At 38.3% G+C, this 144,179-nt stretch overlaps 2 long non-coding RNA genes across 5 annotated transcripts; one reads left to right on the forward strand and one right to left on the reverse strand.

Moving 5' to 3' along the window:
• Positions 1-20,762: 20,762 nt before the first annotated feature.
• LOC140633219 (uncharacterized) lies at positions 20,763-56,021 on the reverse strand. Of its 4 annotated transcripts, XR_012030848.1 has the most exons (8): positions 55,864-56,021; positions 55,536-55,750; positions 54,569-54,924; positions 52,526-52,758; positions 50,747-50,803; positions 50,126-50,415; positions 24,692-24,769; positions 20,763-21,244 (listed from the first exon to the last, which is right to left on the reverse strand). It is a non-coding gene; the product is annotated as an uncharacterized lncRNA (long non-coding RNA). The 4 variants fall into 4 exon arrangements; XR_012030845.1 differs by having other exon boundaries at positions 55,536-56,021; XR_012030846.1 differs by lacking the exon at positions 50,747-50,803 and having other exon boundaries at positions 55,536-56,021.
• Positions 56,022-56,308: 287 nt separating this feature from the next.
• LOC140632872 (uncharacterized) lies at positions 56,309-114,082 on the forward strand. The gene is made up of 5 exons (XR_012030529.1): positions 56,309-56,360; positions 91,502-91,617; positions 111,379-111,525; positions 113,082-113,125; positions 113,686-114,082. It is a non-coding gene; the product is annotated as an uncharacterized lncRNA (long non-coding RNA).
• The last annotated feature ends 30,097 nt before the right edge of the window (positions 114,083-144,179 follow it).

Below are 144,179 nucleotides of genomic sequence, written 5' to 3' on the forward strand. Positions count from 1 at the left end.
ATTGTTTGTTTCTTTGCTGTTGAGTTTAAGAAGTTCTTTATAGATCTTGGAAACTAGCCCTTTATCTGATACGTCATTTGCAAATATCTTCTCCCATTCTGTAGGTTGTCTTTTAGTTTTGTTGACTGTATCTTTGCTGTGCAAAAGCTTCTTATCTTGATGAAGTCCCAATAGTTCATTTTTGCTTTTGTTTCTTTTGCCTTAGTGGATGTATCTTGCAAGAAGTTACTGTGGCCGAGTTCAAAAACGGTGTTGCCTGTGTTCTCCTCTAGGATTTTGATGGAATCTTGTCTCACATTTAGATCTTTCATCCATTTTGAATTTATCTTTGTGTATGGTGAAAGAGAGTGGTCTAGTTTCATTCTTCTGCATGTGGATGTCCAATTTTCCCAGCACCATTTATTGAAGAGACTGTCTTTCTTCCAATGGATAGTCTTTCCTCCTTTATCGAATATTAGTTGACCATAAAGTTGAGGGTCCGCTTCTGGATTCTCTATTCTGTTCCATTGATCTATGTGTCTGTTTTTGCCAGTACCACACTGTCTTGGCGACCACAGCTTTGTAGTACAACCTGAAATCTGGCATTGTGATGCCCCCAGATACCGTTTTCTTTTTTACAATTCCCCTGGCTATTCGGGGTCTTTTCTGATTCCACACAAATCTTAAAATAATTTGTTCTAACTCTCTGAAGAAAGTCCATGGTATTTTGGTAGGGATTGCATTAAACGTGTAAATTGCCCTGGGTAACATTGACATTTTCACAATATTAATTCTGCCAATCCATGAGCATGGAATATTTTTTCCATCTCTTTGTGTCTTCTTCAGTTTCTTTCAGAAGTGTTCTATAGTTTTTAGGGTATAGATCCTTTACCTCTTTGGTTAGGTTTATTCCTAGGTATCTTATGCTTTTGGGTGCAATTGTAAATGGGATTGACTCCTTAATTTCTCTTTCTTCAGGCTCATTGTTAGTGTATAGAAATGCCATTGATTTCTGGGCATTGATTTTGTATCCTGCCACGCTACCAAATTGCTGTACGAGTTCTAGCAATCTTGGGGTGGAGACTTTTGGGTTTTCTATGTAGAGTATCATGTCATCGGCGAAGAGGGAGAGTTTGACTTCTTCTTTGCCAAATTGAATGCCTTTAATGTCTTTTTGTTGTCTGATTGCTGAGGCTAGGACTTCCAGTACTATGTTGAATAGCAGTGGTGAGAGTGGACATCCCTGTCTTGTTCCTGATCTTAGGGGAAAGGCTCCCAGTGATTCCCCATTGAGAATTATATTTGCTGTAGGCTTTTCGTAGATGGCTTTTAAGATGTTGAGGAATGTTCCCTCTATCCCTACACTCTGCTACACTCTGAAGAGTTTTGATCAGGAATGGATGCTGTATTTTGTCAAATGCTTTCTCTGCATCTAATGAGAGGATCATATGGTTCTTGGTTTTTCTCTTGCTGATATGATGAATCACATTGAATGTTTTACGGGTGTTGAACCAGCCTTGTGTCCCAGGAATAAATCCTACTTGGTCATGGTGAATAATTTTCTTAATGTACTGTTGGATCTGATTGGCTAGTAACTTGTTGAGAATTTTTGCATCCATGTTCATCAGGGATATTGGTCTGTAATTCTCCTTTTTGGTGGGGTCTTTGTCTGGTTTTGGAATTAAGGTGATGCTGGCCTCATAGAACGAATTTGGAAGTACTCCATCTCTTTCTATCTTTCCAAACAGCTTTAGTAGAATAGGTATGGTTTCTTCTTTAAACGTTTGATAGAATTCCCCTGGGAAGCCATCTGGCCCTGGATTTTTGTGTTTTGGGAGATTTTTGATGACTGCTTCAATTTCCTCCCTGGTTATTGGCCTGTTCAGGTTTTCTATTTCTTCCTGTTCCAGTTTTGGTAGTTTGTGGCTTTCCAGGAATGCGCCCATTTCTTCTAGATTGCCTAATTTATTGGCGTATAGCTGTTCATAATATGTTTTTAAAATCTTTTTGTATTTCCTTGGTGTTGGTAGTGATCTCTCCTTTCTCATTCATGATTTTATTAATTTGAGTCTTCTCTCTCTTCTTTTTAATAAGGTTGGCTAATGGTTTATCTATCTTATTAATTCTTTCAAAGAATCAACTCCTGGTTCTGTTGATCTCTTCCACAGTTCTTCTGGTCTTGATTTCGTTGAGTTCTGCTCGAATATTTATTAACTCTCTTCTTCTGCTGGGTGTAGGATCTATTTGCTGTTTTTTCTCTAGCTCCTTTATGTGTAAGGTTAGCTTTTGTATTTGAGTTCTTTCCAGTTTTGAATGGCTGCTTGTATTGCGATGTATTTCCCCCTCAGGACTGCTTTTGCTGCATCCCAAAGATTTTGAACGGTTGTATCTTCATTCTCATTAGTTTCCATGAATCTTTTTAATTCTTCCTTAATTTCCTGGTTGACCCTTTCATCTTTTAGCAGGATGGTCCTTAACCTCCACCTGTTTGAGGTCCTTCCAAACTTCTTATTGTGATTTAGTTCTAATTTCAAGGCATTATGGTCTGAGAATATGCAGGGGACGATCCCAATCTTTTGGTATCGGTTCAGACCCGAGTTGTGACCCAGTATGTGGTCTATTCTGGAGAAAGTTCCATGTGCACTTGAGAAGAATGTGTATTCAGTTGAGTTTGGATGTAAAGTTCTGTAGATATCTGTGAAATCCATCTGGTCGAGTGTATCATTTAAAGCTCTTGTTTCTTTGGAGATGTTGTGCTTAGAAAACCTATTGAGTGTAGAAAGTGCTAGATTGAAGTCACCAAATATAAGTGTATTATTATCTAAGTATGTCTTAACTTTGGTTATTAATTGATTGATATATTTGGCAGCTCCCACATTCGGGGCATATATATTGAGGATTGTTAAGTCCTCTTGTTGGATAGATCCTTTAAGTATGATATAGTGTCCCTCTTCATCTCTCACTACAGTCTTCGGGGTTAATTTTAGTTTATCTGATATAAGGATGGCTACCCCTGCTTTCTTTTGAGGACCATTCGAATGGTAAATGGTTCTCCAACCTTTTATTTTCAGGCTGTAGGTGTCCTTCTGTCTAAAATGAGTCTCTTGTAGACAGCAAATAGATGGGTCCTGCTTTTTTATCCAGTCTGACATCCTGTGCCTTTTGATGGGGTCATTAAGCCCGTTCACGTTCAGAGTTACTATTGAGAGATATGAGTTTAGTGTCATCATGATATCTATTCAGTCCTTGTTTTTGTGGATTGTTCCACTGAACTTCTTCTTAAAGGTGAATTTTAAGAGTCCCCCTTAAAATTTCTTGCAGAGCTGGTTTGGAGGTCACATATTCTTTCAGTTCCTGCCTGTCTTGGAAGCTCTTGATCTCTCCTTCCATTCTGAATGAGAGCCTTGCTGGATAAAGTATTCTTGGCTGCATGTTCTTCTCATTTAGGATCCTGAATATATCCTGCCAGCCCTTTCTGGCCTGCCAGGTCTCTGTGGAGAGGTCTGCTGGTTACCCTAATACTCCTCCCCATAAAAGTCAGGGATTTCTTGTCTCTTGCTGCTTTAAGGATCTTCTCTTTATCTTTGGAATTTGCAAGCTTAACTATTAAATGTCGAGGTGTTGAACGGTTTTTATTGATTTTAGGGGGAGATCTCTCTATTTCCTGGACCTGAATGCCTGTTTCCCTTCCCAGATTAGGAAAGTTTTCAGCTAGGATTTGTTCAAATACATATTCTGGCCCTCTGGCCCTTTCAGCACCCTCGGAAACCCCAATTAAAAGTAGGTTTTTTCTTCCTCAGGCTGTCATTTATTTCCCTTAATCTATCTTCATGGTCTTTTAATTGTTTGTCTCTTTTTTCCTGTTTCCCTCTTTGCCATCAACTTGTCTTCTATGTCACTCACTTGTTCTTCCACTTCGTTAACCCTCGTCATTAGGACTTCTAGTTTGGATTGCATCTCATTCAATTGATTTTTAATTTCTGCCTGATTAGCTCTAAATTCTGCAGTCATGAAGTCTCTTGAGTCCTTTATGCTTTTTTCTAGAGCCACCAGTGCTTCTGAATTGGCTTTCTGACATTGAATTGTAATCCAGATTTTGTAATTCTGTGGGAGAGAGGACTGTTTCTGATTCTTTCTTTTGAGGTGAGGTTTTCCTTCTAGCAATTTTGCTCAGTGCAGAGTGGCAAAAGCAAATTGTATTGGGAAAAGGAGAAAAAGAGGAGAGAAAGAAGGAAAGGAAAGAGAAAAAGAAAAAAGAAAAAAGGAAGAAAAAAAAAGAAAAAAAAAGAAGAAAAAGAGAAAGAAAAAGAAAGAAAGGAAGAAAAAGGTGGGGAAAGCAAACAGAAATCAAAAAGAAAAAAAAATACACGGGGGAGTATCTTCTGATTCTGTATACTTTAAGTCCGTTGACTTCCCCTGGAACTTGTCCGTCTAACTGGTCTTCTGGGGGAGGGGCCTGTTGTGCTGATTTTCAGGTGTTAGCACTTGGGGGAGCTGCTCTGCCCCGGGCCTGGTGCAGGGCTCAGTGGGGGTTGTTTACCCCGTGAGGCCCCAGGAGGAACAATTGCAGTGGCAGCAGCCAGCTCTGGAGCCCTGGAGTCAGCTCCCGCAGTAACCCCGGAGCTCTCGGTCTGCAGGGCCTGGATGCTCCGGGTGGGGCCGCTGATCTGCATTGCTCGGGGCAGGAGCGTCCTCCCTGTCCTGTGCCCTCCTGGCCTTTGCCTGTCCCGGGGGAGGCCGATCCTGGGCTGTGTCCCCGGCGCCCTGTGCTCCCAGGTCTGCGCTGTTGGGTTCGCCCTCCAGGCCCCGCAGCCCCCTCCGCGGAGCCGCCGCCTGAGCCCCTCCGAGCTGCTCCTGGAACCGCGCAGTCCCGTCTGCACCGAGCCTCTTCCTCTGACCGAGCCCCCCCCACGCCCCCGAGGCTCCCGCCTCGCAGCCCCCGCCCCCGAGCCCCCCAAGCTGCTCCCGCCCCGCAGCCCCCTCCGCGGAGCCTCCGCCCGAGCCCCTCCGAGCTGCTCCGGGTCCCGCCCTGTGCGCTGCAGCCCTTAGGGAGCTCGGCCCATCTCCCGGGGCGCAGGTGTCTGTTAGTGTCCCCGGGAGCCCGAGGGCATCCCCGCCCTCCTGGGTCCTGCTCCACCTCCCCACGAGCCCCTTTCCACCCGGGAAGGTCGGTGCAGCTCCTGCGTCTCCGGGACGGGGCTCTCCTGTCCTGGGGACACTCGCCCCGGCCTCAGCCCGGCTCCTCGCGGGCCCCTCCCCCTTGGAGGCCTTTTGTTTCTTTATTTCTTTTTCCCCGTCTTCCTACCTTGGTAGAAGCGCGAACTCTTCTCACTGTTGCATTCCAGGTGTTCTCTCTTTAATTCTCAGGCCGAATTCGTAGATTTTCAGGATGATTTGAAGGTTATCTAGGTAATTTGGTGGGGACAGGTGACTTGGGGACCCTACTCCTCCGCCATCTCGCCCCTCCTCTCTTCTGTGGTATTTCTAAAGTTGATTTGATTATGTGGTTGATGGAATATAAAGAAAAGTTTCTCTTTGCCTGGTTAATCTATACAAATTGGATTAGACGGACAGCTAAAATCTTTTAAGGATATATATTTCAGCTAATGGTAGAAACAGCAATAGAAAATATGGAGGCCGAAAAAAGAAAGGACAAATCCTCTTTTTTTTTTTAATATTTTATTTATTCATTCATGAGAGACACAGAGAGAGGCAGAGACACAGGCAGAGGGAGAAGCTGCCTCCTCACGGGGAACCCAATGTGGGACCTGATCCCAAAACTCCAGGATCACCCCTGAGCCGAAGGCAGATGCTCAACTGCTGAGCCACCCAGCTGTCCCAAAAGGACAAATTCGTAATAAGTTTTCAACTTTAATTTTAAGTCTGGGTCAAATGTCCATCTTAAAAAATCTTGAGGTAATGCGTCCTTATCAGTATATTGTTTGTCCACATGAATTCCCATCTGACAAATTTATCCCTATTAATTCCAGAAGCTAAATTTCCAATCTTTTTGAACCTGAGCTTGAATGTCTTGATTTTAAGTGATTTATTGATGAAATTAAGAAACGTTAGCTTTTGCAGGAAAAGGATCTATTGTGTGCATATGGAGAAATGTTTCATACTGGCATGGCGTGTAGTTGCTGCTTTCGTTTTTCATTGGATGATTCTTATTGTAATGGCTTCACAGGTTTTAGTCGTGAAGGTAGAGAGTGAGGCTGTTGAGGATTCGGTTTGTTGAGTTTATCCTAAAGACTTGGCATCGAGGCTCCCCTCACATGAACAGCTGAAGAGGTAGTAGAGTCTAAAGAGCACTCATGATGGCCTCAGTAGGGAACTGAAGGGAGTCTATGTTATTGAGATTTTTTAAAAAACCCACTTAAACAATCAAGTGCTTTGTGTGCTATTTTCCAGGATTTTTAATATGCAAGCCTAAGAAAAATGAGCAAGTATTCCCTACCTTTCAGAAAAGTACATGACTGAGAAGAAAAGATTATATCTGATTGGCAAGATGGCAGTTTTTCTGCTGTTCCTGCTGGACACATCAGCTTCTTGCTTGTTTGAAGGGATGCTTTTGTGCTGGTATGTGCCATCCTTTCTTATTTTGGCACTTGATGAAAGAGATAACCTGGCACAGGCTCTTGGAAACGACATTAACTGTGGATTTGTACCATGTGTCAATAAAAGTATCTTCATTTTCAAACACTGTCCTAAAATCACTTTCTTGAATTTGGAAGTTGAAGTATTTCCAGACTACATGCTTTAGCTGAGTAAGCAGAGTGAAGAAATAGGCATCCAGCCAAATGTGCTGTTATGGATAATGAGCAGAAAGTGTTCCGTTGCTGGGACAAGGAGGCATGCATTCCACTCCTAGAATTGCCCTTAGTGATTTGAGTGTGTGTGGTTGTGTGTGTTGCGGGGGAGAAGGGTGAAGAGATGTGAGAGGATAGTCAGGGAAGAAGAAAAGAGAAGCATCATGAATACAAATTCAACCTCGTTTTGTGGGAAGAGCTGTAAATGGTGGATGCCATGTTGGACCATTCTGAACAGCCAGTAGCATTTTTTTTTTTAATGTCATAGCAGTGACTCAAATGTATTATTCTCTATTTGAACAAAGATATCAAAGAAACTCAGTGGAAGGGCTAAGAGACAGGCCATTTCTGAATAAAATAAACAGGTAAGAAGGCAATTTAATGAGCTTCTTACCATGAGGCAAGAAAGGTAAGTGGTTAAATGAAAGAAAAGATTCAATCAGCTAGTACGCCTCATTTGCAAAAAGTTTCCAGTTCTCAAAAATCTCACATTGGAAGGTGAAGTAAAGGGCATCTGAACGCTGTTCAATTCAGTACCGAGGTTTTAATAAGGACTAGGAACCTGTCATTTTAATCTGCATGGTGTTCTCTGTTCTTTTCTATAATTATATTGTTCTTCAAAGAGGAAGCCAAGTAGGCTGGGGCGATTTCTCTGAGAAAGAAAAACCTGAACAGCCTCCATAGGGATGAATCACTTACAATGAAAGAACCCTTGATCATGATTTTCAGATCATTTCACTCCATCACAGAATATTCCCTTAAGAGGTGACATGAGGCATTGAAGTAGTTCCCTTGAGGTGGTGTGGTTCCCCTCCCAACCTGTGTGGGAGGTGGGCTTTGAGAACTGAGGTGGGAAATAAAAGGGAGTAGAGTTCGAAGGTGGGGAATGGTCTCCCCAGAGGAGCTCCTCTAGGATCTCAGATGAGAGGGTTCTTGAGAATCAAGCAAGTAGCTTCTGAGGGCTAAATAAGCACTCTTAGAACTGCCCTGGGGAAGGGAGTAAGGAGAGGAAAGTCAATGGTGAGGCAGTGTTCGGGGCCCCATTTATAACCACCATGACTCTATTTAATTCTGCTTAATATTGAACTTCACTAGGGTTCCACACACCAAAGCGTTGAGAAGTATGGTGCATGCCATGGCGGATTGCCTAATCCTTAAGGGTCTCAGCACTGTTTGTCTCAGGTGCCATGGGTGTTGGCTAATGACCGTTCATAGCCGAGTCCCTCTCTAGATGCCCACTCCGAGCAGCCCATGTCTCATGACAAAGACCCAGCCCCAGCCGCAATTCAGGAGATCAGGGAAGGGCCAACCCAGCAGCAGAGCTCCCTGAGGGCCTGGCTGCGGACTGTATGGCAACGGCTCACGGCCCACCTTCTTCCTCAGCCCAGTCCTGCTGCCCTCACTTCCTTGTAGGTGTTACTCCTGAGACTACCTCCATAGTATACCAGCTGTATACACATCTCCAGCTTTGAAAGTCTATTTCCTAGGAAACTTGGCCCAAGAAAAGAAGCTAAAAGACATGTGAAAATGACCAGACAAATCGATCACTACAGGTCTTTGACTCTTTATGTTTGTTCATCCAATAAATAGTTCATGAGGACCTACTATGTGCCAAGGGTTATATGATTTCATAACTGTGCCTGGAGACATCAGAGGACTTTAGAATCTTAAGAATAGATTGACTAAATTTGAATTTCTCTCTAAACTCTTTGGAGTTATCATGCATGCATAATCTTAAAATATTGTTTGCATATTGGTAGTCTGAAGGTCAAGTCTGCTTATCAGTAGTTTTTTAATGACCTATAAAGTGGTTTTAATATTCTGATTTAGTTGCAAATTTTAAAAATAAAGTGATTTTGCATAAAATCAAAATTCTGGCTGCTTTTTTTAAAAAAAGATTTTATTTATTCATGAGAGAGAGAGAGAGAGAGGCAGAGATACAGGCAGAGGGAGAAGCAGGCTCCATGCAGGAAGCCCAACATGGGACTCGATCCCAGGTCTCCAGGATTGCACCCTGGGCTGAAGGTGGCGCTAAACTGCTGAGCCACCCAGGCTGCCCAATTCTGGCTTCTTTTAAAAACAGAACATCTGGCAACACAAGACGTTCCTAGAAGATAACAATCAGCCAGAGCTAATTAACGGCTGTCTTTAAAACTAGTGCCCATTCTAGTTTGCCATAGTCCTCACTATGCCCTATTGTAGCTGGCCCACATTGCTTGTACTTCCATCTAGGCCTCTGTACGTATTCAAATTTGTGACCTTTTCCCCAATTCTAGGTCCATAAGGGTTTCTCTCAGTCTTCGGATCATTCTTTAATGATTCTGTGGTGGAGGAAATTTGGGTTTATCCCTTAAGCCTGGTCTACCCACATGAGATGGTCTCATAAGTATTTAGTATTCTTCTATCAATGTAGAGCACAGCATTGAAAGAAACAATCCTACTCCTCTAGTTTCTTCATTTTTGAATAGTGCTTTTCAGAAATAGTCATTCAATGTGCACACCGCATTAAGCACAGGGACCATTTCAGAATTTGTGAGGTGGATCTATTCTCCCGGCTGCACACTTTCCTGCAGGAGCTGAGGAAGCACACTGAGAGAGGCGTGGAGTTTCTCCTCATGGCAAAGGGACAATTGGAGCCCATTTCCACCCACTCAGGCAAGTGCTGTGGCTCCAGGCTGTCCTGACTCTGGCACTTTATCTCAACACAAATGAAGACGCCACAGGAACTGAGCCTTAGGAAAGGTTTTGCTGAGAGAGACAGATTTATTCTGGCAAAGTTCAGGACATTGACCATTAACTGGAATGTTCACAGCAGCCTTTGGCACCGAGTCAAGTCAGGTTGGGTTAAGAGACCCAGCTTATGGACAGAGGAGAAAAAATGTACGCCGTCAGGCAAACCCGGAGGGAGCAAGGGATTCGAGGTGCTAGGTTAGATGACGTAGGGCCTTCTGGCCCCCATGTCACCAGAGGCAGACATGGAAACTCTACCACTTTCTGCAGAGGCTCACTTCTTACCCCTCGACAGAGAGTGACACAAAAGAGGGGTTCCTGGGTGGCTCAGTCGCTTAAGTGTCCTACTCTTGACTTGGGCTCAGGTCACGATCTGAGTCATGAGACTGAGTCCCACATTGGGTCCATGCTCAGTGCTTGAGATTCTCTCTCCTTCTGCCCCTTCTCCCACTCTCTCCCTCTCTAAAAAACAAATAAAATCTTTAAAAAATTAATGACACAAACTAACAGTACCATATACTATTTCCTAACAATGTAAATTACCAATATGAAGCATCGAGACTGTTCTCATTATACCATTTATCTTTAGTCCTATCAGTCCCCACAGGAAGCACAGGATTCTTCTCTCCAGACTTGAAGCACTATTGGTCGTTTTTTTGCTGTCACTTCACCTGCCCCCCAGCTTCTGACATCATCCAGATCTCGCAGTCACTTGTAGCATCCCCTCTGCTAAGTGCTTGCTCTTACTGCAAGCTAGCCCAGCCCCAAGACCATGCCGTCCTCCTCTACGGCTGCCTCAGTGGTGGCCATTGCCTTCCCACAGCCTTCATCACTGTGGGGGCTGGAAATGGGACAACCTTACTCCTTGCTTCATTTGCCACTTGTAAATCCTGGTCTGTCTTTCTTAAAACCCTTCAACGCAGTTCTGGATCCCATCTCCACACCTATGTATAATGATGTGGAGGCATAGTCAGCCCCCATGTCAGCAGACTATCCAACCTGCTACCCCTTCTAAATTAGTCACCCCCCCCCCCCAAGCCACCTCCCAGATTCTCTGAGGATTTAGATTCCTGGCTCACTGCCACTCTCTCCAACTATGTTCTTATCATAATTATGGTGATTCTAATGACCACAAAGATGAACTCTTCAATATCTTGGCCTTTGAATTCTTTTGTCTCCTCTCTTACAATAATACTCTCCTTAGCCATACATACCTTAGAAATGGCCATTATCAAGAACTGAAACCCCTCTGTAATCTCCATAAATTCAGCATCTTATTCTCCACCCTCTCCCTCTGGCTTTCCAGCTGATTGTCTCCAATATCCTGATTACAAAAAAAGTCCTTGACCCCCACAAGACATTCATTGATTCTACTATCTCTTCCCTGTCCTTCATCACCTTCATGGTGATCATATTTCTTTTTCTATTTGACTTAAGTTTCATGGTTTATCATTATGACCACTCCCTTGTATGAGCCCTCTACTCCCTCACTTCTTTCGCCCTTCATTGTACTTGCCTGGCAAAGCCCTATGACCTGATTTATTTAAGCTTTTAGCCTGTTCTGCCCCCATCCCTACAATGGTTCAGTTGCGCATGGCTGCAAAAAAACATAACGTCACAGACAGATCACAGCTTAAACTCATGACAGTGAACTTTAAATGAGTCCTGAGTGCTACCCGGAAATACTTGTCACTTTCCTTAGTCTATTCAATTTCCATTCTTCTTGACAAGTATTTTATATCTTTTTGGATCTTCAAGCCTCTAATACCTCCTCTGTTCTTAGCCTTAGCTGGTGACATTGCTTCCTATTCACTAAGAAAACAGAAGCATTCAGAAAGTAATTTCCATAAGCTTTTACTACCACATTCACTTACCTCCCTGCACCTAAGTCTTATACTGAGACCTCTTTCTGGAATGTGGAGGACTTTCCCTGGCTCCTATGAAAGGTCAACTCATTCCTTTCACTTGCTCAAGGACATTTTTCATGTGATGCTTCCTCTCTTCTGCATCATCAACTTTCTTCTCAACACACTTTCATGTTATTATTTCTCTTATCTTAAAGAATAATTCTTCACTCTATACCTTTTTCCACATACCGCCTATTTTTCTCCTTCCCTTCTTCACTATAGTACTCCTGGGATTTGTCTTGATGATTAATTTTTTGTGTCAACTTGACGGGGCCTATATTTGATAAAAAATTATTCTAGATGTTTCTGTGAAGATATTTTTTTAGATGAGATTAACATTTAAGTCAGTAGACTTTGAGCAGAGCAGTTAATCTGACATAATGTGGGTGGGCCTCATTCAATCAGCTGAAGGACTTAATAGAAAAGACCAGAAGGAGAGGGAATTCTGCTAACAGACCACCTTCAGACCTGAGGTCCAGCATCACCTCTTCCCTGCATCTCCAGCCTACTGGCCTGTCCTGAGGACTTTGGATTTGCCAGCCTTCACAATCACATGAACAATTCCTTAAATTAAGTCTCTTTCTCTTTTTCTTTTTCTCTTTTTCTCTCTCTCTCTCTGTACACACACACACACACACATACACATTCTATTGTTTCTGTTTTTCTGGAGAACCCCAACTAAGCCATTATCCATATCCCTTATTTCTACATTTTCTAATCTAGTTTCATTTATTCCTACTCCAATAGCCCTTGGCCTTCATTACTGCACTAAAACTGTTCCTGTCAAAGTTTCCAATGATCTTCATATGGCTAAACCTGAAGGTCAGTTCCTTGTCCTTCTTTTTCATACTCTATTAATAGCATATACTAACCCATATACTAACCATATTCTTCTTATTAATTTCCTTACCTAGCCTCTTGATTTCTTTTTTACCATATTGGTTGCTCCTTCTGAGTCCCCTTCACTGATTACTTCTGCTTGTCCTACGTCCAAGTGCTCCACAACTTAGTCCATAAACCTTATCTTTTCTCTATGTCACCTCCTGGGTGATCTCTTCCCGGTCTCATCTGGAAGACTCCCAAATTTATATCTCCAGCCTACATGTTTCTCCTGTCTACCTGAAGCCTCTGTGTAGAAGTCTAACAGAGATCTTCAAAAGAACATGTTCAAGACCAAGCTCTTGATATTCCCCTTTACACTCAAACTGTTCCTTCTGATACCTCCCTACCATCCTTTTAGTTGCTCTGGTCACAAATTTTGATTTATCCTTGACTCATCTCTTTTTTCTCATACCTCACATCCAATTTACAGATCATAGAGATGTATGATAGAATATTACTCTTAAAATATATATAGAATTCCACACTGTCTCACCACCTCTGCTGTTACCACCTGGAGCATGCTTCTAGAATCTTTGGATTATTTCAGTAGCCTCTGGAATATTTTAGCTTCCACCCTTGTGCCCCTACAATTCTATTTTCAACATAGCATACAGAGTGAGCTTCTAAACTACCTACCTTAAATTATACCACCACTCTAGGGAGACTCTCTAATGGTGTCCTATCTCACTTGGAACAAAAGCCAGAATTCTCACCATGTCCTGGAAAGCCTTGTGTGACCCAACAGTCTCTTACCTCTTAAACCATTTCTTGCCTCTTTGCAATCATTCTCTTCCTCAGCCACACCAGGCACTCTTCCTATGCTGTTCCTTTCCATGTGCTGATCCATCTGCCTGAAATGCCCTATCCCAGATACCAGCATGGCTTGCTTCTTTATTCCTTTCACATCTCTGCTGGAATTTTCTTTCAGTGAGGACTTCTCTTACCATACTTCCCCTCTCTCCTTTACTTTACTTTTCTCCCTTCCTTTACACCTATTACTGCCATTTGACCCATGACACATTTGTTTGCATATTTTGTTACGGATCTTCCCCCACTTAAATATGCGCTCCATGAGGATTGAAGCTTTGTCTTTTTCCTTTACTATTTTAACTCTAAAACCTAAACAATGTCTGACATATAGTAAGTACTCAGTAAATATTCGCTGAATAACAAATGAAGGTAATTCCTATGGCATATTATCTAAAAGTTGATAATTATCTGCATAGATCTGACTATTAGCACTGCTATGGAGTTACATATAGAGCACATGTCTGAAAGTGTATTTAACTTATCTTTTTAAAGTCAGAGTCAGCTTATTCTTAGTGATCAGAACCTTCCAGAACATACCAATTTAACTTGTCTCTCCATCAACAATTCATTCTTCATTAACCTCTGTAAATTTCTTTTTAAAAATTATCTTCCAGCACTTCCATGATGGGTACATTCAAAATTTTGATCTGTAGTCATATTAGGTCTAAAACACACAGTCCTTATCTCTGGACAACAAAACAGATTATATACTTTGAGACCTTTTATCCAGGTCGTCTGATAGATCGTCAAGCTCTCAAAGTAAATAACAGTTGGGACAAAGGGTCTGCTGTAACCAACGTGTAGTCTTGAGAGCACAATGAGAGGAGGGGGCCCAAGGATTCTGAAAGAATAAAACCCAGCCTTAAACAAATGCCACAAGGCCAGAAGTAAATAGAGACTTCCTAGAGCAAGGATATCCTCCATGCTTGGGAGAGCCCTCAGTGAGAGCAATCCATCAAGCCAGGCTCAGTAAAAAGGAGGAGACCCAGTCTTTAGTCCTTGCAGAGCTTTGCCAGAGGTCAAAACAAACACAGGATAAATCCCAGACACAGTAAATTGGACCCCTGACAAACAGACACATTTCAACCGGAGATAAGTCTGCAAATTGATGAAATGTAATGAAACCCATAATTAGAAAAAAAGAATAAATAGGCAAAAATGCCTACTCCCAAGAGGAGAAAATTACATTTTCCCCCTTAGAAACACTTATTTGGACATTATTATCTTCCAGAAATGGGTTTTGTAAAGCCTTGGGCAAAGGTTTTACTTAGCTTGCCCTCACAGAGTTAACCCTGAGTTGTGTTCACTCTCACTGCTGTGACCAGATAGAAACATTTATTTTTAAAGCATGGGAAATAGGTCTTCGTTGTCAAGGCACTAAATGGTTACCCTAGGTTCTCCTGAAATGAGAACCTACCCGTCCTAAGAGAAGACTATCTAAATGTGTATTTCATTACAGAAATAAAACAAATGAATCAGTTCTTAAGAAATGAAGTGATTTTACTGAGTTGACAGAGAAACTGATTTAAAACTTTGGGTTCCGATCTGTTCAGTTTCTCCATTTCAGCTTTTTACTTAAAATGCCTGAAAACATCTACAAACTCCTTGCTCTGTACCTGTTCCTAACACTCATCTAGCACTTATTCTCTCTTTATAAGCAGGGGTCTAAGAATCCAGGCTACACCCTCTAGCTTCATTGCTACCTGCTAATCATTCCTCAGCCATTTGAAATCTGACTTTGGCTAACTCCACTATACTAGAATCATTCTTGCTAAGGTCACCAAGACTTACTACATGTTGAACACTATGGAGAATTTTTTCAGGTCTTATCTTACTGGAACTCTTCAGTGTCTCTCACGTTATTGATCAATTCCATCTTCCCCAAACTCTGGTTTCCAAGAGTTCATTTTCCTTATGTCTTACTCTATTGATTTGGCCCTTTGCTCTTCGCACTTTGCATCCTTTCTGTTGGGTGCCTTGTCACATCTTATGCTAAAATATATTGTTATTTTTATCTGAGATATCCTAAATCTTCAGGCTGGAAATTCTAAGTTTTAGGTTTCAAAATAGTTACTTTTTGAACAAACTGACAGTACATTCTTCTGGTACTCAGATTCAAATGTCCAGAAATAACCTTACTTTTTTCCCCAACTAATCCCCAGTTAGTAACAGGATTCATCTGTGGCTCCTCCTCCCCCTTTTCCTCACAAAATACTTTCAGACATGAATCCTGACCATGTAGTCACTTACACTTTTGGAATCAATTTATTCTCTTCATCCTTATTATTATTGCCTTTTTAGGCCCTTATCATCTCTCACATGGATCGTTACAACAGCCTATTTAATGGGTTCACTCAGGACAGTCTCCTTCATGGGTCTTGAGTCATCCCAACACAACAATAATGTTTTCTCATGGAAGTAGAGATTAACAGTCATGAGTGTCCACCATATTTGTTCTTAACTCACTTCCTAGAGATAGTTTGCTGTTCATAATGAGGGAGAACCATAAAGTCTATAAAGCCCCCTAACATACTTCTCCTTTAGAAATTAGGCTCCTTTAAAGGTTTGCCCTCTGAGTGATTCACACTTGCTCAGGGTAGGGGTGGAGTAAGACTGGAAAGCTGATGAATCTCATCTTCAGACCCAGTGTAGGGGCTGTATGGGTATTCCCAGGGTGTTTTGCAGCATGGACATTGGTAAGAAATAAAGGGAGAATGGAGTGAAACTCTTTGATAATTTTCTGCCTCTTATTTTGCTGATATTTCTGTTTCATGATTATCAAAAGAGTCCAAATACTGGCTTACCTCCAAAAGGGGGGCATCCACAATTTTATCAGATGCTAGACAAAGAGTCATAGTTGAGGTCTCAGATAAGAGTGCTGTTCACTTCAAATCAATTTAAGGCAGAAAGCAGAGATATCACTGATAATGGTTTTCTGCCCACCCCCTCCTTTCCAGATCCCTAGTCATAAGGGCCTTTCAGCTAAACTGTGCTCTCTTCTACCACAGGGCTTTTGTACATGCTGTTCTCTAAGGCTAGAAACACCCTTGCTTCTCTCCTACTCCACCTACATACCTAATTAATTGCTATTTAACTAGAAATAGTTAATTACTATTGAGTCTTCAGATTTCAGTATAAATCTTTCTTCTCCAGACACTACAACCCACCCTCAAGAATTTCTATTTTCCTATGATCACTTAGGGCCACCTATCTTTTCTTTCCTTCATAGCACTTTGCCCCAGCTTGTGATAAACAACCATCTGGATTGCTATTTGATTATCGTCTAGCCTTTCCCCTCTGGAGCACGAGTACCAGGAAAGTGCAAGCCACATTTATTTTTTAAAAAGATTTTCACCACAATCAATTTTATTTGGCTTTATTTTTTATTATTTTTATCTTTTTCTTACTTAACATGAGATCTAGCATCTTAACAGAATTTAAAATGTACAATATAGTATTATTAACTATAGCCACAGTGTTCTACAGATGTCTAGAATGTACTCATTTTGCTTAACTGGAACTCTATTCCTGTAGAACAGCAACTCCCTCACCCCACCCTCCGCAAACAGAACAAACATATGATCCAGGAGTCTCATTCTTCTATCCAGAAGAATGAACATCAAGATCTCAAAGACATCTGTGTACTTCCGTGTTCATTGCATCATTATTCAATATAGCCAATATATGGAAACACGTGGAGCACATTTGCTTTTGTTCACTGTTTTGTGGTGGTATTTTTCTAGTCCCTTGTGCCTTTCACTATGCCTGCACATGGACAGCACTCAAGAAACAGTTGTTGACTTCCAGAAAATGACTGAGCTCAGAGCTGTCTTGACATAGGAACGTATCTCCACTGAAATCCTCTCTGTCTCCTGCTAATTCTCATCAGTGGACAGAAAAAGAGTTGCTATCATGCATTATGTGAGCTCTTGTCTCCAACAATAGTGCTGGAAAAGGGTTGAAAAGAGGGTCATTTTTCTCTTTTTCCCCTAACATTCTCTTGAAATAAATATGAACGGGCCTCAAAGCGTTCCAGTTTTTCTCTAATAGCCTATTATATATTTCTAGTGCATAAATTTGTCATCTTGACACAATTCTTCAACATATTTTTGGTCTACACTTCTCTGGGGTGTGCTTTTAAGAATTGTATCATGTCCCCTTTTAGTTGATTTTGACCCAGATTTTAAATATTTGATGTTCGTCTTTATAAAGTAGGACCCCTTTCTCAATCTTCCCACCCCCAGGCTGTTTGATTTGTCCACTCTTGCTTTTCTCCCCTAGAGCTAATATTTTTAAGGATCTGTTTTGTGTTAGATATACATTGTGCTGAGGATTTTTTTCCCCTAGGTTAGTCCACATAACACAGAAAGCAATGATCTGATATGAACACCGTTATATTTCTATCTCACAAATCAGGAAACTGAGGTTTAGTGTGCTAGTTCACTGGCTCAGGTCAAATATTTATCATGTGGGACAGAAGATTCTGATTCCAGAGATCACTCTTTTTGTGAACTGAGCAAATCTGAATGAAATTTGGAGGTTTATTTTTAATAGACATCAGTTGCTAGAATAGTAAATGTATTATGGCTATTTTAAACAGATTTTATTTATTTATTTGAGAAAGAGAGAGCAAGTGAGCAAGTGCAAGTGGGTGGGGGAAGGGTAGAGGGAGAGGGAGAAGCTGACTCCTCACTGAGCAAGGAGCCCGATGTGGGGGCTCCATCCCAGGACCCTGAGATCATGACCTGAACCGAAGGCAGACACTTAACCGACTGAGCCACCCAGGCGCTCTCACATTATGGCTATTATATACTATGATGATTAAATAGATGAATCATGGAGTATTTGCTTATACATTTTTATATCTCCTAGTATCTAAAGAAATTAAGTTTTTGTCAGGAGCTTTTAAATGTGAGCATGCAACTTCTTATCACTTCAGTTCATTCAGATGCTCACATGATAACAACCCTGCCCAGTCCTGCCAATGGCCCAAGGCAGGCAAGAGCTAAAGCAGAGGCCAGGGCAGCTAAGACTTATTCATCATGTTCAGGGTGACTTTGAATCCCTTTCTTAGTTTGTTCTGATGGCACATTTATCTACTATTTTCTGGAAGAATTTGCAGCCAGAGTTATTACTCTAAGATTTATCCTGGTATGGCAGGCTCTTTACATTGGAGAGGATTTGAGGAAGTGAGGAAGAATTTTCTTAACCAAAAGAACACCTCTGCAAAGGTACAAGTATATTTTTAATTTTGCCTGCAAAACCGGTGTTTATGCATTTGGTCAGTGTACTTTACTAATTCACTTGTAGTGATCGGCCAAAGGAAATTTCAGACGCTAATGTCTACATTGGCACTTCCTGGCTGGAGTGATTTTTCTCTCAAGAAAGCAGGACCTCCCTGGGCAGAAGGAGGAAGAAGCTAAGCAAGGCTGCTTTCCTTATCTTTGTGCCTGAGACCTCACTGGCTCTTTGGTCTGCTCTCACATCAGGATTTCTTTTGGCCAGAGGTTACTTTGAACAAAAGGAGTGAGGAGTTGCTCTAGCTACCCTGGAATGATGCAAATGGAGAACGGTATCGAGAAGCAACTGCTGGTGTGTGTAGTTATAGGAATTTGTTCAGAAGCCCCTTAACCCAGAGCATGAAGGCGGCATGAGGATTCCATAGTTCAGCAGGGAGTCAGAAGGATAGAAGTGTATTCAGAAAAATCTTAAAGGGGCCGGGGGGAGGCTTTCTTATATCAATTGGGACTTATTTTTTAAGATCTTTCCTGAATCCTCCACCTGCCTAATGGTGATTTAGAGGAACTTCTTAAGTGGAATGTAAAATGAGATGATGATACATGAACATCAAAATCATATGAAAATCATTTCATTATTGAAAAGTCCTGGGTGCCTGGGTAGCTCAGTTAGTTGAACATCTGAGTCTTGATTTCTGCTCAGGTGATGATCTCTGGTAGTGGATTTAGCCTGGCATCAGGCTCCCCACTCAGCGGGGAGTCTGCTTGAGATTTTTTCTTTGCCCCTCTCCCCTGTCACTCTCTCTCTAAAATAAATACATAAAATCCCTGCAAAAAGAAAGAAAGAAAAGTCTACATATTATGAGAAAATGATTTTTAAGGATTTTTCAATCAGTTCCATAATCAGAATCTAAGTCCAATTCAGTTCCTATCTAGCAAAAGGCATTCAGCTAAATGCACAATGGTGATATTTGGAGAACATTTCTTACCCTTTCAGGGTTTGCAATATCCACCACTATGGGTTTCCACAGCTTACTCAGCAGCACTACCAACAGAATTAGCACTTGGATCTCCCTTAGGGAGAATTTATATACCCTCATCTTAGAAGGATACCTCTTTCTATTGTCTTTGCATTCTCTGATGGGCAGCCACAGATCTGGTGTGCTGGCCAGAAGTCATGAAGGGGTCCTTCTGAGTATGCACAGAAGATGAGGTGGATGAGAAAGAAATATTGCCAGCTCACAGACTCATAAATATACTTAAAAGCACCTTGACAATAGAGACATAACTTTTTGTTGAGATACAAGTTGGCTGGAAAACACTCTGTATGTCTAAAATGCCTCTCCAGACTTATCTCTGTCCAAGAGGGAGAAAAAAAAATCCAGAAAAACACAAATTTTCACAAGTAATTATATCCTTGAAGTCATATACAGCATAATCATTATCATCTGGTCATATGACACCCTCTTTATCACTCACTCCTCAGTCAACTTCTGGGTATGTGTGTATGTATAGATCTGTGTGTGTATGTGTTTATGTGGGTATGAATTTTCTTTAGCAGAGGTCTCAATAAACACCTATTTTGGAGATGGCCAGATTTTTTATCTTTTTGCTGGAATTCACTTGTAAATTAAGCTTTGGGATTTTTAGAACTAATTGGTATGTACCAAGTAGTATCTGACATCTGGCAAAAACTTAACAGATATTTGTTGAATGAATGAAGAACTCATGAAAAATGCATTCGTCTTTGTTTAAGAGCTTTGGGTACAGATCTGGCTGTTTCCTTCTTGTGACCAGGGAAGATTTTTGTTACTCATGACATTTTCAGGAAGTTTTCTCAAGTCAGAGTTCTGGGTTTAGAATGAATACACTCCTAAATTCTTACCACTTCAGTATAGCTTTTAATGTATATTCCAGTCACCTGGAGTATGCTTAGGGAGGTACTGTCACTGTGTGGTTAGATACTTTGTAGGAGGACAGGAGAACTTGCTGGATAATTGTGGAAGCAGTTAAAGTATGCTAAGGACAAATATCCTGCACCATACCCAAGGTCTGTAATGCATTGAGCCGTTCACAGATGATTGAAATCGAGACTCTCTGTATACAGGTCTTATCCTGGCCATGATCTCATGTTTTGATGTTTGAGATATTTAAAATTGTTTCCTTTTCCTGAATAAATGGACTTATTCCTCATATGCAGGAAGGCAACATTTTGACTAAACCTGTACCTAAGATGTGAATAAAAATTCAAAATCTGCTTTATTTTAGACAGCATGTTATGCCAATTTGTAGAACAAATATAAAATAAAAGCAACAAGCACCTTTCCTCAAATACTAACAAATGAATTCATAGTTGTCCAAGGTATTTTTTTTAAGATTTTTATTCATTTATTCATGAGAGACACAGAGAGAAAGGCAGAGGGAGTAGCAGGCTCCCCACGGGGAGCCCGATATGGGACTCAATCCTAGGACCCGGGACCACCACCTGAGCCAAAGGTAAACACTCACCACTGAGCCACCCAGGTGCCCCATTGTCCAAGGTATTTTAAACGATTTTGAAGGAATTGCAGAAATAGATTTAAACTTGACTTCTTAAATTTGCTTTGACCTATGATCACCTGGATAGGCCTTTTCCTGAATCCCACCTCACCTCTCCTTAAGGTGCTGATAAATCCAGAACTTGGAGCCTGAGTAGAAGCTAAAAAACATATTGACCACCACTTCCTGACAGAGTTTGGGGGTGTGCTGGTGTGCTGGATCATCATCAATTGGAGTTTCTTACCCCAGTATAAGATAATGTCTTCTCTGAAAAGTCAGGGAAACATGCTCATTCTCTTCAAATTGCATTAGATCACATGAAAAATTTTTTCCTCCTCTCATAGATTAAGATCTAGGAGAAATGGAGACAGGGAGTTTCACATCAAGCAGCATGGTTATTGGTGCTCAGAATAAAGGCAGACAAATAATGGAAAGGTGAAATCAACTTCACTACAGATGAGCAGGAGGGGTACAGTTTATCATAAACCAGGCTGGTTTCACTCATTTGAGCAAGCCCAGCCTGATGACAGAAAAAAGATGCTCATCCCCTGGGAGACTGAGGGACAGGTAACTTGCTAGTTGCATTAAATCTTATTGATCTGGCAAATGGTTAAAGGAATTCCTACAGATATTGGTGTGCTTTTAAGTCAAATCAATATGTCCCTTCTATTTCATTTTGTACTAATGAGGTGGAATTCACTCTTATCAGAGTTCTGTATGTAATATTCAGATGAAACTGAGAGGCTTGTAATTAGGATCAGAATTCTTTTGGTGAAAATTCAACCTTTGTTGAATCAGTCAAGACATTTAAGCAGTGCAACTTCTGCCATTATCTGACTGATTGATTCTCTTCCCCACTTCAATCAGTTTGTGACCATAAGGTAAATTTCCAATGTGTAAATTGCTAATATGTAAGTTCACTATACAACCTCTGAACAGCCTGTCTGAGAAACAGTAAGAGATAAGTAATTCTATCCATTTAGTGGGTATCTCCAAGCATAGGAAATGAGAGATATAGATATTTTAACATATCTTCTACTTTTAAGCAAACTGTTCACTTCTTTTGAATTCTACATGCTTGCCTTAATATACTTTTCTATTCTTACAGTAATATTGATACTTACTCCTCTTACTGAAAAACAATTTCCCACTAAAAGTTTTCAACACCCCCTTCCCAACCAACAACAGTAAAATACATTTTATGAAATCCTTATGAAGAATTTTCCAATTCTGAAATAGGTGTTGTGATTATATATTGTGTTAATGCGTTATGATAATTACAAAATGAGGACAGACCTGCATCTACTTTGCTTGAAAGAGAAGCCTACAGCCTTCTCTGAGTACTACTTATTAGAAAAGCAAATGACTAATTCTGAGAAATCTGCTTTCAGATTCTCTCATTGCAGTTGTGCTAAGAATGGAGAAAAGACCAGAAAGCAGACCTTTAGAGAAGCATTCTAACTTTGAATGAAGACAGCCAAGAAAATACAAATACAGAAAGAAGACATTTGGATTAGAAAGAATTCATGCTAAATTGATTTATATAAATACAAATCAAAATATTACATATGATTACATGAACAGAGCCTACATGAGTGAAATCCAGATGTGAGCTCAATTATCTCTGCGTTTCCATGGAATCTCGTCAGTGGCTGCCTCAGAAGAGGAAGGAGGGGAGAGAGGAAACAAGTAGGAGGAGAAATCTCTAGGCCTCTGCCTCTTCTTTTGTGAATTTTGGATGCTACCTAATTCAGCATTAAAAATAATCTATTTTTTAAGTATAAAAACTATTGGCTTCACTTGTGGATTCTGGAGTAAGTGGCTTTACTACTTTAAAACTTTTTGATCTTGGGCAGGTTACTCAACTTTATTTAAGCCCCAGTTTGTCTATCTATAAAATGAGAATAATAATTGTTCCTGCACTCCTAGTGTTGCTGTGAGAATTCAATGAATAAATCTAGGTAAAATTCTTAGAACAGTGGGCAATAGGATTTTATCAGTATTAGCATTATTATCTAATACAGTAGAAAAATAAACTGACATTCTTCACTAAAGGAAAAAGAAAATGATCCATTGGCTTTAGAAAAATCAGGAACAGCCCATTTATTGGGGGATTTGTTGCCTAAAGTATATGGCACAAATGAAATGAATAAATGGTAAATTCCCCAGTTTGTTGTGGCCAAGGAAGGAATTTGAAGAGTACATGAGCACCATAAAGGTCAAGGACCTCTGCACTGGGTAGCACATAAAATGTAGGCCCAAACTGAAAGGCCTCTCCTTGTTTCACAAGTCATATTTCTCTGTTCCTGGTCACAATGAAACTTTTCAAGAGTGTTGACAACTCATTTTGTCACCACCTCTCCTTCACAACTTCTCCCTTTATAATACTAATTCTGCCATGATCACTCCACCAAAATTGCTCTTATCAATGTCACTAATTAATTTTATGTTACCCAACTGGTTCACTCATTTCTCCATATCGTACTTGAACTCACAGCAGAATGTAACATAGCTGAGCATTTCCTTGTTTCTAGAACATTACTCTGGTCTTCCATGAGATGACACTCTCAGGGTTTCTCTTGTCCCCACTCTTCCACCCAACCCCCAAATGTTGAAGTTCATCAGGACTGGCTTCTAGGCTCTCTTCTATTCTTTATCTTTATTATATCCATTCCCCTTGGCTTTAAATATCACATAGATGCTGAAAACCCCCAAATTTACTCCCAGTTGGGACTTCTTTCCTGTTGTCACTACCTATCTTATATCTTCCTGAAGAGGTATAATAGGATTCTTAAGTTTAATATGCCCAAAATGAAATCCTTGATTTTTCCTTTTTACCAAACCTATTTTTATTATAGTCCTATCTATCATAGAAAAATGCTTTATTATCTAGCAATTGCTCAAGCCCGAGGTTTAGATAATATCCTTGATTATTTTTTCTACTTCACCCATGCATCAGTGAGTTCTACAGTTAACTCATCAAAAAAGAAAGGAAATCGGCAAATTGTTATTTCTTTACCATCATCCTAGACCAAACCACCTCTGTAACATGCAGATTACATGCTCATCTCCTTCTTCTAAAACTGCTACCCTTATATCTATTATCCACTTGGTGGCCAGAATGATCTTTTTAAAAAGATTTTATTTATTTGAGAGAGAGAGAGAGAGAGAGAGACAGCAAGCAAGCAGGGGGAGGAGCAGAAGAAGATGGACAAGTAGATTCCATGATGAGCACAGAATGTGAGGCTCCATCTCATAACCCCAAGATCATGACCAGAGCCGAAATCCAGAGTCGGACATTCAACTGACTGAGCCACCCAGGCACCTCCAGAACGATCATTTTAAACTACAAGTACTTAAACTGAATCACACACAAAGAAAATAAAAAATGTCTATGGTTTATGTTATACACCCCAAACATAGAAGCAGCAACTTCATTTCATACTAGACTGGACCGAGAAGACTATATACTAATAAAAAAAGAAGAATTAGCAAAGTAGTGCTTCAAAACCAGAAGTGACATATATATCAGATCAAAGAGAAGCTCTTCCCTTGAGAAGACCTGGGCAGTCAATAACAGAAGTCATTATATAAAATTGAAGTTTATTAATATTAGATTCATTCACTATAATCTCATTGTACAGTGAGCATTCAGATTCTCTAATGCCTCAGTGAATGCTGCCAGAATACAGTTTATTCTGTCTGGGTGTGTGTTATATTGCAGTTGCCCCCCCCCCCATTAATAAAGAGATACTTTAATGGTTTGAACAAATCACAGGGACACCCATTAGTGACCTACCTGGGGTGGCGTAGCCATACATCTATAGCTTGCTTCTATATAAAAGGTCAAAGGAAGAGTCTTCCAAGCACTAAAAATCTGTCATTAAAACAATAACCACAAAAAGTTTTTCAGGGACTGCACAGAGTCAAAATTCCTCTATTCAATCCCATTCTTGAAGGTCAAAATTAATTTAAGAAAGGAAATCATCTTGTAAGATAAGAATAGTCCCAAATTATACCAAACTCCTATTAATGTCTTTCTTTTCTCTTACTAGAGACTGTTTCAAGTACTCAAAGAAGCCCCAGGTTGAAATTGAACTGGCTATTCCATAATCTTGGATACTTGCCTTCAATTTTTATCATCTATGGAATAAGGAGACAACTAGATAAATGTAAAAAATATTTTTTCTGACTCATATATACCTGGAGCTTCAGCTTGTTGCATCTTTCTCTTTTAAAATAAGTTATTACAAAAGGTCAACAGATAGGTCCCCTGGAAAGCTTTGTACATTAAAATAAAAGTGTATCATCATTGTACTTAACAGAAACATCCAGTGCTGTAGTTAAAAAAAAAAATCACTGTTTTTACACCATTTTTTCTCTCAGAAATGGAATTTCTACCTTAAACAGATGCTGTCATTGCTGTGTCTATAATGAAGGGATAACCAAATGGCAGCATTAAAAAAAATCTGCTCAGATTGTCCATTTAAAATTTTTTTACATGGGATGCCTGGGTGGTTCAGTCAGTTAAGCCTTTGGCTCAGGTCATGATCCCAGGGTTCTGGGATGGAGCCCCACATCAGGTTCCTTGATCAGTGCAAAGTCTGCTTCTCCCTCTCCCTCTGTTGTTTGTCCTGCTTGTCTTGTGCTCTCTGGCTCTCTCTCCCACTATCTCTGTCAAATAAATAAATAAAATCTTTAAAAAATAAAATAAATTTTTATATTGCTTTTAAATTTTTTATATTTATATTCAGATAATTTATTATCTAAAATGCTTGGTATAAAAAATTATATAGTCCTTTCTATGTTATTATATAATTTGTGTATATCCATCCACTTTTTGTTTGTGATGATGATACACTGGAAAATACGTGGTTTGTAAAGGGAAAAAATATGGTTCAAATCCCAGCTCTGCCACTTATTAGCTCTGAAACCTTGGTCATCAGCTATAAAAATATTAGTGCCTATCTCATGGGGTTGTAAATATGTAACATATATGTTCATACAATAACATATGTAAAATAGCTCAGAGCCTCATAAAATAGGCATTCCTAAATATTATAGTCTGCCAATGAGTTATAATATAAATTTAACATATTGTATAGCAGAGCAGGGTAAAAAGGAGGGCTTTTGAGTTAAAAAATTCAAACTGTAATATAAGAAAATTTTCCATAAGCTAAAGAAGATTTGAATCTGAATATCTAAAAAGGCATATCTTTTTTCCCTCAGAAAAACTGATCCAGTAGAGCCAATACTGTGGTATATGTAATAAAATTATTATATTTTAAACCCAATGGGCTGACAAGGAAGCCAGGCAAAAGTACCAACTCTTTCTGAAATAGAAGAAAATCCACTACAAACTTTATTTAGGCTTTAAATAGTATGATGTTTTCAGTTAACACGAAAGTTACAAAGCTCTGTTCTCAATTTTTATCCTCTTAGAGTTTTTTAACTTAAGTAACTAATTTTTTACATAGATCTGACATGGGAAGGAAAAAATAGATCTTTGTTAAATTAATAGTGTTTTGAATATTAAATCCAGAGAAAGAAGGAAAACTGAAATTTAAATGAATTGGAATCAAATGTATTGTGATTTCTGAAACTCAGGAGGCATTTATTATATATTATTATCTGAAATATCCCTAGGTTGTAATCAAATAACTTAATTAAGTATTTTTCCCCATAATTCCCCCTCAAATAAAAGGACAGTTCTAAAATTTAAAAAGTAATTTGGTATCTAAGTTAAAATATTTTTTCATTTATTCATGTATCTTTGTATCTATAATTGCAAAATATTAAATTATCAAAAATGGCTGAAAATAACCCACTAGCAATGGAAATATTGATATAAATTTTTATTCTTTCTTTCTCTGTTTTTTTGAGAAGTAAATTGGAAAGCTCAGGAGCAAAGGCTCTGATCCATAAACCATCTTATAACCTTTCTGATGCCTCTGCTCCAAACATCTTGGTTATTTACCCAGTTCCATTAAAAACTGCTCAAGGATACTGAACTACAAAAGATATGAGTTGGCACAACCCAATCAAGTATCCTGGCCCCAAACGCTGAAAATGAGTCTGTCTTACAAACAGAATTTTCATGCTGAATAATCTTAATTTTAAATGATGAGAACAAGTTAAGACAATATAACGGAGTACAGCTGCTAAATATGTGGTTCAAGGATTTTTTTCCCATTAAAAGTTTTGTGACATTTTCTGCCACTGAACATGACTTGAGAGAGGCCCAGACTGCAAAAAACAGTCAATTAGGTTGAATAGGTCAGAAGGAGACTATCTTCAGGTGCTATCAAGCTCTTCTGGTACTAAGCTACCATTCTCCTGAGATCAGGGTGTGATCCTGCTTTGGGAAGGAAGATGGAATAGAAAATTGTTTACATTCATCCACTCTTAATTTTCATGCTACTGAAAGTGCTGATTGTCTTTGGTTGAGAAGGAGAAAAACAGGGACTGGAAGAGAAAATGTTTCCCTCTGACAGTTTGGACTGGGAGGTCATTGTTTACAGTTGGAAATGTAGGAGGGAACAATCAGAAACAAGCCTGGGACCTCTTAGACCCAGCTGTGGGAGCATCATTTTACTCTGGAACTCATGACTTAAAAGTCTTTCGAATCCCCAGGCCACCAAAGGCCATAGTCTCCAGTGGTTACAAAATGTTAGAATTGTTTAGTGCCTGCATGTAAAGGGTGAGACCAGGCAAAGCAACAATCATCAGGAGATACCGTGGAGCCAAGGAAGTCATTGTATACAGGTGAGGAATCAGAAAAAAAATTTTCTAAAGAATGATTGTGTAGCTTCTCTAGTTCAGCCTTCTGATTTTCTGGTTGTGGCCTCCCTTAAAATCAAACAGAAAACCTACAACCTCATTCCAAGAATGCACATGGGGAGCTAACAAGAACTAAATAAACAATGCTCTGTTTGCTCAAATATTTAGCAAATAGCTCAGGGATTACTGCATACACCATTATTGAGATTTTAGCCAATTCTCAAAGATGTTTCTATGCTCTACTAATAAAACAATTCATGTATGTATAATGGCACATTGTAATTATTTCCACATGGTTTGCACTTAGACAAAACCTGAGGGAAGAAAGTCAACATTTGATGAAACTTTATCAGAAATCAACATTTATTACAACACAGACAAAACCTAAGTCCAGAACAAGATAAAACCAACAGTAGCAATCATCTGATATGTCAGTATATATTTTTTATCATATTTTTTTCCTCCTTATCGCTATTTTTTCTGGTTACAACTTAGGTAGAAGGATGACAAATTTACAGGAAATAACATATTGGAGTTTTGTAGATAAAAATCTTACTAAGTGTTTAGGGGTGTGTCTGTCTACGTTAGCCATAAATACTCAGCAAAGCATTGCCTGTAATGTAAAAATTTGTAGTGGGAGAAACCTCAAAGAGAATTCTTTTTGGTTGAGCATCTGGATGGTGGGACAGTATCCAAGTGATTATGATTTGTGACTCTAATCTCAAGCAAAGCCTTGTTCTGGGATTATTCATTCTTGCTTCAGCAACTAACTTACATAGTTGAATTTCTACATGAGGTAAGAGCTGAATAGATGGAAATAAAACCCTTTTCAATTTTTCAGAACAAGGTTATTCCATTTAGAAAGAAGTCACAGATTTTCATAAAAAGACTTGGCCATATTTATGCCTAGAACTTAAATTGAGTCTGTCTACACTTTTGAAACCAAGTAATGATATGGATTGCTTCAAGTCACTTCATATTTTATACTGGTGACCAAAGCTCAATCTGTTGAATGTTCGATACTTATTAACATTAAAAACAAATGGATTAGAATATGTTTCTGATACTTCATTCAGTTCAAAAGTTAAATCTCCTGATAATTCACTCATTCATTTAGCAAATATTTGTTGAGTATGTACTGTGTGCAGGAACCGTCCTAGGCACCAGAGACAGAGCAGTGGACAGAACAAAATCCTTGATTTGTGGGGATTATATTTTGGAGGAACGAGTCAATAAACAAATATATGGTATATATTCACAGAATAGTGTTATTATATGTAATGTACATTATGAAGAAAAACAAAGCAGAATTGAAAGAAATATTGAAAGTGAGAGAAGAGACTGTTTTCTGTAGGGTGGTGAGGGGAGATTTTGAGGCTTTCACATCATTCAAGGGAGGAGACAAATGAAGGGAGAAAATGAGCCATGAGAAAATTTGAAATCTGGAAGAAGGAAGAAGTACAAAGGTTTTAATGCGGGACTAAATTTGCCTTTCAGGGGAACGTATAGAAAGCCAATTTTTGTTGGAGTGGAGTGAGCAAGTGGAAAGCAATCAATTTTGAGCATAGATAGGGTTCAAATCAAGAAGAGCCTTACTAAGGTTAGGATTTGGATTTTGTTCTTAGCATGATGGGAATCATTTAAAGATTTTGAGAAGAGCAACATTAAATGGTTAAGGATTTTGTAAGTCTCTCTGGCTGTTCTGTGAAGATAGACTGTAAGAAAAAACAAGGGTGCAAGTGGGGAAGCCAAGTGGAGGGTTATTGTGCTAGTACTGACTGTAAATGATGGGGCCCCAGACCAGAGCAATAGGGGTGGAGTGAGAAGTGGTTATATGCTAGATAGATTTCAAAGCCAGGAATGACAAGATCTTTCTGATGGATTGGGTGGATCTTAGGGAAAGTGAGGAATTGAACTTGATTCCAGTACTTTCTCTGAGCCACTGGGAAATAACTGAATTACTCAATCTTTTCTCAAGTATCAATGAAATGCAGACTGTGCTAAGCTCTGTATTAGGTGCTTAGGTATATCACCAAGCAAAAAAAAAAAAAAACAAAGATCCCTGGAGGAAAAAAAAAAGACAATAAAAATGAACATAAAGGAATGCATTTTAAAGTATGTTTGAAGATAACAAGTATTGTGGAAAAAAAAAAACAACAGGAAAGGTTAACGGGGTTGGGTGGCAACAGGTTCCTTTATTAAACAAGGTGGTCAGGATTGGTGTCCGTGAGATGGTGAGATCTGAGCAGGGGCCAGGAGGCCAGTGTGCCTGCAGTCCAGTGAGGTGAGAGGAGAATGAATGGTCAGTGATGAAGCAAGACAAGTAAACCAGGAGACCTGATGTGTAGACTCTTGAAGGCCATTGGGATTTGGCCTTTATTCTGAATGAAACATGGAGCCATTTCAGGGTCATGGTCATTTGAGTAGAGGAGTGACATGATCTGACTTATATATGTCGCACTCTGATCACTCCTCTGAGAATATATTACAAGGTAGCAAAGATAAAGCAAAGAAACCTATTTTGGGGTGATTGCAACAATTCAGATGAGAGCTGATGGTGGTTTGATAGAGACAGCTGTGAAAGTGGCAGGATAGATGTAGAAGTAGAGCTTCCTTGATTTCCTGATAGATTAGGAAACAGTTTTTGGCTTGAAAAGCTAGAAGGTTGGAGTTGCCGTTAACTGAAATGATAGACTCTGGTTTGAGTGGGAGGTGGGGGAATACCAGGAGTTCTGTTTTGGATGTTTTAGGTCTGAGATGCTTCAGATATATCCAAGTGAAGGAATCGGGTTGGCAGTTGAATATTCAAGTCTAGAGTTCAGGGGAGCATTTTGAACTGGAGATATACACCCTCAGATGGAGGTATAAGGGTGGTGTTTAGAACTATGGGCAATGGGGGGATCCCTGGGTGGCGCAGCGGTTTGGCGCCTGCCTTTGGCCCAGGGAGCGATCCTGGAGACGGGGGATCGAATCCCACGTCGGCCTCCTGGTGCATGGAGCCTGCTTCTCCCTCTGCCTATGTCTCTGCCTTCCTCTCTCTCTCTCTCTCTCTCTCTCTCTCTGTGACTATCATTAAAAAAAAAAAAGAACTATGGGCAATGGATGAGGTCATGTATGGAGTGAATGGAGATAGAAAGGAAGGCAAAGACTGGGCCCTTGGGTAATCCAATATTCAGAAGTAGGGAAAAGAGACCACCTAGGCAGGGGAAGAACCAAGTGGTTGTGTTGTCCACCAAAGACAGTGTATTAAAGATGAGGGAGTGATTAACCCTGAGAGAGTTTGCCCCTCTAGAGGTCAAGTATGATGCCTGGGAATTGATCATGGGAGGCAGCAACATGGAGGTCATTAATGATTTTTGAGAGCAGTTTTGAAGGAATCCTGGGATAGTAAATTTTGAAGCCAAGGGGAATGCTGGTGGGGAGGAAAAGGCATCACTAAACTAAGAATATCTGGGAGAAAAGTAGATAAGGGCTGAGGATGAAAGGATCAAACCCATGTGATTATATGTGTTATGACTAATTTTCCTTGTTGGCCACATACGGCTGAGTTCTTACCAAATCTGAAGGAATGCTGAATCATTTATTTTCTCAGTGATTAGCACTTAATCACTTCATTAAAATATGTGTTGCTTTTATTCAAAATCAATTTTGTACTTCCCTATTAAGCCTTCTGAAAATTCATCTTGCCAAAAGAAATATGAATCCCTTGTAGGGTTTTCATGACTCAGAGACAAAGGATTTCTTTCCTTTTATTGAATTATTTGTGTTACCGAATCTGGCTATGTTCTGAATCTCTTATTGTAATAAGTTAATATTTATTGTAGTGCAAGCACAATAATGTAGTGCTTGGCATTGAGTTAACAATATAAATAATTAGATTTTATATATACCTTTACAAAAGAAAGGAAAAGATTGTCATAAATGCACTTTGTAAACAACAATACATTGCTTTGTGATGTCTCTTGGACAGTTTTTGGGTAATATTTAATTCTTGTATTATTGATCTTATTTTTTCCTATTTAGATCGTAAGCTTTTAGAAGGCAGAGACAATATGCCACGCATATGCCTCATAGCAAAGAGACAGCTGTGTATTTAATCTTATATCTCTTTTATTGAATTTATTTATTTTATTTTTTTATTTATTTTTTTTATTTATTTATTTATTTTTTAAATAAAATATTTTATTTATTTTTTTAAAATATTTTTTAAATATTTTAAAAAAATAAATAAAATATTTTATTTAAATATTTAAATATTTTTAAAATATTTTTTAAAATATTTTATTTATTTTATTTATTTATTTATTTATTTTATTTTATTTATTTATTTTATTTTTTTATTATTTTATTGAATTTATCTCTTTTATAAGAATTTAATCTTATATCTCTTTTATTAACTTTAGTGCTCTTTTGCTTAAAAGCTGCCTAGTAACAATGGCAGAAAACCTGTCCTTTCTGATGCAACAAAATTAGAATGTCTGAGAATTTGTGACTTTGTTTTCCACAGTACAAGTCTTTCCGAAACAAGGTCAATATTTGTAGGGGTTCTTTGGTTGTGCTTATACTTTCTTATTCTCCATTAAGCATTTGATCATTGAAATAAAATTGACCCTTTGGGGGATGGTATGTCATATGTCTCTTTCATCCCAATTAGAATCCAGAATTTAGTGCAACTGGCTGTATTCAGTCATTTCTTTCATAAATAAAGGCATTTGAGGGCCCTTGTAAGTCTTACAATTGGTAATAAGAATGGGCATATATTCTGATTCCCAGTTTATTGATTTTATTACAAATTTCTTTGACAAGATCATTTTTCAGTAGATTTTTGCTCTTTCCAAAATATTTATCAACACATTTCTCCAAAGGCACGTGATTTTATTTTGTGATCTTGTAATTTCATACGGGCTTTATCACATGAAAATTGGCCATTTACTATTTTGAAATCTAACTTATTTTTGTGTAAGAAATGTACTGACTCTGATAATTTTCCCATTTGTAATATCTTTAAGAACAAATGGAGGAGACTGAGTAAACATTGTTAACTACAGGGAATTAGATGCTTAGTTACCAAACTAAATAGGTGCTTTTTGAAGGAAACATCTGAATGTGCAATTTCTATTTAGTGCTTTAGATGAAGAACATCATAGAACATTTTTTCCAGAAAATCTCCTTGGCTTAACTAGTTTGCTTTCTCTTCCAGCTTAGAAGCGGCCACATACTTCTCAAATCCTTGCAAAGCAGCTAAAAAGCTCTGTGATTCTTAAGGATTTGATAAAGATTTGGGACTCAAATCAGTACAAGCAAGAATTTATTTATTTTTTTTTGCAAATTTTGGTGGTAGAAACTTTAGGCCATAAGTTTCTGCCACAGAAAAAGTAATAAAGGGCCTTCTAGGCCTGATATTTTAGTCACTTACATAGCACACTTTCTTAAACCTTGCTATATGTCTTTAGGATTGCTTGTTCCTCCCTTATTTTATTATTTTATTTTATTATTTATTTTATTTTATTTTATTTGTTTTATTCTATTTTATTCTGTTTTATTTCTAGTGTAGTTAACATACAATGTTGTATTAGTTTCAGGTGTACAATAAAGTAATTCAATAATCCTGTACATTACTCAGTGATCATCACAATAAGTGTGCTCTTTATCCCCTCCATTTATTTCACCCATCCTCCTCCCCCCTGGTGACCATCAGTTTATTCTCTATAGTTAAGAGTCTGTTTTTTGGTTTGTCTTTCTTTACCCACTTTGTTTTTTTGTTTCTTGAATTACATACACTCTTGAGGGAAATCTTATGGTATTTGTCTTTCTCTGACTGACTTATTTCACTTAATGTTATACTCTCTAGTTCCATCTATGTGGATGCAAATGGCAAGATCTCATTCTTTTTTACTGCTAATATTCCTGTGTGTGTGTGTGTGTGTGTGTGTGTGTGTGTGTTCTTTATCCATTCATCAGTTGATGGATACTTTCATCTTACAAAATAGCAGAATGGATTCCTGTGCTTGAAAGTTTATAATGTATAGTGTTAGGTGTTCTTAGTGTTAAGACTTTGCTACCAACTCTATTATTAGTTTATTCCTTTTTAAGCTGATTTTTCTGTTATAGAGTCCCAAACAGAATGTTAGGGATATAAGGGGATACGATACAGCTGTTATTGTAGTGAAACACATACTCATATAATCTACAGACATCCTTGGACACTAGTAGGTGTCAAGCCCTGTGCAATTTAGCAGAGATAAAGAGAGAAAAGATACAGTTCTCTCCTTCATGGAATTAAGAGGCTGGTCAATTCATTTTATTTTTAAAAAATGTGACCAGATGACAATTATTACTAAATGATGGTATGTGACCTTTTCTTTACTCTTGCACTTTGTGAGGTTCTAACTGTTTTGCCATCTCTCACCAGATGTAAAGAAGAGGACTCAGCAGCTGGATGAATCAGACATAAGTTTGCGGGTAGAATGATAAGCTAAGGGAAGTCCAGGGACCAAGATGTGCCTCAAGTGCATGGATTGCAGGAGATGACAGTTCTATTATAATACCTGCTCTAAAAACCATGAACTTATTCCAACATGATGGGTGGAACATGGTATTAGGGAACAATTGGAACATGAGAATTTTGTGTTTGCTTGTGCAGGGCTTCATTTACAAGAAACCATAGGTGAAAGCAAAAAATTCACCAGCTAAATACCCACACTTATGAATACATAACACCCACACTTCAAACATTTACAGGGATCTCTGTTCACCATGAGGCATAAGTCACACTCATCCACACCTGGAGTTACAGCTTCTCTCCCATTATGGCTGCTCCTCCTCCACCTCTACAATGGCTCACAGGCTGCCATGTTTGCCATGCCCACTTCCTCAAGCAAGCTGCAGGTCTTCTAAAGATAAAGCACCATATTTATTATAGTGTTAGTGCATTTCTTGCCATGGCCTGTAGTGTAATATTACACTGGTGTTCTATTTTTATTTTTTTAAAGATTTTATTTATTTATTCATGAGAGACACAGAGAGGCAGAGACACAGGCAGAAAGAGAAGCAGGCTCCATGCAGGGAGCCCGATGCGGGACTCAATCCCAGGACCCTGAGATCATGACCTGAGCCAAAGGCAGATGCTCTACCACTGAGCCACCCAGGTGCTCCTATACTACTGTTTTAATTAAGTTTCTATCTTTTTTAATGTGTCACTGACAAAATTTCTGAGTGTTGTTCCCCTAACCATTTTCCCCATAAACCCTGTAGTGTTAACTGCACAATTTTTGGAGAGCATGGATGGTTTTAAGAAACATGTCACATTATAGCAAAACTGACTGTGTTTTCCATTATTATCATGTATCCCAAATTTCATATTTTGTAGGAGGAGTAAATTTGGGAGTATGAATGGCTGGGAGAAAAACCAGAATGTTTAGTACTATTTTTGTAGACTATATTGACTTTAATAATATTTGGAAGACACAGGTGAAGAACTTGAATGCTACTGAAATCACTGATCTGTGGAAAAATAGAAAAGTCAGAAAATGTGAGGCTCGAGCCAAAGTCAAAGCGTGACTGTTGAATGTGAAATTTTGAGTGGCCCCATTGGTATCCTGGGCTTGTGCTTGGGCCACTCTGGTGTGATCTACGTAGGTCAATTGAGTTATTTCTTTGCAATTCAGTAGTTAGCAGCTAAAGGTTGACTTTCTCACGGGCTTTCATGGTTCCCTGGAACCTCACCTGAAACTATATGTGTGCTCTGGAGGACAGAATCAGCCCCACAGTCTCCATATGAACAGGCAATGTAACAGTTTTTCATGATGGGAGCATTGAAATATTTCCTAATCTGATCAAAAAGCTCATTCTCCCGGCTTGCAAACAAAGACTATGTACTACAAAGTCCAACAAAGTTGATTATAAAGGGAGTAGGTGGTGGCTGTGAAGAGCTCTTGAAGACAGGAAAAATGAGTCTGATTTAAACTTGATAATCCTCTTGCTTTCCTAATTAACAGACAGGAAAGTTTGGTAAATATAAGAAAGAGATGACTATCCCTGATGCATTCTAAAGCCAGTATTAATTGAATCACTATCTCCCTTGTTATCTAGATACCATTATTCGCTAGATAGTATTGCTCTAGTTGAAGATATTTGCAAATGCTGATACAAATATTTGCTGAAACTTACTTTTTTCAAATTGTTAGTTGGTAGGTATAAAAAGGGTAAATGAATGCAAATATCTTTCCCAGAAAACTTTCTGGGCCCCCTATTCTGACCCTGTGAAGCTGAACTTTAGTTTTAATTTAATCTTCCTTGGTTCTCCAATCAAATTGTAGGGTTGAAAAATAATGGCAGGGAGGGAGTTATTTCACAGGTTTTTTCCTTGTGTGTAGCACAGCTCATCTCAAAAATAAGTATTCATCCTTTCCTGTTGCTTAGCCCCAAATGCATTATTATTTATTTGGTTTTGGTCGTTGGGGTATGGGAGCCTATCTACTTGTAAATTTCCCCTTGGTCATGAGACATAGTCACATTCACACTACTGGCCTTTGGTGATACTACACCTAACCAAATTATCCAAGTGCTATCAGGAGGAACTAGAAATAGTCATGACTAAGCCTCCTCAGTTTGTTACAAAGTAGTAGTAAAGAGCTGTTTTGTTTTGTTTTGAAATTCTCTTTATTTCCAGGTAATAATGAGCTCCTCATGTGATATAGATCAGAAAGTTCAGAGTTGGTGTTTTGAAAACAAATCTATGGCATTTTTCTGTCTTTTTCTCAAGCCTGGCTAGATTGCAATTTATAATATAATGATTTCCCATTTCATTCTCCTAAATTAATCATTGTGATATAAATGTTGGTCCATATGTATTTTTCTTCTCCATGCCTACTTTCTTGCCTCAGAATAAAGTCTGAATTCCTCAGGCTAGCAACTTCTGTGGCCTGCCATCTTCTCCTTCTAGTTAACACCAATCACCACTAATGTCTCTACCGCCACTTCTCTTTTCAAATTCCTTCAAAAGAGTCTATTTCTGTGTCCTTTGCTCCGCCCATTAATTTCGTCTCTTCACTATACTACAGCCTCCTTTTCTCTCCTCTCTGCTCCCCCACCAACACATACAGTTATTTCCTGAAACTATTTTTGCTAAAGCTATCACTAACTTTCCCATTGCCAAATTCAGTGAATGTCTTAAAATTTCTTAAAAACTTTTAAAATGTGGATGAATGAACATATCTGTTAACCATTGATCCTTTCTCAAGTCTTGGTAAATGACAGTTACAGGCTTTTTAACAAAAAGTTCGAAAAATAAGAGATGGGAGAGGAGAAATAATCATCAAATTGCAGAATGCTGTAGATAAGATAGTGGCATTTTATCTGACAGGTCTGAGAAAGCTGATTCTTAAGGCAAAGCCCTGAAAGGCTCTGGGTCTGGCAGTATCAGGCACATCTTGAAATAAGGTTAAAGGTGGCAAAAGAGTGACATCAGCAAGATAGTGCAATAGGAGATCCCTGACTCCTATCCAAATCAGAAAGGAAGAAGTTAAATTGTCTGTGTTTGCAGATAACATGATCTTTATATAGAAAACCCTAAATTCCACTAAAAAACTTGTAGAATAAATGAATTCGGTGAAGTTGCAGAACACAGAATCAACATATAAAACTCAATTGCATTTCCATATACTAACAATGAACTATCCAAAAAAGAAATTAAGAAAACAATCTCATTCACAAGATCAACAAGAAGAATAAAATACTTAAGAATAAACTTGATCAAGAGGTGAAAGACTTGCATACTGAAAATTATAACACATTTAACGAAAGATATTAAAGAAAACACAGATAAATGGAAAGATATACTCTGTTCATTGACTGGGAGATTTAATATTGCTGAAATATCCACACTAGAGAAAGTGACAAAGTGATATACAGATTTAGTACAATTCCTGTCAAAACTCCAATGCCATTTTCTACAGAAATAGAAAAAAACAATCCCGGGATGTTTGGGTGGCTCAGTGGTTGCTTTGGCCAAGAGCGTGATCCTGGAGTTCCGGGATCGAGTTCCACATTGGGCTCCCTGCATAGAGCTTACTTCTCCCTCTGCCTATGTCTCTGCCTCTCTCTCTCTCTCTCTCTCTCTCTGTCTCTCATGAATAAATAAGTAAAATCTTTAAAAAAAAGAAAAAAACAATCCTAAAATTTATATGAAACCATCAAAACCACTGGATTGACAAAACAATCTCAAGAAATATGAGCAAAACTGGAGGTGTTACACTTCCTGTAGTCATCAAAACAGTATGTAGCATAAAAACAGGCACACACTTTGAAAGAACTGGAAAACAACAACAGAAACAGACACATAAACCAATGTAACAGAACCCAGAGATGAGCCCACACATACATGGTCAACTAGTAATTGAGAAGGGGCCAAGAACACAAAATGTAGAATGGATAATCTCTTTAATAAATGGTTTTGGAAAAACGGAATATCAGATGTGTAAAAAAAAGAAATTTGGTCTTTTTTTCTTGCACCATATACAAAAAATTAACTTGAAATGAATTAAAGACTTAAATGTAAGACTTGAAACCATAAAATTCCCAGGAGAAAACATGGTGTAAGAACCCCTTGACAGTGATCTTGGCAATGAATTTTTGGATATAAAAGCACAGGCAACAAAAAGAAAAATAAATAAGTGGGACTATATTAAAACTATAACCACTGCACAGCATAAGAAGCCATTAACATAATGAAAAGAAAACTTATGAAGTGGAAGAAAAGATTTTCACACAACATGTTTGATAAGGGGTTAAAGTCTAAAATATATATAGAACTCATACTACTCAACAGCAAAATAATAACTCAATTAAAAAAATGGGTCAAGGAGCTGAATACACATTTTTTCCAAAGAAGATATACATGTGGTTGGTATATGAAAATGTGCTCACTAATCACTAACCATCAGAGAATGCAAGTCAAAACAAGAATGCAATATAATTTCATACCTTTTAGAAGGTCTTTTATGAAAAAGCCAGGAGATAGCAAGTGATGGTGAGGATGTGGATAAAAGGGAACCCTTAGGCGCTATTGACTGGAACGTAAATTGGTACTGCCATTATAGATGCAGCAAGAAGGTCCTCAAAAATTAAAACTAGAACTGCCATATGATCCAGAAATCTTACTTTTGAATGTATTTCCAAAGAAAATTAAATTGGAAGCTCAAAGAGATAGCTGCACCTCTATGTTCATTGCAGTATTATGTGCAATACCCAAGATATTGAAACAACCTAAGTGTCTATCAGTGAAAAAATAGGTAAAGAAAATGTGGCATATGTGAATAGTAGATTATTATTGAGCCATAAAAAGTAAAGAAATACTGTCATTTGGGACAACACGAATGAACCTGAAGGACATTATACTTAATGAAATAAGCCAGACAAAAAGACAAATATTGTATGATCTCATTTATATGTGGAATCTAAAAACATTGAATTCATAGAAGCAGAGAGCAGAATGGTGGTTGTCAGGGGTTTAGATATAGGGGGAAATGGGAGATGTTGATCAAAGGGCACAAACTTTCCATTATAAGCCGAAGAAGTTCTCGGGATGTAATGTGAGCATAATGACTGTACAGATGACCCTTGAACGATGTCGACAGTTAACAATGGTTAGGGGTGCTGACACCTGCAGTACAAAATCCATGTATAGCTTTTAACTCCCCCAAAACTTAACTAGTAGTCCACTATTAACCAGAAACCTCATTGATAACATAAAGGGACAAATAACATATATTTTGTACACTATTTGTATTATATAGCATATTCTCACAGTAAAGTAAGCTAGAGAAAAGAAAGTGTTCCTAGGAAAATCAGAAGGAAGAGAAAATATATTTATAGCACTGTATTGTAAAAAATCCACAGGTAAATGGACCTATGAAGTTCAAACTCCTGTTCTTCAAGGATTTACCATAGTTAGTAGTACTGTATTTTATACTTGGAATTTGCTAAGGGATTAGGTCTTAAGTATTCTTATCATACACACAAAAGCTATATGGGCAGTGATGAATGTTAATTAATCTGACTTTGGTCATCATTTCATAATGTCTATGTATATTAAATTATCATAGGTACACTTCAAGTATATACAATTTTATTTGCCATTGTGCCTCAATAAAGCTAGAAAAAAATGGAACCCAAAGTGGAAGTGTTAATGGGAAGTCAGTTTAAGAGCAGTTAGACTCTCGGAATTTCCCTCCCCCTCCACACACCCGATGGCTGGTATGTATCACTCCAGCATAAGATTGAGGTTATTTATTAGAGATGTGCTGGATATCTCTCAAGTGTCCTTTTAGATGCATTCTCCATCCTTTCCACTTTTTCTTAGCTTGAGGAGGCTAATTTGTATAGGTTAAATTGATGGATCCCTTTGTCCTTTGGTTTCCCATTGGGTTTGACCAATGGAGAGCCCTGATGGGAGATGGGAGGTTGTTAATCAAGGGCATTTATCCTCCAAGATTCCTCTCTGTGAGGTTCCCTTGGGGTGACTTCCTCTCTTCACTGAAGGTCACATTTCCTCAGAAGTTGGCCTACAAAGATGGAACTTTTTCCTTTTGGTTTCTAACAACCTTCACCTTCTCTCATTCCTTGGGCCTACAGGTAGTACCAACAAGATGTTTAACTCTACCTGGGGGTTTCCTTACACACTTTACACACTGCCTATACCTTTGTAAAGACTCCCTTTATTAAGCCATTTTAAAGTTATCCTAATTCGAATTACCACCAGTTTTATGCTAGTACCCTGGGTGAAACAGATGGTTTTGGGTTGGAAATCTTTCCAGAAGATTTGAGGATGGAGATACCATTCTATAAACAAGAGGGTAATAAGTGAAATTTTGCAAACTGAGTTTTGAGACACCCAAACTTTTCCCCACTTTGGCTCCCTAAACAGGGGGTCAGGCTTTTAGCCTCAAGGCAAAAGACTGGAAGAGTTTTCACTGAGCAATCTGACTGGGTCGGTGGAGAAAAACCTCGCTCTCACAGTTTCCAAACAAAAAATCCAGCAGATCTCCTTTTAATAAAGGTCATGGCTCACAGTTAAGAAGGCTCATCAGCATGCAATCATAATCAATTTTTGTTTTTTAAATGTGAATGCTTCAAGATCACTAGTTGTCTGGGAAAAGCTTCTAATAAGAAAGTGAACAAAACAAACTGGAAGAGAAAAGTAACTTGAAACCAAGATTATGCCTGAAGGAAAAAAATGCGCTTATTTTTACAGAAAGATGAAAGCAGATATCTATGCACTAAAACAGATTTTGTATAAATTGAATAGTCAGCAAACAACAATAAAAAGAAAGCTCCAGGAAATAAGAATATGATAGAAATAAAATATTCAACAGGAGATACAGGAGAATGAGAGAGAAAGGGAAAACACAAAAATTAAAGATTTAGTCTGCAAATTGTAACATCTGAATAACAGAGAGAAAAAAGACAAAAAGGGAGGAGAAGAAATTCTCAGAGCAAAAAAATTGAGAAATTACCCAGATTTATGGAAGATGAGTTTGTAGATGAAAAGGGCCCAGTGAGTGGATAGCATAACCTATAAAAATAGAAATACACCCAACATTTAATTGTGAATTTCAAATAGGGGGAAGTACCCAAAAGCTTCCAGATGGGGAGTTCATACAAAGGGTCAGGAATCAGAGTGGCTTTAGACTTTTCAAAAACAATATTGGAAGCAAGAAGTCCGTGGTAATACCTTACATACCCCAAGGGAAAATGATTCACAATCAAGAAGAAAGACCAAGGCTTTGTAAAATTTACTTCCCACACACATGCTTTTTTAGGATGCTATTGAGAATATGCTCCATCAAAAAATAAGCTAAACCAACAATGAGGAAGATATAGGATCCAAGCACAGGATTCTAATCTTAAATTAGGAGTTAAGAAAGAGGCAGCTGGAGAGATGCCCCAGGAAGAAACCTGTCCAGACCCGAAGAGGTCAGAAGGTGATGTTTCCCCTAAGATGAAGTTATTAGGAGTACTGTATGTGCTTGAAACTTCTGAGATGAAGCTTAAACACTGGAGTGTTGGGGTGCCTGTGTGGCTCAGTCAGTTAAGCCTTGCCTCAGCTCGGGTCATGATCTCAGGGTTTTGGGATGGAGCCCCACATCGGGCTCCCTGCTCAGTGAGGAGTCTGCTTCTCTCTCTCTGCCCCTCCCTACCACTCATGCTTGCTTTGTTTCTTAAATAAATAAAAATAAAATCTTTAAACATAAATTTGCAGATGAGTTAGTGATAAGTATGTATAAAACTTTCCAAAAATGTGCAATTATTAATTCCAGGTAAAACAAAGGTATTGTGTAACAGGCATGGAAAAATTATTATGGGTTAATATATGTTCCCACATGGACATAAATATAATAATTCAACAGTAATCTAACCAAGCTTTGTGAGATAATACGGGTGGTTGGTTGGGATGAGAGAGAGTGAAAGAGACTTGAATCTTCATTTTCCTTAGAGGGAAGCCTATCGATTATTTGTAAAGTAGAAATATCAAAGAAACATTAGAAGCTACTTAAGAGTTCTAGAGATTACTATGAACAACAGTCACTATGAAAAAGGTGCCGCCACAGGGTGGGAAATGCAGATGCATGTTGGACAATGAAGCCAGAGCTCCATTGTTCTTCCTATTGTGTTTAAAAGAACTACTTGACTCAACTCCATGCACTTATAATTTTGATGAAAACAAAAACCAAACTGAAAAAATAAAAAGCAGAATAAAACAACCAAAGGAGAGAGAGAGAGAGAGAGAGAGAAGCACATGCTGTTCAATCAGAATTCTACCCTAGTCATTTTCTTTTTTAAGGAGTCTGGCATTAATCTTTTAGCTAAATCTGCAAGATTGTGGATTTATTTTTAATAGATTTCTGTAGAAAAGAAGAACATTAAAGTGAGCGTACTACCTAGAATTCTAGTAGATTGTTTTCCAACAAAAGAGATTTATAATGAAAAAATGATTTGCTGATCTGCTATGTGGAAATCCTAACAGTTATTTTGAAAATTGAGTCTTTGGGAAGCCTTATGATCCCGGAGCATCTTCAAGCAGTGAATCCTGCCATGAAACTGAGTGTTCAGCATCTGTGTCTGGTATCTGGGGCTCTGAGACAGCAACACCTGCATACTTATCAAGTGAAATGATTTTCTGTTCCTAAATATAAATTCATTATCTGATGATTCACAAATAGAAATGTGCTCAGTTAACAGCAACCAAGGCAGAAAAAAATGTCATAAAACTCAGATGTAACTTTGTATGTGAGTTGTTTATACGGTTAAAAAAACATTAATAAATGTATTAGCTGATTTGTATTTATCATGCCTAAGTGTATCAAGACACGAGGAGGGAAGTTATTGGTTCAACATCTATCTGCCTGTCCTCTTAGATATTCGATATGATTTCATGCAAATGAAGTAGTTTTCCCACATAATTTTTTAAAAGATTTTATTTGTTTATTTATTTATTTAGAGAGAATACGAGGAGAGGAGCAGAGGGAGAGAGAATCTCAAGAACATTCTGTGCTGAGCACCGAACCCCATGCAGGGATACATCCACAATCCTGAGCTGAAATCAAGAGTTGGGTGTTTAACCAACTGAGCCACTGAGGCACCCCTTCCCATATAATTTTAAACCAGTCCTGAGCTGATTGGGGCAAGATAAAGAAGGGCAGCTGTATGAGAGGTCAGGGTTGGCATCAAGTGCTAGGAGAACTTACAGGACTTACAGGTAGATGAGGGAAACAATGAAGGAAGAGACAGAAATTGTGCTAACTTCAGTGTTGGGCTTCTTGAGAGTTCCTATTTAGTTGCAGTGTGTATACTAACAGTATTGTCTCAACTCCATATTTCACCACTGCAGTAAACAATGATGTGGGTTCAGAGATTTGGAGGTTAGACTTGAGTAGAATGTGGCTCAAAATTGACTGGTGAGGTGGCCTTGAGCGAGTCTCTTTCCCCCTCCATTCAGTGGTGTTAGTACCAGTGCCCTGCGGTGAGGATCCAATGTGACAATGCATGGACAGTGCTTAGCATGCTGACTGGCATGTAGTAAACATCACACAAGCACTAGAAAAATTATGGGGATGGGAATAGAAGAGATGGTCAATGGGATGAGGAAGGAGAAACCAGGTAAACGGGGAAATTGGTGTTCAGTAATTCAAGTTCTTCTTTTCCTTTCCGGCTTGTTTTCTGAATTTTGTTTTCTCACATCTGACCAAAATAAAGGCATATTTGAATGGAGTTATGTGCTTTGGCATTGAGCTTACAGTTCTCTCTAGATACAATTCAATGGTATTTCCAGCCCTGATTAAAAAAAAAAAAAAAAACACCTGTGTATATTATGTAGAGAGGGAGAGATTGCTGGTAATAAAATCCAATGGTCATGTACTCAGAGTCTTGAATGGGTTGGTCACTGTGCTGGGACATCTGGGAGAAAGGCAGGTGAGGTAGCTGCTCTCTCCTTAAGGCATCAAGTGTCCTGGAAATTCCATTATTTCCATTCAGTTCAGTGCCATTCAATTCAGTTTATTTTAGTTCATTTCGTGCTACAACCAGTTGTAGAATGAAACTGGATCCTACAGTAGCAGCATACATTATCAGAGGGTTCTGATCCTAGGTCACAGTGGTTTGAAAGGGGGGAAAATCTGCTAATCAGCCGGTCTCCTCTGTTCTTGCCTGATTGTTAAAAAAGGAAGTTATCTAGTGAATAAAGGGGCCAAGATGTATCACTCATATAATCATAAAAGAGCAGTAAAATTATTTTTATGAAGGGGATCAGGAATTCTCAGGGAAAAAAGAAACCATTCTCTGAAAATGAATGCTCCAAGAGAGCTTCACACACCCACCGCCAGAATCCTTTATTTCTTCTGTTATAAATATAGTCATTCTTACATAAAAGTTAGTAAAAAATCATTGAATAATTAAACTAGAAAGTTAAATATCTCAAATGGTGCTTTCAATGGATCTTAATCTCCAAAAGAATTTGCTTTCCAACAGAAGAAACAGCTCTATCTCTTTCTGTCTGCCTGCCTGCCTAACATCTTCTTCTTCTTCTTCTCTTTTTTTTTTTTTTTTTTTTTTTCTAGACCACCAGGAGCAAACCTATAGTCTAACAGAGCCAGATATATAACCCTGAAATCCTGGGAGACCAATAAGAAACCTGGCAGGGCAGGGCCAAAGAGGTCATCAGACCCTTGGTTCAGTGAAAAACTCCTGCAATTGTGGACAGAGAGGACTGGACATGGTGTGATTCAAGGGGTCTCAAATGTGCTCGTTATTACAGTCTTGGTGTACTGAGGGGCTTAGGCAAGTCAGGGTTTTTTCTAAACCTCCAAGTTGTGAAAATCTAATGAGTTACAGATCACTAGGGACAAACCTGTAGTCTGAGAAGATCTGGTATATTGATTTGCAGCTGGGGGTGGGGTTGCTTCAGAAGCACCCAGCAATGCACCCTGCCAGGAGGAAATGTCTTTTGCAAATCTGGGTTCTCACTGTAGGGTTCTGAGGTAGGTCCCGCAGAAGCCAGTGGGGATCAGTTCTCGATTCCTTGCTGTTTCTCAGCAAGTGTATGAAGATTAAGTAAGGATTCCATGTTGTCATAAGGCGGGGAGGTTTAGCAATTGGACACCCCCCGTAATAGACAAGTTATAGCAAAGTAGGCCTATGAGTGTCACTGGTGACAAAGCGGTGTTCACTCAAGACTTGTTATGGTGTTTTATAGCTGCTGCCTGGCCTTGGGAGGGACAGTGTTTGCTGTTGATTACACAGCTGGCTTTACGTGTGCCCTCCCAAGCCTGATTACCGGTGAGGATCCTTGTTTGCTTTTGCAATCTGAGTTGACTCTCTTTCAGTTCTAGACAGGTTTCCTCTCTCATATACATATTTAGAAAATATATATGTGAAAAATATAATGTAAAATTTGGGAACAGGCTCCCAATTCATTTATTCAAATATTCAAATTTGATGCTAATGGATGCCTACAGGTTTCAGGTTAGAGAAAATTCTATTTTTAAGCTGCAGAGACCCAGTGAGTTGGAACTGAATCTGAATTATTTTCAATCTGAATCTGAATTATTTTAGATTTTTTTTTGGGGGGGGACATGTTCACGGGGAAAGGGTTGTGATAGCCTGTAGAAAGGCTCAGATTAAACCTTCATTCTTCCATGGAAGGCCCTGCCGCCATTCCTGAAGCCATAGAACAATTACAAACATTCCACACTCACTCAGGAGAGAATTTAGATGGTTGTTATTGGAAAAAAAAAAAAATCTACCCACCTCACAGGTATTGTCCACACACTGAGGGCTGCATTTATGCATTGTTTCACTTTCTGACATATCAAAAGATTGCACGACATGGTAGAGGTGTGGTAATTATTTCCCTGTCATTAGATGAAATCTTGGTGATGGATGGAGAAACTCTATTGGCAATTTATAAGTTTGTGTGACCAGTATGTTTCTCTGGGAATAGATAAATGTCTTGTTTTGTCAAAATCTTATTATTCTGATTTATTTGGCTTACTTTTATGTTGTCAAAGAAGTTCTATGATAGATTGGGATGAATTCAATTTTATTTATTATTTATTTATATTCATGTTCAGAATATTTATTTATATTCATGTTCACCAGAATTAGTGTGTTGCCTAAAAGGCACCTGGAGTGAATACTTTAGTACCTCTTCCTTTTGTCTATACTTTTATAATGATTTGGGGTCTTTCTGAAGAATGTCCATGGTTCCTGTGAGTTAATAATATGTTGCCTCAGCGACACTGCGTTTTACCCTTGTGAAATGGATTTTCTGGAGCCTTTTCTGAAAACCAGCAGCAGGGTTATCATAGCCATCATTTTTATAATTGCAATCAAGTGCTATTACTTTGAGTATGACAGAGTCAACTTAAATAGGTATGGCTTTTGCCTTCCAGACAACTAAAATGTAAAAAGAAGACCACCATTATAAAACAGATACTTTAAGACTGTGAATAAGTAAATGCATGAAAAGATTAAGTTTATGTTCATTTAGTGTCAAAGCCTTGCAAAATTAGGCAAGAAAGAGAAATTTGAAGGTGTATACATTTTGGTTTCTAAAAATGTTTCACTTTTCAGTATTTAAATTAGACTCTGTATAATCTCTCCCCTATCTCCTCTTCCTGTGTTTGGATTGTTTACATCTTAATGTATAGACTTGATTTCCCCTGAGCATAACTAGGCACAGAAATGATTCCCAGTCTCTTAGAATAAAGGCCAAATCAGAGGTAATGCATCTTAAGGTTAATCTCCACTTCAATTAACAACCATATAACAATATTTATACTTACATATGAATATATCACATTGACACCTGCTACATATTTTATTTTGTGAATTAATGTGAAATGTGCATTATGAGGAATTGTTACTACACATCCACTCCCTAGTGTCTGAGGCTCCTGAAGAGCAGCCTTCCCACCTGGATGAATTCAAACCAGGTGTCTACTCTGTATCCTGAATTTGAAAATCATTTGATCCAAATTAGTTGAGATATAAACTGGGTTCTGGAGTTCACACCACTTATATCCAATGGACTTTTCTGATTTGTGTTGACAAAAAGTCTGTCCTTGACCAAACTCTATTCAGGCTCCCTTGAATTTCTCCACCAGGCCTTGACTTTTGGACTTCCATGTGTGTCTCTGCATTGTCCAATTTTAGCAAGAATTCTGCTAAGTTAGTTCAGCTGGAATCCCACATGATCCATGTCTGATCACCCTGGATATATAACAGGGTTCTTTATCTTCCATAGTCCACCAGCTGATGTTTGCTCACTCTGGCATGCCTCCAGCAAGAATCCTGTTACATCACTTTAGACAGAATCCTGCTACCCCTTTATAAGTTTCTACCCACTGACTCCTCCCCTGTTCTTCTTGGCTATCTCACTTGCCTCTGCTGTTTTCAGTTCAGTCCAATCTTGCACTCACTGCAAGATGCTGTTGCAGTGGTCCCTACAACCATTGTGATGTCCCTCTTGAATAAAGTCTCCCTTACCATCTTTAACAAGTGTCACTGAATAATTGTTTCTTTCACAGTGTTAAAACTTATTTAGGCCTATGGAAAAGGATGGCTGACCCTATCCAAGTCAGAGTTCTGGGGAAACAAGCATAAGGCATATTTACCTATAAGTGAAGAGCTGTTGGCTATCAGGTACAAAGGTGATCATCAAAATACAGCAATATTGGAAAGGCAAACCTCTATAGTATTGCTTGCAACATAATTCTAATAGTTGAATGCTTTGCACTTCTGGCCCATCCAGAAATTATCATTTTTCTAAATATAAAGTAATACAGCTTATTATAGTAAATAATAAAAATAAAGTAAAAATAAATTACAAACTCTGTCATTTGAAGAAACATTTTAGCCTTTAAAATCACTGCTAATTTGAAATATATATATATTTTAAAGATTTTATTTATTTATTCATGAGAGACACAGAGACAGAGGCAGAGACACAGGCAGAGGGAGAAGCAGGCTCCATGCAGGGAGCCTGATGCAAAATTCAATCCCAGTACTCTGGGATCATGCCCTGAGCCGAAGGCAGATGCTGAGCCACCCAGGCATCCCTGAAATGTATGTTTCTTTGTAAAATTTTAAAATCATATTGTTTTTGTACATTTTTTCACTTAATATTGTCAGGAACATTTCCCTATATCATTAAGCAATTCTTCTTATAATTCCATTGTTTGGAAATGACATCTTTTTCTCCTCATTTATTTCCCATTGTATATTGAGTTTGTGATTCCTTTAGAGATTCTCTTTTAGTTAAATGCATGGCATAACTGTGAAACTATGTGTGTAGGGGCATATTGAATAAGGTAAGGTAGGGGCTAAGTATAAAAGAAAAACCCTCTGATTTTTATATAAATGTTCTAGCTGGTATAGGAAATGCTTTTAAACAAACTGTCTTTTATGCATTTCTTCTGAGATGTGCTTTGTAAAAGGTAGGAGTTTTAAAAGAATTAATATATTGTGGTTGCAGGTGTTTTGAATTTTTTGACATTATGATTTAATTTACTCGACTAACTCTAAATTCCTCTGTCATCTTCTCCCTGTGACCTCAGGAAACCTTGGTATTAATGCCTGGGAAAGAGCTAGAGTAAAGAATTATGATGTGATGCTCCAACTTGTTCTGATGGCTCAATATGAATCCTGCATAGTTTAGCATTGCCTTTAGGCATCGTATCTAATTCTGTGTTTATAGTGTTTGATGAAATGAAAGGTGGCATAGTTTATATTGTACAAGTCAGAACTTATAGAAGAAAAGCACTTGTTAAATCTTGGAGGAAAACCCACATAGAAACTGGCAGTGGAATTTCTGGAATCCTGGATTCACAGCTGCAGTTCAATGAACACAGGTCTATTGACCAATTGGATTATCCTCAATAGCATTGATGTCCAGAAAATCAGAAGATGAAAAGAGGAGAAAACTACTTCCAGTGTGAATATAAGAGTAATACACGACATATGAATTCTGAAAGGCATTTGGTTAGACCAAAATTTAGTTCTTAAAGTTGTATTTCTCTCTCTGCATGTATATGTGTATATATGGGGGTATATATATATATATATATATATATATATAGAGAGAGAGAGAGAGAGAGAGAGAGAGAATAGATTACAATAAAAATACTCTATCCATCTGCCATTATGGAATGCAATAAAAAATAGCAAAATAAGCGAATCAGCTTTTGAAACATGACTTAGAAGATGAGATTGACTTTGGCTATTAAACTATCGCAGTAGCATTTCTGATCCACTGTCACATGCCTCTTCCTAATGACTACTGAATTTCTAAGATTGTAGTCATTTCTCTGGGATTTTTTTTTTTTAAGAGATCTTTCCATGGGAGACACAGAAAAACAAAGAAATCTTATCCTCTGTCTGCAAGGCAGATGCTATTCTTATCAATACTCACTTCCTGGATGATCACACATAGACACATGGCTTTGAATTCTGCTAATAGCGGATGTGTCCAACATGTAAATATCTAAATCTGCTCCCTTCGACATCTAGCTTGTGAATCAAAGTGACTGTTTGGTTCCATCTAGCTGTCCCGTAAAATAACCAAGTGTGACAAGTCCCAAACTGAATCTCGGTTCCCCAACACATAAACTTATTTCCCGTCCACATTCCCCATTTTAGTAAGGGCAACTTCATTTTTCTAATTGTTCTGGTCCAAAAATTGGAGTCCTCCTTGGCTCTCATTATAACCTCCTGGCCCAATTTCCTCTCTAACTACCTTCATTGCTCTCATTACTGTCCCAGCCATCAGCATCTACTACAGACGATATTGCAAAAGTCTCCACCTGGCTCCCCAGCTTCCCTCTGGCTCCCCCAAGGTCCCTTCTCTACACAATGGCAAGACCACCTTTTTGAATTCAAAATCAGAGCAAGACACTACCTCCTTGAACTCCTGCGAGGCTTTCCATCTTGATCAGAGTAAAATCAGAATTCTTTGCCACAGATCATAGTTTCTTCCTCTCATTCACTCTTCTTTTTCGCTTTAGCTGAGCTACATTAGCCTATTACATGGTTGTAGGATACCCCATGCATGGGCCTAGCACAGCATATTGGTCCTTGCTGTCCCCTCAGCCTGGAATGGTCTTCCCTCATATATGCATGGTTCACTTCTTCATTCATTCAGGTTTCTTGCAGAGATCTCTTACTCAAGAGCCTTCTCTCTTGCCTTACCTAAAATAGTACATTCCATCACTTTGTATCCATTCCCTTTCTTCATCTGTGTTCTTAGAATTTTCCATTTCTTGAAATATGTTTGATATTTATGAATTAATTTTTTTCTCCAGGTTGCATGAGAATGTAAGCCCCCTGAAGACAAAAACTTCCCTGTTTTCTGACTGTTGCATTCTCAGTACCTTCAATAGTTTTGGTACTCAATTGTTACATATTTATTGAGTGATAAATGTTTGGTTTTCATGTGCCAATGTCGGAGCAAGGATTGAATTCTAACAAGAGTTAGGAAACTAAACAAACATCGTCTCTGGCCTTGAATATGAGCTCTTACCTACTTGCAATCTTTCTCTGTCTCTCAGTGACCTCACGATCAGATGCCACATTTGAACTAAGGAAGAGAAGCATTGGTTTTAGTGGCTTGGTTGTGATGTTTCTCATCTAGTTGTATTGTCTTCAAATCTCATTTCTATTATTAATAGTTCCTAGTTGAGATCAGTTGAAGTTAGAAAAGCAAGAATGACCACAAGAAAAATCCTAACTTACTGATTTAGCTATGCCCAGGGGCAGACTAGTGATATGCTAATTTGCACATGGCATTTGTCCATGTACAGAAAGATGTTTGCTTTGGGACTCAGTCAATAGTAAGAAGTATACATGTTGGTGTCTTCCCCCCAGTTACTGGCACAGAGCTTTTGAAATCCTGTAATCTCCTAAGTGGTAAGAGCACCAGGAACATCTTTTGTTCTAATATTTGGTCTTTGACCCTAGTTCCTGACACAGAGCTCCTAAATTCCTTGGAATTTCCAAGGTGATATCAGTGTCTTTTGCTCTAATTAGGTGACTCTTGATGGGCTCCTGGATGGAGGCTGCTCACCAGAAATACCAAGCCATAACCACAGACTTGGAATTTTGAGCCCTACCCCGATTCTCCAGAGAGGGGAGGGCTAGGCAGGAGTTATTAATTGATCCTTGCCTACATGAGAAAGTCTCTGTATATCCCAACATAGAGGGTTTAGAGAGCTCCCAGGTCAGTGAACATGAGAGGGTGATGCACCCAACTCCATGGGGACAGATGTTCCTGTACCTAGGACCCTTCTAGACCTCACTCTATGTGTTCATCTGTGTCCTTTATCATATCCTTTAATAAACTGGAAAATGTAAGTATTTCCCTGAGTTCTGCGAGCTGGTCTGGCAAATAAATCCAAGGGGGGAGGAGGCCATGGAAATCTCTGAGTTGTAGACTAGTCAGACAGAAGTTGTGGGTAACGTGGGAACCTATCCCTTGGAATGGAAAATAAAATGGGTGCAGTCTCGTGGGACTGATCCTTTAACCTGTGAGATAAGGTGCCATCTCCAGCTAGTTAGCGTCAGAATTGAGTTAAATTGGGAGTCTGATCTGGTGTCATAGAACTTCTTGCTGTGGGGACAACTCCCACACCCCTGGTGTCAGAAGTGTAAGTGCAGTGGCAGTGTGTGAGCTAAGGAGAATCACACGACAAACAATAACATGAGAGCTCAATTAAAAACAGAAGGTTTGAAATAAAAAATTGAGAGTTTGAAACAATATTAAAACAGACTGATTAAAGTCAGGATGATTGTTAAAAATGCATTTTACTATTTTTGAGCTCACCGACTAGTGCATAATAAATGTTCTCTTAACTGTCTTTGGTTGCTGGTTTTGCATAAAGCTTTCACTGCTATGTGAAGAAAAAGTTTTGGTTGATCTGAAGGTTCTTTGGGGTCTCCTAATCTTTTTCTTTTTTTTTTTTAAAGATTTTATTTATTTATTCATGAGAGACACAGAGAGAGACAGAGAGAGAGGCAGAGACACAGGCAGAGGGAGAAGCAGGCTCCACACAGGGAGCCCAAGGCAGGACTCGATGCTGGGACTACAGGATCTTGCCCTGAGCTGAAGGCAGGCACCAAACCGTTGAGCCACCCTGGGATCCCCTCCTAATCTTTTTCTAAACTCTACTGCAGATGCGGGTATAAATAAAGTCAGCAGCAATTCACATGAGGAGAAAGGAGCTGAAAACAAATAAATAATAATAATAATAATAATAACAACAACAACAACAACAAAGAGCTCCAAGCTCATGCCTGTGCTTACCTGTACCTTGGCGAGACTCCTTTGCTGTGTGGCACATGTCTCTGCAGGGCTGCTTCTGTGTGTAAGGTCAAGCTCCTTCCTTCTAGCAAGGCAAACTGGCTAAAACACAGCTTTGCTACTTGTTTTCTCTTTCTCTGAAAGGATAATCATCTATATTCCAAATCCTCTGTCTTGTTGGCTTAGAAAAACTTACTGTACTCTTGGTATCACCATATTTTTTTTAAAGGCCATTCCTGAAAAGAAGTTCAACAGATAATTTAAATTTGTGATGTGAAACACATTTCTCCTAATGGGAGACAAATCATTATTTCTCTCCAGACTGTCTATTCATAGTAATAGAATAATTCAAGCAAATTAAAATTGTGAAGGCATTTTTCATCAAGCCACAATGAACAATCAGCCAACACAAAGCGTACTGTGCTATGAGACAGATAATACAATGATGGAGCTTTTCTATAGAAAGAAAAGGACTTCAATTAAAAAATATAAACTTACTTAATAGGCTACATAGTACAAAAAAGAAAAAGTGGTAAAAAATTTTGTCCTTACCCACTGGGAGTTAAATCCTCCATGAAGTTGACATAACATAATTACCAAAATGATTATTTTCTTCATTTCTAGATGAAAAAATTTGAAGGCCTGGGGGTATAGTGAGCTAGGGAAGGACACATAGCTGCTGACTGGGGCTGGATTTGAATTTAGCTCTGCCTCTAAATGATGTGCTTTTCTGCTTCACTGCACTGTCTCTCCTCCATGCTGTTAATTTTGCATCGATCTTAAGAGCTGGTGTTTTATTGATCTTTCCCAACCAAAGCATTTCAGCTAGCTCTTCTTAAGTTTTCTTGAAAATGTGATGCTCAAAATTTGAGCCCTGCAGGCCCGAGGAATTTGAGGCACTCTCCATGTACTTTGAACTCCTTATCTGTCCCTCTGTTCTGTTTAGGCCCACACCTCTGCCACCAAGCTAACCCAGGGCCTGAGTTCTGTGGCAGCTATTGATTGGAACTGAGGCCTCCTTGCAAAGAAAGGAAGCTTGAACTTGCTTCACGAGGAAACTCACTCTCCTGCAAAAGAACGTGGTGAAAAGATAACAGAATTTTGTTTGTGACTTAACCTCACCTTAATGATGATGTTGCCTCTTTTCCTGTCTTTTGTTTCGTGTTTCTGTGAATTTAGCACCCTGAGAACCCTTCACTGTATATCGTACTTCATCATTTTTACCCGTTTGACCTTAAGTATGAAGCCTACCTATCTAGCTAATCACCTTCTCACTTGCTAGTCCTAATTTTTGAAATTCTATCCTGGCAAGATAGAAGTAGTAACTGACCATTTGACCATCCGTATAGTGAGTACCCAATGACTGTGGACCAGCCAGGCAGTCAGCCCCTCCATAAGAGTTGTTAAAAAACCTCCCAGGTCATGAACCATAATTGAAGATGTGGTGAGGTGGATGACTTCTGCAAGTGATATGTGGATAAACTCCTTCAAAAGGAAAAGGGGGTTATTCATTTTTTAGGATAGTGAAACCATTCTGTATGATACTGTAATGATAGATACATGACAGTATGCACTTATGAAAACCCATAGACCTGTGCGACACAAGGGGGGATCCCTAATGTATGGTTAATAATAACTTTTCAGCAGTGGTTCATCAGTTAGATCAAATGTACCACACCAATGCAAGCCAGTTAAATCGTTTTGGCAATTAAGGAGAGAGAGATGGTTTGTTTCGTGTGCAAACAAAAGCTGAATACATATTAAAGAGCACTGCATACAAGGGGGACCTAATGCTACCCCCACACAGCCACATGTTTGGGTCTATGTGGCTCCTCTGTTCTGAGGCTGATGGGCAAATGAATTCCAGCCCATCACCCCAGCTCTGGGCTCTGTTTCTTCAAGGCTACTCTTGCTGGAGCCCTTGAAAGGATTCTAATCCTGTGAGCCACTGTTTATTGCTGGGATGGCAGCTGAGAGGCAAGGGCACACACAGAGGCCAGGGAGGCAGCCTCCTTCCCAGCCTCCCTGGATGCAGTGGGGACCCACCTTAGAAAGAATGCATCCCACGTCCGTATTTTGGCACGGCTTTCATGAATTTGAAGGTTCTATGAAGGATTCTCATGGATTTTATCAGTGAAAGAGGGACATAAAAGCTAACATTTGTGACATGTCTTCATCTGTGATTATCTCTGTTTAATACTCATCCCTCAATCACGATGAAGAGTTTCACTCAATCACGGAACAAATTAAAGAAATAGCTAGTTCTTTGTTTATTCGTTTTTAACAGATTTCCTGAGGCACTCAAATCACTTCGTGAATATAAAATATTTCAGTAGATGATATTAAAGCCGTCCTACAAAGTAAGCATGTGTTGGTTTAAAAAAAATGATCTGCCTCTGAATCTGAAAAAAAAATCAGCAAAATAATAATGTTAAAAAATGTCCACTACGCGGGGGTGGGGGGGGGGGCATGTATTTTATATTATATAAAATGGCCTGAATAGAAATTACATGATTGTTCCCATTCCAAAAGTTTAAAATTTCCATTTTCCATGTAACTTTTTGGATTAGTAATATTAACCCACATTTTCTGATAGACTGACTAATGATAGGTGTTCTTCTACTCCGCTACTGAAAAAGAGACCAAAAAAGAAAAAGAAAGAGAAAAGAAAGTTAACTGTGGAAAAGTGTATTTAACTAAAGAGAGACTATAGAGTAGAGAAATGTTCAGATGGAAAATAAAGATCATATAGTTTAGCATTTTGATTTCAAATGTTTGGCCCCAAATCACAAAGGTAAAGGTAATGCAATACTGAGACACGCCATTATGCTAATTACCAGTCCCACCACTCCCTGGAAGCCACTTCCAGTTTCCCATCATGCTTTGACTCCAGGACTGCTCTGAAGTAACTCTTGTCAATGTCTCCAAGGATTCCCATGCTGCCAGAATCAGCTGTCATTTTGTTGTCATCCTGCCTACCCATGAACAGAACTTGGCATGGTTAATCACTCACCTCTTTACACTAATTGGAGTAGCTTTTGGTGTGCCCTTGCTTATCACTGGCCCTTTTCAATCTCCTTAGCCAGTTCATCCTCATTAGGTCTCTGGATGTTGGCATGCCTTCAAGCTCGTGTTCCCTCTTCTCCACTTCTCTTGTCATCTCACCTAGTAATCATCAGCCTACTCCAATCCTGCTCTCAGAGGAAACACCTGTTCATGTGCTGTGACCTTAACATGTCAGAAAACACACTTTTAATGCCCCCTACTCCTTAAACTTGTTCTCCCATCAGTCCATGGCACTCTCTTCCACATTAATTGAACCCAAATCTTGGTCCTCTTACCAAAATTTAAAAACCCTAGGGATATTGTAAAAAGCAAAACCGTGTTGTTGAATAGTGCTTTGCTCACTGCTCATTCCCCAGTGTGGTCCCAAAGATTTCGGCTCTCTTTCTTGTTGTTCCCAGAGTGAATGGTTCTTGCCTGTAGAACCAGAGCAGAGGCCAGGAATGTGGATGGAATTTGGATGGTTGCTAGGTTACTTGGTACATTCTACCCCCTGTTTACAGTAAAGACTCCTAGAAGTGTGAGGTTTTCAAAAGGAAAACAAACTCATTTGAGGCTTACTTATGAAAAATCAAATAGTAAGTGGAAAGCACAAATAAAAAAAAATCTCTGACATTCTTCCCTTTCACTTCTAGAAAATATATATTTAAGTATATCAAATAGAATTGGAATTGGGGGAAAAATGAATGCTTTCAGAATCTTAACGTCAAAGCACACGGTGTTGGCTGTAGACTGAGCTTGAGTGAAAATTCTTGCACTGAACATAGACCTTCAGGTACAGTAGATTTCATTTAGATAGAAATGCACTTCTAAGAAAGGACTGCTATTTTAATTTTATGATTTTTAGATACTGTCATTTACCATTCAAATAAATGAAAGAGAATGGTTATATTACATTCACAGTGTTTAGAACAGTGTTTTTTACTTTATAAAATAATGAAAGTAGTGTGCTTGGATATCAGAGTGCATTATTGTAAGATATTTCTCCAAACAATCATGAATCACTGGACCCCTTTCATACAACTGCTCACTGAAGTTCAAAGTTCTCAGAAGCCTCATCTGATGCACTGTTTTCCGGGGGTCTGTTGGCTCAAGCCCCTCATCTCTAGGCCTTGATGACAGTATTGTATTTTTTTCTTACATCAGGTAACCTTTTAGTTATCAGTCAAATGCGTCTTAATATACTACTCCATCATGACATAGAGAAATAAAAAGGGGGAAATAGTTTTAAGAAGTTAACCAAGGATGCCTGGGTGACTCAGTGGTTGAGCATCTGTTTTGGGCTCAGAGAGTGATCCCAGAGTCCCAGGATCAAGTCCCACATCGGGCTCCCTGTATGGAGCCTGCTTCTTCCTCTGCCTATGTCTCTGCCTATGTCTCTCTCCGAATGTGTCTCTCATGAATAAATATATAAAATCTTTGAAAAAAAGAGAAGTTAACCAAAAAAATATAGTCTACAAAAATCTTAGAAAAATAATAACTCCTTAAACAATACATCTAAAAGATATTTCATAAGATCCACAGCTTGCTATTTTGCTTATGGCCATTGATAAAGCTAATAGATATAACCAAAATGGTAAAATGAAATATTTAAGATATATTAGAATAAAATAATGTGTTTTCATATAAATTGAATCACATATGAAGAAGGAATATATATTTTCACATATATATCACATATTTAGAAGAGAAATGTCATCCAAATACTCCATCTTAAATACCTTAAAATAAGTCTAAAGATCAGCAGATGACGTACAAACCTAAACAAAGGATTTATAAACTCTTTGCAAGTGGTATGTGCTGCTTATTTCTAGGGAAAAGGTTTTTTGAAATGGATAATTATTTTTTCCATGCATTTTCTACATGGACACACCCCCAAATTAAAAGCGACTGGAAATGAAAAGATGTTGCCTTATTGGGTGTGTGATTCATCCTCCATTAGTATCTCTTTTAGTAATATTTAACAGCTGTGGAGAAGAATATCATTTTGAGAGACCATCTCTGTGATTATTTCAAACACAATGTAGGTACAATGTAGGGGTGGGGATGTACAAAGGTGGTATTTCATGATGGTGAAGAGAAAGGAATACAGTTCCTTAAGAACTGTAGCCAGTTCCAGGAGGACCTGGGTAGCTCAGTCGGATAAGCTTCCGACTCTTGGTTTCACCTCAGGTCACGATATCTGGTCTGGGTTGTGGGATTGAGCCCAGCCTCTGGCTCCGGGCTCACTGGGGAGTCTGCTTCAGATTTTTGTCCCTTCCCCACCTGCTTCTCCCCCTGCCCACTCATGTGCTCTCTCTCTCTCTCTAAAATAAATAAATAAAATCTTAAAAAAAAAAAGAACTGTAGCCAGTTCCACCACGAGGGTGGTAGCAGTGGTGAGGGAAGAAGAGGTAAGATCTGGATCTGTGTGATGTAAGGGCCAAGAAGTTTTTATAAGGGAGTCAAGGATGGGTTGAGCTTTTGATCCAAGGAACTGAATGAAATAAAATTGCTAGTTATCAAGATAAAGAAGACTGGAGAGTACAGCAAGTTGAGCAGGATGTGGACATCAAAAGTTTGTTCTGGGGCATCTGAAGTTGAGATGCTGCTGGACAGTCATAGTAGAGAGCACCGGGAGGGGGATGGGTTCTGATCTAGAAAGGAACAGAAGTGAGCTAAGCTTGCAGACCATGCACAGGGGCCATGTCTTTATTTGCCTTATTTTTTGCCTTATTTGCCCTGTCCCTGGAGTCTCTGCAACTGTGACACATTTGGTGGAGGTGGGGTCTTGCCAGGAGAGAACTAGCCCAGGTTGTGGACATCCTTGCCATTTTAGACACAGGTTTACATCACCATGCAGGAACAAGAGACGTTAAAGCATCCAGGAAACATGACAAACTGACTTCTCCTGGTTTTTGTGGTAAATTTAATCATGCTCAGGTCCCTCCAGCTCAACAGGGTTCCAGAAAAATCTCCCTGCAACAGGACACCCAGAGGCTACAAAAGAAAGAACAGATGTATTAGACTGTATAAATATATACAGCAAAATATCAAATGCACAAACTATATAAATATATCAATAAATAGTACAAATACAAAAACTTTGATATAGTGAAACTACTAAAACTATTTGCAAAGCAGTTGACGAAAGTGGTTACTATTAGTCTTGTACAAATAGTGTTTACAACCTGGTAAGAAAAAGATGATAAAAGCGGTGAAAGGTTATGAATAAGTAATTCTCAGAAGAATGAACCCTAATAGTCAACAAACACGTGACTACAAAGATTTTGATTTACATTAGGGTGGTAGCAATTCAGGCAGGCTCTCTTTTGATTCCAAATACTCGTACATTAGGTGCGAGTTTTGTCTAATGAGTATGTAATATTTAACTAGAGGGAAAAAGAGCTATTTTCATTGTGAACGAGAAAAAATATTTTGAGGAGATAAAAATATGAAAGGGTGCTTGGGGAGACATGGAAAACTGCAACAAAGAACGCGAGCAGACCTCACAGCATGCAAGTCAGGTAGGTGTCCTGGTGGTTCTGGAGACTTGTCAGCAGTCGGCAATGCTCAGGCTGATGTCTTCTATTGCTTCTAGAATTTTCTGTTCCTGTAATAATTTATCCCCTCAACACACATGCTGTTTGCCTGCTTCTACACGTTTCCAAATATTTCTCCAACATAGTTCAAATGTACCTTGGAAATATTAATTTATCATCTTCTGTTGATCTATCCTTAAAATATGCTCCTAACATTATTCCAGCGGTTCCCGGCATGCGCATGTGTGTTTCACATCAGATGGTGGGCAGGGAGTGGCATTTGTCTCTCAGCCAGGGATTTCTGAATATTTGCATAGAATTTTCTCAGGCAATGAACTCTAAAAGTAAAGATGTGACCTCGGCTCTGAAAGGGGAGCTGGGGGAGGGTGGGGAATGGTACAGAGGGGAAATCTGTGGGGGTTTTTTCTAGATTAAAATTATAGCTTTCCAAGTCTGCTGTTATTTATCAATAACAGAAAATTGAGTTTAATTCCATTTAATTCAGTAAATATTTATTAAGTAGCTATCGTGCCAACCAGGGTTGTGTTAAGCATAAACAGGGCTTTATAGGAGGTAGAGGATGTAGCCCTAATACTCACAAAACTGGAACTTGTTTGGGAGATAAAAGTTGTAAACGTGATAATTCAAGACAATGTGTAATAGTCCATAACAACTTTTCATACCAAGAACTGTGGGTGATCATTTTAGAACTTACTTTTGGAAATCAAGCTCCTCAAGGCGGATTTATTTCCCTCTTGTTTCCTGCATTTGGGATATGTCTTTATCAGGGGACATAGTATTTCCTAATTAAAAAAAAACAATTTTAAAATTCCAGTCTGAGACTCTATCCTTAAGCTTTTTCTCCTTTGCGTCTTCTCTCTAGTTCTTAATTGTATGTGTGTATGTGTGTCACAATATATTTTTCTCTAACAAATATTATATGTGCAGTAAGGACTTATTTTGTAAAACTTCTTGGACATTTGAGTTGGAGTTTAGAGCAAATTCAGAAAGTAAACAATTCTAGACTCTAGTGATTATTTTCCATGTTCCATAAATATCGTTATCCTCATTTCTCTTTCCTTGATTTATCTTTTCTTATTAATCTTGACTTGGAAGATACCAGGATCTTTCCAGTCCATTAATTATCTTTGAGATAGAAACTTTTCCATCAGTTTACTCTTAACTCAGATTCAGATTTACCTGCATCACATGCCAAAAGCTTGCAAATACCTCTTCACTGAGGTCCTTGGTGGCTCATTTGATACTTTCCCAAGCTGTCATGGAGGTTTATACAACAGTTTCTCTGGGTCTTAGTTTCCTCATCTCTAGGTGCCTGTGTTAGATGATCTGAGATCTATGGTTCTGTTCTTCAATAATTCTTTCTGTAACTCTCCTCTCTCAGCATGAAGGGAAGTCTCATAGAGAAGAAAATAATCTTTACTCTCCCATTACAGAAGATTTCCAGCCACATTTTTCCCCAATCAAAAAAAAAAAAAAAAGTATCTTGGGGATGTCTGGGTGGCTCAGTGGTTGAGCATCTGCCTTTGGCTCAGGTTGTGATTCCGTGGTCCCAGGATCGAGTCCTACATCACACTCCACACAGGAAGCCTGCCTGTCCCTCTGCCTATGTCTCTGCCTCTCTCTCTGTGTGTCTCTCATGAATAAATAAATAAAATCTTTTTAAAAAAGTTTCTGTGCTAGAAAATGCAAGATCTCTGAAATTATTGTAAGCTCCTGCGTGCAGATCTTTCTTGCTTTACTTTACATCTGCTCTTTACAAAGGAAGTTCCTTTCAGTTCTGAATGTCTTCAAGCCAGGAGTCCTTGGCTGGATTCATATGCAATTCAGAGATTACCCAACTTTTTAGCAAATGTCCCTTGGAAAACAACCTAGTAACTGAATTCTTAAAAAAATAGCCACAAAAAAGGCTTATAAAGGTTTATGATGGAATATGCTTGAAATAAATATTTAAAGAAAAGATTTGTGTGGATGACATGAAGTTAGAAATGGTGCATAAATGATTGGTAAGCTCTGACTAGGCAAGCAATGGTGGGTGGAGCATTTTGGAAAGGTTTGGAGACAAGGTTTTTCTTAGCTGCACTGATTGATTTTAGTGGATAATTGATTACTTTCTCTCTTTAGTTCTATTAGTGTTGACATAGCTTTGGTGAATCTGCACTTGTAACTTGTATCACACAAATAGTTCAGTGATCTTAAAAATCTTTTTAAAATGGCAGTAGGATCTAAATACTTCAGCATTCTTAGTGAAAGAATTAGAACACAGCCAGTCATTATAGAATGATAGATTTTTTTTTCTACCTTTGGAAGACGTTATTTAAATGCACCATCACCACCAGACTCCACTGCCAAGAGAGAAAGAGTATTCTAAATAGAAGACAGAATTAAATTGCCCTGTGAGAGCCCAGTTACTGGAATCCTGTGTTCCTGGGGACTTGAGAGGATGGGTAGAAAAGCTAAATTGTGTTTAGACTCTGACCTTGATCAGCAACTGGGAAGCTGCAGTGAAAGAATTTTCTATGAAAACATTGGGCGGTAGTCAATAACTCTTTGATGGGTAAGCATAACTCTTACAATTACCATGCTCAGAAAGGCTAAAGCCAAAACTATAAACTAGAATCAGTCTGTTGTTTCTAAGCAACTGAATGAAAATGCAGCTAATAACAACCTAAAGTCATACTGCAGGAAGTATACAGTGATTTAATATTTACCAGATTAGTGTACGATAGGAAAATCTGTTGGTAGTTGTGTGTGCATATATTTTAGATTGCAAATTTAACCAGTGAAGCGTCTCCTCACTTCTCCTGGAGAGTCAGTATTATTTATATGCGTTGCTATTTTTCGAAGACCAGTATATGTTTGCCTTTTAAAAGCGAAAATATATTTGGATCTAATTCATAATGGGATAGCTGGTTTGCGACATAGGAGTTCAACCTGTCATAAAAAAACATGTGCACAGTAATTTGGTTTTTGACCAAGAGTCTTAACCACTTATCCAAATTCTTCTTAATTGGCTCATCTCAAGACTTCTTTCATGATGAATCTTTTCTCCACCTCCTCAATCCACAGTATGCTCACTTTCCTCCACCCTTTCTTTGTTTTATAGGACTGTGGGACAAAGTTTTGAAGGAATACTTTCCTCTTTCGATAAGATTTCGATTGTTATGAATCAATTTGTATTTGCATGTGTTAAGAGAATTAAATTGAAAAAGAGGTAAGGGAAAAATATTCCTCAATTTTAAAGAAGGGAAGATCTCAAAGTTGCAAAGAATGATGCAAAAGTCAGTAGGTTAGTGGATTTTTATTTCTTGAAGGAAATGATACTGCATTTGTGAGAATAGCTAACTTTATGCATACAAGTAGGTGAGGTCAGTGTGGAAATCACAGAACTCTGAGAAAGGCTAAGAATGCAAGAACTAAAGACAAGCACTCCATGTAAACTGCTACTTACATTTCTTTAAAATCTGTTTCCATGGGAATGTTCTGGGAGCTCTGAAACCTTCAAATAAATTCCCTTCTATAGGCTAAAATTTTTCTAATACTCTTCACTTGATTTCTTTCTCTTTCATAGTGGAAATAAATATGTTCAAGGAATTGTAACTCTTGTCTATCACTTATACCGGGGTGCACCTTTCTTAGAATATAGTTATATATGTATTGTAACCAGTGAAACATATAATACTTATAAAATTTCTATAGAAAATCCTTCTGTCGGGGGTTGTTTATATTGCTATGCTTTAAGGGGTTTGTCTTTGAAACAGTGCAGTTTTTTAAAAAAAGATTTTATTTATTTATTCATGAGAGATAAACAGAGCAAGAGGCAGAGACACAGGCAGAGAGAGAAGCAAGCTCCCCACCAGGAGCCTGATGCAGGACTCGGTCCCAGAATCCCAGGATCACAACCTGAGCCAAGGCAGATGCTCAACCATTGAGTGACCTAGGCGCCCTGAAACAACGTAATTTTGATTGACTATTATTCATACCCAATCTTTCTGTCCCAGAGAAGTAATAAAAGAGGCCTCTGTTTCAGTAGTCACCTGGTTGTACCCCCACATTTTGGATAAGAGATGCAAACACCCGCCCCCTCCCAGTGGGTTTTTTCCCCAAGACAAGCAAGCCATGCCAGGTCAAAAGTTCTAGTACTCAGACTTTTGGAATGAAGACAGCATTGCCTTGGGTAAAGAATAGAGGGGGGGATACCTGGGTGGCTTTAGCTCCTGTCTTCCACCCAGGGCATGATCCTGGAGTCCAAGGATTGAATCCCACATCGATAGAGAGAGGGAGAAGAGCCTGCTTCTCTCCTCCCTCTCTCTCTCTTTCTCTCTCTCTTTCATGAATAAATAAATAAAATCTTTAAAAAAAAAAACAAAAGAATAGAGGGGAGTATGGAGGATCACTTTGACTCTCTTTGTCTTTTAGCTGAAATGTTCATCTTTAAACCACACCCAGCTCAGATAAGGTAGTCACCCCTGATTTTGGCAAGGAACTAAAATGGTCGTCTTTCCCGGTAACAAGTGAGTTAAAATAATTCCCTCCCTTCTTATAACACAAACTTAATAGTTGCATGTTGATGAAAAATACAACGTGCACATTCTTTGACACAGAGCACACTCATGGACAACTGTAGAGATGCCACAAAGCCTCAAAGGAGGAAATTTTTCTAGGATTGTCCTGAGATCTTAATTTCAACAAATACTGTCATCACCAATCAATGTAACACTTTAAATTATATATTATTTTACATTGCTCTTTTACTGTTGTAAATGTGTTAGGGTAGTTTCTCCATTTTTTTTTCCAAGACCATATGATTACAAAACATCGTAACAATTTTCCTAATTGAAACATAAAGTGAATGAATGTTGCCCATTTAAAATAGTCACCTTGAAAAGTTGCATCCTTATTTTGGTTATGCACCTACAAAAGTTTAAGACAACAGAAAAGATATAATATAGGCAGGCAGGACTTTAGAGTGGTCACCATATGATAAGGCTTGTTCCTTAGAAATTTTATTTTATTTTATATGAAAATAGGTTCAATCATAAAAATGAAAGATGCTCCCTATGGAAAATTTGAAGATTAGGAAAGAAACTATAAAATCAAGTGTGGATGCGCTGCCCAGAAGCAATCACCCTGGCTCTTCCTGCCTCCAGTGTGACTTCATGGAATGGGTTTCAATCCAACCACATCATTCCCCACTGCTGGCCAGCCTCAATTAGCTCGTTCTCAGCCCTGCTTCTCCCATTTCTGTGCTAACTGCAGACAAGTGTGTGGTCAAGAGGTAGGAGGGCTAAGTACCTGTGTATTCAATTTAATCAAGCAATCAGAAGGAACACATTCAAGAGTATTCATTTGACATTAACTGTTTCCTGTTTCTGAGACACAGTGCTAGGCATGGAGGCACAATGGAGATCAGGATCACCCTCAAGGTGTTCATGGTCTAAGTGGGAAATTGGACATGTTCTCCTATAAATCGATTACAATGAAGTAGATATGATTCGATAGGTGAATATTAAAAGTACTAATGGAGTCAAAAGACAGGGCATTTAGGTGGACTGACATTTGGGCTGGATCTTGAGATAGCATAGCAATTCAATTTCCATGGTCTATCACCAATTCAAATCTCAACTTAAACATAGGGATAAAGATAGTGATATCCTTCCCCAAAGTCAAAGCCAGAATTATTCACATATCTCTAAAGGGACAAACACAACCTTGTGATAAGGATAGCAATAAAAATTTATGGCCATTTAATTAAAAAAATTAAGTAGTAAAGCACAAGCGTTGGGTCTCATCAAAGACTTCGATGTGGTGACATTTCTCAAGTGGTAAAATAGCCTAAGATTTCTATAACAGATTCTGCCAAAAACTTCCCTGAATCAATTTACCTAGCACACAAATGAAAATGAGTTTATAAGAACTGTGAACACCTCCAACGCAGGCCTAACTTTGTAGATAAAACCGCCAGACTTCTGAATTCTGTGATGAGTTATGTGGCTGGCCTGCAGTCAGGGAACAAAATGTAGTGGCCCTGCCACCTGCTGCTGGACCTGAGTGGAGTGGAGGTTTCCATCACACATCTGACCCTCTCGGTATACATAGACCGGGACTCAGTTATGGAACTGACATATCCAGCTTGCCTGAAGTTCTTTGAAAACATAAAGAATAATAAAAGCTGGGTTACTTCTCACCTTTACCCATTGGAATGCTCTTGAATTCTTGGTTACTCTTCTAGAAGCTAGCGTTGGACTTGGAAGAACATTGAGAGATGATTAAGTGTTACTGATCACTTCCAGATTGAAGCAATAAACCTTTCCTCTGAATTCTTACGACTATTATTCTCTGGGTGATTCATTTAATTAATGCAATCCTGTGTAGGTTTCAATAGTTCTCCCAGTTATTTACCTCTTATTTAAGTTCTATTACTTAAGGTTTCTTATGTATTTATACCTCATGAGGCTGACAAAATTAGTTACCTTGATGTCCAAGATCTCAGTCTTATTCTTTCTGGAACACTCCTTTCTTGTAGCCTGGCAGTTTAAGACATCTTTGATGAAATTTTAAGTTGTTGTTGTTGTTGTTTTTCCTACTGGGAGAGTTCTGTCTTACAGACTTTTCAAAACCATGTTATTAGAAATTTAAACGCCAACTATTATTTGGGATGCTGGTCTGTTTTAGAGGTTTAATGAGAGGGAACCCCAAGTACTCTGACAGAAGTAAGCATCACAGGTTTTGTCACTGAAAATAAAGTTGTAGGATATGGGTGCTTATTTGTCCTCCTCATTAGGGTACCCAGGATGAGCTCTGCCCACGACTAGGGGTTGGAAACTCTAACCCCATGTAGAGGAGTTCTAGTCAGGATAATTGGGAGTGAGCAGAATGAGCAATCCCTCTAAGTGCCTTCATTTGCCATTCCGCAGTAGCATGATCCCGGGCTGGAGCTGTGCCTGGTAAGCTGAGAGGGAGGCAGTGAAAGCAGGCAGCACACAGCTGAGGATTTTTTGAGAGTAGGATTTTTTTCAGGTCAGCAGGGTTTAGCAAAGCACATGTTTGACTTCCGGTTTCAGGTCTGAAAAACATTTAGAAGCTCTCACTCTCATTCTTGCAATAAGAAATCAGAGAAATCAATCACTTTTCTTGGTCCCATTAGAGAACTGAGGTTTCTGGTGGAGGCTTTAGAATTTTCTATGCATAAAACTGCATAATCTGCAAATAACGACAATTTTATTTCTTCCTTTCCGACTTGGATGATTTTTATCTCGTTTCCTTGCCTAATTGCCCTAGCTAGGACTTCTGGCACTATGTTGAATAAGCAGTGAGACTGGGCACCTTTGTCTTGTTTCTGATCTTAGAGGAAAAGTTTTCAATTTTTCACCATTGAGAATGATGCTGTGTGTTTGTTGTATGTGGCCTTTATTATGTTGACATATATTCCTTCTATACCCTATTTGTTGAAAGGTTTTCTCATAAATGAATGTTGTATTTTGTCCATTTTGGGGGCATTTATTGAAAGGATTATATGATTTTTATAATTATAGAAGGAACCATCCTTGCTTCCCAAATCTATCTTGGTCATGGTGTAAAATCCTTTTAATGTGCTTTTGAATTCAAGTTGATATGTTGTTGAGGATTTTTATATCTATGTTTATTAGGGATATTGACTTGTAATTTTCCATTCTTGCAGTGTCCTTATCTGGCTTTAGTATCTGGATAATGCTTGCCTCATAAAATTAGTTTGGAAGTGTTTCTTCCTCTTCAATTTTTTGGGAAAGTTTGAGAATCATCGGTATTGATTCATCTTTAAATGTTTGGTGGAATTCACCAGTGAAGCCATCCAGTCCTGGACTTTTCTGTGTTGGGAGGTTTTTGATCAATGATTCAATCTCATTACTCATTATTGATCCGTTCAGAGTTTCTATTTCTTGTTGATTCTGTCTTGGTAGATTCTATGTTTTTTAGGAATTTATCCATTTCTTCTAGGTTATCCAGTTTGTTGGCATATAATTGTTTAGAGTTTTTATAGTCTAATGATTTATGTATTTCTGTAGTAGAAGTTGTAATGTCTTCTTTTTCATTTCTGATTTTTTTTTTTATTTGAGTCATCTCTTTCTTAATCTGGCTAAAGCTTTGTCAATTTAGTTTATCTTTTTGAAAAAAAAATTTAGTTTTGTTGACCTTTCCTATTGTTTTCCTGGTCTCTATTTCATTTATTTCGACTCTATTCTTTAGTTCCTTCCTTCTGCTAATGTCAGACTTAGTTTGTTCTTTTTTTAGGTGTTCCTGCAGGCTGTTTATTTGAGACGGTTTTATTTTCTTAATATACAATTATTGCTATAACCATTCCTCTTAGAACCACTTTTGCAGCATCCCATAGATTTCTATTTTCATTTGTTTCAAGATATTTCTTTATTTCCTTTTTGGTATCTTCCCTCTGCCCCTTTGGTATCTTTGAACCATCGGTTGTTCAGGACTGTGTTGTTTAGTTTTCACATTCTTGTACATTTTTGAACTTTCCTTTTGCCAATTGCTAGTTTCATACCATTGTGGTTGGAAGAGATACTTGGTATGATTTCAATATTCTTAAATTTGCTAAGACATTTTTTTTTGTGTGTCCTATCATATGATCTATCCTGAAGAATACTCTGTGTGCACTTGCGAAGAATGTGTATTCTGCTGCTGTTGGATGGAATGTTCTATAAATATCAGTTAGGTCCATTTGATCTAATCTGTGGTTGAAGTTCAAGTTTCTTTGTTGATTGTCTGTGTGACCTCTCCATTGCTGAAAGAGGCATATTGATGTTCCCTACTAGTATGTATTATTGTCTCCTTCTGCCTTTGGATCTGTCTAGTATTTGCTTGATATTTAGTGCTCTGACGTCAGCTGCATACATTTTTATGACTGCTATATTTTCTTTATAAATTGACCTTTATCATTATGACCTTACTTGTCTCTTGTACCATTTTTGGCTTACAGTCCATTTTCTCTGATATAAGTGTAGCTAGCCTACTTTCTAGTTTCCACTGGCATGGAATATCTTTTTCTATCCTTTCACTTTGAGCCTATGCATATCCTTAAAACGGAAGCAAGTCTATTGCAGGCAGCATGCAGTTGGGTCTTGTTTGTTTTGTTTTTGTTTTTTATCCAAATAGTTACTCTATGCCTTTTGATTAATGGATCCAATAAATTTACATTAAAAGTAATTATTAACTTACTAATACCACCTTATTTTTTGCTTGTATTTCTGGTTGTTTGTATTTCAATAGTTTCTTTTTCCTTTTATGTCTGCCTGCCTTTGTAAATTGGTGATTTTTTAAATAACAGTATGCTTTGTTTCCTCTATCTTTATCTTTTGTGAATCTGCTCTATATTTTTGCTTTATAGTTACTATGAAGCTTACATAAAACATCTTATGGATGTAGCTGTATTTTAAGCTAATAACAACTTCATTTACACACAGAAACTCTACCTTTTTACTCCTCTCACTACATTTTATGTTTTTGAGATCATAATTTACCTCTTTTTGTATTTTGTATTTATTAACAAAGTATAGTAGCCATAGTTATTTTTAATACTGTATAAATAATTAATATCCCATCCTATGATAGAATTAGAGTTTTCTAAATCCGACTGTATATTCAACTTTACCAATGTGTTGTATACTTTCTTATATTTTCATGTCACTGAGTAGTGCCCTTTTATTTTAGCTTGAAGAATTCCTTTCAACATTTCTTGTAGGGTGAGTCTAGTGATTTTAAACTCTTTGCTTTTTTTTTTTCCCCCTAGGAAAGTCTTCATTCCTCCTTCATACCTGAAGAATTGCTTTACTAAATAGAGAATTGTTGACTGGCAATTATTTTTTTTCAGCCCTTCACATAGGTCATTCCATGCTCTTCTGGTTTATAGGGTTTCAGCTGAGAAATCTGCTGATAGCCTAATGGGAATTCCTTTTAAAGTTACAATTGTTTTTTGTCTGGTTCCTTTTAGGATTTTTCTTTGTCTTTGATTTTTGACAGTTTCACTATGTGTCTTGAAAGAGGTCTTTTTGTATTAGGATAATAGGGTGATCTATGAGCTTTGTAAACTTAGATGTCTGAGTTCCCCAGGTATGGGGAACATACATTATTACAGCCATTATTTAAATAAACTTTCTGTCTCTTTTTTTTCTCTTCTTTTGGAATCCTGATTATTCTCATATTTGTATGTTTGAAGGAATCTTATAGATCATGTAGGCTTTCTTTGCTCTTTTTATCCTTTTTTTCTTTGTTCTTAATTTATTTCAAAGTTCTTGTCCTCTAGATCACTATCTGCCTTCCATTTAATCTACTCTGATGTAGATGCTCTCTGTTGCATTTTTTGTTTGATATTTTGAATTGTTTAACTCCAGAATTTCTGTTCGTTTTTTTAATGATTTCAATCTCTTAAAATTTCTCATTTTTTTCATAAAATTTTTCATAATTTCATTGAATTATCTTTCTGGGTTTTCTTGCAGCTCGTTGAATTTCCTCAAAACAACTATTTTGAATTCTTTATAAGCTAGATCACAAAATTCTGTGTGTTTGGACTCAGTTATTGGAGGGTTACTGTTATCTTTTGGTATTGACATGTTTCTTGTTTTGTGCTGCTGCTTCCCCATCTAAAGTAGCAGACACCTCCTCAAATCTTTATTAGTTGCCTTGAGCTGGGTTTTACTGTTCATTGGTTCTATTATATCTGGAGTCTTCTCTGCCCTTGTATGGACACACCTGCTCACACTTCTTATTTCCTTGTTTGGCAGAATTCTTAAATTTTAACGTCTTCCCTGGTCCTTACAACTCAGCAGGCTGGCTGCTGGAAACCTCTCTTTTGTTTTCCAGAAGGTGGCACTATCTTTCAAGTTTGTGGTTACTTCCTTGCCTACCATTCTTATCTGGTTTTCTGATAGCACTTGGTTTACTAGACAGGCTCTCACCACTGCAATCCTAAGTGTGCACAAAGACCTGGCTGCAGAGTGGGGAGAAGTATCGATTTAGCACTCAGGGCTTTGGGGGTGCCTGCAGAGTAGGGAGGTGTTGGATGAGGTTCTCCCACAGGCTTCTGGGCAAGTTTCCTGCTGATATCCTGATTATCATCAACATGAACTGCATCCCTTTGATTCCTTTTATATTTTTATTTGTCCCTTTCCCAATATTCTCCTTCCCCCAAGACATAGAGGTCCCCCCTGAGGACTCTGGGCGCTCCTGGAGAGCAATGGTTTCTTCAGCTGCTTCCTGCACAGATGGGGTAGCCAGGCACTCATTCATCACTCTTTTTTCCTGTAGGAAAGCTTGCCTCCAGATAGTTCAGTTGCATTCTGTGTCATCTTGGGTGGGAAGGTTGGGGGGTGCGGGTGGGTGCCTCACAAAATTCTTTTCACCCTTTCTACTGCATCCAACTATTATTATTATTATTATTATTATTATTATTATTATTATTATTTCTTCCAATGGCATGCTGGAATCTCTCCTCCAGAAGGCTGGACTGTGGCTATTTGCCCAAGTTAGCATTCTCCAGGTTTCCTCTGACCATGGCAGAGAGGAGTAGGCACAGGCTTGCTGGCTCAGTTGGTTCTGCAGCCTGAATCGGGGTCTGTCCATCTGTTACAGGATGTGCAGGGGGGCGAGTCTCCTCCCGGGTCCCTTATCTATGGTGCTGAATTCCACAACTCCCACAAAGGCACTCCTGTCTGAGGATGGATATCTAATTAGTTGTTACAAAAGGGAGGAAAAAAAAAAAAAAAGGAAGATGTCTTACACAGACATGATGCTGAAATCACTTTTCTGGAGTACTTTAATTCTTTAGAAACAATTCATTCTGCAATTAATTTGTGTTGTTGAAAGGAGGTTTTCTTTTTAAAAAGATTTTATTTATTTTTAAAAGATTTTTATTTGAGAAAGAGAGAGCATGGATAAGCAGTTGGAGTGGGAGTGGCAGAGGGAGAAGGAGAAGCAGCACCCTGGACCCAGGACCTTGAGATCATGACCTGAGCCGAAGGTAGACACTTAATTGACTGAGCCACCCAGGAGCTCCAAAAGGAGGTATTTAAATACATGCCGTAAAGTAGACTTTCAGAACTTTGAAATTTCTCTCTCACTAATTTTTTGTGAGTCATTGGCTTTTTGAAAATCATATTAAAGCCTGTTAAAATGCATAAATATACAGCCATATAAAAATTTTAAATGTGATTTCAAGGGCTCACATTCCTCCTGTTCATCCATGGATCCTCTAGGATTCACAAACTCCATGTCAGAAAAGTTTGTACTATGTCTTGTGCTTTTTAAAGTAAAAATGGGGGTGGGGGGGAGTACATGGGTGGCTCATTGGTTTGACTCCTGCCTTCGGCCCAGGGCATAATCCTGGAGTCCCAGGATCAAGTCCCACATCAGGCTTCCTGCATGGAGCCTGCTTCTCCCTCTGCCTGTGTCTCTGCCTCTCTCTCTCTCTCTCTGTCTCTCATGAATAAATAAATAAAATCTTTTAAAAATTAAGTAAAAATAGCTATATTTATTCTTTCAATTGGCCTGAAGCAGGGGAAAACATATAGATGATCTGTACCCTCAGAAGTTTTCATCAGTAAAACACTGTGTGTGTGTGTCCCAAATAAATACATATTCATTTAAAATCTATACTTAGATATTCTGTCAATTTGTATGTTTATAAGAACAGGCTAATTTCTATCTTTTTGATAAAAACAAAAACAAGAGAAGTTCTAATATTTTTTCCACCCAATTTAGTGGATTCTCTTTCGGACCCCCTAAAGTACAAGGATTCCATTTTGGTTACTAAGGCACTAGGTCAAAATGAGAGCCAAATGTTTGTAGATACACTAATTAAACAGAGCTGTAGTGATAGGAAGATATCTTGTAAGATATCAACAGGGAGGAATAACGATGCATTTAATTTTCAAAAAAAGAAGGCTATCACTACAGATTCATTCATATTATTTAGCAATACTGTTAGCACTTACTATATACCAGCCACTATTTTAGCACTTTACAAATATTGGCTCCTTTTATGCTTTTAATAACCCTGTAAAGTAAATAGTATTCTTATCCCAGTAACATATCGACAATTTAGAATGATGTTCTCAAGTTTATAAAGTTGAAGTCTTGCTTCTTGGGGCTTGAATATTTGCCAAGAGAAAGGGAGTCAGAAGCAGAACAGCTGTGGGTTAGTGGACACAGCTGCTGCACACAGGGGTTGCGTAGAAACTAGGTAGAAACCAAAACAGGGAAGCCAACTTGCCCAGGGGTGTCTCCTTGTACCTTGCAGCTCTTTTGTGCTTGCCTTATGGGCTAAAATGCTTCAGCCCAGTGACCAGGTCTTGTGCAGGTCAATGACCTTTGGAGTTGCCTTTTGATGCTGGACCAGCTACCCTTTCTTGAGAGGACTCTGCTAATCTTGTTCTTCAGTTTAAAGTGTTTAAGCTTTATCTTAGAGCAGGGACCTGGAGCACAGGCTTCATTTCATCCTGGCTTCTTTTTGTTTTAACACAAGAGTCACTGGAAAAATTGTTTTCTTTTTCTTTTGGTTCAGAAGGCTTTTCTTTAATATAAAAAGATCTCAAAGGAGGGAAAGATAAGAGTAATGAAACACAGCCAAAGGTTCTGATTTTCAAAAACTTTCCCTTTGTTGCCTCACACCTGTGCCTGCGTAGGGGCCATGTATTGTTACTCTTGCTTTGTTTCCAAAATGCCTTGAAATGTTTGTTTCTAACTTCAGTTAATAGAATCAGTGGCACTAGAAAACTAGATGTCAGTGGAAGGGGTTTTGTATATTTTTGTATCCTGGGGACATTTTTTCTCTTTGATGTTTACTCATTTAGCAAAATCTGCTCTGTTTGTACATCCTAAATTGTTAGCATCCCATTTTAAACGACATGCTGAGAGAATTAGCAAACATATCTGAATATTTTTTAGTCCTTCAGAGGGAAAAAAATCTCTATTTCTCTTATTTTATTTTTTCTATAACACTTGTTCTTTCCTGATATATTTATTACATACATTTTTGTCTGTTCAAGAGAGCAGGGAGCTTGTTTTGGTCACTGCTCTATCCCCAAAGCCTAAAATGGTGCCTGGCACATAACTGTCCTTAATCAATATTTGTCACATGAATGGATGGATAAATAAATCTAACAACTATAAGCATGTTGATTGTTGACAACACTGTCTCCCAGATGTCCTTGTGGAAAGGCAGACCCTTGACCCTCAAAGGACTTAGCCAAGGTTAGCCAAGGAAAATGTTGTTGCCTTCAGTATGATGGATGTGATAGGGAACAAGAAATGTGAGGAATGGTTATGGTGATTTGTTTTCACTGCGAAATAATACAGACCCATTGAAAAATCTATCAGAAGAACTTAAGAAAAGACATAAATAAGAAGTTATTTTGGCCTCTATTAAGGAGCAATATCTAGATCCTGAAGCAAGAATTGAAAGTTTTATAAAGTCAAATGTAAATAAGAACTGAAGCAGACTAGTTTGATTCAACTCCTCAGAAATGAATTTTAAAGAAGTAACTTCATTGGTTTGCATATTATTGTATATTAATAATGTATATAATTTTTAGTCTCTGGTGAAAAGTTGTTGTTTTCAATTTGTATCAGTAGCCTCAACATGTAGAGAATTTTTCTCCCTGGTACTTTTTCAAATAGATTTTCTTTGATTTCTTAAGTGCTTATTTTGGGCTCTTAATTACATTGATAGAAGATGGGTTGCCTCAATACTTTTACTATATAAATCTCTTGTCTTGAAGGAAGAAAATTGATTTTTAAAAAATGTATAATGAGCTGTTGATGAAAAGTCACTATACACTGAGCTCCCGTGTATTCCTTGAAAGCAAAGTAATATTAGCTGTGTAACTTCATGAGAAAGCAATACTTATAACTTTCATTATCAAAATTAATAATATAATCCTCTCTCCCATCAAATGTAATGCCATTTACCTATTTTATTTTTAAGCTTTCTACATGAAGATCACAGGATCCTGAACAATGTAGCTGTTTTATCAACGATAGAGAACTTTTTAATGTTTAAACAAGAATAGCAAACTTATAAAGTATGTCCAAGTATTAACAGATTGATATCCATTTTTATCAAATCCTATGATTTGGAAGATTTCTATATCCTACAAGTCAATGTGACTAGATTTCAGATCTTGGAGTAATAGTTGCACAAATAATTTATTTCCTAAGTTTCTGTAAAATCATAAGCCCTACAGTCCCCTGGGGCAGAACAGGTATGACATTAAATTATTGAAATGTTTTCTGCTCTAGATGCGACTAGCAATGATAGGATCAAATAAAACCTAATTTTTATTTATTGATTGCTAATTTAGCCTAGTGATGAAAAGCACCAGGTTTAGTGCCTAGCAATGGTGTGTTAAGTATTCTACACACTGTAATAAACTGCCCTGAAACTCAATGGTTTAAACAACTATCTGTTAGAACTTACACATCCATGGGTTCACTGGTGGTCAGCTGATCTACTGGGGCTTGACTCATCTCATCCAGGTATGGCCATCGTGGTGGGGCTCCTTTGTGTATCTGTGGGTTGGTTGACAGTTTGCTTTGGGCTAGGCTTGGTAGGGGAGCTCTGCCTCATTCGTCTTTCATCATCCTCTTGGGGCCAGTTGGCTAGCTTGGGCTTGTCTTTGCCATGATGCTATAAGCAAGACAGTGCAAGATCTCCTGAGGCCCAGTCTGGGACCTGACACACTGTCATTTCTGCCTCATTCCATGGCCAAAGCAAGTTACAAGCCCAGCCCAGAACTGAGGAGTATGAAAAAGCTCTTCTTCCTTGTTCCAGGGAAAATTGTAAAATGTGTGGATACAGGGAAATGTGAGGAATTGGAAGTGTTAATGCAGTTTATTATAGGTAGAAGGGAGATGCATATTTAAAACAGGAAGAAATAAAAAAAGCAGGGGGAAATAAGCTAGGAAATAATGTTTGAAGGGGAGAGACATCTGGTATGATATGATATTGATCATCTGCTATCACAAAAAGAGTTATTTGATAAAGATACCTGTGTAAAAGAGATCCTTATGTGCCAGTTTCCACACCGATCCTCTAGATTGATCATTTTCAGAATGTGGTGGCCAGATCAGCAAAGTTGTCTGGGAACTTGATAGAAATGCAAATTCCCAGGTCTTATCCCAGATCCAACTGAATTAAAATTCTGGGGCCCAGCTTGGTGAGAAGCACTAAGAGTTCCACTAACTAGGTCAGTCTTTGACTTATTCCCTGTTTGTAACAAGTTGCAACACAATCTTTTAGTGACTTGCATAGTTTACTTACATCAGTATGATCCCATCTTAGGGTTTTGTTGTTGTCAATGTCAGGTGGGAAGATCTCAAAGCCTTCCTAAATTTTTGGCAGATGATTCATGCATTTTTTTTTCTGCATGGACCATCATCAGATAGCAGAGAGGAAAACTGAGTTGCTATATTCTCTCTACACAGAGCTTTGGTGTTTTCTATTGCTCTACAGTTTCTAGGTGTTTCTCCTTTGTGTTAAATACAGTCACCCTTCTTATCATATCAGATGTTGAAATAAAGGTGCATAATTTATAATGACCATCTCATACCCTTCCCCTCTTCTTAAAGATTTTTCTACTTGGCTTTTTTGCTACAGTAAGATCTGAGACATTTGCACTCAAAACTGATGAACAAAATATGTTTGAAAGGTCAGTTCCTTCACATTCATATTCCATATTTGTCTAACAAAATTTGTTTGCTTTCTAACCTTGACCACCCCCCACACCCCCACTGTCTAGAAGCCTATGTGATTACATTTCTCTTTGAATGACTTTTCCCTTGACAAATTTTTCTTTTTTTTAAATAATAAATTTATTTTTTATTGGTGTTCAGTTTGCCAACATACAGAACAACACCCAGTGCTCATCCCGTCAAGTGACCCCTCAGTGCCCGCCAACCAGTCACCCCCACCCCCTGCCCTCCTCCCCTTCTACCACCCCTAGTTCATTTCCCAGAGTTAGGAGTCTTCATGTTCTGTCTCCCTTTCTGACACTTCCCACTCATTTCTTCTCCCTTCCCCTCTATTCCCTTTCACTATTATTTATATTCCCCAAATGAATGAGACCATATAATGTTTGTCCTTCTCCGATTGACTTATTTTACTCAGCATAATACCCTCCAGGTCCATCCACGTCGGAGCAAATGGCGGGTATCTGTCATTTCTAATGGCTGAGTAATATTCCATTGTATACATAAACCACATCTTCTTTATCCATTCATCTTTCGATGGACACCGAGGCTCCTTCCACAGTTTGGCTATTGTGGACATTGCTGCTAGAAACATCGGGGTGCAGGTGTCCCGGCGTTTCACTGCATCTGTATCTTTGGGGTAAATCCCCAACAGTGCAATTGCTGGGTCGTAGGGCAGATCTATTTTTAACTCTTTGAGGAACCTCCACACAGTTTTCCAGAGTGGCTGCACCAGTTCACATTCCTTCGACATTTAATAGTTAAGCTTGCAAATTCCAAAGATAAAGAGAAGATCCTTAAAGCAGCAAGAGACAAGAAATCCCTGACTTTTATGGGGAGAAGTATTAGAGTGACAAATTTTTCTTGATGACAGTTGCTGCTCAGGACTTCTGAAGGCTAACTCAGAACTGAGAAGTGGTATGAGCTGTGTTTCATTTAATTCCTTCTCTCAAAGTGAAAAGAGAATACACCCAATCATTGATCATATTCCTACTCTTATCATTTGGGCTTCTGAGACTAACAGGGGAGTTCTTGATGTTGGAACTACATAGTCTGGAGTGAAGGCTTTCTGCTTTAAGCCATTAGGTCTCTATTGATATAATATCATGATGTAATTTTTATTTCCATTTATTTTACCAGAAAAAAATGATCAAAAAAGTCAATATCTCTGTTGAAGTGTTGGTGATAGAATAATGCGTACAATTAACCAGCATTAAGTGAATTATGTAGTTATTTATTCAGTTCTTTGAAAAGCAAACCTTTGCCTTTCACATGGGACATTATTTCTAAGGTCACCGTACAACTGGGAGGAGAAAACCACTTTAAAAAATCTTCAGTGCATTAGTATAATTATAAAATGCCACATTTTCAAGTATATGAATAATGGCCATTGAAAGTAATTTGATAAGCATAATTTCTGTGGCAAAAAGAAAACAGGAAATTGTATTAATTAACATTGAAGGCAATTCTTCTAAATTCGGCCACAAGGCTTGGATGTTCTCTCAAGACAAGTGCTTATTGCCTCAGATTGCTTGTATTATCACCCTGTTAATTCTCCTAAGACACATCCTTCGTTACTTTCTGGGTGCATGACACTTTCAATTCCTTCCCCCTCCCTCAATTATATATTTTGAATTGTTAGGACTCTTAGCTTATCATTGGTTCAAAATGTATAATATTTAGTTTTAATTGAATGGGAGCCCCAAATGATGCTGATTCTGTGGTTGAATCTTTGTTTTTGTAGATACAGTTGGACTGTCTGGTGTCAGAACTTCCTGATTAGAATATCCATGCGGCTTGATTAAATCACATAAAATTTGTACCTTGTGCTTCCCTTTCTCCTGGACCACAGTGCTTGATATTTTATCCACAGTTATCAGTTACTTCTTTTGGCATGAAACCTGTATTCTCACTTGTAATGTAATGTAATGTATCACACCAGGATTGCTGCTGCCTGCCAGCTACTTCCAGGTAACTTTTCTTCACGGCAGTGGAGGAACTAGGGGAGAGGCCAAGGGTCAAAGAGAATTTTTGGGTCACTGAGAGGTAGGATTAGGAAGAAGCTTTTCGCAGAAGATGAAAATGTGGGGCAGAACTAGCTTACTTGACCAATTCACCCACGGTGAAAATTGCCTGTGACAGGAATTCTCTGATTCCCTGCTAATGCTTAGAAACCAACGAAGAGCTCAGGAGACTCTTGTTCATGATGAAGTGCCCTATGATGAAGTCTCTGTGTCAGCTCTTGGTCCACAAGCTGGTCAGTTGGAGAGATGTAATTGGCACTAATTGATTTAAGAATTGTTCAAGAGCACTGGCTTTCTTCCTGATGGTGTATTTGGTGAAATGTGTTGCTCTCACTCTTCAGGTAAATTGTGGACCAGGAGGCAAAACAGTTTGTTTTGGATAAAGGAAGCCCAGATGGTTACATGGACACTTGCTCCTTAATATTCATAAAATATTTTTTCATTTGTTGTCTTTATGGGTTGATGAGTCTGTTTTCCATACTGGCAGCAAGCTTCTCAGAGGACAGGGGCAGTGTTCTTTGTCCTCTTTTTAACCCTGCCTGGCTCATGACAGGTGCTCAAAATATTGTTACTGAATAAAGGATGAAGACTTGAATTAATGATGGTAGCAGGCTCTGGAGGGCATCTCAAGATGCCACCATACATTACCTGTATTAGTTTTCTATTGCTCCTGTAACCTTTTATCATATATTATTTTTAAGATTTTAATTATTTAATCATGAAAGACACACAGAGAGAGAGAGAAAGAGGCAGAGACACAGGCAGAGGGAGAAGCAGGCTCCATGCAGGGAGCCCGACGTGGGACTTGATCCCCGGTCTCCAGGATCACACCCCGTGCTGAAGGCGACGCTAAACCGCTGAGCCAACAGGGCTGCCCTATTATCATAAATTTATGGCTTAAAATAACTCAAACTTTTTATCTTATAGTTCTGCAGGTCAGAACTCTGTTTTGGGTCTCAGTGAGCTAAAATTAAAGGATTGAGAAGATTGCTTTCTTTTCTGGAGACTCTAGAGAAAAATCTACTCCCTCCCTTTTTCCAGCTTCTAGAAGCCTCCTCCATCTGTGGCTTGTGCCTTTCCTCCAATTTAAAACCAGCAGCACAGCATCTTCAAAATTTTGTTTCTTCTGCCTCCCTCTTTCACAAGGATCCTTGTGATTATATTGAACCCATCAGGATAATACTCCCCATCTCAAGGTTAGCAGATTAACAATTTTAATTCCATCTGTAACCTTAATTCCCTTCTGCTCTGTAACCAAACACATTCATAGATTCCAGGGATTAGACATTTTGGAAGGCCACTGTTCTACCTACCACATTGTCCAAATAGGTTTAAAAAAAAAAAAAAAGAATTCTCAACCTGGATTAGATAGCTGATCCCCACCCCCATTTCTATAAACTATGTAAAAGCATCCAAATGACATATAATTATTTTGAGAACAAGAGCCTAAATATATAAATTAATCCCATTCAACTTTCTTTCAGGCAAATTACTTCCATCTGCTTTATATCTGTATGAATCATAAGGACTGCTAGAAGGACTCAGGAATCTGGTACCAATGAGAAAACCCCAATCAAAGCAAGTGTGAGCTTTAAAAATAAACCACCATTGTGTTTGGATAATAGCCCATTAACAAAGGTTAATTTTCCTTAAATTGCAGCACATTTTGATTTTTTAGAATGAACTTCAAGCAATTAGAGTCTGTTGGGTAAACTTTTAAAGCAAAAATCTGAATGTATTGTTCTGAGCAATCGTGTAGAAATACATTTTTTAAATTAACATTCATTTTTAAAATTAAAAAAAAATCAGCAAGAAACTCATTTAAGCAAGTAAGAAGCAAGTTGATGAACTTAAGCATTTACCAGAGCAACTCAGAATATTCGTTTTTAGCTTATAGACTAATGAATACTAAATGGAGACCATTTCTGAGAGAAAGAACTGTTTTCCTTCTGTGGGAAATGGAAAGGGTGCTAATTAGGAATATGAAGCATTATGACATAATGAAGCTACTGAATTGCTCCAAATTTGTCCGGAATTTTGTTAGCTCCAGGGCTATGGCAGTAATTTCACTCTCTATCTTGTGTCCAAGAATCGGCTACCATCTGCCTCAGAGTAAGTTTACCTATGCTGGTGTTTTTACTACCAATCTAACTGTTTATTTAACTAATGGGTTCTGTGCGCATTAGAACCTTTTATTATATTAAAATGTTTTGAGTCCAGAAAGGAATATACTATAGTTTTAAAATTTAAAGCTATTTATTGGGTCTTTTCAGATTTTTGGCTTTCTACATGCATATAAATAAAATTAAACAAAACTGCAAGTGAAGGGGTAAAATCCCAATGCAGAGCCATTCTATCCTATTATAATTTTAAAAACAAGAAGAAAATAAAAAGAAAATTAGCCCATGTCCTCCTGGCCAAATCTGGGTTCTACAAATATTCTCACAAAATAATTCTGGATCCTTACTTACATTTCCCATGTATAACTACGGAAATATAAAAGATCTATCTCTTGAATTTCTTCCCTGAGAGTCAAAGGCAAGATATTAGCTGTACCTCTCCATTAGGGGAGTAGAGATATAGAGTCCTCTGCTTCCAAATGGCCTGTGTCATGTCAAACCTCCTTCTGGATTTTACATATAATCATACAATATAATATAACATACACGTGTAAACATAATTTAGTTTTTTCTGACTGTGCTTTTGTCTTGGTTCTGACATTATTTCCATTTTTTCCCCTAGAGCTGGGTTGATTAGAGTTCTGATTCTCCATCCAAGTCCTGCTAATCTTCTTTTCTAAGGGACCTCAATCTTGGAACTCTTTTGTGTGTCCTTCCAGATGGATCTCTCCCCTGGAAACTTAAGGAGTTACCCCCCTGATACTGAGGATTGCCAGAGACTCCTATTCTCATTTTTAGCTTCCTTCCCAGGTCAGGTGCAAGAGGATTCACTTCTTCTGGTGGTGAAAAGGTGATAGGGCGCATGAGTAAGAGAAGACATCCCTGGGCAAAATTGAGGTTCACTTCAAATCACTTTTTTAACCGACTGACCTGCTGCCACAATTTGTGAGTCACTGATTAAATCTTTCTCTAGTGTCCCATGCAGGGGACAGCGAAGGAGGGACCACACCATATTCCTGCTCTCATCCCCAGCCACATTCTTCACTGCCTGTCCCTTGTGACATGAAATGGGTCAGACACTTGCAATTCATGAGATGTAGGGCTTGAATCACCTGAAAGGCTAGAGGATTCTCAGATCTCAAGCAATGACTCCTTATATCAGCTCAGATTAGTACCATAGGGTCATTGGATAGTTAATTTTTTTTTTTTTTTTATTGGTGTTCAATTTACTAACATACAGAATAACACCCAGTGCCCGTCACCCATTCACTCCCACCCCCCGCCCTCCTCCCCTTCTACCACCCCTAGTTCGTTTCCCAGAGTTAGCAGTCTTTATGTTCTGTCTCCCTTTCTGATATTTCCCACACATTTCTTCTCCCTTCCCTTATTTTCCCTTTCACTATTATTTATATTCCCCAAATGAATGAGAACATATAATGTTTGTCCTTCTCCGACTGACTTACTTCACTCAGCATAATACCCTCCAGTTCCATCCACGTTGAAGCAAATGGTGGGTATTTGTCATTTCTAATAGCTGAGTAATATTCCATTGTATACATAAACCACATCTTCTTTATCCATTCATCTTTCGTTGGACACCGAGGCTCCTTCCACAGTTTGGCTATCGTGGCCATTGCTGCTAGAAACATCGGGGTGCAGGTGTCCCGGCGTTTCATTGCATTTGTATCTTTGGGGTAAATCCCCAACAGTGCAATTGCTGGGTCGTAGGGCAGGTATATTTTTAACTGTTTGAGGAACCTCCACACAGTTTTCCAGAGGGGCTGCACCAGTTCACATTCCCACCAACAGTGTAAGAGGGTTCCCTTTTCTCCACATCCTCTCCAACATTTGTTGTTTCCTGCCTTGTTAATTTTTCCCATTCTCACTGGTGTGAGGTGGTATCTCATTGTGGTTTTGATTTGTATTTCCCTGATGGCAAGTGATGCAGAGCATTTTCTCATGTGTATGTTGGCCATGTCTATGTCTTCCTCTGTGAGATTTCTGTTCATGTCTTTTGCCCATTTCATGATTGGATTGTTTGTTTCTTTGGTGTTGAGTTTAATAAGTTCTTTATAGATCTTGGAAACTAGCCCTTTATCTGATATGTCATTTGCAAATATCTTCTCCCATTCTGTAGGTTGTCTTTGAGTTTTGTTGACTGTATCCTTTGCTGTGCAAAAGCTTCTTATCTTGATGAAGTCCCAATAGTTCATTTTTGCTTTTGTTTCTTTTGCCTTCGTGGATGTATCTTGCAAGAAGTTACTATGGCCGAGTTCAAAAAGGGTGTTGCCTGTGTTCTTCTCTAGGATTTTGATGGAATCTTGTCTCACATTTAGATCTTTCATCCATTTTGAGTTTATCTTTGTGTATGGTGAAAGAGAGTGGTCTAGTTTCATTCTTCTGCATGTGGATGTCCAATTTTCCCAGCACCATTTATTGAAGAGACTGTCTTTCTTCCAATGGATAGTCTTTCCTCCTTTATCGAATATTAGTTGCCCATAAAGTTCAGGGTCCACTTCTGGATTCTCTATTCTGTTCCACTGATCTATGTGTCTGTTTTTGTGCCAGTACCACACTGTCTTGATGACCACAGCTTTGTAGTACAACCTGAAATCTGGCATTGTGATGCCCCCAGATATGGTTTTCTTTTTTAAAATTCCCCTGGCTATTCGGGGTCTTTTCTGATTCCACACAAATCTTAAAATAATTTGTTCTAACTCTCTGAAGAAAGTCCATGGTATTTTGATAGGGATTGCATTAAACGTGTATATTGCCCTGGGTAACATTGACATTTTCACAATATTAATTCTGCCAATCCATGAGCATGGAAGCACTGGGAGCCTTTCCCCTAAGATCAGGAACAAGACAGGGATGTCCACTCTCACCACTGCTATTCAACATAGTACTGGAAGTCCTAGCCTCAGCAATCAGACAACAAAAAGACATTAAAGGCATTCAAATTGGCAAAGAAGAAGTCAAACTCTCCCTCTTCGCCGATGACATGATACTCTACATAGAAAACCCAAAAGTCTCCACCCCAAGATTGCTAGAACTCATACAGCAATTCGGTAGCGTGGCAGGATACAAAATCAATGCCCAGAAGTCAGTGGCATTTCTATACACTAACAATGAGACTGAAGAAAGAGAAATTAAGGAGTCAATCCCATTTACAATTGCACCCAAAAGCATAAGATACCTAGGAATAAACCTCACCAAAGATGTAAAGGATCTATACCCTCAAAACTATAGAACACTTCTGAAAGAAATTGAGGAAGACACAAAGAGATGGATAGTTAATTTTTTGTATTTCGCTGCTATTAGGACTTGTGCTCTCTCTCTTTTGTTTTTAGGATTTGCTCTCTCTTTAAATAAAATGTTGCTAATCCTGTTTAATTACTCCCATTTGTGTGGGTTGCAGGAAAATGCTGCAAAAAAAGATATGGCTCTGTTTCCCATTGTGTGAGCCAGTTGTGTTTTGTAACACACGTGATTTGATTTCTTATTTTGATTCTTTTGGCATTATTTCATTTGCTATCTTATTTTCTTAAGTAAAATTTAAGCACCAAATATAGAAGTGGCACAAATACATCTTAAATTTCTTTTTTCTCATTATTGAGGTATAAGTGACATGAAATAAACTGCACATATTTAAAGTGCACAATTTAATGCATTGTGACATATGACATATGTATTCATCCTAAAAACCATATTTACAGCCAATATAATCAACATTCTTACTACTCCTAAAAGTTTCTTCATGTTCTTCTGTTTCTTCGTCCTCTCTGCCTACTACCTTCACTTCTATTCCCAGGACACTAGCACTCTGTTTTCCGTCACTGAGATTAGTTTGCATTTTCTAGAATTTTATATAGATGGAATCATATACTATGTATTTTTTTGAGGGGAGAGGGAGACCTGGCTTCTTTCACAGAGCATAATTATTTTGAGATTAATCTATATTGTGTGTATCAACGATTTGCTCCTTTTTATTATACAATATATTACAGTTTGTTTACTCATTTGCTTATTGATGGAACTGGGGGTTTTCCAGTTTTTGGTTATTACAAACAAAGCTGCTATGAATATCCAAGTATTTCTATAAACATAAGCTTTTCTTTCTCTTGGGTAAGTACCTAAAGTTAAAATGACTGGATCAGGGACGCCTGGATGGCTCAGTGGTTGAGCATCTGCCTTTGGCCCAGGGCATGATCCGAGGTCCCAGGATCAAGTCCCACATTGGGATCCCTGCAGGGAACCTGCTTCTCCCTCTGCCTATGTCTCTGCCTCTCTCTGTGTGTCTCTCATAAATAAATAAACAAAATCTTAAAAAAAAAAAAAAGACTGGATCATTACATAGTTTTTGTTTGACTTCTTCTTCTTCTTCTTTTAGAGATTTATTTATTTTAGAGAGAAAGAAAGAGAGAGAGCACGCAAGGGGTGGGGAGGGGCAGAAGGAGAGGGAGAGAGAATCTCAAGCAGACTTGCTGCTGAGTGTGGAGCCCAACTTAGGGGCTTGATCCCACGAGCCTGAGATCACCACCTGAGCCGAAATCAAGAGTCAGCTACTTAACCAGCTGAGCCACCCAGGCACCCTTTTATGTTTAAACTTAAAATTTTTTTTTATTTATTCATGAGAGATACAGAGAGAGTGGCAGAGATATAGGCAGTGGGAGAAGCAGGCTCCCTGCAGGGAGCCTGATGCAGGACTCGGTCCCAGGACCCTGAGATCATGCCCTGAGCTGAAGGCAGATGTTCAACCACTGAGCCACCCTGGTGCCCCTACATTTAACTTCTTAAGAAATTGCCATACTCTTTCCAGAGTGGCTGTACCTCTTTATATGCCCACTAGTGAGGTACAAGAGTTCTAGTCCCTCTACAACCTCACCAACAGTTGATGTGGCCACAGTCTTTAATTTTAGAGATTGTTGGAGTTGTGCAGTGGTATCTCATTGTAATTTTAATTTATATTTCCACACTGACTAATGGTGCTGAAATTTTTTTCATGTGGTTACTTGCCTCTATATGTTTTCTTTTATAAGGTGTAAAAATTCATTCTAAAATTCCCATTCAGAAATGAAAAAAAAATGTGAGAAGCTCTTAACATAATCAATCCCTACCAATGGCAGTCAGGGCTGGCACTCTGGTAATGAATGAAGCAGTCTCTTGTGGTGTTCTCTCCTCCAGCCATGTAAATGAGGTTTCTCCTGGGGTTTCATGTGGGTTTTTCTTCATTGGTTCAATGTAGAAGAACATAAATGAGCTTCAAGTGTCTTTCTACTTCATCAAACTAATAACTCCCCTTAGAAGTCAGTGCTGAGAATAACATTGCAGTTCAGGATGTGTCACGGGGACCTTTCCATATTGACTGAGTACTTCTTATCATGCAGTCATTGCCCTGTCCTTGCAGTGTTGACAGGTGAGACCCATCCTCAAGTAGCTCACAATATTATAGGAGAACCTCCCTGAAATGTGCTGTATCCCAAGTTCTCAACTAGCATTTTTCTTTAAGGAGATAAACGCATACATGAATATGTAAATAAATATTACAATAATCAAAACACTTAAATCATGGAGGCTATGATCAAGCAAACTAAGAGTTTATCAAACTTGCTTCATATTTCGGAAACATTAAAATGTATGCATTGGGTGCCATGGCAATGTGGGTCCCAACAGAATGCCAGTTCAACTGTGCTTAAAATACATTGATAAAGTTATGTGTAAGTCATATTGATTGAATCACCATGAAGATATTTTCTATCTATCTATCATCAATCAATCTATCTATCTATCTATCTATCTATCTATCTATCTATCATCTATCTATCTATCATCATCATCATCATCTGTCTATCTTTTATCTTTACTACAACCCACCAAATCCAAGCTTATGAGCTGATTTTATAGATAAAGGGACTCAATGTTGAAGTAACTCCTCTAAAATTCATCAACCAGCAATTTCCAAAGTAAAATTAAACCCAGATCCATTAGACTCCATGACACTTTGCACCTATCTTTTGTTGGTGCCTAGAAAAATCCATCTTGCATGTGACACCTCCCTAGAAAAAAAACACTTTGTACTCTGCTCTAACTTTGCTTCTTTCAATCAATAACACCTTAGAAGATAGAATGGTTAGAATGACAAAAAAGGTCTACTATGCAACAAAAACAAATATTCTGGTGGCACATTTTCAGATATGTGTGTTTAAAACTCCTCTAGGAAAAAAAAAGGTAACATCTCAGTGCAAAGTCCTATTTTGATAATTCATTTCTATATTGGAAGCAGACACATACTCTGTGCATTGACCAAACTGTAAGGTGGTGACGGAAGTTACTCTGCCAAAGAATTCAGCAAAGCTTTGGTGTCAAGAGATTCATTTGAGGCTTTTTGCAATTCTCTATTGGGGCTACTGACTTAGCTGAATACATACGGAGAAACTTCTGGGTTCTCAGCTCTATTAGGAATGCTCAGAGAATATCAGGGAGGAAAATGCTAGAGACCAGGGTTCAAGGCTTCCTAGTTCTGGTACAGTTGAGGCTATGACAGAAAACATTGGCCTGGAGGCCTATGGGGTCAGTGTGCACTTTCTGCACTTTTTGGAGGAAGCAGCTGTGACCTGCTGTTATTGGCAACTCCAATGTGATCTGTATGTCCTGGGAATTTCTTGTGAGATAAAGATAAACTAAAAAGAGAATTGGGAAATCTGTCCCCCATAGCATCACAATTGAATGTGATCAATCATCACATCAACTCAGGAAACTAACATGAAAAAAAAAAAAAACCAGAAGTCTTTTCATTCTTTGCCTCAGTTGATGTATTTGGGAGCATCTGCTTGGGCCCAGAATTGGGTTAGGACTTGAAACAGATCTGATGAAAGTATGGTCAGAGCTGGAAGCCTCCAAGTTAGTTTGGACTTCACAGGGTGTTATTTTACAAATGAAAGGTTTGCGACAATTCTGTGTAGAGTATATCAGCGTCATTTGTTCACTTATGTCTGTGATTATGTTAAGTTTGAATAGTTCAAACTTTTTCACTATTTTTTACTTGATCTGTGATCAGTGATTGCAATTCACTGAAAGGTCAGGTAATGGTTAGCAGTTTTTAGGTATAAATAAAGTGTTTTTAAAGTAAGCTACATACCTTGTTTTTGTAGACATGATTCTATTATATACTTAACATACTATAGCATAAACATAACTTTTATATGCCCTGGGAAACCAAAACATTCATTTGACTCCTTTTATTGAGATATTCATCTTATTGCAGTGGTCTGGAACTGCCCCATAATATTTCCAGGGTATGCCTGTGCATATTTGTGGAATCCTGTGGTCCCCACACTTTCCCAGTCACATATCCCCATGTGGGTTTCATGAAAACTGGGCCAGCTGTGCTCATCATTATGTAATGGGCACTTACTAGAATGTCTGACTCATAGTAGGGACTCACCAATCTTAGTTTTTCCCTTACCATCATTCTCCACAATTCAGCAGAATTGCATCATATGTAGCTCACTTATCATTTGCCCACTCAAGAGCTTGTGATATCTTCCAACTGTCTGAAGGGTAAAATCCAAGTTATGTAGTAGCAGGGCATATAACACTCTTTATACAGCCTGACCTTGGGATTTTATCCTTGTTAAATATATTTATTAAGCATCTACTACATACCAGGTGCTATGTGGTCCTTAGGAATTTATTGGTAGACAAAACAAAGATTTTGCCATTTGGTGGGTGGAGACATTCAACAGAGAAGTATTTTTTTAAATTTTAATTAATTAAGAAGCAGAGAGAATCTCAAGCAGATGCCTCAATGAGTGCAGAGGGTAGGGCCTGATTTGGGGCTGGATCCCACCACCCTGAGATCATGACCTGAACCAAAACCAAGACTTGGATGCTTAACCAATTGCACCACCCAGGCACCCCAAGAAGTCATTTTTGGAGTGTAGTAGAAGGCAATGCATACTGTGATAAGAGAGATAGGTTGAGTTGGGTGCCAGTGACAGAGAATGTCAAAGGGCTCCTGGGAGCTTGAAACTTTTTGATAAAACAGACAACATAGGCCTAATTGAGGAGACATTTGAGCAAAACTTGAAAAAAGTGAAGGAGTTCACTAATTTCTGAGGATGGCTTCCAGCTTAGGGAATGGCGGGTGCAAAAGCTCTAAAGCAGGAATATGCTTGGTACATTGGAGGAACACCACAAAGGTCAGTGTGGCTGGAGCAGAGTGACGGTACAGGTCAAGTATGGGAAGTAAAACTGAGAGACACAATGAGAATTCAGGTCATACTGCCAGTTGTTGTGATGACTTTGACTTTTTTTTTTTTTCTAATTTTGAGTTTCTTTGAGCAAAGATCTATTCACATTGGACAGCACCAAACCAGAAGTGGTTAGGAGTGCTCCCAACTTAGATTTTAACTTTGAATAGCATGGCGAGCTATTTCAGAACATTGAAGAGGAAAAAGAGGTATTCTGACTTAAGTTATTACATAACATTCCTCTCATTGCTCTGCTGAGAATAGATGGTAGAGGAACAAGGTCAGCTTGGGAGCACTGCAGTAATCTAGGTGGCTTGGGTCACGGTGGTTGGCGAGGAGGTATGCTCAGAGCCTACTCCTTCCTCAGCATTTCAGCTTGCCACATACCTGGGTAGAGCAGCCTTTCAGTTGGAGAAAGTCCTTGGGCAAAAGAATGCAAATTCCAGCAGCTGGAAGGTGCTGGAAAAGGTCAGGCCTATGGGATATGTACAGGGCAACAAAGCAACCTCAGCTGCAGTGGGGACTCTTACATCAAGAAGTAGAAGCATATTCTGGGAGAATGGTATGGTGTGGGTGAACAAGGCAGTCTAGAAGGGCCACTGGACAGCCCTGAGGGCTCCAGTGAGGCTCACGGACATGAAGGTAAGGCCTGAGGATGAGGCTATGGGCTGTGCCACTATCAAGTTCAGCTGTATGGGTGTGGCCTGGAGCAGGTGGGGAATGATAGAGTACACATAGAAAGGAGTGATTATGATCAATGATTGGGGAACTTATCCTGAGTGAGATGAGGAGAGGTGGCCTCAGAAATATGAGGGGGAATGGAAGATAACAGGATCAGGGGGCAGGAAAGCCTTGGGAAGTTTCAGAACTGGTGGAGTTAAGTCACCAGAAGGAGTGAGCTGGGGAGACAGTGGGTGAATGTTGGCCAGGGTGGGAGGTGTGAAATCGAAGCGAGGGAGGAATGCAGATTACTGATGAAGTTCTAGGGTATGGCCACGAGAATGAGGAACTGAGGCAAGGTGGAAGACCAGCTCACTGGCAGGGAGAAACTTCTGGAACTGGAAAGTCTGGTGTTAGAAGGATGATATTTGAGAACATATCAGAATTTCCAAAAATGAAGATATTCTTATGATGGAGAGAGTGGCAATGAGTCAGGTGCCAAATCACCAGAAAACAAGGGGGAAGTCTTGAGGGCTAGCAGTAGAGAGTAATAGAAGTTGTAGACTCTAAAGCCAGAAGCAGCATATCTGTTGGCTTAGTTTCTTCCCATTCTTCTCCACCCAAACTACTACTACTAACAAAAAAACAGCATCTTTTCAGAGCTTACAATGTGCCACTACTGAACAGAGTGCTTTACATGATGTAACTCAATCCTCCTAACAATCCCAGGGAACATGGGTTATGGTCATCTTTGTCTTACCCTTAAGGAAAGTGAACAGAGGAGAAGTTAACTTCCCAGTGTCACACAATTAATAAGACAGTGAGGTTGAAAATCCAGGCAGGGGTTCCACTGGGATTTATACTGAAGCCACTACACTTTAATGTTTTTCTCAACCAAGACTTAAATCTTGGCAAGCAGCACCCTCAGAGCAAGTCATCGGCTGGATAAGACATGCCAAGTCAAAGCCGTTGTCTTTGGGGGCAGTGATACTCAAAGCAGAGTCCATGGATGAGCATCACTAGAAACTCCTCAGAAATGCAAATTTTCTCACACTCCACATCAGACTCCAAGGATTAAAGTCTCAGGGATGGGACTCAGGAATCTCTTTTAGCAAAGCCCTCAGGTGATTTTAATGAGTTGTAAAAATTGAGAAACCCTGTGGGAACCCTTTCAAGTCCAATATCTTGAGTATAGATTGTGAAATATATTATTAAATTCAAAGAATTGTAACATGACCTCCTCTGTCGTTTTAACTAAACATTAGATGATTTTTATGATCTAATCTGATCCACATTTTTTTACAAGTCAAACCATCATCCTTGCACGGGGTCCATGCTTCTCTGTTTCCTTCCAATTGTAGTATGTGTGCTGTTGAAGCAAACACTAGCTTTTCTCATTCTCAGCAGGGATCCAAGAAAGGGTCTTCTTTTCTTATATTCTGTGGACATGTATCACGATGTGATGCCTGGAGGTGCTGTAGCCCTATTGTGACCAGCAGGTGACAAGCCTGAGGTGAAAAGTGAATACAGTGAGGATGGCAAGAGAAAGGTAGAAAGATCCAGATCTCTGGTGGTGCTGTTGAGCCGCTGAATTAACCAACCCTACAAGCTCCCTACTTCTAGATTTCTTTTCTCTTTTACTTCTTTTTTTTTATATGAAACAACAAATGAAGTTTCTATCATTATGTAAACCAATTGAATTTTATCCTCAACAACCTTCAGCTGAGCGTATTTTGAGAGATTCAGCAACTGATCACCAAATTTAAGGACCAGCTTTTCTAACATTACAGGTTATTTTAACTTCATACTTTATTGTGACTTCTCAGACCACTCTTTTTTTTTTCAGACCACTCTTAAAACATGTTGTAAATCTGCTACCAATTTTTTAAAATGAAAATGTCCAAATAAGCAAGCATATCAAGTGCAAACTTCTTTATACAATATAGGTTTATTTAAAAAAATAAGTTCACTTGAATATTTGACTCGGTTAATATTGCCTCTCCAAAATACCCACCAGCTTTTATAGTGTTCAGATTCCAGACTCTACCTACTACCATGATTGATGAAAGAGGATTTCCTAGCATTCTTGCTTTATGCAGAAAATGAGTTGAAGACATTTCCACATCAACTTTCATTTTGAAATATGTTCCAGGAAGAATATGGGGACTTTCTTGGGTTATCCTGATTTGCACAGATTTAAGATTGAGTTTGGGAAATTGTATTTAGTAATCCAGACTTATTTATGACTGTAAGAATAACGGCAATGAGAATAGTGATTTTGATTTTAGTAAATATTTACTGAAATCTTGTAACATACAAGCGATTCCAGGAACACAGTATAACATAATGAATAAAATTAAGGGCTTTGCTCTCAAGCAGATGTAGATTGTGGCCTTGAAAGGTATTTGGGCATTTTCTTGGGAGGGAAACCAAAATAGGAATACATGTTCTCAGGCTGATTCCAAGGGTCCATGTCAGAGTCTTTAGGAAGATGTGTGGCTGGGGCTTCCTTTCCTTTGCCTTGAGTTTCTATGTGGAAAAACCTGTTAGTGAAAAGTTCCTTGCCTCACACCCTATATCTCTCTAGGTGAATGATTTTACCTGACCTTGGGAAATGGATTAGACCACGGTTGACTCAGGCCCTTCCACTCTCATTTTGTTTGGTGATCTGCCTCCCAAGTTTAATGGGGCCTGTCAAAGTGGGTAAGTCTATACAATTCAAACTTGCTTCTATTAGCAGTCATGCCAACATCTTAATCTCCACATATCTGACTCCTGGGTGACTCTCGAAAGAGGCTCTGAACTCCTAGAAGCTGGGAGCTGCTCTACTGGAGGCTCTGTGAGACACCGTTTGGCCATGCTGCTTTGTTGTACACTGCCCAAGATGGTGGAGGGAGGGACATAAATCTTCTCCATGTACAGAATCCCTTGTTTTCAGTCTCCTTCAGCCAGAAATTCTCATACACATTGACTCCTAGATGTCTTGCTTTTCTGTTCATTGGGCAGGCTCGGAAAACCACAATGGCCACCGTTTAAGGCAACCTCTCCAAATGCCTACCCCGTAGGGAGCCTCTCATGACTGAAATGGAATGACAAGTCAAAGCCAGCTTGACTTCTCCAAAGTCATCACTGTACCGGGTCCAGCTGGTTCTGCTAGTTTTCCTAAAGCTGCACAGGCATAAGGGTTGTTGTGTGGAGCTTGCCATGAGTGGCAACGTCAGAGCACTGACCTCAGTAACTGTAACAACAGGGACATTAACAAGCAGGCAAAAAGAGGGGGGAAATATAAAAAGGACTGTTGACAAATACATATGAAACACTGCCGTCCCATCCAGAAATACTAGGTGGAGAAATTTCAGGAAGTGAGTTTTTGTGTTATACAGTTTAAGAGCCTGAATCCACACAAGTTAGATTACGGTCAATGTGACCCTAATTTGATTCATAGGGTAGTAAGGATGGAGGAAACATGGATTTTAGTAAGAATTGTCATGCCAAGGTTTTGGTGTCATAATTCTGTATATGAATTCACTTTGGTAACATTATTATGAGTTTTTGTGCTTAGATTCGAACATAACTTTGCTTTTCTTCCTATTACTATAGTTTACCTTAAATCATAGCAGAAGAGCATCAGAGATCATGCCTCTGGCCTGCTGTCAAGTCTTATAGAAGAAACTTGGATTCTGGGCCTTGAGAATGGTTCTTACCCAATTCCTGAGGCTTAGGCCACCATGCTTTTTGTACAGGAAGCCTGGCTTCCCAGCTAACACAAGCATGAGTGCCATCGTCTCCACCAACACAGGTGCCATCATACCTGCCATCATGCACCACCATCAGGAGGGAGGAGGGTTATAAGTTAATATCCAAGAGGCTTACAATCAGGAGGAGGGAGATGAGCATAAAGCAGCATATCCAGTGAAGTGTTGTAGGTGTGTAGGGGAACGCAGGTTGGGTGGGGTAAAGATGTGTCTTAGAAAAGAGAGAGTCTGTGGTCCAGGCATAACTTATAATGGTACTCCTGTTCACATTCAAAACTGTCATGTAGTTGGATGATAAATTGTACGGCAAACCTGGTCTAAGAAAGAGTGATCTATTCTTCCTGAAACTTGGAAAAATACCCCACCAGTAGCATCTTAGAGGTGAAGCTTAGGGTAAGAGTAACTATTTGTGGGTTTACTTGCAGTCTGCACCTGTGACTACCCTCTGGGGCCAGGCTTTGATGTGTGTGTGTGTGTGTGTGTGTGTGTGTGTGTGTGTGTGTGTTTATGCACGCAAGGGATGGAGAGAGAACATGGAAATTGAATGAATAGGCAAATTGAATGAATGAGTGCCATTCAAACTAACTAAATTACAAAACTAAAATTGTTAAATTTAATGAAAATAATTTTAAAAACCATTCTTTAAACTAAGAGGGGGGAAAAAGTGATTTTGCAAATAACCTTCAAAGACAATTGGTCTTTAAAACAAGCCCTCAGGTCCTCACTGTCCTCATTCACCACAGGATAATGACGTGGATTCATCTGATGAAAACCTTCAAGAAGCTTTTGGAAAAAAGATGTGTTTTAGTGCAGAACTTGGCCTTCTGACCTTAAGATGGAGAGAACCTGAGGAAGAAAGTACAAGATGTATTTGGAAATCATAGGTGGATGAGGAGATGAGATTTAGGAGGAAAAGAAGCAGTCATGTTTGTAGCTTTCTGTGAGCTGGTTGAAAAAAAAAATCCACACACTTTAGTTTTAAGTTGGTAATAACCACAATTAATTGCTTCAGGCTTTTTTCTCTCTGAGCCTTCAGGGACTCTTCACTGAAAGAGATTGGTAACATGATTACTGACCTGAACCCTGAAGCTTCAGCGAAGATGCTTTAACCTTGCACAGGATGGGGTGTCAGCCCACGTATGCAGATGGACTGTCTATTTTGGGTGGTTTTAGCAGCCCTGAATGCCACCGTTAAAAGTCTTTCAAGGAATTCCTCCTTCAGAGAAGAATTTCACTCTCTATAGGGACAGGTGATCAACCTAAAATACAAATAGCTAGTACAAGGGCTAGCATTCTAATTCCAGTGCTCTCAAATGATTATAAAATAGGCACACTCCACTTTAAAGTGCCTAGGTTTTAATTGGTTTAAAGCAGGAGAATGCAAAGGTACTGAAAAATCTAAGAAAGGGGGTGTTGGCTTAGAACAATTTGGCTTAGAACAAGCTCTGGTGATTGTTTTTTTTTTTTTTTTTTTTTTTTTAGATTTTATTTATTTATTCATGAGAGACAGAGAGAGACAGAGAGAGAGAGAGAGAGAGAGGCAGAGACCAGGCAGAGGGAGAAGCAGGCTCCACGCAGGGAGTGTGCCTGCCTTAGCACTCAATACTGTGACTCTAGGATCAGGCCCTGGGTCAAAGGCGGCGCTAAACTGCTGAGCCATCCGGGGATCCCCTGGTGGTTGTTTTTTTCCCCAAGTATTGCCTCCAACTATTCTGGAAAAGGTAATATGGCAGATGAAGACAATCCTTCATATCATTATGTCATATCTAGCAAAAATATTTCTAACTAAAGTATTAATGGGATACTCAAGCATTGCATCTTAAATTTTAAAGGGGGGAGCGGGGTATGTGTGCCTTGCATGAACTGCTGTATACGATGTTTCTTTATTTGCTCTGGGGCTTCAATGGCACTCATCTTATGCTACTATCAGTTCACAAGAAAGATACTTATTTTCTGTTTCTTTCAAGTGCATAACTTTTTTTGACAGAAATATATGGTTCTGAATTCTGTATGAAAGAGCAGCACAGATTTAGGGAAAAATAGCAAATTAAAAAAATTAAAATCAAAATTTTTTTGAAAAGATGTCTCGCTTTATTAAGATGTGTATTTCATTTTTTAGAAAAAAATATAATGACTAAAATACAAATGGATTTTTCTCCAGGGAAGCAGTTGAAAATTCTGAAAATTTATTTCTACAGTTAATTCCTTATCCCAAATTATTGTTACACACTTGGCTATCGAGGCTTTGCATTTCGATCAACGGGGATTTACTTTTCTTTAGAGAATAGCTAACACACTTCACTGCCCCTAAAACCTTCCCATGACATTCTCCCACACAAAATTGTAGATAAAAAAAAAAGCTTCAACTGACTGAAGCCTATCTGTAGCTCATTCAGAATTGAAAATGGGAAGATTAACATGTTCCTTATTCATGAAACGGGAAAAGGCAAAACCAGAAATTTGTGTGATTACATAAGGTCCCTTTCCTTATTTGTAATTCCATTTCTATACATAGAATGTGAATAATTTACTCACCTATGGTTTTTTTGAGAATCTACCTTAAATATAAATAGTATATTTTTCTGTTTGTACTGGTAAGCTTGGATAAGGAGGGTGAAGATGACTTCTAGTTTTTGTGCATGAAGAGAATTTTCAAGACAATATAGGGAATATATACTTGAAGTGCATCCAGAAATGTGTTAGCCTGATTTGCTAGCACGGATGCGAGTGCCCACACCTGGGGCAGAGCCTGGCTCACTGCTCACCAAACTCATTTCTTCTCCGTGGGAAAATAAGAACCCACACAAGCCATCAGGTTGGTTGTGACCCACATGTGGCTATTTAAATTTAAATTACTTGCAATTAAATAAAATTTACAAATCAATTCCTTAGTTGTACTTGCCAGATTTCAAGTGCTCCTTGGCCATGCGAGGCAGATGTCTATCATTCTGCACAACGCAGAAACAGAGTATTTGTATCATTACAGGAACTACTGGAAAATCCAGAGCTAGACTACACTTCTGTCTCCCTTCTTGTTACTGAGCTCTAGTCAATGAAATGTGAGCATTGATGTGTACCTGGCCTTCAAAACTCCCGTTCAATTAATTTACTCTTTTCCCCTTCCATGGCAAATTTGGAGACATGTGTTACACAATTAGTAAAGGGTCATAATTAGTAAGAGCCTTAGTGAGTGACAAAGGCCAATAAGACATCACAGGTGAACTTGACTCAGTGTTCGACAAACATCAGATGCCTTTCCACCTCTTATTTCAGATGAGCTCTAAGTAGGTGTCATCAAGTTGACAGGAGCATGGAGTTGGAGGTACAATGAAAAAAACATCAGGAATATTACCTATAGGAAGAAATTTGGGAATGCTTCTATTCAAAAGTAGATGAAAAAAAAATCTAGTAAATTTTTAGAAAGCGGTATTGCCAAGACATGAGAAGTCTGGGCTAGAAATTGAGTTTGGAACACCCCTGAAATCTGAAACTTGTACCCACAGAAAGTTACATGTTCTCTGTTGAGGCGTGCTCTCCCAAATCCCAATTTCAGCTGTGCACTGGTGGGTAAAGGACTGGGGGATCCTCCCAGAGGGCAGGCTAGAGCCACAGAAAGCATCGGATGAATAAATTTCTTTGAGAAACTAGGAATGGGAGTCTAATCAAGAAACTTCCTCCACTGTTCCCACAGGGTCAACTCACACTCTAGGATTCCTTCTTTGCTATATGTCAGTGATTGCTCTCATTTTTTCCTTTTACAAATGGGAGTGTTTGTCACCGTTCTCCTGGCCCAAAGGCACTATGGAATGTTGAATTTGTGTTGGGGAACAGGGTGGGAGGGAAATGGAGGCAGATAGCTTGCCACTTAGGTCATAGGCCACCAGATAACAGAGTCACTTCCAGAGCTGATTGAAAGGACCAAGCATTATCTGGAAATCCTGGACTTTAAGCTGGACTGACAAATCAGCTAGGATTTGAAGTCTCCCTTTAAAATTCTGGCTCCATTTAGTCCAATGTCCTCATTTTTATCAGTGGGGGAAAACACAGCACTTGGAGGGTGGGTTTAAGATCACACACTAGATTCCAAAATAGAGCCCAGGTTCTTGGATGTAGAATCTGGTACTCTTTCTTCAGTTCTGTGTGTTGACTTGTTCTAACCCTACCAACAAAAAAGTCCAATATATATGTATGGTGTTGGCATTAAGGAAAGTAATGAACAAAATAATGTCATATTTTCTAAAAGCATTCATTTAAAATAAAATATTTCTGGATGCCTGGGTGGGTCAGTTGGTTGAGCGTCTGATTCTTGATTTTGGCTCAGGTCATGATCACAGGGTCATGAGATGGAGCCCTACACTGGGCTCTGTGCAGGGACATAGAGCCTAGTTTAAGATTCTCTTTTCTTCTCCCTCTACTCCTACCTTCCCAAATAAAATAAAATAATGAAATATTTTCACATTAAGATAAATCAATTGCAATTTGATATTTTAAGCATATGTAGAATATTTAATATCACTACAAATTCCAATCATGGATCATTCTAAAGCCACATAGAAGTGATTTAAGGAATTTTTTGATATCTGCATGCTATGCCCTCACGATAAATTCTTCAGATGGTCCTCTTCCAAGAAATACTTGCTATTGTGTAACTAAATCATCTTAATATTTGTGTTCTATATTTTTTCTCTTCTCTGACAACTTTCTTTGTACACAGTTAGGATCTTCAATTGGAGATACTGCTGGTAAATTCATCGGACTCTACTGCTATTCTGTTGTGAGATACAGAAGATAAGAGATTACTATATCAATTGACATTTTAGACAAAGATTCTTAGAGTTGGAAGTCAGTTAGGAGTCATGTAGTCCATCATCTCACTCACTTTACAGATAAAGGGACTGGACAGTCGCCAATGCAGCCTGCTACATACATTGCCAGGGATCAATAAGTGTTTGCTGAAAAGTATGAATAAAGCTGCTTTTCACTTCACATCATCTAACCTGTTGATGAAAATGTGGCAGGAATCTGGCTCCTACACTGACACTCTTTTCCCTATATCAAGACCATCGATTTGATGTATTTGACCCATTAACTATAACAATTATATTAATCATATTTTTACTTGGAAAAGTCAGTCTGTTACTGCTGCTGGCTATTTCTCACTCTGAATAATCCCTCTCACAGATTTCTCTGGCCCCTAGAACATAAATTGCAATTTTGAGTATTATCTTTTCACTGGAGTCTTGTCTGTTTCGTTGTGTTTGGTGACAAATATTAGTGCAGCTTCATAATGTAAATTCAGAATTGAATTTATTACCCTCTTAATCAAGTGTCGCATATTTCACCCCATTCTTTCATCCTTGTCAACGTTTTCATTTACGCTACCCACCATGGATGATATAAACTCAGAACAGAAAAGTCAGGCCCCATGCACTATGAGAACCTGCCTTGAGAAATGAGTTCTTGATTATTTTTCTGGTGGATGGATTCTTCTTGGTATATAGCTCCTAGTTTATATCAGTAGTTTTTGTCATGATAATACTTGATGATAATTTTTATATGTTATTGCTTGAAATGCATTATCCTAATTTATTATTATGACTTGCTAAGTTTCTCCCTCTGGAAGAAAATGAATCTTCTTTATGTTTTGCAATTTCTTGTGGGTTTCTAACTAGCCCTTACTTCATATTGTCTTTCTTTATTAGAGTTTGTATTGTTCTCTCTCATCTAAATTAAATTTATTTTCTTTTATTCTCTACGTTCTAGATCATTAGAGTCATATAATCATGTAATTCTGAAGCTACGAGGAGCCTTACAGAGTTCAGAGTATTAACCTCTCTACTATCAAGGATTCTTTTTATTATTTTCCTTTCTCCTTTGGGTTCCATATTTTGAAAGGTTTTTGTCTAAAAACAATCCATTTGTTTTAGTAATCTTTAAATTGTTTTTCCATCTTTTGCTACCAATGACATATATATTGCCACTCAGAACTTCTCCTCAGCGCAAGGCAACCAGTGTCACTGCACCAAGGTGATAAAATTGTTGCCAATAGGGAAAAAAAGAGGAAACCAACCAAACAATAAAACTTAATGTTTCCATAAGCCCCCACAGTGTTATCTTGAGTGACTGCAGGTTTTCCATTAGGCTATTTGAAATGTTGAAAATAGCTCACAGAATACTTCTTTAGATAACCCTTCAAAATCAGGAAACTTGAGGCTGTGATTTACAGGCTTAATCCAATTCTTTTGTTTTGCAAGTAAGCAAACTGAGACAAAAATCAGACTTCCAGTAAGGGATGGGCCATATCCCAGTCTTATTTTGATTCTAAATTCATGTTATTTCCATTATTGGACGCTTTCTATCTTCAAGGAAGTATTGGATAAAGAGCTACTATATTCATATGCCTGCCACTAGATTCCTGAAGGTCAATATTTGATGTATGGAAATTCTGCAAAGCCCATGATACCAGATGTCAGAGAAGCTGTGGGTTAAGAGGGTACCAAGTCAAAACACAGAATTCTTGGTTAGGCAATCTCAAAGCACCAGATGACTTTTAGACTCTCTAGAAATATCCTTAAAAGCTGTCTATAAGAGATGCCTGGGTGGCTCAGTGATTGAGCATCTACCTTTGGCTCAGGTTGTGATCCCGGGGTCCTGGAATCGAGCTCTGCATCAGGCTCCCTGCAGGAAGCCTGCTTCTCCCTCTGCCTGTGTCTCTGCCTCTCTCTCTCTGTGTTTCTCATGAATAAATAGATAAAATCTTTAAAAAACAAACAAACCAAAACTAAGTCTAACTCTGTAACTTCGACTGATTTGAACATTTTCTGAATCTGACTCAGTTCCATACAATACAGTATTCTGAAATGGGATATCATAGGATCTAGAGGGCCTTTACATTGAGCTTCTATCCATTTGTCTTAATAAATACTTATAAAAGCATTTGTTACCATCCTGACATACTCATTCATTTAAGCCTTTCACCAACCTCATGAGGCAAGTATGGTTATTATTTCTACTTTCAGATGGGGAAACTGAGTCTGAGAGTAGTTAATAACATTGCAGGAAATCACCCAACTACCTCGTAGCAGCATTAGTAATCAATCCAGGTAGTCGGGCCAGAGTTCATACTCTTTACCAGTATAACACCGTGGCAGCTTCTTACAGACTAACTACTCTGTGGTTAAGGGAGCTAGGGGGATAAAGGGAGATCCCAGAATAGGCTTCATCTTTGAGTTCAGGCCTTGGGGATGACAAAGGTGACAGCCTGAGCAACTGTACTTGTACTTCCTGCTACTTATTGCTTGGGGCCAAGCAATGAAAATGTTACCAATTCTAGGATCCTCTCCAAGGATCTGAAACCACTGAAGGCATATAAACACATCAGTATGGTACAGAATTGATTTCTGTGTTATTTCATTATTTTAAGGGATTATGATGAGTTTAGGGAATTGCACATACATTAACCATGGATAAGGAATGCCAATCCCCCACCCTGACCTGCACTGCAAGGTATAATTACTATTCATTCATCTTAATTCTTGCTTGTCAATCACTATTCCTGGGAAACAGTTTTAAAGTGTTGATTCATCATTTTTCTTTTTCAAAATTACAAATTATGAAGAACACACAGCAATATTTTCCTTCCTTCATTAATAAATAACAGAAAAGTGACATTGGCATCCAAATCACTCCAGCACCAGAGTAGGCAATCACTGAACAACGAAAGAGAGAATTCATCTTCCATGAACTAGCAGCTGCTGGGTGTTTGGTAAAATTATCCCTGATTAAAAAGAAGAGAGTTCAAACTGGAATAACCTGCTGAGGATGGAAGTATTGACCTCACTTTGGATTTTATTATTTGCAGAGAATTTTTATTTGCTTTTGCTTTCCCCAGGCGCCTGCACATTCGTTACAGGGAAGCAAAATATATTATTGATGCTTTGGTCAAGAAAGAAACATATTCCTCTAAGAGTGTTTCTTTAAGTTCAAGTTCGTAACTTCTCTCTTCAGCAGTCCCCAGGGGCTGTACATACATTTGCTAGAGACCCTTCCAGCTGCCCAATCTTTAATAAAACAACTGGTGGACAATTATTTCATTTACCCCCCACTGCTCTGTGAAACCGATTCCTGTGGCTTACGGGCTCAAATGCACCAAATTGGAGGAGATTATGGCAGTGCATAATGTGGTCACAAGGAAGTACATTGTTCGTTCTGGAAACTGTATTGGGGATGACAGCTTCCTTTCATTAGGATGTCTGTTTAGCTGTAGAACTAGTCAGGATAAAGGAGAGGCTAGTTCCCTTGGGCCTGTGTTTCAAGGAAGAAGAAAAGAAATAATTGGAAAACAGTATGTTGAAATGTTCTCTTTTTTCTCTGCTCTATGTCTTTTAGGATCTGTTTGTAAATATCAATCACCTTCTGAAATATTATATAAGCGATTTCTTACAACTGACAGTTAATCTACTAAACACTAAGTGCAATGCATCTTTAATTTAATAACTGTTGAGGGACCTATAAGCAAAATATTCTCCATTTTTTCCTGTTTAGGTTCATCATAATTCTATCCCAAGTTCTGTCAATTTAGATGATAAATTATATCCATGTAAATTCCAAAAGGACCCAAATGAACCCATTTGGTCATTATCATCTTGCAACATCTACCAAGAAGCACATATACATCTCTAGTGGGAAACATGCCCCAACGTTATGAAGTGAGTGACTATTAACCACGTGAATAAGGTTCTTCACTTAGGCAATTTGAAGACTTTTGCATAATAAATGAATAATAATTCTTATAATCAAGTTTTGTCTCTTTGAATAATGGCTCACCAGATTAATTAGTAAAAATTTACTCCAGCCTGCAAGTCGTAGAAAATTATGCAAGTCTCTGAACATTTTCATCTATTTTATCATATACATGATTACTTAAAACTGCCGTAATCTTAGCTCTTTATTATCTTGGGAGATATTTAACTCCCGAAGCTGTTTGCCTGGTTAGAAAATGCAAGTCCTTCTTGTTAAAAGGCAAAATAATTGTATTTTTCTTTGATAGTATAATTTCGTTTTGATGAATGAACATTTCAGTCATTATCTGGGCCAAGGTTAGTGTAAGAAAAGATACCACAGGAAATTACTCTTTCTGGAACTCTGCTCACCACTGGCAGCTTCCTCTTCTCTTTCTGACATGTCACTTTCGTATTTTAATGGAAAATAGAAAATAAAGAGAAGAAAGGAAAGTTACCAGATTCTGTAACGGTGTTGATGACAACAGTAGGGTCTGGACTTACTTTAGTTCTCATAGTTTAGCTAAGGGAAAGACTTTACCATCCACTTTGCAAAATTACAGGCTAGAAACAAATGTAGGTGGTTGTGTATATCACTATGTGGTCAAGAAATAATGAGGATGGTTTCAAATTCTGTATCAAAATCACTAGAGGAGCAATTTGAGTTGGGATAGTTTGGCTTCATTTTAAGAGATCCATCCCACAGTAACTTGAGCAATAAGGAGCACTGTGCTGTCTCATGGTCTCCAAGGCACAGTGGGCCTTCTACATCTGGAATGGGAAGATCTCTCCGAATGTCTCTGGTCCTCTGCAATCTATTTCTTCTCTTTGTTCACATGGTGTTCTCTACTTCTTAGATCCCATGACCCCCTTACATCCACTCTACAGACTTTCCTAGATCTTTCCCAATCTTTTCTGTGAGCACCTGTTGAGGTTCATGGAGAAAAAGCCTGCAGGAAGGTGTGGACTCCTCCCTATTTGTGGCCTCCTCCCCCCCCTCCCCACGGTGTCACCCTCTGTCAGTGCACACAGGCACTTGATGCCCACTTGTCCATCATCCCAGTGGAACTGCTCACTGCTGACTGGCTGCATCTTGTCCACCACATTGAATATATATTGGAAGTAAAGCTATGCAGATCTAGAAGAACTGTCTTGAGGATCCTGTGCCAGAGTGTCCCGAAAAATTTTCTATGTGAACAAGCACTGGAAATGTATCATCTGACTCGATGAGGGCTAATTTACTGATTCAGAGTTCTTTGGTGCAAAACATCGTGATGTACACAGAGGAATGCAATGTTTGCTGTTTGTGTTAGGCTAAGAATCACAATCTTCTGATGGGAGATGAGTTCACAGAGCTATAATTCACAGACCTTGGCAATGCAATTACCATGTTTCTTTTTTAAATGCTACTTCTTTGAGCATAAAGAAAAATTTAAGAGAAGTGTTCTGGTCAATGAGCATTTTCTCTGGTAATAGGTCTAAAAATAAATATATCCCTTGGCCATTGGTATTATTCCTGAGTTTACAGCAATAAATTTTCAAAGTAGGTATACAAAGTGTGTATAAATCATGAAGCAGAGAAGTTCATTTTGTTAGTGTAATTTAAAGAGGCCCTACTATCATTTTTATTGTGTGTAAAGTTGGTTATTGGTAGGGTGACCGTACATCTACACTTCTCTGGGACAGTTCCAGTTTATGCCTATTGTCCTGCTAAAATAATGAATAGCTCCTCAACCATTCACTCTCAAATGTGTTCCAGTTTGAATAATGAATTACGTGATTGTTGGAGCTATAGATGAAGCTCCAGCTGTAACTGTAACTCACCAGCGGACTCTCCTAACTTTTAATTACAGCCCATTCATCTCTCCCAGCCTATGCCTCTCACACATGAGAATCTGTATAACCTTTAATTAGACAAGTCTCTTTCCAATAAAAGAAATTAGAAGTTACTCTAATTAATTGAAGGAAGGGATATATTTTTCTGGCATAAATGTTCCTTACCATTGGTGTTCTGGGAATGAGAAATCACTGGACTCATCTGGACATGAAGAAAGGATCTCCAATTTGGTTTTTAAAACTTCAGGCATTCCTTAATAGGTGGGTACCCAGGACTGTTTAGATCAGTTGTATTCTTCTGGCTAGTAATTTAGGGTATACATCAAGAAGCACTCAAAGAAAGATAGACGTATGATTTATTATCAGCGGACAGGGAGTAAACTATCTCTCGGAAGATTTCAAAGTAAAGAGTGAAGAGCTATTTTCAGCAATCTGTGTCTGGGAGGGATAATATAAGAAGATTCTTTGAAGCTTTCTTTAAACCTTATAATTATATGTCACGTATTTTCAATGTGGATCAATGCTGAAAAAGTCTCTCTGACAGTGATTGATGGTTTTCTCCTTAGAGACCTCCTGGACAGAAGATATGGAACCTTCCTGGGAACTCCTTGTGCTTTAGCACCTCTCCAAAAGATCTTCCTTTGTGTCATCAGAAATATCTGTCTTTGGGTCAGTTGTGTGATTTACACCTGACAGTAGTAATCAAAAATCTTTTATTGCCTTTCCGTTCGAGATCTTTTATATTTTGAAGTCAGTTATTATTTATGCCTTAGCCTTCTCTTTTCAAAACTAACCTAAGTCCCTTTATTTTCTCCTATCATTTTTCTTGGTAAGACCAGATGTCCCTAGGACCTTGGTTTCTCTTGAGGAGTCATTGCTTAATCTGGACACAATATTAGAATTACTAATTAAAGATGTTTCCCAAGTGTTGCATTCACTGAAGGTGGTCAATGCCGACAATTAATTTTTAATTGAAAAAATGCTAAGACTTCCTAAGTGTCCATCTTAAGGCAAAACACTACATGATTATGTACTATAATTTGCATCTTAGTAAAATTTTGACTTCCTTTTTTCAGTAACTATAGTGCTGGCTCATAGTTAGCTCATGGTTAAATCAGGCCACATAAAACTTTTCCTATTTGTTCTTCCTTCCAGAATTTCTTTTAAAGATTTTATTTATTTATTCATGAGAGACACACAGAGAGAGACAGAGACATATGCAAAGGAAAAAGGAGCCAGATGCAGGACTCGATCCCAGGAACCCGGGATCACAACCTAAGCAGAAGGCAGATACTCAACCACTGAGCCACCCAGGCATCCCTTCCTTCCAGAATTTAATGTCTGCCAACTTCAAGAAAAACTAAGCTTATTCTGACATCATCACTCTAATAAGTAAATTATGTTTCAGCATACTAAATGTAATTAACTTATGTTGTAAGTTTCATATACTCAACTTATACCATAGCTCTCATTTATTCAGTCTACAAATGACTCAAAGGAGAAGCAAATATCTGTTGAGTGAATAAGTGGATGAAAGAAATATCTAACAATATATGGAGTTGCTCCATGGAGAGAAATTACAAATAGGATGTGGAACAAATAAAAACAGCTTTCTCCAAATTCCACATCATTTTAGAAGAAGAGCAGCCATACTCTATATACCTCACTTCAGAAGGGTAGACAGGAGGGGTGGGGGGAGGGAAAAATGAATGACAGCCACGATTGTTTTCATGTCTGCTGTCTACATTGGCCTCCGAATTCTCACAATGCCTTTCTTAGCTAAGTATCATTGCCCTCATTTTACAGCATGAGCAAATAGAGGCTTCAGAAGTGAATTAGACCCCCAAGCAAGTAGGACTCTGTATGAAGCTTAAGTTCTCTAACTGTGCCTTGCTGAGGGAGCCCACAGCTATTATAAAAGCAGAAGCAATTTGCTTCATGACGTGGACAGTTTTGATCTATGGACAAAAGCCCCTAGAGCCAATAATGCACTGACATAACAATGACTTGACGCTCTGGATGTGGTTAAGGAAGAGCAGGAATCAAGGTAGAAATAGAGTTTTTTGTTTCGACACATAGACAAATCTCAATTTCCCACACAAATGGAAGCCAGCTCTGGTACATAAAATCCAAACACTACATCATCATGGTGCATAAATAATATGGGTTTAATTTAGGATTTTTTTTGATAAGATAGTTGAATATAGATTTTTTTCCTCATTTAAGAAGTGTCAATACTCGTTAAAGAGGGAAGATAGGGAAGGCAGCTTATGAACAAGTAACTCAGAAAAGGTTTCCCATGCAATTCCACCTGCCAGCGTCTTTTCTTCAGGTCCCATGTGTAAGGAGAAGAATGCATCAGTCTGACTTGGTGGAGTAACCTAGAGTCTAAATTCATATATTTTCTTCTATATCTGTTAGCTGTGTCTTTTGTGAATTGGGATAAAGATGAGAAAATTTTAGATGATTTCCTGCTGAGCAGCTAAATGTGTGGGGAAGTCAAAACACATAACAAAAAGAATTTATTGACTAAATTCATTATGTTGGTAGAACTTGAAGAAGCTCTCAATGAGTAATTTATTCATTTGTCAAATACAGTGCGCCCTAAGTTGAGAAAAACAGTACAAGACAAAAATCCTTTTGGACATATGATCACTGTTCTCCAAAAACTCAAATAAAAATTGGACAGCAATTTTGATCAGCCCATAAATGAGTGCTAAAGAGAGGAAGAGCTGCAAATGCAAGAGGATGGATCCAGAAGTAGACTAGCTCACAGGAATTGAGATCTCCCCAGATACTCACCAGTGGGGAAGGACACTTAGGCTACACTTGGCTCATTTGCAAAGATCAGAGTTGCTCATTAGAGGCCAAGAAACCAATATAGCCTATAAACCTGTTTTCTTTGAAACATTTTAATTTAGCTGTAAATATTTAAAAACTGAGAGATTCTACACCAAATTTCCAGAGTTCTGGCTTCTCTTGAAAATTTGTATGACCTGCTCTTTCTCATGGGCTGGAGCTGTGGCATTTGAGTTAGTCACCTTGGCTTAGAAACAAGGGAGAAGCAGGCAGAATGATAGGCAGAAAGGCAATTAGCCTAAGACTAATTAGTCTTAGACTAATCTAAGACAGGGGTTTACAGGGAGAGAACTTTGAAAAGACAAGTTGGAACCAAACTGAGGGCATACTGAAGGTCAGGATAAGCAATTTGGATTTTATCTGATGGGTTCTTCACACCACACTGCCAAAGAATATATTTTATTTTGTGAATTGTACTGAGATGTTCTGAGGTTAAATCAAATAATGTCAGACTTTCAATTTGTTACAAATCAAATTAATGAGTCGAGATTCCCCCCCCACCAATTTTTGCAATTTTTCCATCTAGAATATTTTCTTTAAATGTTTCACACCCACTGCTATTGCTCATCTGTTAGCAAACATTTGTCAATGTCAACATATGAAAAGACAGCAAAGAATTATTTATCCCAAATGTTGAATTAGCTCACTGGGTTTAGTTTGGTAGCTTTATCTTTCTTGAGAACTTGTTCTCATAGCTTATATTTTGTATTACATAGTCACATAGATTGCCAGAGATATTACACAAGTTTCGGTGATGATTTCATGGTTTTGAAAAAAAAGTATGTTATTTCACTGGGGGAGAGGGAAGGAATGAAGATTTTGAGCACACACCTAAATTTCATGCTAAATACGTTACCTGTAATATCTCATTTCATCCTCTTAATAAATGCTGCAGATTAGGTGACAATGGCTCAGAGAGGACATGTGTCCTGCCCCTGGGGACATAGCTACTAAGTGGAATGCCAGAATTTAACCCCACATCCATCTGGGACCCAGTCCTTATTTCTTCATTTATGACATTCCTGGAGCAGCATGACTCCCAGATTCTCTTCCACTTTAATAAGTTTGAGAATCATGACTGCAGGCAATTGGGAGTCATTGACTATTCTGTTCTTTTTTATTATAGTTTCTAATAAGCCAATGCCATGTATTTTAAGAGGGTGGATTTGGTATTGCAGTGGAGGATTTTAATAGAGGAGAGCAGCTGAAGCAAGTATACTGACACGGTGAGGATAAATGGAGTCCAAAGGCAATGCAATGCATTTGAGCCCTCTCTCCCTATCTGGGGCTGATATTTGCCTAGAAATGAATAAATACATAAGCAAAACTGGGGAACACTTTGATATATTCCACACACAACAAACACAAAGTTAGTAACTCAGTATGAAATTGGGATAAAAACATTCTCTGGTAGCTTATTGCGCCCCATAAATTGATGCCTAGGGCACGTGTCCACTTCCTGATAAGATATCACCTTAGCCTCACCTCTGAGCAGAAAGGCCAATTAGCAGGTGATTATGATGTGTTTAGAACTATAGGATAATGATCTAGTCTAGGACCCTAGCAGTGACTAAAAAAAATAAATAAATAAATAAGTAAAAGAGTGGGAGTGTGCTAAGCTGAATCATGACCTCTCACATATGTCCAGGTGCTAGTCTTTGGACTCTGTGACACAAGGGACTTAACAGATGTGATAAAGTTGAGGGTCTTGAGATGAAGGGAAGCCCCCTGTGGGACTATGTGGGGGGAGGGGTGTGCAAAGTTCCTGGTTTTGTTCTTTGCTGTAAACTGTGTGGTAGGTACACGACGCTTGGTTTTATGGTTATATATTTATATAGACAGCTTTTAAATATCAAGTTTTGGATGATGGAAAGAATGATGTTACCAGTATGAGAAACATGGAACTTTCCCTCAGGGAAAATTGGGAGACACGTATTCATCAAATATGTTGTACTTAGTAAACTCTATTATAGTAAAGACTTGATCAGCCCTAGGAGTTTTGTGCAGATGGCAGTAAGAGGAAATGATTTTATATATTTACTATGTGCCAGACACTGGGCTACGTGCGTCACCAGCATTTTCTCATGAAATCCTACAACTTAGAGAAGTATATTGATAGAGGACCCAACAAAGCCACCAGAAGCCAGGGCCCAGATGGATTCAAAGCTTTGCTCTTCCACATGCTAGTACTAAGACCTCATACAGGATACCTAATAATGTCTCTAGGTCTTTGTTTCCTCATCTAAGAAACCGGAATGGTAACAATAGTGGTTCTACTATTATAGCAACTACTCTATAGAATTATTATAGTGATTAATGAATTGACTCATACAAAGTCCTTTGAATAGTATCCAACACATTATAAAAATCAATTAATGGTAACTACTATTATTGACACTTAGAAAACCTGAGACTTAGACAATTGACTGAACCAATTGTTTGAGGGTGTGTGTGCACATGTGTGCTCGGAGGGTAGACAGGGAGGAGCAGAGAGAGAGAGGGAGAAAGAGAATCTTAAGCAGGCTCCATTTCCAGCTTGGAGTTGGATCTGGGGCTTGATCTCACAACCTTGAGATTATGACCTGAGAGGAAATCAAGAGTTGGACACTTAACTGAGCCACTCAAGTGTCCCCTTAAATACTTTCCTAAGGGACAGGAAGGCAATACGAGTTTATGCTACTTTGGCCTCTCCTTTACCAACCAGTTATAGTTAAAAAATATTGGGATCACTTGATATTTTTATGCAAGTCAATATCTACTCTTGGGTTTCACTTGCTTTTTCCATACGGCATGAGGTATTAGCCAAGGCCAGAATTAGCGGGTCACATAGTATGTGCAGAAAGATTTTTTTCAATCTTAATAGTTTTTTAATAATTAGGACTGACACTAAAGGCTTAGTTAATTTGTGTAGTTTTGAAATTTCAAACCACTATGGGAATTTTAATTGAACCAGTTACATTTGAGTAAAACTAGCTTTTCTATTTGAAAACAAAAAAAAAGTGACTTGAGTTCCAATTCACAGAGCCTGATTATTATCCTCTTCCCAGTTGGTAAAAATTTTCATTTTTTTTTTGAAGCAGATACGTATTGGAGGAATCCAGATACCATTTTAAATTCTCTTCAAATAACACAAATTATGTTTTTCTTTAACATAAAACTGCTACTTCTATCTCCCTTCCTATCACTCCTTCTCTTTAACATAAAACTGCTACTTCTATTTCCCTTCCTATCACTCCTTCTCTTTAACATAAAACTGCTACTTCTATTTCCCTTCCTATCACTCCTAGCATACACACAAATATGCACATCAAACAAAGTGGTTAACTAGCTCTTGGCTGTTGTAGCCTTGAGAAATAATATAGAGCCTATGAGTTGCAATGAAAAACCATAGCTCTAAAGGTACTTATTCCCACTGTGTCTTCGATCAACTATAATTTGACCTTTTTCGTGTTATGGTAGTTTTCAAGGCAATATAGTATTGGTTTCAGTTTCTTTTCCTTCTTTAAAACCCTCCAGATGATTTTTATCAGGTTTAGTTCGTGATTGGCAGCTTTAAGAACACCCAAGGATTTACCACTCGAATGAGTCAAGCCCTCACCTTCTTGCCTCTAGTACCATAATGTGAAATTGCTTCTGTAGCCTCTGCCCATATCCTTGTACACCTAATTCCACCAGGTTGGATACTGTTACAACCTCAGGAACCAGCTGCCCTGAAGAAGGCGAAAATCAAAATAATAGCTCTTGATTTGGAGTTTGGAGGATTTCTAGATTCCTTTATATGTGATAAACATTTAGGGGAGTCTTATACTATTAGGAGAATCATCAGACATCCTTGAGCTAGGACAGTTCAGCAGGAGGGTGGAGAGCAGAGGGAGGGCAAATGTGCTTTCACTCGGGAGTTGCATTTTGCACTGCCAGGGTGTGGAACTTACTGATGATGCTTATTTGCTCCTGCTCAGACCATCGTCTCTCATTGAGGAGGGTACTGTGTGCACCCTTCATTAAGAGAAGCTGCAGCCAAGAGGTTTTTATTGCTAAGGGAATGCCTCTTAAATGATAAGCACTGAGTTTTCAGCAGTTGATTATTGAAAGCAAAGATAAGTTGATGACTTTAATGTTTTTATTTAGTACTGGAGTAATGGAACCACAGTATGCTGTGGAACATATCACCAATAACCTCCCTCTTTTCCTTGAACCCTCCTCCTCCAAAAACAAGCCCCCCCAAAACTTTGCTAATAAGTATAAAACACACTGATATTTCAGATGCACGGAGACACATTACTTCCATGGCTTATTGTGTGCTCAGCACAATAGTTGCTAATAAAGTCAGTAATATGACAATCTAAAGAGATATCCTAAATGAAATCTTATTTCCATTTCTTTTCCATAATCCATCTGTCTTTCCCTTTCACCTTTTCATATCTGCCTGTGCTGGGAGTAGTGGCAATTCTCCATAGCATTTACATATCTGCAATAGTGTTTGCTCTGGATTATCTTTTGAAGGCTGTTGTGTAACAAGCAGCCTGAGAAGCTAGAGATAATGTCTTCCTCTGGGTCAAAGGGCAGATTTGTTTCATGACTAGTGTAATTAAGTCATGTCTACCTCTGGAGCAAAGGCTGAGGCAGGTTTGCTTGTATACCCTACTTATAAGATTGGGGGTTTCCTAATCTTAGGGTTCCTCAGATGCACGGCATGCACAGCATATTCCTGAGGTTGTCTCACTGCTCCCACAAAACTTGGGGGACAAGGCAAACCAATGTGACCATGAAGCTCACACTGCCAGTGATGCTGTGAATAAAAATGACTTTTCATCTCTGACCCGGGATTCCCACTTCTTGTGTTGGCATCTGTGAAACTGTGAAAGACCAACTTGTTAGCTTGAAAACAGAGTAAAATTTCAGACCCTTTCCTAGTTTATACTCTTTGTTCTCATTATATGTTATTTCTCCTCCCTGATTTTAGAATGGAGGCCTATGTCTCTGCCTCTCTCTCTCTCTCTCTGTGACTATCATAAATAAATAAAAATTAAAAAAAAAATATTAGAATGGAGGTCTCTTAAGCTTTCCTCAGAATCCCTCCGACCCAAGATAGGTGTAGGTGAACAACTTCTCGCTCATGTTAATGAACTCAGCGGGTGGAAGGGGGATTCTGTTCACAAAGTGTACATATCAAATCATCACACTTATGCTTTGAATATCTTACAATTTTATTTGTCGTTTATATCTTAATAAAGCTGGAAAAACCAAAAAGGCCCGGACACTTCTGGGTCACTTGGAATGAAAGGCGACACCTAGGGGACAGTGGTGGGCTAAGTGGAAAGCTCAGCCCTTGACCCTGTTATGACCAGATGAAACCAGCTGGAACTCTCTCCACAAGGAAGGTCAGTGGGGGAACCACCCTTCCTGTTACATAATATGTGGTGATTATCTCTTATACAGACCATTGAAATGCAGTAACACACTAATGAGAATTTAGTTTAAATAAAGAAATAATCTTTTGGTCATAGGAGCGTAAAAACAATAATAGTTGTTACTCACTTTGGTGGATTGGGGACGGAGAAGCAGCTGTTATTCTCTAACCATGTCATTTATATTATCCCTTTATCATTGGCATCACCTAGCAGCTTATTAGAAATGCATAATCTCGACCCAAACCTATAGTTATTGACCCAATCTGTGTGTGTGTGTGTGTGTGTGTGTGTGTGTAGGGGGTGTTTTAAATTGTATTTATTTGAGAGAGGGAGAAAGAGAGCACAAGTGGGGTGAGGGACTGAGGGAGAAGCTGACTCCCTGCTGGGCAGGGAACCCACACAGGGCTCCATCCCAGCACCCCAAGATCATGACCTGAGCCAAAGGCAGGTGCTTAACCGACTGAGCCACCGTACCCTACTAAGGCGCCCTCTTACCTCCCCCATCTGTGTTTTAATCACGTGCAGTCCCAGGTGATTCACATGAAAATTAAAATTTTTGAAGGCTCTGTTCTGGAGGAGTTGGTCTGGTCACAGTTTGGCTAATCTGATGTCCCTTCCCAATCCTCTTTTGCCTTGCTTCTGGTGAAAACTAGGAGGCTTTACTGAACCCGGAATGGGAGGATGTAGAAAATTATAAGATGACAGTCAGGGTCCCAGAGCAAAAGAAAAAACACACCCTTTCCAGAGAACAGACCAAAAGCAGAAAAACTGCCTGATGGTAAACTTTTGACCCTGTGTGGTCTGTGACTCAGCTGTACCTTTAAGACTCAACTAATCCAGAGGCTCAATTAAAAGTTCAAGCCCAGTTTGGACTTCGAGGCAATTTTTGGTTTGGGTTTTTAAAACCCCATACAAGTTCTTTTCTCCAAAACCCCATTCCACAGGGCTTAATGCCTCTCTGTTAGATCATGTTTTTCCTTGCCTGGCAGGAAACTGTGCTTAACCTCTGCTGTATCTCAAAGTTTTCATTATTCCTTCCTTACCTGCTTATTCTCTAAAGGCTGGAATAGGACAAACACCCACTTTTCCAGCCTCTTTTGAATCTTTGGGAAGGCCACATTACACAGTTCTGACCAATAAGACACAAGTAAGTCTGTTGGTGCTGCCTCTTTGCTTACACGTTACTTCTGGACTAGAATGCAAGCTCCCTGGCTGGAGCATAAGCAACCATCTTGTGACTATGAGGGGATACTCATGAAATAAATGTGAAGAGATCTAAGGAAGCACATGAAAAAATAACCTACCTATGGTCTTTTTTGTAAGGAAGAAAACAAAATTTTACTTGTTCATCCAAGTCAGCTAGAAAATTTGTTCATGAGGGCTAAATGCAATTCTAACTGATAGAGCCAGCATAAGAAGTGGCTAGGAGCACAGAAAATACAGTAATAATTATATTTATAATTATAATTATAATAATTATTACACTTGCTAATAATAACACTTGTTATGTGCTTGTTATTTGCCAGGTGCTATTGTCAGCATTTAAGAACACTAGTCCAAGTCACATGGGGTATGTATCTATCCATTTTATTTTATTAAAGACTAGTTGAGTAGTTTACATTACAATGTTCCATTAGTTTTAGGTGTACAGCATAGTGATTCAATTTCTCTGTATGCTATGCTCACCCCAAGCATAGCTACCATCTGTAACCACACAGTATTACAATACTTTTGACTATATTCTTTTTTTTTTAAAGATTTTTATTTATTTATTTATTCATGAGAGACATAGAGAGAGAGAGGCGCAGAGACACAGACAGAGGGAGAAGCAAGTTCCATGCAGGGAGCCCGGTGTGGGACTCGATCCTGTGTCTCCAGGGTCATGCCCTGGGCTGAAGGTGGCAATAAACTGCTGAGTCACCCAGGCTGCCCTGACTATTCTATGTTGTGCCTTTTATTCCGATCTTAGCTATTGTAAATAATGCTGCAATAAACATAGGGGTATATATCTATATATCTTTTCAGATTAGTGTTTTCATTTTCTTTAGGTAAATGCCTGGTAATGTGATTACTGGATCATGTGGCATTTCCATTTTTTAAAAAAATGTTTTATTTTTATTTATTTGACAGAGAAAGAGAGAACACAGCAGGGGGAGCAGCAGGTAGAAGGAGAAAGAGAAGCAATCTCCTCACAGAGCCGGGAACCTGACATGGGACTCCATCCCAGGATCCTGGCATCATGAGCTGAGCTGAAGCCAGATGCTTAGCCACCTGAGCCACCAAGGTGCCCCATGCCATTTCCATTTTTAAGCTCCTAAGTAGCTGAAACAATTTACATCCCCACCAGCAGGGCACAAGAGCTCCTTTTTCTTCACATCCTCGCCAACACTTGTTACTTCCTGTCTTTTTGACGCTAGCCATTCTGACAGGTGTGAGATGATACCTCATTGTAGTTTTGATTTGTATTTCCATGGTGATGAGTGAGCATCTCTTCATGTGTCTGTTGGCCATCTGTATGTCTTCGTGTTTATCCATTTTAAACGAGTGAATTAGGAGAGTTCCATTCTGGGTAAGCTAGACTATGCACAGGTCAGTTCTCCATCCTAGGGTTTCATTTAGTCAGGGCCTGAAATTTGTAGCTTGCCTGAGTCTTCAAATATTGCTAATGTGATTTGCACTTTCAGAAGGTCGATCTACAGGGGCTCTCATTTAGTGAGCTGGAACCTTTGCAGAAATCTAGAGCTGCTATGTATGATCATCCTGGATTGGTTGGACAGAGGGCACCATGGATGACTGGTCTGCAGAGGGAGATAGAAAGTCCTAAAGCATTTCTGAAACTTCACTGGAACAGAGAAGTTATTCCAGATGAAATCCTTTATTTTCTAATTTCCTCTTCTCTGTGAGGCAGATGAAGGCTAGCTGGTCACTATCCTTTGTCTATGACTCATATTTATGGGCCTTTAATCATCACTGTGGTTTTCCCTGGGGTGGTTTCAAGGTCTCCTCTTCTTTCTGTAGCTGAGAGCTTATCCTTGAGCATTTGCTCTTCCAGAAGTCTGGGATTCTCTTCTTCAGGCTCTTCCCAGGCTTTACTCAGTCTCATCCTTCAGGGCTTAGCTTAAGGTTTAAACCACATTCCCCAGAGAGGTCATCTCTGCCTCTTTTCTGACTGACCCCCAACCATGAGGATCTCATGAGCTCTGCCACTACAGCTGCTGAGAGAGGATGCCAAGCTCACCTAATTGCTCATGCTGTGTCCATCACCATCAAAGACCTGGGTGGCTGAGCATAGGTCTGCCTGGCGCTGGCAGGGAATCTTGGAGATTTCATTAGTTGCTACTTTGGAAAGCAGAATTCATAATGGGTGCCAGTCTCAGAGAAAGGGTTCCCAAAAATGTAAAGGAAATACACACATGATAATTGTCCTCTCCAGATGGATACAAATTTTATTTTAAAAAAGGAGAGTGGTAATTTCAAATAGGGCAACTAGCCTACGTAAAGTTTCAAATGACTACTGTCCAGTGGATAGTATAGAGAATTCACTGACTTGAGTTCATGTTGACAAAGATAAAGTCATAAAGATCAATCTAAGCAAAATGACAGAAAATCTTGAATGATAGTATTAATAGAATGCATGACTTCAAACTGTATTTCTCAAAGTTTTGGAGACCATGTTAATAGAAGTTGAAAAAAAAAATAGTCCTAAGAAACTTCTAAGGCACTTCCTCTATGCAGGAGAGTTGACCTCATTCTCTGTGTGAGGCCGGCAGATTTCCTTTAGTCTGGAGAGACACATTGGCTCCACTAGGAGAGTCAGTCCGAGGTTAGTCCTGTGGGTGAGAGTGAACCTTTGAAAGGATTTGAAGAGAAAAATGGCATCATTCACAATAGGCTCATTAAGATTAAACCATAGAGATTAAGGATGGATGAATGTGTGACTTTTACTCAAGATTTATGATTTCCTCTGAAATATCTGTGTTTATGAAAAAAAAAACAACAAAATAGAAGTTCAGACAATTCTGTTCTGGTTATTCCATTAGTTGACAATGCTAATGATAATGGAGTAGTTTCATTTACGTAAACATGAAAGTCTCATGATTAAATTAGTGTCAGGAAACCTCATCATGGTAGGATTGAATGTGACGTAAGTGTAGGTTTCTTGTTTTAGAGAATGCAGCACAAAAGGACAACCAGTGAAAGTTAGAAGTTAGTTTTTCTGCTCTGGTCTAGACTTTCTCTGTTTAGTACTTCAAGTCATGTTCTGTGAGAATTGATGGTGTTTTCTCCAAACTGTGTCAACATCTTAGAGTTGCCGTCCTGTTTGTTTGTCTCTGCCCTCACCATCGGAGAGTGAGAAAGGCAGGGAAGGGAGCAACAGAACCGAATGATTAGATGCCAGGTCTGGTCCCCAATCCTGACTCCCCATTTGGCAATTTATTTTATTTCTATGGGCCTCAGTTTCCTCAGCATAATCATCGATAAAAGAACAACGGAAGCATCCCCACGAATCTGTGCCTGCGTTGGGTCCTATCAACATACATGTAAGGCACCAGGCTCTGGGCCAAACACACAGAAGCTCTCAATACTGTTACTGTTATTTTGTTATGGGGCAAAGAGCAGAAGGAAAGTTCTATCCTAATTCCACCTTCCTGTTTTTCCACCTCCACTCTTATCTGTGAAAATATTTATTTCATATTATGGCTATCAACTGCTATATCACACTGCCATATCATATCAACTGCGAGCGAAGACATGGATTTCAATAATGTCTATTATTTTTTATATTTCCCCTTTTGAAACTGTTTTATTAACATCGTACTATACATCACCCAAAGGAGATGAGACTCTAATAAGACAAGAGAGTACACGAGCTCTTAACCACCACATTTGTTGGACTTGATCATAGTATCTCTCTGAGAGCCAAGGAAGCCAGGGTTTCTGGATATGAAAAGGAAGGAAACTGTATTTTTTTCTTTTATTCTATCTCAGGTTTATATAGGAAGGGCAAATGATTCCTCAGTCAGAAAATACACCCCTGTCTGTCTACCCCACTCTCCTGGGCTTTAAATGGTACAAGAGTAAAATTCTAAGCTGCTGCCCATGGAGAGGATGTTAAAATACATGGAAGATCTTCTCTATGTGTGATACTCCGTGATGAATTTTTTAAAAAATTGGAAGATTTATAGATTCAGACATGGATAATTCAGTTAGTGCAACAGAAAGTACATTCCCAAAGGTACAAATACGACTATAGCTCAAAATTTCCTAAATGCTTATAAAGCATGTGGAGTGTCACCCACTGCCTTTGAAACAAAGCATCAAGAACAAAACCTCATGAAGATATAATTGCTGAACAGTTGGCTAAGTTCACTCACTAGCTAAATGGGTGCTTTTCAAAAATTTTTTATTTATGCTTCAGAAATACTTCGTTTATATATTTATTGACTTGAGATCATATCTATATGATCTATACTGCAGATGCCAAGGAGATAATATAATGATGGACAAAGAGCTAAATGTAACAGAAGAAAAGGAGCCAGACCAACTTGGACAAACAAAAAGAGGATATGAATGATAGCTAATGTATTTCCTCAACTACATCTAGCTAAAGTTTCCCCCAATTATGTGAAAAGGAACTGAGCATGATTGACAAAGTATCTCACTGTAAATATATTTGCCCACACCTACGCCATATATATATATAGTATGTGTGTGTGTGTGTATGTATGAATATATATGAATATATTTACATATCCATGCTTAAATTGGCTGCTAGCTAAAAGATATGTTGTTCTTACTTCACAGAATATATTTGAGCAATCTCAGTTTATTATCTCTGTAAAGATGGAAATAAAGAAACACCCTTAGGTATTATTAGTATTATTCAAGTCTAGTCCCCAGTTGATAATTAGAGCAAAAATTCTGCTTACTAGGGATGCCCAGCTGGCTCAGCGTTTGGGTGCCTGCTTTCGGCTCAGGTCGTGACCCTGGGATCTGGGATGGAGTCCTGCATCGGGTTCCCTGCGGGGAGCCTGCTTCTCCCTCTGCCTGTGTCTCTGCCTCTCTCTCTCTAATAAATAAATCTTGAAAAAAAATAAATGAACAAACCTTGAAAAAAAATTCTGCTTACTGGATGCTCTTAGGCAGGTAAACCACACCTCTTCACAAACCTATTCTTGTTTGAAGTTCTTGAAGTCTACTTGCCTCTGAGCACATGTTGTCTGTGTGCTAACTGTATCTAGACATACTAGAGAGAGCACTGGGATTATGAGGTAGGTTACATCCAATTTATGTTTGCCTGTTCACACTTTTCATGGGAATATATCAGGTAAATTCATTAACTGAACAATGACCGTTGATGGTTAACCAAGAACTGTCCCAATTTGAAATAAGAGGGAGAAGTTCCTTTGCATATGAAGTACACAAGACATTGAAAGTTCTGAGCAGTAACAATTTTCTGTTATTGCCAATATTATCACATTCACAGTAGTAGCCAGATCATAATTGCTTTGAGTCTCCAACAATAAGTGAGTGCTAAAGGAATAGCTTCCTTTTTTTTAAAAAAAAAAAAAAAAAAAAGATTTTTGTTTATTTATTCATGAGAAACACAGAGAGAGGCAGAGACATAGGAAGAGGGAGAAGCAGGCTCCATGCAGGGAGCCTGATGAGGGGCTCAATCCCAGGAACCCGGGATCATGACCTGAGCTGAAGGCAGACGCTCAACCACTGAGCTACCCAGTTGCTCAGAAAATAGCTTTCTTAAAGAAAAGACTGCCATGTTGAATTTTGGTCTGGGAGATCTTACAGAGAAAAAAGTATACCATTCCATGGAACAGCATGAGTGGGGAGAAAGGAGATATTCTCACAGAGACTGCATGACTTGTAAAGAATAGGAGGACCTCCGTAGAAGGTTCTGTGTGGTGATGACCGTGAAGCATTTGACATTGAATCCATTGAGTTAGGCTCCTGGGGTCTTAGGTCCCTCCACTTTCATCAAGATTCAACTGGAGTTTCAATTTACTGCCCAGTGGTTCCAAAGGATGTGGTGGTATTCTTCTGTATCAGGGGGGAAGGGAGCTAGACTTTTTATTTATTTTTTATTTTTTTATTTTTTATTTTTTTGGGAGCTAGACTTTTTAAAAATTGATCATTTATCATGATAATTTATGCCTAATTAGTACTGGAAAGAGACAACCAATCCTAGTTAACATAGATTAACACACACCCAAGAAAACAGGCTTTATTCATTGCCAAATCAGAGTAAGACTGTTGGCTACATCAAAATGACTTTTCAGCCTCCAGGCCAGTTTGGCCCAAAATATGTTTTTTTTTTTTTTTCTTTTTTCCAAAATATGTTTTGTGGAATACCGATTCAGAAAAATAGTCTAAGAAAGCAAATGTAGAAATCCTATACAATAACCAACTCCAGTTGGTTTCCCCAGCTCCAGTTTTAGACACCTAAAACCTACACGAGCATGTTAAGAAACTGAAATACCCTCTGGTAATAAAATCTGTTTAAATAAGTATTTAAATAAGCATTTATTTAAATAAACATTTCTCACGATTGTCTGACAACAAAATCCTTTTGTATGTAAAGCCTATTCAAATCCTTCATGCTAATTTTCTAGGCTCTATATTTTGGGAAAGATTGCTCTAGTCAAAAACAACTAACAGGAATGAAATTAGGAGGAAAAAAAAACCAACCTGGACAAACCAAAAGCCTAACTATTTCCTTCAGATTTTCGGGAGTTCCATATTTTATGAAGTTTTGTGTTCTGAGTTCTTTGAATTTTGCTGTAATAATGATTTTTTAGATTGCATTTCCAAAGAGATAAAATTTGTCCAATTTGAAAGCCTGTTTTTTATTTTTATTTTGGGGGGTCACATTTAAGTTTAAAATGGATTGAGAATATTAGAGTTGTAGGAAGATATTTAAAAGTTATATTTACTCTCCTTTCAAATGAGTTGTTGAACAAGGTGGCCATGTATGCTCTCAAGATTAGAATGAAACACATATTGGAGTGCCTGGGTGGCTCAGTCAGTTAGGCATCTGACTTCGGCTCAGGTCTGGATCTCAGGGTCCTGGAATCAAGTACCACTTCTGGCTCCCTGCTCAGCGAGGAGTCTGATTTTCCTTCTCCCTCTGCCCCTTCCCCTGCTCTGTCTCTCTCTTTCTCTCCCTCTCCAAAAGATAAATAAAATCTTTAAAAGAATAGAGAATGAAACACATATCTCATATGTTTCTCTTCCAGCTTACGAGGTAGAGCAATAGGAATCCCCCAGAAATCCCCACATGCTTTCCTTCAAGATTTCTCCCATCCCATCCCATCCCATCCCATCCCATCCCATCCCATCCCATCCCATCCCATCCCAGTGTTAAAGTTAACACTGACCTGAACTTTGGAGCTATCATTCCTTTCTTTTCTTTATAGTCTTCTGGTTCACACATCCATCAATCCAAAGATATTTTGGATTTTCCAAAAAAAACCACAGAAACATCTGTTGTAAATCAACCATCATATCTTACCTTCACTATCAAAAAGCAAAGTTGATGGATTTTGTAAGCATCTTATAGAAGGTTCATGAAAAATTTATTATTAATTTGCATCTAAATGAAACCTGATTAGAGAAACTAACATGAAGCGATTGAGAATTTAAACTAAAAGAATATTATAATCAAAAGAGAAAAGTTAAAGAAGCTCCAAAAAAAGAAAAATTAAATATACATATACATACATCCACATATATTTGCCAAAGGTAGAATTTATAATGGAAATGTGGGAAGCCTCATAATTTTTTCTTCTTAGACAACACTGAAGCTGTGTGGAAACTTTTGAAAATAAAAGCAATTATAAAGATTTTTGCATAAGTGTTCTTAAGTTATTAAGGCAGCTAAATGAAGCACAAATAATGAAATAAAACATAGGCAATTAATGTTCTAAAAGAAGTGTGATCTGTTATAAATGAGCAAGAAAGCATTAAAATTCTTTTAATAAGAAAACTCATTTCTTAGAAATGAAATTTAAAAAGCACTTCTCTTTGAAAATAATTTGAAGCATTCGCCCCAAATCGAAACCACCCTCGCTCCAGTCTGCAAAAATCTCTAAGTGAACAGAAATATCCTTCTTAGCTTGAAATTTGATTCTCAACAAGAGAACTTGTGATTATTATGGAAATGAAATGCTGTACATTTTTCTAAAAGTGAGTATATATTTATACCATACTCATTTCCCTTTGAAAATGTTGCTGTTTTTTGACAACATGAATTTTTAAGGATTCAAATGTAATAATTTCAATGCAATTGGAAGTTTCATTATGCAGCTGGCAAATGCTAGGCATTTATACCAGTTATGGGCGGGAGAAGTGCAATCATTTTATGAGCCCCTTGTCGATTATGTGTTTGTACAAGCAGCTGAATGGTTAATACAAGGCAGTGATTCAGGAGTCATCAACTTATTTCATCAATTGTTATTAACGGTTTAATCTATTTGATATTAATAAACCTATTCAATGCTTGATCTGTCACAGTAAAGTAGATATAATTTCAATCACTGGATTAGCATTTGCCCATTAATTTAAAGTCAAAAAAGAGTTTTATTTCTTTTCTATAGGTAGCTAGAGTATGTTGCTGGTCTAAGGAAAACAAGATTGAGAGTTGTAAGTAGGTGTGGGAATCAACTCTTCGTTCAAACGATACCCTTTGAGACCAAGGGTTTTGCCTATTTCTCTCCAGCAGAACAACCCATGAAGCCATGGCCCCTGTCCAGGACTCTTCCAGTTCCCTTGTTGCTCATGTCATTTGTTCTCTCTCCACTTCACTCCACTCCACAATACTCCATCTTCCTTTTTATTTGTAGAGTCACAAACTTCCAAAGAGGTCCAATCATGTCACTTCTTTTCTTAAACTTCTCCTCTAATTCCCTGTTGCATGGAGGAGAATGCCAAGACTCTTCCCAGTCTGGAACCAAGAGCTCCACCTCAGCATCATCTCCTCCCATACCACAGCACCACTGAACCTCTCAGATAGATGGGACATCTCACCTCCCCTGGCATGCATTTTGAGGCTCCATGTCATATGCCTTTTGTGATATATGTACTCTCCATTGTGGTCCCCAAACTCACCTGGAATCTTAGAATGCCAACATCTTTGGAATAGGGTCTTTACAGATGTAATTAAACTAAAGATCTTAAGGTCTTCTTGGATTAAGTTTGGCACTAAATGCATGGGTGGGTGTTCTATAGCAGACAGAAAACACAGAGATAAACAGAAGGAGGAGGCATGTGAAGATGGAGACAGATTGGAGCAATGCATGTACAAACCAAGGAATGCCAAGGATTGCCAATAGTCATCAAATAGCAATAGAGAGACAATGAATGCATTCTTTCTCAGAGCCTCCAGAAGGAACCAGCCCTGCTGACACGTTGAATTTAGATTTCTGGCTTCCAGAACTGTGAAAAATAAAAAAAATAAAGAATGGTCATTGTTGTAAGCCACCAAGTTTGTGGTAATGTGTTCTGTAAGGCAGCCCTCGGAGATTAGTACATCTCTCCTCTGCTTGGGATGCCTGTTCTTTTTTTCATGAGGCAAAGGCTCAAGGCTTTCCTTGAGATCTAGTTCAAATGTCTTACTTAATTCATGGCAGAGGAATAAGAGATAATGGTTAAAAGGTGTGAGTTTCTGGACTCAAGTCTTACTTATGTCACTTAATGATTAAAAATTCTCTGATCTTCAGCTTTCTATGTGTAAAAATGGGGATGAACTCTTTAGTAAATATTCTGGAACCCACAGAACACTTGAAACAGTTCTTGACATAAAAAAAAATCCTATAAAAGCTGTTAACTATTCTTCTTCTTCTTATTATTATTCTTAAATGTCCCTAATTTCTTCAGGAAAATACTTATCACCATCTTTAACAGGAAGAATCATATGATAATAAGATAGTTGGTAAATGAGCTAGTGCCCATGAGGTCTCAGGGGAGCATCTTACGCGGTAAATGGGCAGTAAAAATTAGCTACTAATATAAGCAACCGTCTCTGAATTTTCCTGAATGGATCATCCCCTTCTTTAGGCTCATTGTAACTGCTCTGTCCCTACTGGAATGAGCGCTTTGCACCCATAGGTTCTAGCACAGAGTATGAAGTTTAGTATGTAGGCAGTCAGGATTGAATCAACAAGTGCAGGAGTGCATGGATGAGCTTGCATGAATAAGTTAATACTGCTCCCTATAGCAGAATATGCTTCTATTAATACTAAATCTATTATTTTGACAAGCAATGAGTTAATTACTTAACTGTGTCAACTCTAGTCCAGGAAGCTCCTGGAGGTGCAGACTTACGATTTTGTCAGATTCCTAGCCTCTCACTCTGCATGTAGCAAGCCCTCCTTGAGTGCTTCTTGCTGTGCGGATGGATGTCTGTGTGATCGGCAAAGACCTACTTGGCCCTGGTCACTTCTCACATTTGGATTGGTTTCTTCTTTCACATCTTTGATTCCACTTACAGTGACTGGCTCAGAGATGCCTGTTACATGCAGACATTTATAGTTTATGGTCTTTCATCAGGTGAGTAGATGATACGAGAAGGGTAGTATGCTTCCTTGATAAAAGCAGTTTTCCTGCCTGTATCTGCCCAAGTGCCAGTTTAGGGATGGCATTCGCCAGCCATCTGCCAAGTCCCAACCTGGTGCAAGGGAATATACTTTTCTAGAGGCAGGGGCAGTCATTGGGTAGTCTTTTTCAGCACACACAGAATGTTCAACTAACATTTATTGAGCACCTATGGGGTGCCAGGTACTACCTGGTAGATTTTCTAGTCTTCTACAGGTTAGCCTTCCCTGAGGTTAACTAGAAGAGTGGAGGAAAAGAAAGGGATGGGGAACTCATACAAACTGTCTGCTACACATGTGCCGGAAATGCTACGAGATGCTTTTCTAAGACCAGAGTTAAAGGTGCTTTTGTATTTGAATTCTGTCAGATGAGTTCTTCGGCTGTCAGTATCAGAAGCTTAAGTTCTCTGTCTTAAAACAAAACAATAGGAAAGAAAGAGAAAAGAAATTTACTGGAAAAACAAAGGAAAATCTGAACAACCAATCCAAATTCAGGAAAGGATAGGAACCAGGGCAATTTCATGGGATTTAGGTAGCTTATTTATTCATTCATTCAATAAATATATTTTTTTTATTAATTACCTGCTAGGGCAAACAGTTCCCTCAATAAAGCAGAAGGATTTGCTCTCTCCCACATAAGAGAGAGAGAGAGAAAGAGAGAGAGGGAGAAAGAGAGAGAGAGAGAAAGAAAGACAAGTAAACCAATAAACCCACACAGAAATTTCATGTAGTGAAAGCAGCAATGAACAAAAATGAAGAAAGGGGATCAAGAATAACAAGGCAGGGACAGGGAATTGTTTTAGATGGCACTGTCAGGAAGATTCTCCCTGAGGAGCGAGCAAACCCTAGAACAAGATGGGTGAGGACACCACAGAATGTTTTGGGGCAGATCATTCTGGCTATAGAGATGGACAATAGCAAAGGCTCTGAACTTGAGGTGTCTCAGAAATCAGTGTGACTTGACTAGAGTAGGAATGAGTAGTTAAATCAGTTATGTTAAAATTGTGTGTCACTTGACTCAGATGAACATTCCCGGGTGGGGACAGTGTGATTGATTTATTTGGGTCACGTGCCTATACCTTGGCCATTAGGGAGGAGGGAATTTGGAATGATAGTCCTAGTGAGATTGCATGCAACAGGAGCAGGCCAGTTTCTAGTCGAAAGTTTAGGTGCTATGATGAGAAAAAGGATTGGATGAGCACTCTCAACACCAACTTCCTTGGGAGACTCAAATGTTTTTTTGTTTTTTTTTTTTCAAATGTTTTTTATTTCTCTTTTCCAACTTAATACTGCAAATGTTTGTTAACCACCTACTTTGTTCAAAGATTTGGGTCTGTGTTGTGGGAGTTTCAAAGGTGAAGGCCCAGATCCTGAATGTTTAGGGAATAGTGAGGAGTCCCATGTGGCTGCAGCATTTTTTTTTTTTTTTTAACAGGGATACAAAGAATGCGATGCAAGACAATGTTTGACAAGGAGACTGGTCTACTGCAAGGAGGCTCTTTTGAGGGTTTTCAAGTCTGGAGATGTTGAATATTCCATACACAGCACCTTGCTTAATTAAGCATACCAGTAAAATAGCCATCCATTTTATTTGTTAAAATGATGCAGAGATGCATGCAATGTTGGGCTATAACATATAATGGTTAGCAAATACTCCCTAGGAACAAATTAGAAAAAAAAACATATAAAAATTCACTAACAGGTTTACCAGAATTAGCTTCCTTAGGAGCACTAATATATGTACAATGAAATAAAAAAGGAATGGCAAGGCAGGTGCTTTATCCGAAATAAATAAAAGCAGATGATACATTAATGAGCAAATGCATTCTTCTTAAAATTATTTCAGCAGCTAACAAACATAATTTCACCAAACAGCAAACAGTATATGTTTGTCTTTAAATGTTGTTCATAAATATTCCATTTCACAAGGTTTGCTGCATAAAACTCTAGAGTATGACACTAAAGTTCACTGAATTCAATTAGCAATCAACCCAAAGGGTGCTTCATGTTCAATACAATAATCTAATGCCAAGCATCTTTTCTCAGATATGATCTTCAAATTTCCATGCTAGACTTGGGCATTTATTCATTTTATAGGACGTGCAGTCTCTTTAAGGAATCCGCATCGTTCTTCATTTTGCTAACCCTTTCCTTACCTGTGTTTAGTCTACTGATGAGCCAATTTAAGGTGTTCTTCATTTCTATTACTTTCTTTTGTTTTTATTTTTTTGATGTCTAGCATTTCCTGATTCTTTCTTAGAATTTTCATCTCTTTCCTTACATTATCCATCGTTTCTTGCCTGCTCTCCTCTCTTGTCATTAGAGTCCTTAGCACAGGACTTAAGCACAGTTGTAAATTCTAGTTTGATAATGTCCACACCTCTGTCATATCCGAATCTAGTTCTAATTCTTGTTGTGTCTCTTCAACCAGTGTCTTTTCTTTTTTAAAAATTTATTTATTTATTCATGAGAGACACAGAAAGAGAGGCAGAGACATAGGCAGAGGGAGAAGCAGGCTCCCCAGAAGGAGCCCCATGCAGGACTCAATCCCTGTGTCCCAGGACACGCCCAAGCCAAAGGCAGATACTCAACCACTGAGCCACCCAGGTGTCCTGTGTCTTTTCTTTTAATACACATTGTGGTCTTTTTGTTGAAAGCTGGACATTTGTACTGAGGTAAATAGGTATTTGGTCTGAGGTTTTCTATTTATCTGGCAAGGAGTTAGCCTCTCCATGTATTGCTTGCTGAAGCTGTAGGTGTCAGAGTCTAACATTTCCTCTGGTGGCCTTGTTTTTGTCTCCCCTGTTTTCTTGGGGTTTCCCTAAAGACTTCTTAAGTAAAATCTGAGCCATGTGGTTATTTCTATTGTTCCCACCCTAGCACTGCATCCAGTGGTAGTTTCTGCTCCTGGACTTCTGCTTCATTACATTAAGATTCCCTGTATCTGTCTGCCTGTCTCGCCCATGCGGGAAGTGGTGGTTTACCCTGTGACTTTGATTCTCTAATAGACCTAAGAAGAGATGTTGATGTTCAGTTTGCCCAGCTTTTTTCCTGTTAGGAGCACAGAACATAGGAATATATGCTGGACTGGAAACTACAGCATCCCTTTTAATTTGGAAGAGATTAGGGAAAAAATTGAAAAGTGATTATATAATTTCTACACTGTGTGTTCAACATCATCAGCAGCTTACCTGTCTGGGTTGATCCTAAATCTTAGCTGCTGAGAGATGGGATCTTGATATACCTTAAAATGGAAAGAGACTTTGAGTGTCTTATAAATCAATCTGCTTCCATCTATTTTTTGAATATGAGCATTTCAGCACCCAGAATGATATGATATTCTGAATTTGTTCTATGCTAGAGTAACACCAGTTACTCATACTTGCCTCTGGGCATTTACAGAGAGTGCATTGCTGTGGAAGCAGAGTGGCTGCTCCTTTCTGATAACCCTTGCCCTGTAATGTTAAGGTAGTGAAAATTCTTAAAAAATGACTATAATTTACCAGCCTAGTTTGTGCCTGGCTTGTTTGCTAAGCATGCTTTATATGCAATATGTCATTTACTCTATCTACCTAATTTACTCTAGAAGATGAATTTTTATGGGAGAAAAAAGGATCAGAGAGGTGAACTGGCTTTCTCAAGTTCCCATTGCCAGTCAATGGCTAAACCAAGATTCAAATTCAGATCAGTTTCTAGAGATCTTATTCTTAACCAGTAAGCTATGATTCCCCATCCAAGATGAAGCATTTGGGGGACATATGCTTTTAACGTTTACTGATCAATTCTCTGCATATTCAACAAACGTTTATTAATTAATCATCTATATGGGCCAACCTCTATTCTAGGCACTAAAAATCCATCTCTCATAGATCTTATATGCTAGGGAAGGGGGACAGACAATACAACAAATAGTTTAGTAAGTTTTATAGAAGAGCAACAGGTCATATGTATGAGGGAGGAAAATTAAGAAAGATAAGAATTTTAATACAAGTCAGGGAAGTCCTTACTGAAAAGGTTACATTCGAACAAAGATTTAAAAGAGTGAGTCAAAAAAAAAAAAAGTTTAAAAAAAAAAATAAATAAAAGAGTGAGTCATGAGTCTGGCTAAGGAAGGAGAAGTCAAAAGAGGCTGACAAATTCCAAGGTCCAAGGAAGGAGCCTGTTGGAGTGTTTGAGGAATAGTGAGGAGACTCCAGGTCTATACAATGGTGAGGTATCTTGCATTAGGATCTTCATGTATTTCAATTTTGTCTTAGAGAGGACTGGGGATATTAGGTGGAATATTCTTTGGGCAGATCCTAGTGCTCTTACAGAGGCAGATCTCAGCAGAGTGACGCCTAGCTTTTAATCAACATTTTTAAAGAGCATAGAGATTCCTTACTTTTTCTTTTCACTAATCCAGGAGCAGAAGTGGGTGAAGAAGCTAGGATCTGTGGTGTGAACATAAGGCATATTGATACAATGGGAAAACTGTGAGGACAGGAGTCACAGTACCTGAGTTTTGCATCTGGCTCAGTCCCTAACTGGTTGTATGGCCAAGGGTAAATACCTCCCCCAGTCACAGTTACCATACATGTAAAATGGGCTTTTGGATCAAATTTTTTTTCCCGAAAAACTATTATTGTCTCCCTCCTGCATCCCCTCTTGCATCCTCCATGTGTCAGCTCCATAAGAAGAGTCATAGCTGATATTTATGGAGCAGTTATTACCTCCCCAAATACTGTTCTAAATATTATGTGTATCAAATCACCTAATACTCAAGAGCACCCCAGGAGGTATAAATGGTGACAATCATCTCTAGTTTACAGATGAGGAGATAGATACCGAAAGATTGCAGATTTGCCCTGGCCAACCAGGTGTCAAGAAAGAGCAAGATCACTGACAGCAGGGAGGCAGAGCACACATGGGACTTCTAGGTCCTGAGTCAAGATCTGCTTGTGTGGGCTGCTTCCACAGCCTCCCTGTTCTGGTTCTGAAGTAGCTAATAGAAACATTGTGTAAACCACATATATAACCTTAAATTTTCTAGTAGCCAAATTTTTAAAAAAAACAGGTGAAATTTTAATAATACATGGAGTAGAATATATCCAAGATGTATCATTAGGCATATAATGAATACAAAAATAATCAGTGACATGTTTATAATCTTTGTTTGTAGTAGGTATCTGAAAGCCCGTGTGTTTATAAAAATATAAACTTTCAAGAATATCCAAGACAAAACTCTCAGTGAAGTGCCCTTGAAGTACTTAGACACAAGTAGCTGGGGGCTACCATGTTAGGCAGCACAGATCAAGACTGTGCAGCTCAATTATCATCACCCTTGGGATACTTTACCAATAACAATTTCAGGTTGGAAAAAATAAATGTTGCTGTCCATTACAAAAAGACAATAAAGTGTGTGCAAGTGTATCAGCCACAAAAATGCCATGTTTATGTTCTCAATGTTTACCCAGTAAAAACAAAATCTGACACACACATGGAATTTACTACATGCCGGAAAGTGTCCTAAGTGCTTTGCTTGTCCTAACTCATGAAGATTCACGACAATCCCGTGAGCAAGCTACTCTCACCACCCTTGTGTTGATGATAAATAAACTGACCAATGAAGCTGCATAAATCATCACTGGTTATGCAGCCAGAGGACTCCAATGCAGAGATTCAAATTCTGACAGTTTGGCCAGGGTCAGTGTTTCAAATCCTTTGCTGTTCTCCTTATGTGATAATAGTTGGGCTTCAAAATTTTAACTGTGTCAATCTTAGGTTACCAGCAGAATGTGTGTGTACAACTGGCTGGAGTGAAAGAAGATAAATTCATTTTCATTTGAAGCTGAAATTGCCAACTGTGTTTCTGTCTGGATTTCTTTTAATCTCCCACTGATCCACGCATTTAAATCTGGGGATAGAATTTTGGAGCAGCAGGGCACACTGGTGAACACCAGGGTAAGGTCTGTCGTGCATTTCAGCCACACCAACAAGAAGCCAAAATGCCCTTTGTGGGTAATTAGTGCCCTCACCTCTTTGTGTGTTCTCAATAAGTCCAGTTATCCCAGAGCTCAAACTACTTCCAGGAGATAATTAGGGGCTGCTGAAAGCTGCCGTAACCCTGCCAGGCCACAGGGGCATTGTAAATTACTACTTCTCAAAGAGATTCATCAGCTTTCAGCAGCTCACAACACCTCAAGTCTAATCCCCAGAAGGATTGAACATGGATTGCTTGGATTATTACATTCTCATTTGGAGGTTTTGCATCTCTTCTTACAGAGACTGATGTCATTTCCATGTTGTAAAGGCAACTTGGGAACATGAAGAGTTAATGCCAAGCATCTGGAAAAGCCTGATTAAAAGATGAGTACATACTCTACAGCCCAGTAGAGAGTATTCATCAAGACTTTTTTTGATTCATGTCTGTTTTTATTAATTTTACATCCAACTTTCTATCTTTCTCAAATTGTCAAATCCAGTTTGGGACTTTGTTGGGGCTGAATAGCTGTTGCTTATAAAATCTCTATTAAGTGCTGCACATTGTTCATGTGTTATTTCTAATTCTACAATAACTGTGTTATAACAATCACAGTAGCAAATACATAGTGAAGGCTGAGTGTGTCCAGCATGATTCAGAGCACCTTACAAGTAGTAACCCATTGACTACTCCAAAAACCTGTAAGATAGGTACTGTCATAATCCTCTTATACACTAGAGAAAATCAAGAACAGAAATGGTGAGTGATAGCCCAGCGTCAACCAGCTGGGAAGCTGCCAGCCACATTTCAAATCCAGTATCTGCTCAGGGATTTGCATTCTTAACTACCACCATACATGGCTTTTATCTGAATTTTAATAATAACTATTCCTGTGTTTGAGAGGTGCAAAGTGATGAGGTAACTAGCCACAGGTCATCTAGTTAATGAGTTCTGGCAATAGAGTTTGAAGCAATTTCTGACTTAACTCCCAAGCTCACATACTTTCTGCTAAACCACAAGTGAAGAAACTATTTTTCTCATTGGGGGAAGATCTTAGAATATACTGATCTCAGCAGTGTGTGGCTTGAGAACTTTGTGGGTTTTTTTCCAATTAAGGAAAATTTATATTGCTCAAAAGTAGTGTTATTAAAGATGGTGACTTCAGACTGTTGTGTTTCTCTTATTGGGTGAGTGTGAGTGTGTGTTGTGTGTGTGTGTGGGGGCTTGATATGAAGGAATATCCTCTGTTTAAGACTTCCCTAAATCATGGACTAATGCATAAGAAAATAAACATTTTACTTCATCATGGCCTTCCCCATTTTCTATTTGGCAAATGTGATATTCTGGCAAAAGTTCCGTGCCTTCTGAAATTTGCCAAGGACAAAAGTGTCTCTCAAACAAGGTCAGTGCTAAATATATGATAATAAACAGTAAGGAAAAACAATAAAAAATCTTGGTGACCAGAATGTTCCTAAAGTTCTACTTCTCAGAACACTATATAATGCATTTGTTTAAATCACATGTGGTAATGCTAAAAAATAAAACAGCAAATAAACAAAACCCATGGTTTGATGTTTTCCCAGAAATTTCTGGACTACTATTACCCAACAGCAGTTGAATATTCTTTTTCTCTTTCTAGGACTGTCTTGACTTTGAGAAATAAAAAAAATACAAAGCAGCACAAAAAATAATGAATGCTCATATAACCACTGCTCAGAATGACAAAAATTAACATTTTACATATGTTTAAAGACCTTTATAAAAAAAAAGACCTTTATATATTACTTTTAATATGTCAGATAAGCTCAAACTCCCATTTGCTCTCATGCCCTGTTGCATTTCCTTATCTCCAGAGGCAATCCCACACATGGAAAAAACAAATTATGAGTTTATATAAATTTATATACCTGCTCTATTTGCATGTATTTTACAATCACAGTAATGATTTCATACTTTCACATATCATTCTTCACCCTTTTTTCATTTAACATGGCTTTTAAGATCTACCCAGATTAATGCATGAAGATCAAGCTCATTCTACTTAACATACTTTCAGGATTCTACTGTTATCAACATACCATATATTATTTATTCTTTTTTCTAGAGATGGTTATGGAGTTTGTTTCTAATATTTTGTTTTATTTTATTTTTAAGTAATCTCTACACCCAACATGGTGCTTGAACTCATGACCCCAAGATCAAGAGTCACATTTTCTACCACAGAGCCAGTCAGATGCCCTGAGAGTTTGTTTCTAATAGTTCATTATTACTAATAATGTGACTAAGTGTCTCTTTGTAAGTATCTCTATTAGTTTGCTCAAATTACCAAAACAAAATACCATAACTAGATGCCTTAAATAACAGAAAATTCACTTTCTCCCAGTTCTAGAGACTGGAAGTTCAAGATCGAAGTGTCAGAAGGTTTAGTTCCTTCTGAAGTCTCTTTCCTTGCAAATGGTTGCCTTCTCTCAGTGTCCTCATGTGACCTTTTCTCTGTGCACATACATGCCTGGTGTCTCCTTTTTCTTATAAGGATACCAGTGAGGGGCACCTGGGTGGCTCAGTCGATTGAGCATCTATCTTCAGCTCAGGTCATCATCTCAGGGTCCTGGGATCAAGCCCTGCTGCAAGGGGAGTCTGCTTCTCCCTCTCAGTCTCCTCTTTCCCTTGCTTATGCTCTCTCTCTCCCTCCCTCTCTCTTCTCTTGAATAAATAAATAAGATCCTTTTTAAAAACGATCTTATTTTATTTATTCCTGAGAGACACACAGAGAGAGGCAGAGACATAGGCAGAGGGAGAAGCAGGCTTCCCAGAGAGAGCCCGAGGCAGGACTTGATTCTAGGGCCCTGGGGTCATGATCTGAGCCGTGGGCAGACGCTCAACCATTGAGCTACCCAGGTGTCCCAATAAATAAGATCTTAAAAAAAAAAAAAAAAAAAAAGGACACCAGTGATATTGGATTAGTGCCTATCCATATGACATCATTTAACCTTAATTATCTCTTTAAAGACCATCTCTAAATATGTCACATTATGAGGTGTCCTGGGTTTTGGTTATCAACATATGGAATTTGGCTGGAGGACACAATTCAATGCCATAGTGATACATTGCAGATATTGTAGACTAAAGGTTCAGAGCAAGGGCTATGGAGTCAGACTGCCTGCTAGATTTTGAATCTCTACCATATGACTTTAGCAAGCTACTTAGTGTTTTAGCAGCTCATCTACAATAAAAGCCATCTACTTTTTGGGTTTTTGTAATTGTTAAAATGTAAAGCACCAAAATGGTGCCTCACTCAACATTAGCTAGTGTTAGGTTTACTTTCATATATTTTTATTTATTTATTTATTTATTTTTTACTTTCATATATTAAGAAGAGTTTATCTAGAAGTGTACCTGGTCATGAAATCTTTAATGCACAGGAAACACATATTCCTTTTTTCTAGATACTGCTAAATTGCTTTCTGTGGTGGATTAAACCAATGAACACTTCTGCTTGCTAAGTATAAGAGTTCCTTTTTCCTCATTTCTTGGCCAACGATTGATTTTCTTCATACATCAACATTTCTATCCATCTGATGTTTGAGGAAAAGTATGTCATTATTTAATGCATTCTTTGGTATACATGTATTTCAGGTGGTCTATAGACCACAGAGGAAAAATCATATAGGTGGTTCTATATGCTACTCACGGTCCCTCCCTTAATATAGTCCAGAGCAAAGAAATGCACAATACAAATGATAGCTCTCTTTGGCTATTGGATGAATGCAGGGAGTCAGGTGTCTTTTTTACTCTTTTGTTATCTTTGGTTCTTTTCCTGTGTTTTTAGGGATTTTTATTTCCCCTTCAGGATGTAAAGACATTCAACCAGACATTCTCCGAAATCTAGGAAAGCTAAGAACTTCTTTATTAGTTACAATTTTCCTTTGTCTAAAGCATTGACTCTCAAACTGGGTGATGTATATGGAATTGTTGAATCACTATATTGTACCCTTGAAATTAATATAACATTGTATGTTAACTACACTGGAATTAAAATAAAAACTTTTAAAATTTCATTTTGACCAAGAATCATTTGATAACTATGGTAATAATGCTGGTTCCTAGACTGCACCATCAGAGATTCAAATTCAACCCTATGGTAGAAATAAGAATCTGAATTTTTAACAAGCACTTCTTTTGATCTATTTTAGGTAATATGTGGCCTACATTTTAAAGAACATGACTTTAAAAATAAAATATTTGAATGTGTTCCTAAGTATTATGCTAATTTATGAACCCTTTGTTGTATCTTAACATAAATAAACATGCAGCCTGCAAACAAATATGTCATGGGATTTGGAAATGTGTCTTCCTGAGCCTTATATTTCCTTTGTTTAAGGGCTAAGCCATTGACTAAAAAAACTCTAGAACTACCCTACAACCCAGCAATTGCCCTATTAGATATTTATCCAAAGGACTCAAACATAGTGGTTGGAAGGGGCACATACACCCTAATGTTTGTAGCAGCAATGTCAACAATAGCCAAAATATGCAGAGTCCAGATGTCCATCAATAGACGAATGGATAAAGAAAATATACTATATATATAGAATAGAATATTACTAGGCCATTAAAAAGAATGGAATCTTGCCAAAAAAAGAATGGAATCTTGCCATTTGCAATGACATGAATGGAACTAGAGTATTATGCTAAGTGAGTCAGAGAAAGACATATACCATATGATTTCACCCACATATGGAATTTACAAAACAGAACAGATGAATGTAGGAGAAGAGAAGGAAAAATAAGATGAAAATAGAGAGGGAGGAAAACCATAAGAGACACTTCACTCTAGGCAACAAACTGAGGGTTGCTGGAGGAGAGTTGGGTGGGGGATGGGGTAACTGGGTAATGAGCATTAAGGAGAGCACTTGATGTAATGACCATTGGGGGTTATATGCAACTGATGAATCACTAAATTTTATCCCTAAAGCTAATAATACAGTAAATGTTAACTAAATTGAATTGAAATAAAGAATTTAATTTTAAAAATTATTTATTTCTAGTTCTGATATTCTGTCTTCTGGTTCTGTTATGTGTCTATTTTATTTCTTACCAGGCTTTCAGTAGTCCATGCAAGCACATAATATTGGTGTACTGCAGATCATTTAGAAATGATAGTGAATTTTTCTCAGAAACTTGAGGAAATAAGTCTACCAATTGAAAGTTAAGTATTTAACTTAACTTCAGAATTTAATATAAGGAATGAGACCATTTTATTGTAAATATCCCCTAGAAGGTAGAAAATCTCCCAGATAAAAAACTGGGTGCATGAGATCTAAACGCAATTGATGTTTGACTTAATCAATATAATAGAAAGTCATAGCCATCAGTGTAATATCATATCTGGAAGTAATTATATGGGGACTGAGAAGGTATTAGAAAATATCATATATCAAAGAAAGTGAGTCAAAAAACCCAGCATGCCTCCAGGCCCTGTCTGAGAGGAGATTGTCCCCAAATTTCAACTCTAATTTATCCTCATAGTAAAGATGAATCATTAATCAAAAACAAGGATGGGATGCCATGTTAATACTAGCTTTATTTTGTTTATAACACCATTTTTAGTAATACATTTGACAAGAAAAGAGAGTATATCTGATACTTGAGGACTTATTCATTATCACACCGGTTAGCAGGACTATAAATTAACACAATCTTTCCGAGAAGCAATTGGACCATCTTACCAAATGCCTCAAATACGTGTATTCTCAAGGATTTATTAATTTCAAATTTAATAATGTATTTAAGGAAATAATTAACCTATACAAGTATTTTTATCCATAAGGATTTTACTGTAGTGCTTCTCTCATTATACATATATAACAAAAGGGAATGAACTGTATACATTTTGGTATATGCCCCAAATAAAATCTTATTTTTCAGTAAGTATATGAACTATAAATGTTATTTTCACATGATAAGCTTGAGATGATATATTTTCAAGTAAAATAATTACTTTATGGTACGTAGTGTAACACATTTTTATTTAAAAAAATATATCCACACTCATAGAAAAGGTGTTAATGCAATATACATATGTATTAAAAAGTTCCACAGTGGTTATGTTTGCATAGTTGGATTATTGGTATGGATTTCTTTTTAAAACTTTTCAGTTATCTTTACTTTCTTTCCATAATGAATATATTACTTTTTCATAAGATGATAAAGTAAAAGTATTACTAATTTTTAACATTTGAATCTGTTATTGGTCTCCTTTGAGTTTAGTTTAGGACAGTCATTCATTCATCAAACATTGAATATATGCATCATTTGCCTTGGAATAATACTTGAGTGAAAAAGAGGCAGATCTCTATCCTTGTAGAGTTTACCTTCCAGCTTACATTCCAAGTCAGTTCCTCTGAGCAAGAACCACAGTGCACACTGATCTAGCCAGGCATTCAGGGAGCTAGCCTTGCCACCCACCTCCCCAAATCCAAGCCGCCAGGTTCCCTCCCCAGCTCCTGGGCTGGGCTTTGTACTTTTTCTGACTGGATCTGTGATGTTGTGATATAACAAGGAATTATTTTATCTTTGTCTTGGGTTTCTGGCATAGAGCTTCTAAAACCCTTGAAATTTCTGAGTGATCAGCATAAGAATGTCTTTTGTTATTCAATATAGGCTCCTTTCAACCACATTGGAATTTGTGCTAATGAAGTGAGTTTTGGTGGACCTCTGATTAGCTTCAGGATGGGGACTGGTAGTTACCAGAAAGATCAAGATTTGATTAGAGAACTGGAACTTCCATCCCAACATTTGACCTATAAGGAGGAAAGAGGATCTGGAGATTGAGTAAATCGTCAATGCCAATGATTTAATCAACAATGCCTACATAATGGAACTTCCATAAAAACTCACAAATAAGGGGTTCATGTTGCTTCCAGGTTGGAGTATCTAGGCACTGGAAGGTGGTGCACCCAGAGAAAGCAGAGAAGCTCCATGCCTCTCCCCCTTACTTTGCCCTACGCATGTCTTCTATTAGACTGTTCTTGAGTTTGTCCTTTACAATAAACCAGTAATAGCAAGCAAACTGTTTTCCTGAGTTGTGTGAGCATCCTAGCAAATTCTCAAATCTGAGAAGAGGGTCATGGGAATCTCTGACCTTATAGCCACAGTCAGCGTACAGGAGGCTCAGGCCTGCGTAATTGTGGGGTAAGTCCTATGGGACTGTGCCCTTTAACCTTTGGGATCTGATGCTAAAGCAGAGGGTAATTAGGGTCAGAATTAAAGGAAATCATAGTATACCCAGAGGGTGGGTGCCTGGAGAGTTGGAGAATCAATTGGTGTGGAAAAACCCCACACATTTGGTGTCAGCAGTGTTCTGAAGGTGGAAACAGAGCATAGTGGTAGAACCACAGCTGGAGTTTGAGCTAACCCAAGTGTGAAGGCCACTTGAGAACAGAAGCATGTGGACGCACAGATCTGTGCCTGTTCATGGGTAAACGGTGCTCCTTCAAAAATGAAAAAAATTCCATTTTAAGCTTACCCTGGAAAATTGACAAGACAATGTTATTGGTGCATCACTGGCTTCTCAAAAGGCATGAGCACTCTCTCTTTCTTTTGTTTCCCCTTTCTGCCCTGCCTGCATTCTCCTCAGTAAGTCTAAGGAAATGTTCCAATGAAAATCTGTGACTATTTGTGTAATACAATAGAAAGGGTTTTTTTTTTTTCTACTTGTTTCTGTTAGGTCCAAAGAATAAACAAAATTCATCCAGTTAAAGCTCATTTGAATGCACTTCTATCTTTGATTACTTTTTCATAAAAAGTCAATATTTTGTCAAAAGGCAATGTATCAGGCTTAAGAATGAACGGTCTCTAATCTTCTAGTCATTATCCACACTGGCCAAATTAAATGATCACTGTAATAGTTCTGCTAACAGATGGCATTGTGTAATTTTGGTAGTGGTAGAAGGAATAAGGAAATTGGAATAAATCTTGTATCTTAGTAACGGATTATGTCCACCAAACACCACAGAAACCAAACTAGGTAAAACAAAACAAAACAAAACAAAATCTCACAGGACATTGTGCAAATAGACAACAAAGAAAGCAAATCTTTCTTTGATATCAGAGGTATATTTTTAGTCAAATATTTATATTTTTGAATATTTATGAATATAAATTTTTCCCACAAATGGTAAGAGGCCTGTAATAAAAATGTCCATATTTTTTACTAAAATAATAAAATCTGGGCCCTTTCTCCACCACTAGAAAACAGCTGTCTTGCTAAAAAGCAATCCATTTATTTAGACATACTCTTATTGGACAACTTAAATATTACCCACCATCGAGACCACACACCTGCATTAACTGAACTTTTCACTGCCTTGAGGTTCTAGATCATTTTTTTTATTTCATTTTTCTCTATAGTTGCATTTTCCAAACTTTTTGCAAAGGACCTATAACTTTCATAAGAAAATTAAAACAAACAAAAAAAGAAAAGCAAATAAACATGACAAAGTACATACTGAAAGTACAAGAGAGTGTGTACTTTCAATATTCCACGTGTTTTAAAACCTGGTGAGCCTCATGGAGTTTAAACTCCACTAATACCAATTTTATGCATAAAAGGGTTGGGACTGCCATGGTGCTCCAAGTCTGAAAAAAGAGGCTGTTCATCCCTTACGTAGCATTTCTTTTATTGACATTTTCTTTTTAAAATATTTTAAAAATTTATTTATTCATGAGAGACACAGGCAGAGGGAGAAGCAAGCTTCCTGTGGGAAGCCTGATGCAGGACTGGATCCCAGGACCCTGGGAACACAACCTGAGCCAAAGGCAGATTCTCAACCACTGAGCCACCCAGGCACCCCTACTGATGACATTTTTGAGTGCTTCTAATTTCATTGGTCCCTTTGCCCCATGCTGAACTGTGTTCAGCAGTCCAGTGAGTCAACTTAACATTTGATCACAGGCAAGGAAACTTCCTCTTGCTTAGTAAGAGTAACTCAGGCAAACCGTTAAGAGGCTCTGGTTTGTGGAGCTTTAAGCACTTCTTCAGTGCTTGAGGTTTCCCTGTATTTCCACAGCTTTCCCTAGCTTTCTTTCCTTCTTTGTTTCCAAGTCCTGTTATGAGCTGATGGAATATTTTAATGAATGGCGGAAACCATGGGGAATTCAGAGAATATATCTATTTACACCTGTAGTCTAAAATACCTTCATGAGAAATAAAAGTCTACAGTTCCACTTCTGTTTCTTTATTCTTCTAGAAAATGTCCTCCTGACCAGGCTGTTCCATTATTTTCTAGTTATAAATCTCAAACTTGGTAATGTCTCCAGCTCTGTTACTGGTATTTGACATATTTCATATTTCAGCAGGTTGTCACAAAGCTAGACCTCGGGAATAATTAACCCACCAAACCAAAATTGGGCTTTTAAAATCCTGATTGTTACTGACTGCTCACCTAAGACTCTTCTCTCATCTCACATATGGATCCCTATTTCTCCCAGACTAAGAAACATAAGCATCTCCTTATACTAATTTTATATAAAAACGACCCCCAAATTTGAGAATCATTAGAGGAAATCTTACTGGCCAACTTCCTTTTAGCTTATGTTAATTTCTACCAGGTTTCTCGAACAATCTGCATTTTTCTTACCTAATGATGAGTTTAAAACAATGCATTCGTGGAACTGGAGGAGCTTTCTAAGATTTTGAACTGCTTGGTTTTAATCCCAGAATGGGGGTAATACAGATGGGGATACAGTGAGGTATTACGGGTATGGTTTTTCTTAGATAACTACTGAATATACTAATAGATCTCAGAGATGGGAGGGTCGATTTTCCTCACCTTGCCGTAGAATGTACCTCAAGGTGTGCCGTGGGCAGGAAATTTTATTGTGTGTCATGTTCATATTCATATTGAGGAGTTCCAAAGCCACCCTGATGTCAAAGGGTTGACAAATGACTTAAAATAATGGGTCGTTCCTTTGGGGCAAATCCAATTGTCAGGGGTGGCTGAAGATGGCAACAGTGCTTTGAAGAGTAGAATCCTATATTTCAGCATAGAAGCTACAATACCCAGTATTGTCTTCAAGGATTTAATGTTCTGGAACCTCACACGATTAACTAGCCTATAAGGTTGATAACAGCCAGTTTAGAACCTTGATTTTAAGTGTGAGGATAATGAAGTCAAAGAAGTTGACTACTCAGCTAAAGTAGCCTAGGGATTTAGAGACAGAGGCTGAACCATATACCAGATTTCCTAAAATTTATTCCAGTGATTTTTGACTAAACCATGCAGTGATTACATTTTGAGTCTCCTGTAAAAGGGAGACACTTTGCATTAAGTCCAGGTAAGTGTCATTTTTTTAGGCACTTATTTTATTTAGATGCTTACAATGGATTATGATACCTCCCCAGAAGCAAGATGTACCCAAACCTAATAAAAATAGGGGGAAAACAGAACACACTGAACTAGACTGACTGCTTTGGGTTAACGCTTTTGAATATTTTTCTCCCATCAAACATATGTTCCTCAGCTTAGCCAGGCTAACTCCACTTCTTGACATTTCTCAGATGCATTAGCTTGTTAATCAGACCATCCAAAGAGTTTGGCTGGTCTATGTATTGCCTTTTTTTTTTTTTTTTTTTTAATCTCAGCTATATGGATTTTACAACATAGCAATTTGTATGTTTGCTCTCATTTATCTCAAAAAACTTCTTGAAAGTCTTCAAACTATAAACTATACCTTGTAATAAATGTCTAAGAAAGTAGCACATCCAAGCATATTTATTTTAGGTACCCTGTCGTTGTTCTGCATAATGTATTGCAAAAAAGGAAGTAACAGGCTGTTTGGGTCTAGTAGGAAGCAGAGCTGTTAGAGAACACCATGTATTAAAAGTTTTTATAATTCATGATTTGGGGCTTATGTTATGATTTTAAATCTCACAAACAATGCCTAGCAATCATGTAACCTTTTTCTTTTTTGTACAAAATAATAAGATGCCTTTTTGGAGAAAATGTGCAGACTGTACTTGTCAAACATATATTTTACAGCTGCCTTTTGTAATAGAGAGAACTGACTCAGGCTTGCTTGTAAGTAAATGACTAAGTGGATTGAAGGCGGTTTCATAATTACATGACCAGATAGATGACTTCTGGAACTTTTATTTGGTGTGGTTTGGAAACAATGCTTAGAAAAATGAAGTAGCCACAGAAATTAAAATTATGATTTATACATACAAAAATGATGTAAGGGATATAAGAAGTTCCCCTGATGAAGGGCCCCTAGGTGGCTCAGTCGGTTAAGTATCTGCCTTTGGTTCAGGTTGTGATCCTAAAGTCCTGGGATGGAGCCTCTCATCAGGCTCCCTGTTCAGTGGGGAGTCTGCTTCTCCCACTTCCTCTGCATGTCACCCTCCCACTCCCCGCGTGTACGCTCATGAACTTCCATGCACTCTGTGCACTCTCCCTCTCTCTCTATCTCAAATAAATGAAGTCTTCTAAAAAAAAAAATCATCATTCTTTCTTCATGAGTGTCTTATGTGTAGTTGATCCTTTTTGAGTCTTGTCTGAAAAGTTTGCCCTCCCCCAAGTCAACAGGATGTTTTCCAAGAAATCTAAATATTTCAAAGTTTTATATTTATCACTTAAGTCTAAATCCTTTTGGAACTGATTTTTGTGTTTGCAAAGACATCTTTGATCTTATTTTATTTTTAAAATGTGTGTAGTTATTTATATAGCACATTTATTGAAAAAGTTCTCATTTTTCTACCCATCTGCCCTGTACACCTATTACAAATCATATTTCCATATGTTAATGAGTCTATTTTTAGGTTGCCTGTTATATTGGTAAATTTGTATATCTCTGCACTACTTCCACATTATCTTAATTACTTGAGCTCCAAAACAAGACCTGATATCAAATAAAAAGGGTTTTCTCTTTGTTATCCTTATTCTAAAATATTTAGGCTCCTCTTTGCTCTTTACTCTTTCATATATGTTTAAAAGTATCTTTCTCAAGTGTCACCAAAAACTCTGTTGGAACTTCTACTGAAATACTTTGTATCTATAGAGCTAGCTTCAGAGAGCAGATATCTTTTGGATAGATACTCTTTTCACTCATCAGATTATCAAAAATTTTTAAATATGAGATGATCTAAAGGATGGAAAGTGATATGTTTACTCTCATACCCAGCTTGAGAGAGTTTTAGTTGTACATCTAATATTTTGAAAACAACTTGATAAAGTGAGTCAAGAGCTTTAAAGATTATAACTTTAATCCAATAATTAAAATCTGTATATCATAAGAAAGAATTTGAGAATCTGTTGTGGTTTTACATCTAAAGATACTTGTTAAGATTACTAATAATTGAAGTCATAAATAATCTAAATGTCCAACAATAGGAATGTAATTAATTAATTATGGTGCATCCACTTCTGGCATAACATGGAGTCTTTTGATGGATTTTGTTAACAATATTGGAAAACGCATAATATAATGTTATGTGTGAGAAAGAATGATATAAAATTGTATATGCTGTATGATCTTAACCTTTTAAAACTTCATTGGAGAAAGACTAGAAAAAAATACTTAAATGTCATTAGTGATTTCCTTTGGATCATAAAATTATGGGCAATTATTTTTCTATTTCTTCTACTTTCCTACATTTCCAAAAGTTACTTTTGAAAAAGTATCATAGATGATTTTTCAATCAAGAAAAGCAAAGGAAAAATTTTCCCAATGGCCACTTTTATTTTGATAATATAAAATTCTAAATGGAATGAATGAAAACTTTGCTTATCTAACAGTACAGTTAATATCTGATATCAGCCACTCCAAAGGAGTCATGGTTCAAAGTTGACTATGTCCATGACAGGTTCCTGGCCTTTCCTTTTGATGTGCCTCTGAAATAGTTCAGAAAGAAACTCATTTCTATGAAGGTACCTTTTTATGCCTCATCAATATTCCACTGCCCCATTTCTTCCAAGATAAAATTCCTCAGGGTAAAGAAATCCAAGGCTTTGAATGGCACTAGAGTGTCAGAAAATGTTTCATTTAGAAATCAGACTTGTAGATCTCAGGCTGCAGGAGCTTAGCTATATGATGAATTTTTAAGCTATGTGGAGAACCTGAGAGGGATGCATGTATCTTTGAAGTTTCTATGCCCGTGTCATTACGTGGATAATCAATAACGAATGCTCAGACATTCATATTTGTTACGTAGTGAAGAGATTGCTACACACTGCTTTGTAATGAAGCCACTTCATTGAGTTGAGTTGGTCATATGGTGAAAATTGGTTAGATAAAAGTCCTGAAGAAGCTGCTTTAAAAACAATGGGAGCAACACCATTTCCGAGCATCAGGCACATAAAACCATTCTGGGGACCTCAGAGTACAAAATGATCTGCTGCAAGGTCCAAGTGGGTGAGATCTGGATCCCAGTTAGCAATGGATGAGTGTGCTAACTGTGAAGGAAGGTCATAGAGGTTGAAAACCCTGAAAGATTCAATCTCCATATTGTTGAACGAATGGTGTGAAAGCAATGATAGCATTGGTTCTACCTCATTTAAAAAATATTTCTGTATCTAACGAATAAAGGGTGGAATCACCTTTGTTTATTAGCAGTAACGATGTGCTCTATTAGCTTTATTGCCGCTAATGACAGTAATGCTGGTCCTCTGCTGAACTGCAGCGTGTTTGTAATGTCAGGAAGTAGGTGCAAGTAATGCGGTTGTGACACAGAGCTTCATTACACCTGACATATGCTTAACTCACCACCTCTTATTTTACATTCCAAACAGTATAGGCATCTTAGAAGCACAAAGTGAAACAGAAGGCCAAGGGATCCTGCAATACACAACAGGCTTCCTTCCTTTGAAAGAATATATTTAAAGTAGTATTTACACTGATAAAATGATATAGAGCTGCTGGATCATCTTGGAACACCAGGGTCCCTCCGTCAGTGGCTGTGAAGTCTCAAAGGTGGGATAGTTTTCACCCTCTTCATCTTGAGCCTCTGGTGTTTCCTGAAGAGGAATGTTTACAACCCTGGTTGAATTGGATTCTCAAGTGTTTTGTTTCTATGAAATGACTTCTGGGCTATCTTATGAAATTTAGGTCAAATTTATCTACTAAGGGACCATGCAATTACCTGTAAATTGAGCACCAGTTGGATATGTGACCAGCAGATTATATAGTCAGTGTACATTTCCTGTACTAAACTAGTATTCAACTTTTTTTTATTCTGAACAGAGCACCTTACTGGAGAGCCTATGTGTGGTTGGGAGAACAGTAGATGTAAGGACTAAGCAGCTTCCAAGCCATTATCTTCTTTCATCTCAGAACAAATCACACTTCTATTTTATCTAGGACACACATGTGCAAATCTAAGTGGAAAGTCAAAAGAAAAATAACCACAGTGAGAAACAAGATTATCTCCACAATGCTTCCTGGCTCATAGCAGTGGATGATTTTACTACTACATAAATTGCCCTGCCTTATTCCAGAAAGAATTTATGGAGAAGAGCTTTCTTCTACTTATCTGCTTGGCCACTTTGGGTTTCATTTTTGAGTAAAACAATACTACTGTCTTCCTGTTACAGCCAAAATCAGAGGTTTTGTCCCTGTGTGTGGCAATAACTTCTGGTCATCCTCAGTGTCTACTGCAGACAGCCATCATAGAAATGCACAAGGTGGAATGGGCATGACCACATAGGCAAGAATGGGTATGTCCGACCATTCTATTGGCACCATCTTCCCAAGATGATTTCTTCTAGTGTAGGTGACAGATTATTGGCACTTTTCTCATTTCTACAAAAATGGAAAATATCAGAGTTTCCTTTGAGTAGATTTTCTCAATAGTCAACAAGGATTAATTACTTTAGCAAATCACTGGATTTCAGTGTAGTAGAGAATATTGCAAGACCTCTGGCATAATTTATTAGCAATTATTAGTGTCAAAGCCCAGCATACCTGCATAGACTTTAGTGATTGTTTATAAATTTGGCAACTCATCATTTTATTTTATTCTTTCTCATGGTTCAGACAAAGAACCATAAGGTGACAAAAGA

Source organism: Canis lupus, chromosome 5, assembly GCF_048164855.1.
Source record: "Canis lupus baileyi chromosome 5, mCanLup2.hap1, whole genome shotgun sequence".
NCBI classification, from domain to species: Eukaryota; Metazoa; Chordata; class Mammalia; order Carnivora; family Canidae; genus Canis; species Canis lupus.